Here is a 133,561-nt window from a genome sequence, read left to right as displayed (position 1 = left end):
CTTGAGAGTCCCTTGGACTGCAAGGAGATCCAACCAGTCCAGCCTAAAGGAAATCAGTCCTGAATATTCATTGGAAGGACTGATGCTGAAGCTGAAACTCCAATACTTTGGCCACCTGATGCGAAGCACTGTAAATTCTTGGCTGTAAAACTGTAAAGACCCTGATGCTGGGAATGATTGAAGGTGGGAGGAGAAGGGGAAGACAGGATAAGATAGTTGGATGGCATCGCAGACTCAATGGACATGAGTTTGAGTAAACTCCAGGAGTTGGGGATGGACAGGGGAGCCTGGTGTGCTGCAGTCCATGGGGTTGCAAAGAGACAAGACTGAGCGACTGAACTGAACTGAACTGAACTGACTTCAATTCTGTGCTAGATGAACACTAATCAACAAGAGTCGGAAAACTCCCTGGTGGTCCAGTGGTTAAGACCCTGGTTGGGGAACTAAGATCCCCCATGCCTTGTGCCTAGGCTGAAAACCAACCAAACAAAAAAACCCCACAGAGTCAGACGTCTAAAATTGCTATTGTCCATAATATCATTAATGTACTGAAATTGCTATCCTAGGTATCATCATTAACATACAAATTCAAGCTGTTTCTCTAGGACAAGATGAGGTAACAACTCATCAGCCCCCAGCCATGGGCCACCTGGCCAGATAATCATAAACCAGAAACATTTCTGTATGCAGGTCAGGAAGCAACAGTTAGAACTGGACATGGAACAACAGACTGGTTCCAAATAGGAAAAGGAGTACGCCAAGGCTGTATAATTGTCACCCTGCTTATTTAACTTATATGCAGAGTACATCATGAGCAATGCTGGGCTGGAAGAAGCACAACCTGGAATCAAGATTGCCGGGAGAAATATCAATTATCTCAGATATGCAGATGACACCACCGTTATGGCAGAAAGTGAAGAACTAAAGAGCCTCTTGATGAAAGTGAAAGAGGAGAGTGAAAAGGTTGGCTTAAAACTCAACATTCAGAAAACTAAGATCATGGCATCCGGTCCATCATTTCATGGCAAATAGATGGGGAAACAGTAGAAACAGTGACTGACTTTATTTCTGGGGGCTCCAAAGTCACTGCAGATGGTGACTGCTGGCCAGATAATCATAAACCAGAAACATTTCTGTATGCAGGTCAGGAAGCAACAGTTAGAACTGGACATGGAACAACAGACTGGTTCCAAATAGGAAAAGGAGTACGCCAAGGCTGTATAATTGTCACCCTGCTTATTTAACTTATATGCAGAGTACATCATGAGCAATGCTGGGCTGGAAGAAGCACAACCTGGAATCAAGATTGCCGGGAGAAATATCAATTATCTCAGATATGCAGATGACACCACCGTTATGGCAGAAAGTGAAGAACTAAAGAGCCTCTTGATGAAAGTGAAAGAGGAGAGTGAAAAGGTTGGCTTAAAACTCAACATTCAGAAAACTAAGATCATGGCATCCGGTCCATCATTTCATGGCAAATAGATGGGGAAACAGTAGAAACAGTGACTGACTTTATTTCTGGGGGCTCCAAAGTCACTGCAGATGGTGACTGCAGCCATGAAATTAAAAGACACTTGCTCCTTGGAAGGAAAGTTATGACCAACCTAGATAGCATATTAAAAAGCAGAGACATTACTTTGTCAACAAAGATCTGTCTAGTCAAAGCTATGGTTTTTCCAGTGGTCATGTATGGATGTGAGAGTTGGACTATAAAGAAAGCTGAGCACTGAAGAATTGATACTTTTGAACTTCAGTGTTGGAGAAGACTCTTGAGAGTCCCTTGGATTGCAAGGAGATCCAACCAGTCCATCCTAAAGGAGATCAGTCCTGTGGGTTCATTGGAGGGACTAATGTTGAAGCTGAAACTCCAATACTCTGGCCACATGATGCGGAGAGCTGACTCATTTGAAAAGACTCTGATGCTGAGAAAGATTGAGGGCAGGAGGAGGAAGGGACAGCAAAGGATGAAACCGTTGGATGGCGTCACCAACACAATGGACATGGGTTTGGGTGGACTCCGGGAGTTGGTGATGGACAGGAAGGCCTGGCGTGCTGCGGTTCATGGGGTCGGGGACTGAACTGAACTGAACTGAACTGAAGAGACATTCTGACTCTGAAACTACTATTAAGAAATGTCACAGAAAAAGAAAAAAGAAATGTCACAGAAACATCACAAGGTGATGATTAATCCCAGCCTCTTTGTTCTTCCCCTTTTTTTTTCTTTTCTTTCTTTCTTTTGGCCATACTACGTGGCATGCGGAACTTCCCCAACCAGGGATTGAACCCGTGCCTACTGCGGTGGAAGTCTTAACCACTGGACCACTGGGGAAGTCCAGTTCTTCCCCTTTAAAAACAAAAAGCAAAAACCTAACACTCAAAGACCAAGTTGATGTGGATCTGAGACTTGTCTCTCACTCCCCTGCTTGGCCCCCCTGCAATAAACCCTTACTTTGCTGCAAACACCCTGTCAGAGTTCGGCTTTCTCAACTGTAGGTACATGAGCAAGCTGTGCTTGGTTACATTACCCTTAGGAGAGTTGGTCTAGACCAGCAGCACAAAGGAGCTTCCTGGGTGATGGTAATACTCCTTTGCTTGATCTGTTTACATCACTCTGATTCAGTTGGGGAGAATTCATCAAGCCATGTATTTACGACATGTAAATTTTTCTGGGTGTGTGTTATATTTCAACACAAAGTTTTAAAAAGGGAAATGCTCTGGTTGAAGCCCTGGGAGGGGCAGGGAGAGGAAGGTCGAGGAGCCCATCCACAGCTCTGCCCTTACCCCGAACACAGTCCTTGTGGGATCTCCAAGGGAACCTAAAGTTCCTTAGAATATAGCTTGAAATCACTGATCTGTCCCAACAGAGTCAGTGACTTGTCCAAGGTCCCACAGAGCCTGCACCTGAACCCAAGTCTCCTGACTCCCAAATTGAGGATCTGGACACTATTCCTTTGCTGAAGGGCCACAGTCATGAGTCAGGACTGGGGGCAGCTTGTCAGCCTCCTATCCCCTCCCCAATCCCTTAACTTGGGTCTTGGGAAGAGGGCCAAGACTCTAGTGTGGACGATGCTTTTCTTATCCTGGAGCAACTTCCTTTCTGGGAACTGGGTGTCTCCTTTTGGGCAAAGACAATAAATTTCATCCAAGGGGCCAGAGGCGCAGGGCTCCTCCTGCCCCCACCCGGATGGGCATCACGTGGCTCCTGGGATAGCAGTCCAGGAAAATCCCAGCCCTTGCACACTCAGCCTCCTACACCCATCTGCTTACCCTGACACACTCAAGCCTCCCTGACCCACCTTGAACATTCACCATCGCACACTCCCTGGCACATTTCTTTCACCCTCAGCTTCTCCCACCTCTTCCTGGGTAATACTGCCAGCCTTTCCCTAACCCCAGAGCTGCAGCCTTTCCCTGTCACTGCTCACCCCCTACCATGTCCCTGGGACCATTAAAATTCCAGGCAGTGGGTGAAGATGAGGAGGATGACGAAGCAGAGAGCTTGGACTCTGTGAAGGCACTGACGGCCAAGCTGCAGCTACAGACACGACGGCCATCATACCTGGAGTGGACAGCCCGGGTCCAGAGCCAGGCCTGGCACAGGGCCCAAGCCAGACCCAAGCCCGGGGGACCTGGGGCCATTTGCGGATTCGACTCAATGGACTCTGCCCTTGAGTGGCTCCGACGGGAGCTGGTAAGTCTGGTGGGGTGGGCAGCCTTGCAGAGGGCCTTGAGGGCACTCCTCAGGGCCCAAAACCCTGGGTATGGTGAGGGGATGAGAATGACCCTGCCTCCAGCAACTGCCCTCTTCTGTGGCTTTGTCCCAGGGTTGAGGAGCCAGGAATGGACTTGTCCAGTGTTTTATTCAGGGAGCCTTACTGAAGAAGGAGTCCATCAGTCTACTGACCTTGTGCTCCTGTGGCTCAGAGGACAGAGTCCTGCCCTTGGGGGCCACCAGGGATAGCTGGGGAAGGCATGGCCTCCCAGTCTCCTCTGCAAATTGCTATACCCCAAAGATACAAAGGAGGCACTAACCACGCTGTCCCCAGAGGAGGCCAGTATTAACTAGGTGGCTCTTAATCTAATATGTGCAAATATACAAATGTCAGCCTCCAGACTGGAGATTCCATCTATTTGATCTAAGATCAGGCCCCAGGTACCTGTACTTGTTTAGCTTGGTTTTAGAGCAAGATCTATGAGATGGGCTGTAGAGAGCCGGGATATGAGGGGGTGGGAAGGACATAGCCAGGGCAAAGCCCCCGGGGTGTTGACCGGAAGGGAATGGAGGTTCAGCGGGCTCATGCCCCCTCTCGGCTGCAGCGGGAGATGCAGGCACAGGACCGGCAGCTGGCAGGGCAGCTGCTTAGGCTGCGGGCCCAGCTGCACCGGCTGAAGGTGGACCAAGTCTGTCACCTGCACCAAGAGCTGCTGAACGAGGCCGAGATGGAGCTGGAGATGGAGCCCGGGGCTGGCCTGGCCCTGGCCCCGCCACTGCGGCACCTGGGCCTCACGCGCATGAACATCAGTGCCCGGCGCTTCACCCTCTGCTAAGGGATCCCTGCGTGTCTCCTGCACCACCCGCTACCCATTCCCCAGCCCACCTGGGACGAAGGAAGAGAGGGGCGCCCCAGAAGAGCCAGCACCTGGAGAAGGGTCGGGGTAGAGTTGGGGAGATGCTCAGCGCTCTGGGAGCTTAAAGCTGCAGCATCCTGGGGCCCTGCTGCCCGGATGGGGGAAGAGGGTGGTTTGGAGGAAGGGGAGGAGTTCACAGACCCTCAGTCTCCTCAATAAATCTCTGCTTCCCATCAAGGTCTCTGCAGTCCTTTATTCAGGCCCGGGTTCACTGTCTCGCTGGTTGCTAGGGCCCCGGGTTCTACCTCAGGAGAGGAGGCTGGCCTTGAGGGTAGAGAAACCCTGATGGATACTCATCTCCCCCGCAGCTCCACTTCTATCTCTCTATCGCATCCAGATAAGGACTGGAAAAGAATTTAACCTAAATTCTAAATCACCCCTATGGAATGTGACTCAGATAAATGAGCAGCTGAAGAACGCAGGATCTTGTAGACCTGGGTTCAATGTCAACTGCAACATCGATTCTATCAGACCTGGAGGAGCTCTCTTAACCCCTGCATCTGTCTCTTTATCTTTACAATGGAAAATCCAACTCCACAAGTAGTTAGATACATTTTAAGTGAGATAATGTACAGTAAGTCCTCAATAAAATGTGCATTATTATCACTAGCCCCAGTCGTGTTCTTACTGTTGTCCTGGGGCCCAGAGATGGACTGTGAAGTGCTCAGGTTCATAGCAAGGGGAGCTGGGGCCTGCAGCTGGAACTCTGGGCTCTGTGTCATTCTGTAGGGCTGTTTTTTAGTTGTGTTTTTTCTTTTTTTTTTTTTCAAAAAAAACTTCGTGTTTCTCAGCTTTTGTTTCTGTGTCACCCTCTTTGTCTGACTTTCCAACTCAGGCTTCCTCTCCCCCCCACCCATTTCCTGTCTCCCCCTTCTCTCCGCAGCAGCTGAAGGTGCATACAGCATCAGCTTCCACCTCACAAACCCCAACAATGCTCTGTGGGCTTCCCCTCCCCCAGCCTGCTGCCTCAGTACAGGCTCAGGCAGTGGCAACAGGTTTCTGTCTTCCGATGGGTGCGGTCAAGGCCCAGCTCTTGGGCCCGCGAGAGGCCACGTAGAGTTCCTCATAACACTGGTGACCTGGCCCTCAGCCTGGCTCCTGGGGAAAGGGAGATTGTTGGCCTGACCCTTGTGACAGGGTCCCTGCCTCCTGCCTGTCTGTCGCCTGCACCTGGGGCCTGGGCAGGAGTGTTTGTTCTGTCTCCCACCTGTTGCAGGAGGTGGTGTCAGGCCTTCGCCTCTGACGGGCTGTGGCCTTGTCTCTGCCTGAGTTAGAAGGATTGCCCTACTCTCCAACCATAATTAGGGGGTGTTGTCCTGCCCTCTGCCCACAAAAGAGGCTGTGACTCTGCTCCCTTAAAGATACCGGGTTGTCCTGTCTGCTTCCTTGAACAGCCTGTTGTCCAGCAGACTGTCTGTGAGAGGGGTGTTAGCCTCCCCTCTGCAAATAATAAAGCTCTTGCCCCATGCCCTGAGATGGCATGGCTGTGGTTCCACTGTGTGGCTAGCAGCTGTGTGCGCCTGGTATCTATCTGACTGTATCCCCCCTCCAGTGATTTTCCAGGGATGTTGTTCCCCCCTGAATCTGAGGTGATGTTACTTTTGCCCTCCGACTGTATTCCAAGGGTCACCTGGCCCTCAGACTGACAGCCGTGCAGCTTGCCCTTCACTGAAAGCTGAGTGGGTGTCTACTTGCCTCTTGCTCACTGGGGCTTCAAGGCGGCCCTTGAATCTCTGGTCCAGGTGCTCCCTGGGGGGGCGGAGGAAGTTCCATCCAGTATCCTCCTCCACCTCCGGGTGCCACCTTCGAGGTGAATGGGGCCTGGACTGGGGTGAAAGGACCCTCGAGGGCTGAGAGGCAGGGGGCGATGGCAGCAGGAAGCTTGGGGGTGCTGGAGGCTTGCGGTTGGGCTGCTGGGGCCCGGTTGGCTGCGGAGCCCTCAGGAGGAGGCAGGAAGTCAGGGTGGGACGTGGGCGCGGGGAGACAGCCGGTGGCTACGACGGTGAGGGGAGCCGAAGCTGTGTCTGGGCAGCCGGGCTAGGCCAGGAAGACCATGTGAATGGGGCCAGGGGGCTCCTGGGCTGGGCAGGTAAGGAGTGCCGGGAACAGGGGCCTAAGGGCTGGGTGTGGGACCTGCGAGCAGAAGGCTGCAGCTGGGCCTGGGGTCAGGCTCCCCCGGGATGCAGCAGCCTTTCAGGCTGGGGTCAGAAACACCTGGAGGTCAGGTGGGAGGCAGGCTGAACAGCCAGATTGCCTCTTTCCTGTGTAGTTGCCTCCTGCTTCTACCACACTGCCTGCCATCAGCGCCAACCTCACTGGGAGCTTTTCCCTTGGGGATCTCTTAGGTACTGAAAAGGCCTTCAGAAATCTCTACATCCAGCCCCTCATCCCATGATGGATAAGCCTCCTGAGCCCCAGATTGGCAAAGCGCTCCCTCCCCATAGTCCGTCAGCAACGCAGAGGCAGAGAGGGTGATGGCCCTGGGAGAGGTGATGGCCTAGGATGTGATTCCCCCTTGGAGCAAGGTGATGGACAGGCTTGTGTCAAGGGTCCCAAGAGTCCTTCTGCTTGTCACTGGGTGCAGACCCCAGTGACAAGACTCTCTTGAGAGAGTGAGGGGAGTCACCAAGAGCATCCCGACAGACACGTGAGAAGTGACTTTAGCCTCGACCCACACTGCTTGAGAGAGGCAGGGGGTCTTCCTTTGGGAATGGATGGGCATGCAGGGGGACATTTATCATCTGGGATGGGGCCTGGGGCGGAAGTATCTGACAGGACTCCGGGAAGTTGGGGGGTGAGAGGATGATGGGAGAAGGGAAGAGGAAGGGCTATTTTTATCCTGGACAGGGGTGCTGTTGGCCCTGGGCAAGGACCGTCTGGGTTTCCATCTGGAAAATTGCCACTCCTGCCCCTGCCAAGTGTGCACAGGATGTCCTTTCCTCTTGCCTTTGCTCCCTCCTGCCCACTTCCCCCACCCCTGCCACTGCCTGATTAGGGCCAGTGGGTCCTGCTGGGTCCTGCTTCAGACCCTGGGAAGGCAGAGGCCCAGGGAGGCAGAATCAGCTCCCTGTCCACCCCCTCATTTTAGCTCTCACCCTGCAGTTTATGGGGTAAATCCCCACCTGAGCCACACTTTCCAGGTTTCCCCTGCCTCCCCCACTGCCATTGGAGTTTTTCTTGAAACAGTTTCCACTCTCTCAGCCATGTTGCAGTCTTTCTTTTGTCCCCAGCTCCAAGGCCTGCAGCCTCTTGTGGGGCCTAGAAAACAAGCTGGGTCTTCCCTAGACTCATCCAGACCCTGGATTGGCATTGGCCATCCCCCACCCAGCCTGTGCTGAAGGATGATTCAGGGTCCCTCGCCCTCGAGGCTCTGGGACAGAGGTGCTTCTCAAAGGGAAAAAGGCCAAGTGATGAAGCAAGAGAATGGGCGGAAGCTCCGGAGGAGGTCGAGAGGAGGCTTCCCTTGGGTGATCAGAAGGCTTCCTGGAAGAGTCAGGCGGTTATGAGAACAAAGGCCCATTTTGCAGAGTACCTAGGATATGCAGCCAGGGTCACTGTCTCTGGGTTGTTCGTTGGGTCCTAGGAGGGCAGAGACCTCAGGGCAAGACCAAACACGAGAGCTAGCGGGTCTGGTGTAGCGCAAAGGACATGCATTTCACAGTCAGGCTGACCCAGGCACAATTCTGGTTCTGCCATTTCCTTGAACAAATAACTTCACCTCTCCAATTCCAGTTGCTTTATTGGTAAAGAGGCAATAATAAATCCCTCCTTACAGAGTGCTGGTGGGAAATCAAAGAGAAAATGGCCGTGATGTTCCGTGGGTAGTACCTGGCATGCCGAAGGTGCTTAACAGAGGTTAGGCAACCATTTCTCCTGCAAATGGTGCACCCAAGGGTGTATGTGTGGTGGGGGTGTTGGCGGGGGGAGCTGTCCATACCCGGAATTACTCCTACTCAGCACCTTGGCAAGCCAGTGGGCAGCCCATTCCTTTACACTTGTGGTGTAGCTTTGCAAATGAGCTTGTTTCCTGTGTGTTCTAGTGGGTGTGAGAATTCTAGGCTGGCCCACAGGGTCTGTCTTGGAGGAGGGTCCCACAATACCTTCCTACAGACACATAGATACACACACACACACACACACACACACTCCTTCCCTCCCTAGCCTAAATACCATTCATATCATCACTGGAAAATGTAGGTGTGCATGGATGTTCAGAGGCAGAGGCAGGGACCACATATACATCACACATCAGTTCAGTTCAGTTCAGTTCAGTCACTCAGTCGTATCCGACTCAGCAACCCCACGGACTGTAACACACCAGGCCTCCCTGTCCATCACTAACTCTCGGAGCTTACTCAAACTCATGTCCATTGAGTTGGTGATGCCACCCAACCATCTCATCCTCTGTCATCCCCTTCTCTTCCCACCTTCAATCATTCCCAGCATCAGGGTATTTTCCAATGAGTCAGTTCTTTGCAACAGGTGGCCAAAGTATTGGAGTTTCAGCTTCAACATCAGTTCCTCCAGTGAATATTCAGGACTAATTTCCTTTAGGATGGACTGGTTGGATCTCCTTGCAGTCCAAGGGACTCTCAAGAGTCTTCTCCAACACCACAGTGGGATCCTATAAATCCATGTACACACCCACAAGCTGATGGCTTCAAGGCCAAGCTCAATTCAGTGAAAGCAATGCTGAGGGGAGCTGAGTTTGTGGGTGGGATGGAGGCAAGTGGGCCCTCCATCCAGGTGTTGGTTGGAAGGTATCTGAGCTATATTTCCAATGCTTGGTCTAAAGAATGCTAGTCCCACGAGGCGTCCGGGAAGAAAACAGTTCTGGGTCCAAATCAATACGGCCTCAGCTGTGAAGTGTCCCATGTGAAATTTCTATCAGTGTTAGCTTGTGGAAACTCTGAAAGTCTCCCCAGAGAAGGCAGCTGTTTGCTTTTGTCTAACCCAGTGTTTCTCAGACCTCGGTGGTTGCAGAACCGTTTTTCTTGTATCCCTAGTTCCTTGCCTGCACCTCCAGAGACAAGGGGAGCAGTGGAAGGACAGCTGTAAGGTTGATTCTTCTCAAAGGATTGTGTGTCTTACCAGAGTTTTTGCGTTGGTGGGGACTTGGTTGTTTTCTGGTTTTCAATTATAAAATTAGCACATGGCTGCTTCTAAAAATTTTAACAGTAGGGACTTCCCTGGTGGTCCAGTGGCTAAGACTCTGTGCTCCCAGTGCAGGGGGCCCAGGTTCGATCCCTGGTCAGGGAACTAGATCCCACATGCCAGAACTAAAGATCCTGCATGCTGCTACTAAGACTCCGTGCCATTAAATAAAATAAATAAATATTTAAAAAAATTTAAACAGTACAGAGACATATACAGAAATATAAGAAATGCAGCTCCCTCCAATCTCACTCGTGGGCTATGCTCACTGTGAACAGTTTGGTGTACACCCTTCTAGATTTTCCCCTACGTGGCCACTGAAAAGCATTTTAGTTAAGAACTTAATCCCTGGAAACAGATAGCCTGAGGTTCAGCTACTTATTTCTATCACTTATTTGTTATGAGGCCTCAGACAAATAGCTTTACCCCATTTAGCCCTCAGTTTTTGCATCTGTGAAATGGGGATAATAATAGCACTTACTTGATAGGATTACTATGAGACTAACATGAAGTCATGCAAATGAAGGCTTAGCACAGAATCTGGCTGAAAAGAATCCCCTAGGTATCCATACTCATACTCGGATGCAAATAGGAGGATTCCCTGGTGGTCCAGTGGTTAAGAGTCAGCCTGCCAGTGCAGGGGACATAGGTTCTATCCCTGTGTCCACAGACACGTTTGCTTTCACACACCGCTGGGCAACTGGACAGTAACCCCCACTCTCCATAACTAGGGAAAGTCTTCACACGGCGACAGAGACCCAGTGCAGCCAAAAATAAACAAACAGGTAAATAAATGTAACATTAAAAAATAAATGCAAATAGGCTTATACTCTATATTCTGTTCTGTGACTTTCTTGCCATGTTATCTCTGGAACATCTTTCCATGTCTATGTGGAGATCTACCTCACCTTTTCAGTGAAAGTGAAGTCACTCAGTCGTGTCCGACTCTTAGCGACCCCATGGACTGCAGCCTACCAGGCTCCTCCGTCCATGGGATTTTCCAGGCAAGAGTACTGGAGTGGGGTGCCATTGCCTTCTCCGAAAACCACAGTGGTTTTAGCTAAATATTGTGAACTTGGTTAGTGGGCAATGTGGTGATTTTAAGATGCTGCTTCCTGGACAGTATTGCTGTTTGGTGTTGTTAGTGTTGTCAGGAGTTACTGACCAGTGAGCTAAAGATAGGCCTTACTGCCTCCTGTGAAAGTAGAGTGACCCACCAGTGGGGCACCCACCTCTGTCGCAGAGGGCAGAGTCAAATGGACGGGAACCTCTGACTATTCACCTGTGTGTCCGCAAGTCTAGATCAGAGCCTGGCACATAAGATGTACCCATTAAATTGTAATCGGTAGGCTGACCACGTAAGAAAGTCATGCCTCCCCTCACCTACCAAGTGAGGCCTAAGCTCAGAGCTCTGTTCCACAGTGCGGCATTTCCCCAGATACCTCGTCACTGATGCGGGTGAGTGATCTTAGGGGGTCATGAATGAACATGTGCAAATGTGAATTTAGGTATTATACCCTGTGTTTATTTTAATATATACTGATTTCCATTTATAGATGGTGATACTAATTTTCCATTTTTTTAAAAAAAAGTACACTCGATTTACCGTGTTCTGTACTTGTTTTCCATTTATGGTAGCAAAGTTTTCATTTGAGGTAAATATATTAAACGTGAAAAATGGTCTGTGGAAGTGCCAAAAATCAAAAAGGAAAATGAATATGTTTAAGTCTGGGGTCATGAAATACCCATGCTGGCCTCAAATAACAATTTTCATTTACTTAGTCCTTACTGTGTACCATGTTAAGTACTTTATTATATGAGGTCATCTCTAGATCACATATTATGTTCACAACAGCCGTGGACGCGGGTCCATTTTTAATTTCCATTTTGAAGAAAAACGAACTGAGGGAGGTTTATGTTCTTTTTCTTTTTGACCACACTGCGAGGCATGCAGGATCTTAGTCCCCTGACCAGAGTCCAGGGATTGAACCTGTGCCCCCTGCAATGGAAGCACAGAGTCCAACCAGTGGACCACCCAGGAATTCTCTGAGGGAGGTTTAGACAGGTGTAGTAACCTGCCCAAAGGTCCTCTGTCAGTGAACGACTGGGAGGCCTTGGGAATGAACTTGGATGACCATGACATGGACATGGTGAGCTGAACCTCTCTGATCAGCAGACTCCCGGAAACTTTAATAGAGTGGTGCGGATTGCCAAATTTTAAGTAATACTTCGTCCTGATAAAACCTACATGATGCAAAATACAGACAGAGGTACATAAGGAAGGGGACTCAATAAGAGGAATTACTCAATATATACAAGTTACTAGTTGGAGGACCTCTACCCAAAATACAAGCTTTAGAATAATCACTCTATTGCCCTTGTTTATGGCAATAACTAACTAGGAGAATCAGTTCTGTGTTCAAACCACTCTCAGTTTGTAAGACTAAATCCATCTTATTTGCATATAAGAAAAGACTCATCCTTTTGTTCTCTGTTTTTGTGAACTCTGTGAACTCACAGGGTTTATTCCAAACCAGTATTATATCAAAGAGGAACATGTGAAAAAGGAAGGAATTCAGGATGCATCCCTGTTTTACCCACTAGAAATTACTTGCCATGCCTGTCAACCCTGATTCTCAAGTACCGTGCTAAGGGTTCTGCACGGGCATCCACAGCCCAGGCTCTTCACTGAACATATGTGTCTTCGCCAATAATCAAATCTTGACCAAAGAAAAAGGCCAAGAAAATGCTTTAAATTATTCCTAACAGATTTTGCCACAATGTGGCCCATAGTATGGCAGTAGCCTGGGTCAGTGAAATAGCTTGCCTGCTCTTGACACACACATTGCCTGGGCAAGAAGCTGGCACACATTTTGGACAGAATGTTCAATAAATGAATAGGTTTACAGTTCAGGGGAGGGAAAGTCTTGTATATTTTTTTAAGGGGACAAAACACATTCTAGGCCCAGTCAAGTGAGATGATATCTATGGAGTTGGTAAAAGTGAACGAGCTGGCAAGAATCAGAGCTTGTTATGGTTTTGTTGTTGTTGTTTTAATACCAACGCTTTATTATTAACTAAATAATAGTTATTTAGTTTAGTCACACTGTATTCAGGTTTTCTTAGTTTTTAAAAAGTAATGAATTAATTTGGCTGAGTCGGGTCTTAGTTGCCACACGAGCGATCTTTAGTTGCAGCGAGTGCGATCGACTTCCCTGACCAGGGATCAAACCCAAGCCCTCTGCATTGACTGCTTCACTGGACCACCAGGGAAGTGCAAAACAGAGCTCACTGTGGTATGATTCCTAAACAACTCTGGGATCAGAAAATTTGGTCCAGGAACTTCATGAAATCCGGGATTTTTGACCAATTCTACACGGAGTATGAGCAGGGAGATTACACGGGTGGAGGAGCCTGGCAGCCAATAGTCCATGGGGCCACAAATAGTCAGACACCACAGTGACTAAACAAACTGCGATGAGCAGGGCGCTGTGTGTGTTGGGCTCTGTGAAGCGACAAGACAGATGGGACCTGAAATCTAGCCCTCACTCCACTCTCCAAGTTTGAAACCCCAGGGAGGGGTGGCCCTTTATAACTGGCACAAAGCCCTCTGTGGACCATGGACAGACCTTGAGATTGACCGAGAACATTATAGACACCAGTCAGAGAAGGTCTAGAATCTACAAAGTTCCTCCTATGGCACCCCACTCCAGTACTCTTGCTTGGAAAATTCCATGGATGGGGGAGCTTGGTAGGCTACAGTCCATGGGGTTGAAAAGAGTCGGACACGAATGAATGACTTTACTTTCTTTCTTTCTATAGTTCCTTTTGGAGAAGGAAATGGCAAGCCACTCCAGTGTTCTTGCCTGGAGAATCCCATGGACAGAGGGGCCTGGTGGGCTATAGTCTATGGGGTTGCAAAGAGTCGGACATGACTAAGCAACTAACACACACACACACATTGACCTTGAATTCTTGAGTTGGGAAAAAAGAATGTCCTGTTTCATTCACTCCAGCATCTGCCTTTTGTTACTGATTCTGAGAGTCCTGGCGATTCTCTGGATCTGCTTCCTCTTTCTTTTTCTTTCTTTCTTCATTCCTCTCCTCTCTTACTTTCAATGAGAAATTTATATTAAGCTTTAATTTTTATTTTCTTTTTGCTAACTTCATTTATTAACCTGGTTTGATCAGACTAGAATGGGACCCACATTTTGTACAAAGAAATATATGCATATATAACCTCACAATTACTTAGGGACCCGTACAAACCATACATGCCCCCATTTCATTGTACAGCCATCTGCATACATGGACTCCTACACACCCATGGGTATGTACACATAACATGATGCTCAATGATTAATGTGCCTCCGTAGGCACAAACTTGTATTCACCAGCCAGAGAAATGCATACTCAAAAACATGCGTTTTAGGGGACTTGGCTGGTGGAGCAGTGGATAAGAATTTGCCTGCCAGTGCAAGGGACATGGGTTCAATCCCTGGTCCCAGAGGATCCCACATGTTGAGGTGTGACTGAGCCCGTGTGCCACAACCACCCAGCGCACTCGCCTAGAACCTGTGCTCTGCAACAAGAGAAGCCACTGCAACGAGAAGACCACACATCGAAGGGAAGAATAGCCCCTGCTCACCGCAACTTAGAGAAAACCTGAGCAAAAAGCAACAAAGACCCAGCACAGCCAAAAAACTGAAAATAAATAAACCAAAAACATGCATTCGAGATAGATAGAGAATTGTCTCAGAGAGAAAGGCCTGTTAACAGTGCAATGTCACATTTCTGATGGAGAGTAGACTTCATTCTGTCAGACCTCCTTCCCTGCTCCATTGTCTCCATCACCTCTCAGGATTCCCTACACTCTTTAGGTTTTCCAGGAAGTGAAGAACAGAGCAGAGTACCTGGATAGAGGAGGTAGGGGCCTGATTGGAATTCTGCCTCTGCCAAGAGCCCTCCTGTGCTATTGGGAAAAACCACTTAGCTCCTCTGGTCTGACACCATCTCCGTCTTTAAAATGAGCCTGGTGAATTACACAGGTGCTTCTTCTTTTATTTATTCATTTATTTTGGCTGCACTGGATCTTAGTTGCAACTCTTGGGATTTTAGTTGCAGCATGTGAACTCTTAGCTGTATCATGTAGGATCTAGTTCCCTGACCAGGGATGGAACTCAGGATCCCTGCATTGGTAGCAGGGAGTCTTAACCACTGAACCACCAGGGAAGTCCCTACACTCTTGCTTCTAAACTCTTCCCTCTAAGGACTTACTTGCCCTTCCCCTGTCGTACTTTTCCCCGCTCCCCCATGGCTCTCATGATTTTGAGGGTTTTGCTGACTAAACTACCTCATTTAGGTACTAATTTTGTTGTTTCTAGTTCACATTTTAAGCAGAGACTTAACTAAGTATGCCTTGTATGTGTGTGTGTTCAGTCACTCAGTCAAGTCCGACCTGTGTCCGACTGTGCGACTCCACAGACTGTAGCCTGCCATGCTCCTCTGTCCATAGGAATTTTCCCGACAAGAATACTGGAGTGGGTTGCCATTTCCTCCTCCAGGCAATCTTTCCAACCCAGGGATCAAACCCATGTCTCCTGCATCTCCTGCATTGGCAGGTAGATTCTTAACCACTAAGCCACCTGGGAACCAAGTGGCTAAGCCACCAAGTATGCATTGAAGAAACAATAATGCAATTTGTCAAACTGAGAAACAGATCACTTGCAAGCCTACAGTGTTATTCTGGGGCCTCACAGGCGCATGTGGCTCCCAGGGGCTGGGAGCCACTCACCAGAATTATGTCTGACACTGCCAGGTCTTGGGGTCTTCTGATTGCTGCCAGGTGTTATCCTCCAAAACTCACACTTCTGTATAGGGCAGGGCCTGAAACCTGAAGCCGGAGGGCTCCGTGGGCACTAAACAAGTCACACAAGAAACGCTAAGGGTCAGATACCCAACAGTTACCAAGTACCATTTTCCTTAATTTTACACAGCTTGACTTTTTCTCACTCCTGGCCCCAGTCTTTTATTTAATCGACATATAGTTTACTTACAATATGGTGTTAGTTTTAGGTATACAGCAAAGTGATTCAGCTATGCATATATATATTTTTCTGATTCTTTTCCATTATAGGTTATACAAGATACTAAATATAGTTCCCTCTGCTATACAGTAAATTATTTCTTTTATATGGAGTGGTGTGTATCTGTTAATCTCAAATTCTTCATTTATCCCTCCCCTCCCCCACCCCTTTCCCCTTTCGGTAGCCACAAGATCATTTTTCTAAGTCTGAGTCTGTTTCTGTTTTGTAATAAGTTTATTTGCATGAGTTTTTAGATTCTGTATATAAGTGATATCATGTCATATTTGTCTTTCTGTTCCTGGCTTGCATCACTCAGTGTGATAATAAGTTTATTTGCATGAGTTTTTAGATTCTGTATATAAGTGATATCATGTCATATTTGTCTTTCTCTTCCTGGCTTGCATCACTCAGTGTGATAATAAGTTTATTTGCATGAGTTTTTAGATTCTGTATATAAGTGATATCATGTCATATTTGTCTTTCTGTTCCTGGCTTGCATCACTCAGTGTGATAATAAGTTTATTTGCATGAGTTTTTAGATTCTGTATATAAGTGATATCATGTCATATTTGTCTTTCTCTTCCTGGCTTGCATCACTCAGTGTGATAATAAGTTTATTTGCATGAGTTTTTAGATTCTGTATATAAGTGATATCATGTCATATTTGTCTTTCTCTTCCTGGCTTGCATCACTCAGTGTGATAATAAGTTTATTTGCATGAGTTTTTAGATTCTGTATATAAGTGATATCATGTCATATTTGTCTTTCTGTTCCTGGCTTGCATCACTCAGTGTGATAATAAGTTTATTTGCATGAGTTTTTAGATTCTGTATATAAGTGATATCATGTCATATTTGTCTTTCTCTTCCTGGCTTGCATCACTCAGTGTGATAATAAGTTTATTTGCATGAGTTTTTAGATTCTGTATATAAGTGATATCATGTCATATTTGTCTTTCTCTTCCTGGCTTGCATCACTCAGTGTGATAATAAGTTTATTTGCATTAGCTTTTAGATTCTGTATATAAGTGATATCATGTCATATTTGTCTTTCTCTTCCTGGTTTGCATCACTCAGTGTGATAATCGTAGGTCCATCCGCGTTGCTGTAAATGGCAATATTTCATTCTTTTTCACCTGGTCCCAGTCTTCAGGGACATCATCATGTCCTCTCTGGCAGGTCCAGATTTACCCAGGGTATAGGTCCTGCCTGCATGTTTTCCTGGACCCTCGCCCAAGGCCAGGTGGCTCCTCTTCTCCCCGCATGTGACCCCAGCCTGGACCATGTGCAGTATCCAGCCCTAGATTCAGCATAGATTTCTTCTGCAGGTCTACCAGCCTCTCCTCACTGCTGCACCCCAGTTCATCCCATTTTCTCAACCCCAGGCTTTTCTCCTCTTGCTCTTACCCTTTCCAAAGCCCCTGAGAATGTCAGGCCTAGAAGGGACTTACTGATGTAAGTTGACACCTTATCTGATGTTGGTGTTCTCTGTATAATATAGCCAGCTGGTGGTTTTCCAAGGGCTGTTTGACTATCACAAAAAACAGGTTGCTCAGGACCTCAGACCCTAGACAGTCAGCTCATCTAAGGCTGGTTCCAGAATGTAAACAGTTCTTTTCTGGAGGCTTTTGCCGTTACTCAGTTCTAAGCCATAATAAAAGTAGCAATCGAAAAAATAAAAAAGCCATTTGCAGCCACAGAGCTGAGCAAGATTTCTCAAATGTTTCCCCAGGACTCCTAAAGTAGGAGGGGAAGAGTATATGCGCGAACACCTTTCCTTGAAAGTCTCTTGATTTGGCTTAAAATTTCATGTACATTTTGTATTTTCCTCTATTTGTAATAGATCTGTTTATTTAACTACGTGAATAAGGCTTAACTATGTGTTTAACACTCATGCTTTGAGAGGTACACACCCGTGACTTCCGGTACCCATGAAAGGTTATAAGTATCTCAGTTTAACAGGCATGAGCTTATCAACTATACTCCAATATAAAATAAAAATTATATATATAAAAAAAAGAAATGTGAGCTTAAAGCCAAGAGGATTATTTATCAGTCATATTCTTCCACTTTCCAAAGCAGGGGTTGGTAGGGCAGAATGAGCACTCCTGGAAATCTTTCTAAGCTCTAAACCAAGCCAACATTTATCTAAGCTTCTGAGGAAGGGATGACAATTCCCGGTTGACAGAAAGGCAGAGTGGAACTAGAGGAGAATGATTTCAGCAAAGTGACATAATGAGTATTATTCCCAGAATTTGAACATAACTCCAGGGACTATCCTTGAATCTTTTTTTTTCTTTTTTTTCTTTAATTGAGTTATAATTGAATAGGTCCTTAAGTCTTACAAACTAAAAAACCACCACTGCTCCCCATTTCTAGTTGACCTTAGCATGGATTAGCAGCTCTAGCTTTGTTCTGCCCGTAACAGTTGTGAGTTTGAGCAGAACTTTCTGGTCCTCTGTTTGCTCATCTAAAATCTGAGGTTAGACTTGGTGGTTTCTAAGACCTTTGCAAATGGGAGAATCTGTGCATTAACCCGCCACATATCAGTCAACATTTATTAACAAGAATTGTCCTGGGTGGTGGGACATTCAGGCAAATAAAACACAACCTCTGCTCTTGCTGAATCCCTGATCTCACCAAGCGGGTAGCAAAGGCAGGGGGACTGACACATAAATTAGTGTCATCCTGGCACTCGGTGGAAGTTGATGATTGTGGCTGGTGAGAGTGGAGTGTTGTAGGAACAAAGAGCACTGGGCATTGGGGAGGTTTCACAGAGAAGGTGATATCTGAGATGAACCTTGAAGATTGAGCTCGAGTTCAATAGATGGGCAAGAGTATTTCACGGCAGGTGAACCACACATGCAAGGCATGTTGTAAGAAGAGTGTGAGTTTTTTGGGGAAGAGGAGCTCCGAAGACAGATTCTGTGTGTGTGTGTACACGTGTGTGTGTATTGCAGAATAGACTGAGGAGATGGATTTGATCTTGATATTAAAGGTTCTTGAATGCATAAATTAATTTATCTGAGGACTGGTATTTCCAGGGGTCCAGAGGACCAGCCCTGGGCGAGGAGGTTCTGTAGGGACTCCTGGGGACTTCAGGGTGAGATCCCCATTCTGCTTCAGGCAGAACAGCTCCACTTTTACCTGCTTTATATACGGGGTTCCGCTCGATTTCATCTGACAAAAAGTTTCCACTGCTAAAGCAAGCAAACAAATACAAAAAAAATGTATGGCCCATAGGGCCATTGAGGGGTTTTCTGCTAGGGAGAAGCAGAAAGAAGCCTCTGAAGCAGACTTTGTGGGGGATTTGGGGGAGCAGAGGCCTGATGGCTGACATTCTGCAGAGAGGGTCCCTCATTCAGTGTCATTGGCAGCAGGGGGGACTTGTAATTAGGTGGTGAGGTACACGCACCCCACTGTAGGGGAGGATCAAAACTCAGGTCTCCCCTAGGGCTGGGGGAAGTGTATGTGATCTCTAGCAGGTAGTCCCCCAACTTGGGGGATGGGCTGAGAGAGTGGGAGAGGGGAGAGGCAGGAAGTGGGCAACCAGACTAACAAAGGTGCCTGTGGCGGTTTACCCGGCCCAGGTGGGAGGGCGGGGCCTAGGTCTCAGCGGGGGCCACGTGTGACTTTATTGGGAGCTAGGACCCCATTTCAGCTTTTCTGCGGCTGGAGAATGGCGGCTGGGGGGCTGACAATCTCAGGCACTTCTGGAAGTTCCCAGGGCTAGGCCCTAGCATGTCTGATGTTGGGGGAGCCCTTTCAGCCCCCTCTCCATTCCCCCAGGGACCATGGGCTGTAGCTGCAGCTCAAACCCAGAAGATGACTGGATGGAAAACATCGATGTATGTGAAAACTGCCACTACCCCATAGTCCCACTGGATGGCAAGACCACGGTAAGAGGCAAGACAAGGGGCTTGGTGAGGGAGTTGGGTGGGATGCAGGCGTGGGGAGAAAGGAACAGATCATAGGGATGATGATGCCATCTCACAGGTCCTGGAGATGACAGCGAGCCCCCCTGCCACACAGAAAGGAAAAGAACCCCAGACAGGGAAAGGGACTCTTCTAAGGTCCCACAGCAAGTGGTGGGCAAATTCAATGAGAAGATCCAGCCAAGCTGAAGTGAAGGAGAGCAGGAGAGTGGGGAGGCAAGCCAGGGTCTCACCCAGTCTCCAGCTCTCTGACTTCTCTCATCCCACACCCACAGCTGCCCATGCGGAATGGCTCTGAAGTGCGTGATCCACTGGTCACCTACGAGGGATCCAACCCCCCAGCTTCTCCACTGCAAGGTGACCTCAACCAGCAGGGCCTGAAAGACAAGGCCTGTGGATCCTTGGCTGTCAGCCTCCATCTCCTCCCCCATCCCCAACTTCTAACTCCTGAACTCACCCTCCCAGTCTGCTCCAGAAGTCTTCTCCCTGACTGCCCCTGTCTTTACAGACAACCTGGTTATCGCCCTGCACAGCTATGAGCCTTCTCACGACGGAGACCTGGGCTTCGAGAAGGGTGAACAGCTCCGTATCCTGGAGCAGTGAGTGCCCCCCTTCGGCCTGCCCATCCTAGGGTATCTCCAGTACCGCAAACCCCTGCGGTCCCGGCTTGCAGTGGGAGCTTTGCAGACAAAAATGGGAGGCTTCGGAGTGCTGAGCTGGAGGGTGGGGTGGCATGGCCTAAATGGGGGCTCCGACGGAGGGTTTCCATCCGAGTCCGAGGCTATGCAGACCATGCTAACTGCCGCCGTCGCGCAGGAACGGCGAGTGGTGGAAGGCGCAGTCCCTGACCACGGGCCAGGAAGGTTTCATCCCCTTCAACTTTGTGGCCAAAGCGAACAGCCTGGAGCCCGAACCGTGAGTGGGGACGCGTCGTGGGAATGGTGGGACGCAGATCCAGGGACCTCGGAGCAGAGGAGAGGTGCTAGGGGTGGTGGCGGTGAATGCTTGAGGGTAATGGGGGAAGACCGGACCAGCGGATCCAAGAAGCCTTCGCTTCTGCCTTGAGCAGCTGGTTCTTCAAGACTCTGAGCCGCAAGGACGCGGAGAGGCAGCTCCTGGCGCCGGGGAACACGCACGGCTCCTTCCTGATCCGGGAGAGCGAGAGCACGGCGGGTGAGCAGAGATGCTGCTGCGGGGCGTCGGGAGGGGGCCGTGGGCTGGGGCCGCTAGCGGAGGTCCGGGGTGCGAGGAGACCGCGGGAATGGGGGGCGTGGGAACCGCGTTGGCGGAGGGGCGACTCGCTGAAGGCCACCCCTCCCCGTCTTTTGCGTTCCTTCATCCCTTCTTTCGTTCAGGATCGTTTTCACTGTCGGTCCGGGACTTCGACCAGACCCAGGGAGAAGTGGTGAAACATTACAAGATCCGTAACCTGGACAAAGGCGGCTTCTACATCTCGCCCCGCGTCACTTTTCCCGGCTTGCACGAGCTGGTCCGCCATTACATGAGTGAGCACACACCGCAGGAGTCTTCACCTGGGCCCTACCCTATCAGCCTGTCTCCCCCACTTCCTCTCGGGGGTCCCCCTCCACCCGTCCCCGGCCCATCTCTCAGCATGCTCCTTCATTCCCCCCACCCCCACCCAAGTGGGTGAGGGGCGGTACCTTGTAGCCTCAGAGATCAGGTGACAGCCCCATACCTCCCCTGCCTGACCATTTCCCCAGGTGGGGACTGAGTGAGCACCCGCCCCCCCCAACCCCCAGTTCCGTTCCGCCTTATTGACAGCCCTTCGCCCCTCCCTTGACCTCATAGATACTTCGGACGGGCTGTGCACACGGTTGAGCCGCCCCTGCCAGACCCAGAAGCCCCAGAAGCCGTGGTGGGAGGATGAGTGGGAGGTTCCCAGGGAGACTCTGAAGCTGGTGGAGCGGCTGGGGGCTGGCCAGTTCGGAGAGGTGTGGATGGGTGAGTGAGGCCCTCCAGGACTGCGGGCAGGTGGGGAGGGGAGGCGTCTACCGAGGTCCTAAGAGTTCTACGACAGTACCCTGTTTCAGGGCAGCTGCCTAGCTCTGGGTACATGGGCTGTGAGTGACCCTCCCAACCCTTCCCTGCCCTAGGGTACTACAACGGGCACACGAAGGTGGCAGTCAAGAGCCTGAAGCAGGGCAGCATGTCCCCCGATGCCTTCCTGGCCGAGGCCAACCTCATGAAGCAGCTGCAACACCAGAGGCTGGTCCGGCTCTACGCGGTGGTCACCCAGGAGCCCATCTACATCATCACGGAATATATGGAGAACGGTGGGCGCCGCCGCCGTGCGCGGCCGCTGGGGGGCGCTGCCGTGTCCTCTGCCCCTTCCCGGAGTGGGGAGGAGCTATGCGTGGCTGTGCACTGAGGTTTTCCTAGAGGAATTTTGCTGAGCCCTCAAAGACTCACCTTCAGGGGCGACCAGAGGGTGTGTGGAGAAGAGGGTGTGCTGTTTGAACCGTATCTGGGAGCCCAGCTTGAGGTGGCAGGCTCTGGTTGTTCAGCCTCTCAGTCGTGGCCCACTCTTTGCAACCCCGTGGACTGCAGCATGCGAGGCCTCCCTCTCAGGTTGTGGAAGAGGACTCAACGCCCATTTTCCCTCACCTGCAGTACTGTTTGCCTTCTTCAAAGCCTTATCTTGATCTAAGGATGCTTGATCTCAGGAGATGAGTAGGTCCCTAGCTCCTTTTCTATATCTTCTGCTCCCAGCCTTGGGAGGTCTGATCTGTTCCAAGGCCCTCTTTTTCAGTTCTTGATGAGCCTCTCCCCATCCCTTCGCCCACTGTTGGACAGATTGAGAGCCCAAAGAAGGGGAGTTTAAATAAATAGGAATTTCTAGGCCCAGCTTTGGGCCAAGTCTCTGTCCTGCCTCTGGTGCTCAGTTCCCTCAAGAATACCAGCAGAAATCTAAACAGGCTTATCCAGAAAGTAGTAGTCATTAAGGACTCTGACTGCTTGGATTGGAATCCTGGCTTGAGGACTGTGTGGCCTTGGGGTTATCACCACTTCTCTCTGCCATGGTTTCCTCATCTGTAAAAATGGTGATAATAATGCAATCAGTTCAGTTCAGTCTCTCAGTCATGTCCGACTCTTTGCGACCCCATGAATCACAGCACGCCAGGCCTCCCTGTCCATCACCAACTCCCAGAGTTCACCCAGACTCACGTCCATCGAATAGTAACTTTCTTATAGGATCTTTGTGAGGATGAATGCTAATGCATATAGAGCAGTTAGAACAATGTCTGCTGTATAGTAATGGCTCAGTAAGTTTGTTGTTATCTGGCTCTGATTCTTTGGGAGTATAAAATCTGTCCTTCTTTCAGGAAGGGAAAAAAGCTAATTGGTTAATGGATTCTGAAAATGGCAAGTAGCAGGCCACCTTCAATTGGTAGTTGCTTGGAGCTCTGTGTTGAGGATTCTGAGGTTCATTGGAAGTGAGCACTGGGATTGATTAGCAATATCTGCCATGGACACAATGGAGGAATGACAGTGTTTGTCCACATATTTGCTGCCTTTGGGTGAGGTTTTGTCTGTGACTAATTCAGCACTCAAATGGGGACATTCAGGTTGTTGTCATCTTCACACAGGGTTTTAATCTCTTGAGAAGGGCCAGTGGTTACTAGCTCTGTTCCAGCCACTCTAATCCCTGGTCTTCTTCTAGTTACCCTCTGCTACCAGAAAGATGGTCCCTCACTCCCTCATGATACCTATTTTCATACTCCTATTTTAATATATTCAGCATACATTTATTGCTGTTTTCTGTGGGCTGGGAGGAGCTTCCCACATGCCTCAGTGGTTAAGAATCCGCCTGCCAATGCAGAAGATGCAATTTGGTCTCTGGGTCAGGAAGATCCCCTGGAGGAGAAAATGGCAACCCACTCCAGTATTCTTGCCTGGGAAATCCCACAGACAAGAGGAGCCTGGTGGGCTACAGTCCATGGGGTCCTAAAGAGCCAATACAGCTTAGTGACTGAGCATGCATCCACTGAAGGCTGGGAATATTGATGGACAAAATAAGAATCTTGCTATCAGAGAAACCTTGCTTTAATTATGCACCCTAGGAAAACGAGTTTATGCCATAGAAAAGTCTTAGCAGGTAGATGATGATGATGATACAATTTATTATTCCTGGTACAATCTGGAGAGGGTTTTTAAAGGAGGAGTCTAGCTGAGCCATGACCAAAAAGAAACTGTAGCAGAAGAAATGGGACAAAGAGACTTTGGAGTGGGAACCCATGGTCTATGAGAAAAATCTCACAATTATCTAGGGTAGATGGAGTAAAAGAGGCAGGAGTGGAGGGAAGAGAAGAAACTGCAGATGTGGACTATTCAGGGCTTGGATGCCTGGCTGAGGAGTTCAGGTTCCACCCCACTCGTGGCAAGAAGCTTGCAGACCCCTCCAAGTGGCATCTTAGTCCCCAGGAAAAGGGCATCACACATCTCAGGCACCCTTACTCTGAACAGATACTCCTCCATTTTCAGCTCTTACTCTTCCTTTCCACACATCAGACATGGCTTCTAGACCCCTACTTAGGGGAGAAGGGTCTGGGAGCTTTCCCCTGGGGCAATTTGGGTCAGCAACTCTTGCTTATGTCCACAGGAAGCCTGGTGGATTTTCTCAAGACCTCCGAAGGCATCAAGCTGACTATCAACAAACTCTTGGACATGGCAGCCCAAGTAAGGAGACTAGGGAGGGGCTGAGCGTGGGCACAGGGCAATGGGATCCAGATATCTGGCCCAGGACTGCTGACCTATATCTGGTCTGCAGATTGCAGAGGGCATGGCATTCATTGAAGAGCAGAATTATATCCACCGTGACTTGAGGGCTGCCAACATCCTGGTGTCCCATAGCCTGAGCTGCAAGATCGCGGACTTTGGTCTAGCACGCCTCATTGAGGACAACGAGTACACAGCCAGGGAGGGTAGGTATGGGATATGAGGGAAGTTAGGGGTCTCCGGGGTCTGGCCTGGCAGACCCTGGTGACCTCACTGCCCTCCCTCCAGGTGCCAAGTTTCCCATTAAGTGGACAGCACCAGAAGCCATTAACTATGGGACATTCACCATCAAGTCGGACGTGTGGTCTTTTGGGATCCTGCTGACGGAGATTGTCACTCATGGTCGCATCCCTTACCCAGGTCGGGGTCCAGGCAGGAGCTGAAAGGGTGATGGGGAAGGGCAGCAAATTCATGTCTTTCTACTTCCTCCCAGGCTCAGAATATGAACCTTTCCAGCTGCTTCCCCTCTATTCTCCTAGGGATGGCACTCGTGCATCCCCGATCAGGTGCCACATCTCCTAGGTCTGGCTTCCATTTCTGTTCCTGAATCTCTCTTCCTTCAATAATCCCAGCTCTTTTCTTTAACTCTAACACAGGCAGCCTAGTAGGTAGAAGAGGATCTGGTCTGAGAGGCAAGAAGCCTTCTTTCTTTTTTCATTTTTTTCCAAATTTTATTTATTTTTTGGCCACACCTTGCAGCATGTGGGATCTTAGTTCCCCAACTAGGGATCAAACCTGCAGCTGCTGCATTGGAAGGCAAAGTCTTAACCGCTAGACCGCTGCGGAAGTTCCCAAAGGCCTACTTTTTATTACAAGATCTGCCACTGATGCTTTCTGTTTGACTTTGATCAGATTATTGCTTCTTTCCCCAGTTGTAAAACGTGAGGTTAGAACAGTATTTGACCCATACAAAACACTCAAGGGTGTTAGGTTTTATTATTAATCACTTTGGGCAGGTGACTTTGGGCAGATGACTTTACCTTTCTGAGCCTCAGTTTCATGATATGAGAAACAAGATTATTTTTGAAAGAGCTTGACTCATAGTAGATGCTCACGAAACACTGACTTCCTTTCCCTCTAAAGCCTTCCATGTAGAGTGAGAGAGATGTGTAAGCAACCAATTCCCACTCTCTCCCACTCCTCCCTCTATCTCCTCGACAAAGTTCTTTACCGCTGAATTCAGCCAGGGCAGGAATGGAATTTTTTTGGAAGGAACTTGCTAGGAAACGCTGGGGAAAGGAAACAGAACACAAAGACAGGGTTGGGAGCTCGTGCAGCCCGATGGCCAGACTTGGCAGAAGCTTCCCACATCCTGAGCAGTGTGCACAGAACTTTGCTCCTGGGAAGGTAAAAACACCTTAGAATTAGGTGTGAGTATGCAGGCCTTTCCTGGTCTGGACTTGCCCCATCAAAGAGTTCAAGGGCAGCGCTGGGGCTAGAAACATACTCTTGTCATCCTGCCAAGAGCTCACACTGCTCCCTTAGAGAATTTTTCTACTAGAAGAATAAAGGCAATGAAAGCACGATGATAAATGGCAACTGACGCATAGTTTCAGGGTCAGGGAGACTATGGAGAGTAATGGGGACCTGGGTAAACTCGTCTGCGCCAGCAGATGGTTGCTATTAAGACACAGGGGCCCAAAAAGCAGAGCTGTGTATTTTCAAGAAAAGCCAAAGCTTGGAGTTTTAGGAAAATTTGCCCATTTCCAAATATTGGTGATGATTCAGATTGTTTAAAAACACAATACGGGGCCAAGTCAAAGTGGGTCTGTCTGTGGGCTATATTTAGGCTGGGTGTAGCCAATTGGTTTGCACCCTTGACTCTATCCATCAGTGTTGTTTCCTAGCCTGTATCTTTCCGTGCCCTGATTTTTAAATGTGAGGGCCACATAGCTAGAGGCTCCCAGGGGCAAGGCCTGAGGAAGAGAGGTCTCTATTGACTAGGTTCCAGTTTGAAGCTTTGTAGGAGTAAAACTACTGTTTTGCTAGGATGTCTAGGAGTTAGGCTTCTCTTCTCAGGAGAAGGAAGGAGAAACCAGAGGCCACACAGGTAATTTAGAAACAGGGAGCCTATTTCTGCTGTGACCATTCGGTTCTCCAGAGCACCATCTCTTGGGGTCCACATGTAATGGGCCTCGCTGGTGGGGCCAGGATCAGTACAAAGGGAGGGAACTGGTCCAAAGATGACTTCATCTGGGTCACAGAGGGGCCTAGTGAATCTTCTGTGCCCGATGCAGGGTCTGCCTGGCTGAGGCCCAGGATCCACCTGGCTTCCTGATGCAGCATCTCATGTGCCTGTTCCCAGAGCTGGAGAAACTTCCCCATTGTCCTGGCTGTGGGCCCCCATCCTGCACTAGGCCCTGATGGCTTCATCCTTCCCCACCAAATAATAATCATCACAGGCGCTCTTTATGCTCCATCTCCTCCTCCAGGCACCATCCTCAGGGCCGTGTACACACTTTCTCATTCAATCCTCACAACATCTCTAGGAGGTAGGAGCTCCTATTATCCCATTTTCTAAATAAGGAAACTGAGGCTCAAAGAAGTTCAGTGGATCACTCAAGGACTCACAGCCAAACACGTCTGTGTTTCTGCATGTTTAAGCCATAGCAGACACTCTAAGTGGCATGACTGACCTTTCGCAGGTACTGCCAATATAGCCTTACCATCCTTACCATCGATGAAGACCAAGATCCCTTTGGATTGGTGCTCACACCATACCTGTTGTCAAATATCTTCTTGACCATCACCCCTGTCTCTGGGCTTCCGAAACCTGGAGCCTTGATGTCAGTTCTCCCATCAACCTCTAGGGATGACCAATCCTGAGGTGATTCAGAACCTGGAGCGAGGCTACCGCATGGTACGACCTGACAACTGCCCGGAGGAGTTGTACCAGCTTATGATGCTGTGCTGGAAGGAGCGCCCGGAAGAACGGCCCACCTTTGACTACCTGCGCAGCGTGTTGGAGGACTTCTTCACAGCCACGGAGGGCCAGTACCAGCCCCAGCCCTGAGGGGCCTAGGTGACGGGGGCTTGCAGCCCCCCACCACCTAGCCAACCTGGCTGGGGGGTGCAGTTCCTGGGTCATACCCATGTGGCCTGTGCACATTCGGACTCAGCATGTGAAGCCCGCCCACGTGCGACACGTACACTTCTCGTGTCTTGTACACAGGATCTGTAGTTGGGTGGGCTCTGCACATGTGTCTTGTACATGTGTGGCCTGTGCATATACGTCTTGGACACTTGTCCAAGTTGTCCTTTCTGGGCGCCCCCCTGACTTCCAAGACCACCAAAGAGAGGAGAGAGGCCTATGATTAACACCTGCTTCTCCCTGTCCCCTTTTCCTTTCCCCTGGTCATCAAGATGCTCTTTGAGAGCTGGGACCTTATCTAAAATACCTCTGTGTGCTCCTCTTTGGTGTTGGCACACATAAGGAGCTCAATAAATACCTGTTGGCGAAGATTGTACATCTTTCTGCTCCCCACTCCTGTCTCCTCTTCCTTGCGGGGGGAGGTGGACATTCAGAAGATGGAAACTGAGGCACCCTGAATTGGGGTGAAAGGTGGGAGGGATGAAGGGATGTCTGAACTTTTTCCAGCCCTGCTGATGTTGGGTGCCAAGAGGAGGTCCTTATACTTTGCGGTATGTGTTCTTTGAACCCCTTCAAACCTCCACCCCAAAGAATTATGGGCACCCTAGCCAGAACCTCCTAGAGAGTAGATGAGTCCCAAGACCCTTCCTTTCCCATTGCATAAGAGTGACTGCCTTTTCCTTTTTACAGCTACTAATTCAAGAGGTATATGTTCTGATTCACCTTTAAGGTGTTTTTAAACACTGAGTTAATCCACTCACTTAACAAATATTTATTGAACATTGACTGTGCACTAGGCCTGGAAAATCCCATGGATGGAAGAACCTGGTGGGCTGCAGTCCATGAGGTCACGAAGAGTCGGACACGACTGAGTGGCTTCATTTTCACTTTCATGTATTGGAGAAGGAAATGGCAACCCACTCCAGTATTCTTGCCTGGAGGATCCCAGGGATGGGGGAGCCTGGTGGGCTGCAGTCTATGGGGTCACACAGAGTCAGACACGACTGAAGTGACTTAGCAGCAACAGCAGCAGCAGCATACTTCTCCCTTCATGTCTAACAAATCATTGGTAAAATTTACTAGGTTATAGATTTATAGTTTACTAGATTATAGATCTGGAGAAGGCAATGGCACCCCACTCCAGCACTCTTGCCTGGAAAAATCCCATGGATGGAGGAGCCTGGTGGGCTGCAGTCCATGGGGTCGAAAAGAGTCAGGCACGACTGAGCGACTTCACTTTCACTTTTCACTTTCATGCATTGGAGAAGGAAATGGCAACCCACTCCAGTGTTCTTGCCTGGAGAATCCCAGGGATGGGGGAGCCTGGTGGGCTGCTGTCTATGGGGTCGCACAGAGTTGGACATGACTGAAGCGACTTAGCAGCAGCAGCAGCAGGCAGTGGATAAGGTCTCTGGGGAGCTCACAGGGAAGATAGACAGTAAGCATCCCAAACAAATAAATGGTATGGTGTGCTGCAAGGTGACAGTGCTAAGGGGAAAACAGAGCAACGAAAGGGGAATTAGGAGTGTCATATTTGGGGGAAGTTTGTAGCTTTAAAGAGGATACACTGGGAAGGTCTCATAGAGAAGGTGAATTTTGAGCAAAGATTTGAAGGAGGTGAGGGAGTCAGTGGTATAGGGGAGGAGCAGTCAGGCAGAGGGAACAGCCTGAGGCAGAAACTTGAGACAAAGGGCAAGAAACTTGGGAAGGGCAAGCTCTGAGACACAAAGGCTGCCTGAGGGCGGAGGATAGATCCTGTGGGGCTTTGGGGCCTGTGGCTTCTGCAGGAGCCATTTTGAGACTTACATTTTAAAAGAATGGCTCTTACTGCTGTGTTAAAAATAGATTGAGGGCCTTCCCTGATGGTCCAGTGGAAGACTCCATGCTTCCACTGCAGGGGGCATGGGTTCGATTGCTGTTCTGGGAATTAAGATCTTGCATGCCAAGGCACAGCCAAAAAGTAAATGTGTGCTGTGTGCTAAGTCGCTGCAGTCGAGTCCAACTCTTTGTGACTCATGGATTATAGTCTACCAGGCTCCTGTCTCTATGGGATTCTCCAGGCAAGGATACTGGAGTGGGTTGCCATTTCCTTCTCCAGGGATCAAACTCCAGTCTCTTATGTCTCCTGCATTAGCAGGCGGGTTAATTAAATTAATTAAGTAGGGCTTCTCTGGTGGCTCCATGGTAAAGAATCTGCCTGCCAGTGCAGGAGACACGGGTTCCATCCTTGATCTGGAAAGATTCTACATGGTGCAGAGCATCTAAGCCTGTGCTCCATAACTACTGAACCTGTGCTCTAGAGCCTGGGAGCCGCAACTGAAGGCCCTGTGCCTTAGAGCCCATACTCTGAAACAAGAGAAGCCATCGCAATGAGAAGCCCGAGCACGGCACCTAGACAGTAGTCTCCGCTCGCCAAAATTAGAGAAAAGCCTGCACAGCAGTGAAGACCCAACACAACCAAAAAATTAAATTTATAAAAAAATTAATTAATTAAAAAAAAAAGAAAATAGACTGAGTTAGCAGTCAGTTTATAAAACTGGGGCAGTTTTGCAAAAAACTCCAGATTTCTGTCTTCTCTTGAGAAAAGAGGAAGATTTGGCTCCTTTAGATTTACCTGGCCTCATGGAGCTGAGTAATGGCCACCGCCTTTAGGTTGGGCATGAGCTCTGCCTTTCACACCCTATTGCTCTCAGATTATGAACCTAAGTGTTAGTGGCTATTTATCATCATGCTTGTGCTATGGTTTTTATAATAAAGAGGCAAATGAAAAATTTTTGCACACCATATTTCTATTACAAAGTGTGAAAATTAAAGATGCCTGAAGATGGCAGTGTGTTTGAAGAAAGATGGGAGGACATATTTCTTTCTGAAAGTAAAAAAAAGAATCCAGTTTTAAAAATAAGCAAAGTACCTGACTCAAACCAATATAACTATAATACAAATCCACTCATTTACACCACCTTCCTGACCTCTGTAGGCATCCGGGTTGGTGATTCCTGTTCAACATTTTATAAAATGCTGCCACACCCATGACCTCATCTGATCCCACCCTCCTCCTTTTTTTGGACATGGCTGCAGCCGCAGAGTTGATGAACTTTGTTTTCTTACACTCTCCATTTTACTAAGCGGGAAATAGGGACACAGAAAGGTTCTTGGCTGGGAAGCAGCAACACAGAACTGGCGATAGGGATTATTTCTTGGTCCTTTGCTGTTTCTGTAATAGAAGCGCCCAACAACACCACCTAAAGGTTGAACAAAACAGCTAAGCCAACCCTCCGACTGGACCCCTGGACACACCCCTACCTCACCCCATATAAGGAACAAGCTTCACCCCACCCCCACCCCCAGGCGGTGGAGGGTGGGGGAGCTAGCAAGCAAGCACGAAAACCTGTTTGTTCTCGCTCCCTGTTGCTGTCGGCTGCTGCCCTAGGAGCCCCAATAAAGCCTTGCCTGAAAAAAAAAAGTGCCCAGTCTTAGATCTCCTGTTACTTTTATAATTAAAGGCTCAAATGCAGTTCCCATGTGAGGAATACAAGTGCCCAGGCTGTCTTTAGACTAAGTCATGTCTGACTCTTTTGCAGCCCCTCTCCTCCACCAGCCTGCTCCTCTGTCCAGGAGACTTCCCAGGCAAGAATACTGGAGTGTGTTGCCATTTCCTTCTCCAGGGGATCTTCCCAACCCAGGGATGGAATTTGTGTCTCCTGCACTGGCAGGCTGGAGAAGGCGATGGCACCCCACTCCAGTACTCTTGCCTGGAAAATCCCATGGATGGAGGAGCCTGGTAGGCTGCAGTCCATGTGGTCACTAGGAGTCGGACACGACTGAGCAACTTCACTTTCACTTTTCACTTTCATGCATTGGAGAAGGAAATGGCAACCCACTCCAGTGTTCTTGCCTGGAGAATCCCAGGGATGGGGGAGCCTGGTGGGCTGCCGTCTATGGGGTTGCACAGAGTCAGACACGACTGAAGCGACTTAGCAGCAGCAGCAGCACTGGCAGGCAGATTCTACTGTAAAGCGGCATAAAAATGTATCTTATTGACTGTAGAACCATGAGTAACTTACTTGGCACACAGTAAGCACTCACTAAATATTAATATTGTTGTAGTTGCCTCTTTAATAGCCCACCACAGTGCTTTTCAGCCCTTAGCTTTCAATAATGATTGACTGATTGATCTAGTGCAGTGGTTCTCAAGGATAGGGTTGGGGGCGCTTTTATACTTCCTCCAATCCTCTCCTTCTTGCCCTGGAGACATTTTGCCATGTCTAAGTACAATTTTTGTTGTCACAGCTGCAGAGGGCTGAGGCAGTGCTACTGGCATCTAAGAGAAGTGGCCAAAGTGAAAATGTTAGTCAGTCATGTCCCACTCTTTGGGACCCCATGGACTGTAGCCTGCCAGGCTCCTCTGTCCATGGAATTCTCCAGTATCCTTATACTGGAGTGGGTAGCCATTCCTTTCTCCAGGGAATCTTCTCCACTCATGGACTGAACCTGTGTCTCCAGCATTGTAGGCAGATTTTTTACTGTCTGAGCCACTAGGGAAGCCCACAGTGCACAGGATGGCCCCCCACAACATATTTGGATATTATCCAAAATATTAATAGCTTCAGTATCTTTAGAAACTCTGCTCTGGTGTAAGCGACAGTTTTCTCCCATCTAAAGGCACTCCTTAGCCCTCCTAGGTGACTGCATCAGGAGTAAGAGAGGACTGCATTTGAAAAGAAAGACTGCATTTGGAGTAAGAAAGGCTGGGTTCTGCCATTGTGATATGTGCTTCTGGAGTCGGGTAAGCGTTTAAAAAAATCTGTGGTTGAAAACTGAACGTAATTATTGTGTGACTCTGAGGAAGTCACAAAATTTTCAACTTCATTATCCTTGTCTGTAAAATGCGGATAGAAGGCCCCACTCCAAGGCCGCCAATAGGAACAACAGAGATGACCGAGATAATGTCGGTAAAGCTATGGCACAGTCCTTCGTCTATAGCAGTTTCCTGTTGTTTGTCAATTTATTTCTCCTCCTCCAAACTTAGCTGAGTGACCTTGCACAAGTCACTTTCCATCGTAGGCCTCTGTCAAATGAAAGTTGGCCTCTGATCGCCAAGCAATCTCCCAAAGCGGAATGGGACACCCAAGTTAGCAGGCCCACTTTCTTCCCCCGGGACGAATGGTACGGTCCCGGGGCAGCCCCATTCCCCCCGTCGCGGACCTTGGTACAGGCCCAGGGGGCCCTCCGAGGCCTCGCCGGGCTGCCCTTGCCCCCCGCCGAGTTCCGGGCCGTCCCAGCGCCGCTGATTGGCTGGAGCCGTGCCCGGGCTGCGCGGCTATAGGTGAGCCCGGGCGGGGATGGGCGGGGCGCTCTGGAGGCCCGCCCCCTCCCCGCGGGTCGGACGCTGAGCTGAGCCACCGGCGGGAGGGCGGACGGACCGATTGACGGGAGGGACGGGAGGCGAGCAAGATGGCGCAGACTCAGGGCACCAAGAGGAAAGTCTGTTACTATTACGACGGTGAGCACAGTCCTCGCGCCAGGGGCGGGGCCGGGCCCGAGCCGGGCGGGATCCGGGAGAGAGAGCCGAGGAGATCTGAGCGGGGAGGCTGAGGCGTTTGGGAAAGGCTGAGGGAGGAGGCTGAGAGAAGGAGGCTGAGGCAGAGAGGAGGAGGTCCAGGCTGAGGGTAGAGGCTGGAAAAGGTTGCGGTTGAGGGAGGAGGCTAAGAGGAAAGGAGGTGGAGCTTGAGGGAGAAGGCTGAAGGGAAGGGGGTCGAGGCTTAGAGGGGAGGCGGGGGTGGGGTGGGGTGGGTCCGAGGTCAGGAGGGTCGCCTCGGGAAGCCAGAGGTCACCTTGGTGGGGAATTCTGAAGTCTGATGTGGAGTTTGCGGCGGCCTCCTAGAGGGGAGGCTGAGTCCGAGGCAGGAGGCAGAATCTGGTGAAGAAGATTGCCGGGTGATATGTGATATGTTCTGCTGAGAATCCTAAGATCTCTCACTGCCCCTTTCCTTCCTCATCTTTTCTGTTGAGAGGCCTGCAGGGCTCAGCACCTAGAGGTCACCAAGTCCCCTCCCCCTGTCTCCCAGCGGGCCCTGCGGTTGCTGCTGGGAAATGGGACTCCTGGGGTTGGAAGAAGAAGGATGCAACTTGTTAAAACAAACTTTTTCGTTGAACAGAAATCTGTGGAGCAGCAGCTTCTTCTGTTCTAGGTATCATTTAGGGGCTGAGGCCAGGGGATGGTCTTGCCACCTTCCTCTCACTCAGTCTGGAGGAGCATATAGACCATGACAGAAAAATTGCTCTACACTATCAGGTTGGGAGGAAGGACAGCTCAGAGTTTGCTGGGAGCACAGCGAAGTATCTGCCCAGCCTGAGAAGTCAGGCAAGGAGGTGCCATCTCAATTAGGACCTGAAGAGCAAGAGTTATTAACTAGGCCCAGGAAGGATAAAGATAACAAGTTGAGAGGTAAGAGAGAGGCGAGCACCTTTGAAAAATGGCCGGATGTACAGTATGGTGGAGGCATAAATTTGAAGGCACAGTGTTAGAAGGTGTAGAGCAGTGGTGAGAAAAAGGTTGCAAGTATGAGGCTGGAGAAGTAAATGGGGACCAGATCATGAAAGGCTGGGCACACCACCCTAAGAAAGTTGGATTTATATTCACAAGTTGGGCACTGGTGAATCACTGAAGTCGTATTCAGGTTAGTGACATCATCAGATTTATTGTACCTTAGAACTATCACTCTGGGACAGAAGTTAAATGCATGAATGGAGAAGTAAGGAAAAAGGCAAGGATCCCAGCGTTTAGTTTGGGCAGTTTCATGCTGAATGTAGAAGACCATTTCAGTTGATAATGTTGAGTTTTGTTTTTTAAAGAAACATTTGTTGAGATGTCTGGGGGATATCCCAAGTAGAGGTGTCCAGTAGGCAGTGGCCATTCAGGTCTGCAGTTTAGAAGACAAATGAGAAGATAGAAATTTTTGATGATTGTCAGCATACATACATACAGCTGATAATTTTAGTTACAGAAGAGAATGCAGTTACCCTTGTATCCCATATAAGAAGTTGTATAGGGTGAAAAGAGAAGAGGGTCCAGGGTGGGATTCTAAGGAGGTGGGCTGAGAAAAAGTCTAGTGTTCTTCATGCTCTGTACTCCTGGGTATGTAGAGTACATTTGTACATTAGTCACCGTGTATTGGAATTGCCCATTTACTTATTCATACTTCTTACAGACAGTGAACTCCTTAGGGAAAAGGATCATGTTTTGTCTACCTTTGTATACGCGGCCCCCCTAAACAGTGCCTAGCTCGTAGTAGATTCTCAAAAAATACTGTTCATAAAGTGAATAAAGATACAGAGGGAATGACTTGAGATGTAAGTGAACCAGAAAGTGTTGGGTTACAGTAGCCAAAAGAGGGAGGGAGTGGCCAAGTATTGGCAAGAACTGTTTCCTGTGCAGCATTTAGAACTGAAGTTAAATTACTGTAGACTGAAGGGATGAGTGAAGAGGAGGCATTAGATTGAACTCTTTTTTTTAACGAAACTTTTTTTTTTTTTAATCATACCATGCTGTGTGTAGAGTCTTTGTTCCCAAACCAGGGATTGAACCTGTGCCCCCTGCAGTGGAAGCACGGAGTCTTAACCACTGGACCACCAGCGAAGTCCCAAAAGGAAGCTGTTGAGACAGAGAGAGGGTTGTTGATAAAGAGGAGAATTAGTGGCTGAGAGTTAAGTATGTGCAAATTTTTATGGAAATTAGGGAGAGGTTGAAGATACTGGGGAGAGGGGCTAGTAATGATGGAGGTCCCTGAGGAGAGATCAGGTGAGATGAAAACCAGAGCACACGTAGGGACACCCCTCTTTTAAGAGGAAGTTCCTTTGGGATGAGAGGGTAAGTGGCAAGAAAAAGCATGTTTGAAGGAGAGAAGATGGAAAGTGGAGAGGGCTTTCAGGAGATAGGAAGTAAGAAAATATTTTTCAGGAAGTAAGAAAATATTCCTTTTCGTGAGAGTAGGGGAGGGCAGTTGGGTAGAATAGGAATCTTGAAGAGAGATAGCTGTTATGAAAGAGGGAGCAAGTAAAAACATTTGAAGGATTGCTGGGCAGTGGTGAGGGTCCATTTGAAGCTGGAGTCTGTGACTTCATAGCTTTATCAGTTTGCACAGTTTTTTGTGATCTCCACATTCTCAGTTTAAAAAGAGAAAAAGTGGAAAGACCTCCACCTTTAGAGAAGGGTGATCTCTTCCTTTCTGAGAAACTACTTGTGAGTTTCTCAGTGAGGTCACTAGTTTGGGGTTGAAATTTGGTTCTGCTGCTCAAAAGCTTTGAAGTATTGGGCAAGTCATTTTACCTTTACAGGCCTCAGGCCTCTCCCCTATAAAATGGAGAAACTATGAGAACAGTGCAGAAAGCCCTTTTTAATAAAGTTTTAAAAAGTTTAAAACAGCTGGACTGGTTCCAAGACCCCATCAAAAGGATGCTCAGGTTCCTTACATAAAATAACATAGTACAATAGGCCCTCCTTAGCCCAGGGTTAGTGGATGGGGAGGGCCAACTCTTATCTATAAGGATTATTTTTTTTTAAGTCTCTCAGCAACCTGATTAAAAACTGTTAAAAGACAGGATAATGTGTTTGGGCCCCACCCTCAGATACTCCCTTAGCTTTCTAGATAAGTTATCTCAATTCCCCAAGTCTTAACCTTGGCTGGATTCTGTGTTGATAGGCAGGGGAGTTACTAGGGATCAAGATCTATACCAGAGAAATGGGTAAGCAGGAATCCAATTTATATAACATAGCAATGACCTTGTGACTCTTGACTGCCCACAAGTGGGATCTGCATCTTGAAGACTTGGACTTACCTGGTGGCTCAGATGGTAAAGAATCTGCCTGCCATGCAGGAGACTCAGGTTCAATCCTTGGGTCAGGAAGCTCCCTTGGAGAAGGGAATAGCTACCCACTCCAGTATTCTTGCCTGGAAAATTCCATGGACAGAGGAGCCTGGTGGGCTGTGGTTCATGGGGTCACAAAGAGTGGGACACAACTGAGCCACTGACACTTTCACTTTCTGGAAGTCTTAGCCAGTGCCTTGAGAACGTGTTCTACCCAACCCCGTGGTGGTAAAGTTGTCTGAGGAGCCCTGGGAACAAACGTCTCTGACTGCCTTCCCTCCTACTGTATCTCAAAGTCTGTCTGTATGGGACTGTTGAATGCTGCTACATGCTGTGCTCTGGCTTGTGACTGCCTGAGAACACAGGCCTCACTAAAATGAAGAGGATGAACACTAGGTATTCATTAGGTGAACACTAAGGAAATCTAAAGTATGGACTTTTAGTAAATAATTATCAATGTTGCTTCATTAATTGTAACAGATACTTTCTAGTTCACTAAAATGTTAATAGAGGAAATAGTATAGTATCTAAGAACTCTGTACTTCTTAGCAATTTTTCTGTAAACCTAAAATTGTTCTAAAGAATAAGGTTTATTTAAAAAGAGAGAGGGACTTCCCTGGTGGTTCAGTGGCTGGGACTCTGCACTCCCAAGGCAGGGGGCCTAGATTCAATCCCTGGTGGGGGAACTAGATCCCACATGCCGAAACTGAAGATCCAGTGCTGCAGTAAAGATCTAGGATCCTGGGTGCCGAAACTAAGAAGACCTGGTGCAGCCAAATAAATATTTTAAAAAATAGAGAGAAAAGGATGAGATCCTAAATATTCAACTGTTTAGAAGTTTCCTATTATCACAGGCCATGTCTGTCTGTGCTAAAGAGAAATGGAGTACAGCTTGGATGCTGTTGGTGGCATTCCCCACCATGCATTGCTCCCTGGAATGAAGCCTGTTTCTGGCACTACTAAATCATTGATTAAGAGGTTGGGACCCTTTGTTTCACTGGTAATGAAAGATCTGCCTCATCCTAGTGAACTTCCAAAGAGAGAACTTTGGGTGTGCAATTCACATGATTTTGAAATATTTTCCCAGGAACTTTCTACCAGGTAGACTACAGAGCCCTTTAGGTTAATTGTAAACTGAAGTAGGTACGTGGGAAACCTGATAAAGTTTTTTTTTTTTAATTTTGAAAATTTTGAACACCCTACTTGGGCATGTCTCAGTTCCCCCAACTAGGGATCAAATTCATGCCTCCTGCATTGGAAGCCCAGAGGTTTAACCACTGGATCACCAGGGAAGTCCTGCTAATACAGTTTTTAACATCCTGGATTTGGAGTTAGAAGGGTTGACACTCATTCATTAGCTGTGTGATCTTGAGCAGGCACATAACTCTCTGAGTCTCAGTTCATTTCCTTGAATCCTTATTCAGTCTGTGTGATGTACAGGGCATATTTGTCCTTGCCTTCAAGGAACAGTCTTGTAGATATAAAATAGATATGTAAATAATTGAGATACAAAATTAAGTGCCATATATAAATTGCATGCAGAGGAAGAGACCATTTATTCTGATTAGGACTATGGCTGGAGCTTTAGCTGAGCTTTGTAGTGTGAGGAGGATGCTCAGAGAAGGAATGACGTTCCAAGTCAAAGGAACAGTCTGAACAAAGGATACTTTGGTGTGAAGGTGAACGCGTTCAGGAAGCTGATAATAATCTAGCATGTTCATAACAGAGATTGGCAGTTCAGCTCAGTTCAGTTCAGTTGCATCTGACTCCTTATGACCCCATGGACTGAACTGTAGCACGCCAGGCTTCCCTGTCCATCACCAACTCCCGGAGCTTGCTCAAACTTGTGTCTGTTGAGTCGGTGATGCCATCCAACCATCTCATCCTCTCATCCCGTTCGCCTCCTGCCTTCACCCTTTCCCAGCATCAGGGTCTTTTCCAGTGAGTTCTTCGCATCAGGTGGCCAAAGTATTGGAGTTTCAGCTTCAGCCATCAGTCCTTCCAATGAACATTCAGGACTGATTTCCTGGCTGGACTGGTTGGATCTCTTCGAAGTCCAAGGGACTCTCAAGAGTCTACTCCAGCACTACAGTTCAAAAGCATCAATTCTGCAGCGCTCAGCTTTCTTTATAGTCCAACTCTCATGTCCATACATGACTACTGGAAAAACCATAGCTTTGACTAGATGGACCTTTGTTGGCAGAGTAATGTCTCTGCTTTTTAATACGCTATCTAGGTTGGTCATAGCTTTTCTTCCAAGAGATTGGCAGACTTTCCGTAAAGGGTCAGATAATAAGTATTTTAGGCTTTGTGTGACTGGGAGGGCTTCCTAAGTGCACTAGTTGTAAAAAACCCACCTGCCAATGCAGGAGACATAAGAGATGTGGGTTTGATCCCTGGGACCAGAGGATCCCCTGGAGAAGGAGTTGGCAACCCACTCCAGTGTTCTTGCCTGGAGAATCCCATGGACAGAGGAGCCTGGCAGGTCAGACATGACCAAAGTGACTTAGCATGCATGTGCTACATGGGTGGGTCTCTGTAGTAACTAGCTACTCAACTCTGCCATTATAATGTAAAAGTAGTCATAGATGATAAAACTAATGGGCATTGTTGTATTCCAATAACATCTTATTTAGAAAAATCAAGCAACCAGTTGTATTTAACCCATTTGCTTGCTAACGTCTAGAGCAGAGTGTGTGTGTGTGTGTGTGTATGTGGTGTGTATGTTGGGGTAGGGTGGTTGTGGTAAGAAGTTGGAAAATAGATTAAGAAAGTCCTATTGAAGTTGTTCTTTATTCTTTATCCTATAGAAAATGGGGAACCATTAAGGACTTTTGAGTAGGGGAGTGATGTTACCAAAGCTGTATATTAGGAAAATAACTGGTGTGGCAGATAGTTTGAACTGACAGCAGAGGGACCAGTGGAAGGTTATTGCTATGGATAAATGAAGAGATGGTGAGTTTATGGGGCTTCCCTGGTGGCTCTGCCAGAATCCTTGCCAGAATGCTATGGACAGAGGAGCCTGGCAGACTACAGTCCATGGGGTCACAAGAGTCGGACACGACTTAGCGACTAAACAACCAACCAACCTGGTGGCTCAGTGGTAAAGAATCTGCCTGTCAGTGCAGGAGACATGGGTTCAGTCCCTGATTTGGGAAGATCCCACATGCCTCGGAGCAACTCAGCCCATGTGCCACAATCACTGAGACTGCTCTGTAGAGCCAGGGCACCACAGCTGCTGAGCCCACATGCTGCATGCCGTGGAGCCCGTGGTCCACCACAGGAGAAGGCACTGCAGTGAGAAGCCTGAGCACCACAGCTAGAGAGTAGCCCCATTGTCCTCAGCTAGAGAAAAGCCTAAGCTGCAGTGAAGACCAGCACAGCCAAACACAAAATGAAGGGATAAGATAATTTTTTTAAAAAAGAGATGATGAGTTTAGTCTTTAATCTATAAAATGGGAATAATACTCCCTGTCTTGACTATTTTCCAGGGTATTTGTGAGAATCCAGTAAGAAAGTGATTGCAAAAGTGCTTTGACACCATAAAGTGTTCTGGTGTGCAGGAGGTGAACTGTGACTTACAGTAATTCTGAGTAGTGATGATTATTCTTTCTGTTGTGGGAGTGAATTCCTTGGAGACAGTGAGGTGAGTCACCTCACTGGCCGCTGTTCCCCAAGTAGCTTTGGACTGACCCCCTCACACTTTCTAATGCCTTTGGGTTCCAAGGGAAAAAACTGGGCTAGACAGACATCCTTAAGTGCTCCTCTCACCACGGCCCCCTGCTTTTCGTTGTCTTCTGAAGTTACCCTTCCTTGAGGTGGGAGAGAATCTTGGTGCCTAGAATGAACCAGACAGAATTTGCCTAGAAATTTGTTGTAAAAATCTGTGGGTTCTCCTGGGAGTGTGTGTCTAACTGTGTCACTGAAGCTGTCACTCTTTCTTCTTCAGGGGATGTTGGAAATTACTATTATGGACAAGGCCACCCAATGAAGCCTCACCGAATCCGCATGACTCATAATTTACTCCTTAACTATGGTCTCTACCGGAAGATGGAAATCTATGTGAGTTACTGGGAACTTCACCCCTCCCTAGCCTCTTCAGCTCTGGTTCCCCATACATCATTCATTGTCTCATTTTTTTTCAATTACTCATTTATGAAATGTGTTGAGTGACTGTTACGTGGCAGACATTGGATAGAGATTCTTTGTTTTTTAAGGTGCTCACTCTAGTGCTGGTGAACAACAAATTGTACTACAGTGTGCAACGATATAAAAATGTATAAGATTCAGAGATATTGAGGCAGAACGTGGAAGGGAGCCTTGGAATGTTTCCTAGAAGTGATAGCTAAGCAATGTTTTAAAGATTAAATAGAAATTAGCCTGGAGTTCAGGAGGGGACTAGCATTCTAGGCTGAGGGAAGAACATATACAAAAAGGCAGAAAGGTAGGAACAATATGATGTGTTTAGGGAAATAAAGTAGTTTAGTGTGCAGGTATTGCTGCAGTATAAAGTTGACAAGTGTGAGAGAGGGGAGCTAGAGCTGGAGAGGTCAGCAAGAATTGGATGTGCTATATTAAGCAATTTGGCTGGGCCAGGGTCAAAAAATCCAGTCCCTAAAAACTAAGTGATTGGAACTGTGTTGAAGTAGATACCAAGTCTCTAGTTACTAGAGAGTATGGACTTTCTAGCCATTTGGCCTGGCTCCAGCTGATGTCTTTTGCCACATCTTCCAGCTTTCCCTGATGGCTCAGCAGGTAAAGAAATCTGCTTGCAATGCAGGAGACACAGGAGACATGGATTCCATCCCTGGATTGGAAAGATCCCCTGGAGGAGGAAAATGGCAACCCACTCCAGTATTCTTGACTGAAAATCCCATGGGCAGAGGAGCCTGGTAGTCTGTAGCCCAAAGGGTCACAAAAAGTCGGACACGACTGAGTGACCAAGCACATAGTGGTTTTTAAAGAGAAGCCAGAACTCTGGATTATTACGTAGAATCTCCAAGGTTTAAAATGTTGGCCCAAGTTTGTTTGAAACATGTAGGAACAAAAGTACATGAACATATCTGCGGGCCAAATTTGGTCCAGAGTTTCCCAATTTGAACTTTTCTGGAGGCTGTAAAACACAAAAGAAGTATTTATTCAAAACATCTTGCTTATTTGTTTGGCTGTGCCGGGTCTTAGCTGTGGCACACAGCACCTTCCGTCGTCTTTGCGGTGTGCTGGTTCTTTAGTGGCAGCATTCAGGACCTTTTACTTGCGGCATGCAGGATCTATTTCCTTAACCCAGGGATTGAACCCAGGCCCACTGCATTGGGAACGTGAAGTTTTAGTCACTGGATCACTAGGGAAGTCCCAAGTGAAGTATTTTAAATGAGAAATAGGAATAGGCATGCATTTTAGAAGCAGGGAGGCTAAGTTAGGAGGATGTTGCAAGAGTCCAAATGAGAAAATAAGGAGGGGTTGGGGGCCTGTGTTGCCTTATGGTTAGAGTGTAAGGGTTGTTGAAGTCTGTGCTGACAGCTTAAGTAACCTAGCAGCAGCAGCATCCTTCCCCACCATTCCAGAGACTGCAAGGAGATGAATCTTCTGTCTCAGGCAGCCGTGTCATGTCTCTGGAGCCCCTGGAGGCAGCTGGGAAAGCAAGGAGGGAAGGTAGATGGAGGAGCAGATGGAACTGGGACCAGAGAGCATTTTCAGGTGTGAAGGGCATCTGGGAATGAAAAATAGAAAAGATAGCAGAGGTTTTCAGGGACTCTAGGGAACAGACTAGCATTTAGATACAGAGAGGGTACCTGAATGTGGAATGGTAAGCGCCAAGGCTCCACGGGGCTGCCTGTTGCACATCTCAGCCATGCTCACCTGGCCTGTTTGCCCCCTTCCCTGCCACTCCACCCTCAGAACCCTCCATTTCAGCCAGATCAGATTCTGCCTCTTTCTACCCCATTCTGATGGGGAAGATTATTTACTCCACCTAGTCATATCTTTCTCATTTTCAAGAGTTGCATTAAGCACTGTTTCTTTTTTTCATCCAACAGATTTTTGTTGAGTACTTGTTATAACCCAGGGACATTATTAACCTCCATGAGTGATACTGAGATATTAATAATAAAAAAAGGGTCATATCTTTAAGTGAGAGGAGAAATTAACTAACATTTATTGAAGATGGCTAAGTACCAAGCCAGGGCTACTGTTATTTACTTAATCTTTATAGCAACCTTGATTTGAATCACTCTCCACTGTGCCTACCCTACACTCTATTTTTATTAAAGAAGAAAGCTCTTCCTAGCAACTTCCTAACAGATTTCCCTGTAAGTCTCATTGGGTCATTTGCCATACTTAGACCATTCACCAGCAATTTGATCCTTGGGGCTGGATATACCCAACCAAATTGAGATCTGTTAAAAAGAGGGAAGCGGGAGAATAGCTCTTTGGGAAGTGACTAACTGTGGCTGTCATAGGAGACAATAATACCTTATTGGAGATTACTTCATCTGTGTGGTATTCTTATTGTAAACTAAAGCAAAAGCCCAGTGTAATCTCTTGCTGAAATCTCTAGACCGTGTTCTCTTTTATGTGATCTTTTTCCTTTTCTGGTTCTATCTTTTTTTTTCCCCCTTAAAAATTTTTTTTTTTTTTTAATCTTTTGACCATACTGCAAAGCTTGTGGGATCTTAGTTTCCCAACCAGGGATTGAACCTGTACCCTCTTTACTGAGTGTGACTCTTTAGTCCCCTCTGTTAACAGCGCTTCTCTGCATTGATCTCGTCTTTCTTCGCCTTTCTCTGGGCTGTGATCCTAGCATCCCTTTCCCAAAGGACAAATAGCCATTTATTTTAGTGTATGTCCTGAAATTAATGGCTTTTGAGAGTTACTCCTGAAAGAAATTCCCTGGACTTCTCCTTGCAGAAGTTTCTATACCTGAAGGAGACAGGTTGAAGTCTTTTTCACACAATTTCACCTTCTTGGGTTCCTTCTCCAGTTCTTTCTCTGCACATCTAATTAATCTCTCCCAGAATCAAATCCTCACTTTTCATCCAGGCATCTTCCTATTTACATAATTAAGAATCCTGCTCTCTTCCTTGCCTTAGATGCTGATTTTGTATATTCCCAGGCTTCTTACTCATTGCCTTCTAAAGTTCCTTTTTTTAAATGTTTTTATAAAACATTGAGTAGATATGAAAGAATTTTTATAAAATATATGTAAAGTATAAAGAATCACGTTATTATTAATAGCACCTTGTTTAAGAAAAGAAATGTTTCCATGACTGTTAGAACTCCTGTCTGTCCTTCCCTGATTCTGTCTTCCCCAGAGTTAACCTTTGCCCTGAATTTGGGGTTTATTATTTCCTTGCTTTTCTTTATAATTTTACCAGTATGTATCCTTAAATGATACATATTTTACTTTTACATGTTTGAATGTTACATAAATGGAGCCATACAGTATTTATTATGTGACTTGCCTTTTTTGCCCAGTATGTTCCTAAGTCATTCATGTTGATGATAGATATATTTATTTTCACTGTATTTCGAAAGACTACACCACAAGTTGTCTATTTTATTGGTATTGGTGGGCATTTGGTTTGTTTCTAGTTTTGAGCTATCACAAACAATGCTGCTATGAACATTCTTTTTAAAATATTTATTATTTCTGGCTACACTACATAGGAGTTGCTGTGTGCAGGCTTTCTCTAGTTGTGGCAAGCAGGGTCACTCTTTGTGGTGCATAAGCTTCTCATTGCAGTGGCTTCTCTTGCGATGGAGCATGGCCTTTAGGTGTATGGGCTCAGTAGTTGCGGCCCTCAGGCTCTGTTGGGCTCACCAATTGTGGTACATGGGCTTTGTTGCCCGGTAGCACATGGAATCTCCCTGGACCAGGGATCAAACTTGTTGTCCCCTGCATTGGCAGGCAGATTCCTAGCCACTGGACCAACAGGTAAGTCCTGAACACTCTTGAACACATCTCGTGGTGCATATGCTTGAGTTTCACCAGGTGGTGTGCTCGGAGGATATAGGCACACAGTCGTCCTTATTGCTGTTTGGCATGCACATAATGCCAAGATGGTATTTCTCTTGTTACTAGTGCAGTTGAGGATCTTTTTACAGATTTCCCTACTGAAGTTCCCATTCAGGCCTTCTGCCCATTTTTCTTTTTGATTGTCTGGTTATTTTTGTGTTTCTGTTGTAATGGCCTTTAGATGCATAGAATCAGGTTCATTGTTTTTCTTGGCTTATGAACATCCAAAGAAGATCCACGCTTGGCCATCTTTTTAAAAAATTTACTTTGTTTATTCATTCACTTTACTTAAATATTTTATTTATTTATTCTTTCTTAATACTTAAATATTTTAATGCAATGAACATTCATATTCTTACAACCTGATCACGCTTCTAAGTTTTGTGATTATTACTCTTTTGCTTATCATATTATTATGTTTACCATGTATATATGTGCCTAAGCAATATATAGTGTTTATGTACTTGTTCTTGAATTTCTTAAAAAGGGTAGCCTGCTGTGTGTAGTCTTCTGGGACTTGCTTTTGTCTCACAATATATATAATTACTAAAATCTATCCAACTTGTTGCATATAGCTATAATTCTTTCATTTTTCTCTGCTGAATAAGATTTTATCATTTCAGTATATTGTAATTTATCCATTCTCCCATAATCTTAATTTGTATCTCTGTTTTTTTAAATTTATTCATTGTTTTGGCTGTGCTGGGTCCTCATTGGTGCGTGTGGGCTTTCTCCAGTCGCTGTGAGCAGGGGCTACTCTTCCTTGTGGTGTATGGACTTGTCTTGTTGCAGAGCGTAGGCTCTAGGTGCCCGGGCTTCAGTAGTTGTGGCATAGGGGCTTAGTTGCCCCTCAGCATGTGGGGTCTTCCCAGACCAGGGATTAAACCCATGTCCCCTGCATTGGCAGGCAGACTGTCTACCAATGGACTACCAAGTAAGTCCTGTATCTAGGTTTTTAATGTTAGGACCAGTTTTTCTCTGATACTCTTATACATGTCTCTAAGTGTATATATGCAAAATTTTCTTATGGTTCTTCATCTGGGGGCAGAATTTCTGGACTATAGGATTTGTGAATATTAAGTGCCCAGTTGTTTCTCAGTGTGGTTGAATGAACTGGCAATATATAACAGATACCTTGATTTACATCCTCTCTTATACTTGGAATTAGGCTTTAAATTTTGCCAATCAAATGGGTGAAAAAAAGAACTATAATTATGGTCTTGATTTGGTTTTTTTGGGCTGTACCACATTGCACATGGGATCCCAGTTCCCCAGTTCCCTGACCAGGAATTGAACTTGTGTTCCCTGCATTGGAAGCATAGAATCTTAACCTTTCGACTGCTAGAAGTCCCAGTCTTGATTTGCATTTTGCTAGTGACCAGTAAAACTGTATGTCCTCTACTATGAAATATCTTTTCATTTCTTTTGCCCATCTCCTCTTGGGTCATTTGGCTTTCTTTTTCTTACCAATTTATAGTAGTTTTACCTCTCTCTCTCTTTTTTATTTTTGGACCACGTGGCACGTGGGATCTTCGTTCCCCTGCCAGGGATTGAACTTAAGCCCTCTAAATTGGAAGCGGGGGATCTTAATCTCTGCACCTTTTCCACCAGGCAAGTCCCCTGGAGTAGTTTTTTGTTTTTTCAATGTATTTTGGTATATGTAGTTCATTGTCAGTGTACTGTTATAAATATTTTCTACTCTGGTCTTTTTCAATCTAATGTATCCTTAATAAACAGATTCTTAATTGTAACATAGTCATATTTATTGTTTCTTTTAAAAGTACTTTTATGTCTTAAGAAATGCTTCCCAACCCTTAAGGTGTTCTCTTATGTTAATTTTTTAAAAATCTTTATAGGTTTGCCTTTCACATACAGATATTCACTTATCTAGACTTGACGTTTTAACATGATTTGAAGTAAAGAAACCACTGAAACCTATATTCTCCAGCTGATTGATTGAAAAGTCTGTTGTTTCCCCACTGAGCTAAGTGCTACCACTTTTATATCTGAAATGTCAATATTTATTAATTTGTTCCACAAACACGTATTAAGCACCTACTTTGTGCCAGGTCCTATGTTGGAGTCTGTTTCTGGGCCTGTGTTCTCTTGACTTTGCCTCTTTATTGCCCTGGCCAGGCTCCTCTGTCCATGGGATTTCCCAGGCAAGAATACTGGAAAGGGTAGCAATTGCCTTCTCCAGGATGCTGTCACTACAGTGGCTTAATTATAACAGCTTTTTATGAGTCTTAATAGCCAGTATTAAATCCTCCCACTTTGTTTCTCTTTTTTAAAAAATGACTTGCTTTTTGTACTTGGAATAAATTTTAGAGACCTGGGTTTGATCCCTGGGTTGGAAAGATCCCCCAGAGAAGGGAATGGCAACCCACTCCAGGATTCTTGCCTGGAGAATTCCTTGGACAGAAGATCCTGGCAGGCTGTAGTCCGTGGGATTGCAAAGAGTCGGATACAACCAAGCAACTGACATTTCCTCTTGCACTTGTTAATTTTAGAATTAACTCATCAATGGTACAAACAAATCTCCTAGGATTTTGGTTGAAATTTCAGTGACTCTGTGCATCAGCTTAGGGAGAATTGATATCTTGAGAATAGTAAGTTTTTGAATCCATGAACATTGTATATATCTCCATTTAATTACGTCTTTTTAAATGTCTTATATAAAGATTTCCTTTAACTTCTTTATTACGAAATATTAACACAGAAAACTGCATAAAACAAATGTCCAGTTTAACAAATTGATGTAAACATACACATGAACACTGGCTAGTTCAAAAAATAATAAAACATTGCTGGTACCTCAGACACCTGCATGTGTTCCTTCCTGATTGTAGCTTCTTCTTTTCCCCCAGAGATAACTAGAATTCTGACTTTTCTGTTAATTGCTTCCTTGCTGTTGATCATAATTCAACTACCTAATTATCCATTTTAAAATAATATAGTTTAATTTTGCTGAATTTAATATAAATGGAATTACACAATATGTATTTTTTGTGTGTAGTTGTAGCTTGTTCATATTAATTACTGTATAGTAATTAATTGTAGAATATACCACAGTTTATCCATTCCACTGTTGAGGGGGAGTTGAGAATTTGGCTATCAATATAAAGTTTTATAATTTTCTCCATAAAGGTGATGTACCTCTTTTACTAGATTTTTTTCCCCCATTACTTCTTTTTTTAATGCTATCATAAACTGTATCTTTTAAACTTTTTATTTATTTATTTTTAGAATTTAACACATGACTTTTCCTTTTATTCATAAGTTCTGAGTATACATTTTGGTGTCACAAATTGAACTTTTTATTTTTAATTGTTTACTGGTATATAGTAGCTCAGCTGGTAGAAAATCTACCTGCAATGCAGGAGACCCTGGTTCGATTCCTGGGTTGGGAAGATCCCCTGGAGAAGGGATAGGCTGCCCACTCCCATATTCTTGGGCTTCCCTGGTGGCTCAGACTATAAAGAATTCGCCTGCCATGCAGGAGCCACGTGTTCAGTCCCTGGGTTGGAAAGATCCCCTGGAGAAGGGAATGGCAACCTCCTTCAGTATTCCATGGATTAAGAAGCCTGGCAGGTTACAGTCCATGGGGTTGCAAAGAGTCAGACATGACTGAGTGACTTTCACTTCACTTCACATAAAAATTCAATCCTTTTTTCTTTTTTTAATTATTATTATTAATTATTGTTGTTTTGGCCACACCCCATAGCATGCAGGTTTAGTTCCCTGATAAGGGATCTGACCTATGCCCTCTGCAGTGGGGGTGCTGGAGTCCTAACCACTGGACTGCCAGGGAATTCTCAGTGCTGTTCTTTTCTATTTCAGTGTATGTCCAAGGTCCCTGAGGATCTGATTCTGCTATTAGTTGTTTCTCTGACGTCTTACCTCTGGTGCTTTGTTTCCTTGTGTGTTTTGTGATTTTTTTTGTAATATTTATTTATTTGGCTGTGTTGGGTCTTTGTTGCAGTATTCAGAATCTTCTTTTGTGACGCACAGACTCCCTAGTTGTGGCATGTGGGCTCAGTGGTTGTGGCATGTGAGGTTAGTTGCTCCATGGCTTGTGGAATATTAGGTCCTTGACCAGGGATTGAACCTGCATCCCTACATTTCAAGGGGGATTCTTAACCATTGGACTGCCAGGGAAGTCCTCTTTTGTGATTTTTGATTATGAGGTCATATTCCTTGAAACTTTGTGGCCTGGGATGAAGATGGTTTCTTAGGCTGAGATATGCTTTTACTTTGTAAAAGAGGCAGCTTTTGAGATTGGCTTTGTCCTTCAGAGGTATGGGATAGGGATGAATTTCAAATAGTAGAAAGGCTTAATCAGAGTCACTGTGGTGGGAAACCCTGTAGGTCTTGTTGAAGAAGAGTTATTTTCTGGAGGATTATGTTTATGAAAGAGGGTAGCAGGGAGGATTAGATTGGAAAAGGAACCTTGTAAAGTTCCTTGATTACTATTGTTGTTCAGTCGCTCAGTCATGTCTGATTCTTTGTGACCCCATGGACTGCAGCACGCCACACCCTGTCCTTCAGCATCTCCTGGACCTTCCTCAAACTCATGTCCATTGAGCCAATGATGCCATCCAACCATCTCTTCCTCTGTGATCCCCTTCTCGTCCTATGCTGGACTTTAAAATTGAGTTTAAAGTCCCCTTGATTACTATGCTAGACTTTTAAATCTTTTCATTTGTCATTGAATGTTCTAGAAGAGGGCATTGACTTTTTAAAGATTTTTGTGACACCATTATGGAAGATGGATTGGAAGAGGGTTAGACTGGATATTAATGGAACGGATGAGGAGACCAAAAAAATAATCCAAATGAGAGTTAATTTATTATGACAACAGATTTTTATTGAGCACTTGCTCAAGCTGTACAGGTTCTTAGTTCCCTGACCAGGGATTGAACTTGGGTCATGGCAGTGAAAGCTTGGAATCCTAACCAAGGTCGCCTGTGAACTCCTCCCCTGTCTTGTTTTTGTAGAATACAGTCAGACCTGCTTCTGGCCTCCCAGAGTAAAATAAGCAGCTCAATTTCTATACAGGTTGAATGTGATGACAAGGAAGTACAGGGTTCTCAGGGGAACACTTCAGAGAGTTACTTAACTGAGACTCTGGGGGTCAAAGACAGCTTTCTGGGGAAATTAACTTTTCAGTTGCAACCTAAAGGTTGCATAGAGGATGTGAAGAGAACAGTATTCTAGGCCATAGCATGTGCAAAGGCCTAAAGATGGGAGAGAATTTCCTTAGAGAACAGCTAGTAGAGTTGTGCTCAGCAGATTGGTACAGTTGTTTCATGAGAAAAATTCAGCCTCTCAAACATTCTTGTTTAAATGACGAATTATTTTTAAGAACTTTATGTTAGTATCCAACCTTTGAAATAAATGGAATTTAACCCAGAAGACCCTGGCATTTAGGCCCAGATTTCCTCACTAGTTTTTATTTATTTGTTTGTTTGAAGCACCAAGTTAGCTAAACTACCTCAGGCTCTTCCAAGTGCTTTGAATTTGGTGTTCCCTAGGCTAGAGCATAAAATATTTTAGGAAGATTCTAGAGAGGTGAGCAGGGACCCAATTATTTTGGTTTTTCAAGTCAAACTAAAGAATTTGAGCTTGATCTTGTGAATACTGAAGCCACTGAAGGGTTTTAGAGGGGAGTGACATGATTCAGTTTGAATTTTAGATTACTCTGGCTGTACAATTGAGAATAGATTCACAGTTGTTAAGGTTAAGGGTGTGATACCAGTTAGAAGATTGTTGCCACTATCCAAGCCAACGTGTGTGACCTGGGGATGGAAGTGGACAGGTTTGACAGAGACATTGGCAGTAATTTCCAGAGAAGTTGAATGTAGCAGATGAGGAGTCAAGGGTGATGCTCTGACTTTTGTCTGGAGCAACTGACTGGATGGTGGGGAGAATAGGAAACCTGGGAAAGAGGAGCAGAGGAGAAATAAGGTGGTGGATGCAGTCAATGTTATGGAGGGGGGAAAAAAAGAACCATTGTGGAGGTATAATGAAAGGGATTGGCAATGGATTGAAATAGAAGGCAAGAAGGACAGAGTTAAAGATGACACTTCACTAACAAAAACAGCAGAAGAGTAGTTCTGGAAGTTAAATTTGAATGCTTCTATGTTCTCAACAAGTTGTTATGTCCAGTAGAATTTGAAGTGCCTGTAGGATTTGTGAGTGGAATTGGCTGGGAAGCTATTGGAATTGTGAATCTGAAACTTAGAACATTAAGATGGAGTGAAAGTCTGGGCAGTCACCTATCTAGAAGGGATCACCAAAGCAGAGCTTTGACAACATTGTCAAGAGTGCAAAGGGCTTAGTATAGTGAAAACAACTTAGTATTTGGATCTAGTACTTGCTTCTTTCACTATGGGTTTGTTTTGTTTTTTTAATAAAGCAGTGTCTGTCTTTTTCTAAGATTTGTTTATTTATGTCTGCGCTTGGTCTTCACTGCTGCTTTCGGGCTTTCTCTGGCTGTAGTGAGCAGGGGCTGCTCTTCATTGCAGTGCACAGGCTTCTCACTGTGGCGGCTTCTCATGTTGCTGAGCACAGCCTAGGCTCAAAGGCTTCAGTAGCCGTGGAGCTCGGGCTTAATTGCTTTGTGGCATGTGGGATCTTCGTGGACCAGGGATCGAACCTGAGTCCCCTGCATTGGAAGCAGATTCTTAACTACTGGACCACCAGGGAAGCCCCTGTTTTTCATTCTTAATATTTTCATCAATAAAGGAGGATTAAATGAGAGTCAGATAGTATCTAGAGCCAGACCTTTGGGTTCTTATTCCAGCTTACTAGCTGTGTAACCTTGGGCAAATTATGTTTAACCCCTCTCTGCTGTAGTTTCCTTACTGCAGAGTGAAGATAATAATAGTATAACTTTAAAAGGTTGTCTCATGCTGGATAGCAATAAAGTGCCTGAAACAGTGGCTGGCACAGAGTAAACAATTCCTGTTAGCTGTACTGAAAATGCTTTATAAACTGTAAAATATGGGTTAATAGAAAAGAAGAGGGTTATCTTTGAAGGAGACCCACTTTTAAGGGATGAGAGGAAGAGAACTTTTATTTTTATTAAATTTTTTGGCTGTACCAACACAGCATATGGAACTTCCCCAATCAGGGATTGAACCCACGCCCCCTGCAGTGGAAATTCAGAATCTTAACTACTGGACCACCAGGGAAGTCTTTTTTTTTTTTTTTTTTAAGTAAACATTTCTTTGGGAGAATTTTTAAAAAGAGGACAGGCCGAATCAGAATCTTGGGATAACCAGGAAATTATTATGTCAAAGAAGTTTTGTTTTTTAAAAATATTTATTTATTTGGCCTTACCTGGGCACAGTTACAGCATGCTGGATCTGCATTGTGGCAGGTGGGATCTTCAGTTCAGGCATGCAGACTCTTGCAGCATGTGGGATCTAGTTCCCTGACCAGGGATCGAACCTAGGCCCCATGTCTTGGGAACAGAGTCGTAGCCTCTGGACCCCCAGGAAAGTCCCTCAAGGAAGTTTTTATCAGGAGGATGTGGTCAGAATTACTGGTGTGGTGATGATTTATAAAGGATTTGCCATCTGTTTCAGTCAGTACTAGTCACCCCTTCTTCTTGAACTCTTAGAGCCATTTGGCCCATAGTTGTATATTGTTATAGTTAATATTGAAGTCATAATTTGTAAAACAGTTTACAAAGAGATTTAATAATCTCATCCACTTCTCACAACTTTCCTGTGAAGTAGATGATGTTATCTCTATTTGGTAAATGAGGAGATTGAGGCCCAAGCAATAGACTTGCCACCACAGTTAAAAACTTAAAACAACTTTTTAGATTTAAAAAATGGGAAAAAACAAATAGACTTGCCTAAGCAATAGAGCTTGAGTTGCAGTCTAGGTTGTGAGATACTGAATATATTTTGATAATCTTGTTTGCTTAACTAGATTGTGAGTATCTTGAGGCCTGAATCTAATCAGTAATTTCTTTTTATCCTGTGTAGCTCAGTGCTGAGTGAAGACTGGCCATGGTCAAGAATAACATGCTTTTTCTCCCCTCTGTCTTCTAGCGCCCTCACAAAGCCAATGCTGAGGAGATGACCAAGTACCACAGTGATGACTACATTAAATTCTTACGCTCCATCCGCCCAGATAACATGTCCGAGTACAGCAAGCAGATGCAGAGATGTAAGTGCATTCTGTTCCCTCTCTACTCTGAAGCCCCATTAGGTCCCCCTTCTAGTTGGAGAGACTCACCCCCCTTCGCTTGTGTCCCCCATTCAGGTGACACCTGATCTCCCTGCTTCCTAAGGGTCCCACAGTGCTGCTTTTGTCTCAGGACGGGCTTTGTTTCCTGATTGTAAGGAATAGAGACTGAACATTGTCCAGTTAGGTTCACAACACCATCCCCCCCAAACCATGATTGTTGTAATGGAAAAAGCACTGGTCTGGGGGAGGGAGACAGGTGATACAGGTCCTAGCTCTGACACTTAACTGACTGAACAAGTCACTTCTCAGGTTTTTCTTTTGTAAAGTGGCCTGGATGGCATCCATGCAGCTGTAACTGCTCTGACGATGTGAGTGTTAGTTGAGAATTTAGCAGCTACTTAGGACAGACTCTAGGTGATGTCATCTTTGAGTTGAGGTGATTCTGCCCCTGCGCCCTGGAACTTGAAACCAGCACAGGTATCATTTCAGAAGCCACACTCAGCTTGTAGGAATTATGGTGATTGTTTTAGTTGTGGGGGAAAATATGTTCAAATTTCGGAAGAAACTATCATGCATGATTTCTCCCTTGTGTTATTTTAGAAATTATCATGTAGCACCTAAGATCTCATAATAAAACAGTATAACGGTATTGTCTAGAAGTTTTGAGTAGTTTATGATAGTTTATTTTGGAATACCAGGAAACCTATGACACTTTCTTGTTACTGCTGGCCACAAGGTAGTCTGATTCCTAAGGCAGAAATTTATCTGTTACAATAATTGTGCACTGCTAATGATTACAGAACTATAGAGACCTTTTTGGAAGCATTAAGCTTCTTTGCCACCCACAACTCTAGGACCAGCTGCCCCATCTAAGGTATTTACTGTCTAAATTGGCAGAGTCTTATTTCATTCTGTCTCAAGGTGAGACAGATTCATTCCTTTGCTCTCGATGCCTTTAGGGGGTTCCAAAACTTATTTAGGCCAGTGATCAGGCTCTACTCTCAGCAGAGAGGGCTCTCATTAGTGAAGCAGCTTGGTTTTGCAGCAAAAGAATGAGCTCTGATGTTTTAGTTTGAAACCTGTTAGCTCTACCACTTACCTATGCATGTGTTCTTGAGGAAGTCCCCTAGCCGCTTTGAGCCTTGTTTTCTCCTCTTTAAAAGAAAGATGGTAGTGCCTATTTTATAACGGAGTTTGGGGGGATAAGTAAGATAATGTATTTAAAGCACCAACTGTCAGTGAAAGTGAATAGTAGCTTTTGCTCTTATGACTTACTGCTTTTATTATTTTCAAATCTTCCAAGGCAGACAACATGTTAGGCCCTTGGGTGTACAGTAGTTTGGTTCTGGCTCCCAGTTTGCTCCATTTTTCCCGAAACCAGCATTCTAAAGTTGTACATTAAAAAATTAGGTCTGAGATTTTCCATCATTGGAGGTGGAGGTAAGAAGGATGAGGCTTTCTAAGGACTTCAGGGTACTGACTGACATGAGCCAGAGAGATGCCCCTTAGTGCAGTGCTTTATAACCAGGGGTGTCTACAGAGAGAACAACAGGGATGACGAGCTGAGCTCTTTTTCAGTATTTACCAACACCTAGCCTAGAAAGTTAGGCTTTCCTGGTGGGTCAGTGGTAAAGAATGCACCTGCCAACACAGGGGGTCTGGGGTTCAGTCCTTAGGTTGGGAAGACCCCTTGAGAAGGAAATGGCTACCCACTGCAGTGTTCTTGCCAGGGAAATCCCAAGGACATGGGAGCCTGGAGGACCACAGTCCATGGGGTCACAAGAGTGCGACACGGCTTAGCAAATAAACCACCACTATGAACCTGAGAAGTTATACCTCTAAGAAGACCAAATAAGTCAGATTTCCTTGCTCTTGGCCAAAATGTAATTTAAATGCTTTGTGTTCACTTTGAGACGTTGAGAATCTAAATTAGAAGTTCTGATCTAATATTTAATAATGGGAACATAAATAAATGCATTTTGGTGGAGGGCAGGTAGTCTATCAAAATATGAGGCTCATGGTAGAAACATGATAAAAGGAACTTGTGCTAATAAAATGTGGAGGCATGCTTCTCCATTTTATAAACCTACAGAGGTGAAATGACTTTCCCAGCAAGATAGTGGTAGAACAGAGAATGGAACTCTAGTTTCCTGACTCTGGAGTATTTTCACTTATCTATTTATTTTGGATGTGCTGTGTGGCATGTGGGATTTTAGTTCCCGGACCAGGGATCAAACCCACATCCTCCACATTGGAAACATGGAGTCTTAACCGCTGGATGCCAGGGAAGTCCCTGGAGTATTTTAAAATATGTTGCAAATAAAATATTTCAGGCGCACAAAAAGTATAAAAATAATGTAATGAACACCCATGTTCCTGTAATCAGCCTAAGAAAGAAAATATTACCAATACAGTTGAAGCCCCTGGACACCTCTATTTGATCACATGCCCTTTTTCTCTTACTCCCCTCTCCGCCCCGTTACCACCGCCGCCACCACAGGAGTAGCACTGTCCTGAAGGCAGTGTTTAATCTCATACGTCTCTCTCTGCGGTATGTTTTTTACTGCCTTCTCAACCTGCATCTGCTCCCATATTTCTCACCCAGTATTGCTCCCCATCAGTCTAAAGCCAGGCTAAGAATGAGAAAAGTATTTATAGTGGGAAGAGAGAAAACCCATAGAAAAGTCCTCCCTAGTCTCATAGATTAGTCCAAGTGAGAGTCTGCTCTCCCGTTTTACCCCTTTTCTGTCGGTAATCACACAGCTCCTGGGAATAATGGAATGGCCATTTGAGCCGCATATTGATGTGGGGCCTGAAGGAAAATATTTTTTCTCATTTCTAAAATACCAATTTCTTCCCACGGGGGCTCCACATCAAACAGGAATATAGGCAAAGCTAGAAACCCAGACAGACCAAACCCACCAAAGGAGGAAGCCGCCAGAGAGGGAAATCAATTGCCAATGGATAAATAAATAGCCTGGCCTCAGGGACCAAAGTTCTTATTGACACAGCCTCCCAGTGTTTACCTGGGAAATGAGGGAGAGGGCCACCTTCTGCTTGCCCCCTTATGCACACCATCCTTCCTCGTAGCACTGTTCTTGGCAGGGCTCCAGATCAGAGCCCCCTCCCAAGTTTAGGGTAGGACTAGAATTGGTAACTCTTGCGGCGGCTGCAAACCTTGAGCTTCAGCTGTGGCTCAACAGGTCACCACAGTCTAAGCTGGGCTCTCCTACCCTCCTCACCCTAGGGCTCCCCGTCTTTGCTCCATTTTTATTGATAATAGTGGATGCAGTGTGAAGGCTGAGGCAAGAGAACATGGATCTAGCCTCAGCCTTGCCTCTAACTTCTGGGTATCATTGCTATCTCAGCAGTTTCCTTTTTTGTGAGAGGAGACTTGGAGCTGTAAAGTTCCTCCTCTAGTCTGTAGACTTCAGATGTGCTTCCCTTCCTGTCTTTTTCATTTTATTTGCATTATTGTTTGCATGTGTTTCCACATTATGTGTTAGTTTGTACTTTTACCCTTTTAGGCCTGAAATAACTTTCCTCCAGTTGTCATTTGTTGTAGTAGAAAGAGCACTGAACTGTGGGAGTCAAGACACCTGGACTCTGGTTCTACCACTGCCTGGTTATATAGCCTTGGGCAAGTCAGTTAACTTCACATCTGTTTGTTCCTCTGCACAGTGGGATTGACATTGGTCCTGTCCATCTTTTATGGAGTTGTTGGGCAGATTCAGTGAGATTGTGTATGTGAAATTACTGGGGAAAAGGCCAGAGTGTATTTTCGTGGGCTTTTAGGACAGACAGACCAATCCTTGAATACTGCCTCTGCCATTTACTGGGAGTTACCTCATTGAGCCTGTTTCCCCATTTATAAAACAGGACCAAATCCTACCTAAGAAAGTTGTGTGAGCATAGACGACACCAAGTATTTAAAGCATTTAAAAAAAAAATAGGTAAATAAAAATAAAGCACTTAGCATGGTGTCCGGCATGTTGTTAAGCATCAATGGAGGATAGTATAGTCTCTGCTCTTCGCTTGCTTGTTGACCAGCTGGAGTAAGATCCAGAACAAACCCAGGCTGGAATAAGAGGCTAAATTTGTCTCCCTCGGGAATGAAACAACATTTTCCAAGTACTTATTTACTTGCTGAATGCTTCCCATGTAAGGTTTCTATTAATCTTCTCAAGAATTAGGTGAGGTGGATATCATTATTGCTTGTTAAAGATAATGAGCCAAAGCTCAAGGAAGTTAAATGACTGGACCCAGTTTCACAGCAAGTAAGCAGGAGGGCCTGGACAAGAACCCAGGCCTTCTGAATCCAAATGCTGTGTTTTTTCCATCAGCTCATAAATATGTAAACAAAACCAAAAGGAAATTGTGGAAACTAACCTTTTCGTGTTTTTTCAAGTCAACGTCGGTGAGGACTGTCCCGTATTTGATGGCCTGTTTGAGTTCTGTCAGCTGTCTACTGGTGGCTCTGTGGGTAAGGAATATATACCCTTCATTAAGGGCTATTCTGGGCTGTACCAGGTCTGTCTTTTAGGCCACTGTCCCAGTAAGGCTGACCTGTGACCATGTAAAATGGTCCTGTGGGTTTTTACGTTAGGTCCTTAAAATTTTATTCTGCTTCAGTCCGAGGCCAGGTTCAGTCTGACATGGTATAGATATGTGTCCTTGCCTGTCCTTTCCTACTAAGACATCCTGTATACAGGAACTCCCTGCAGACCTCATGGGGTTGTTGAGATGCTGAACATAAAAGTAATTTGTGAACTGCAAAGTGCTGTAAAAATAGGAAGTGTCATCATCTGTGTCTTACAAAAGAGCATGGTAATTACATTTAGAGGTCAGAAACACTCCCCACATATCTCCCACTTCCATTAGTAATATCTATGTTATCTCTGGGATCACCCTACCATTTCTTAACAAATATTTATTTTTCTGTGATCATCGGTTTTTCTCCTCCCCTCTCCCTACCACCTCCCAATATAATCTCAGAAAACAAAGAAGTATACAGAGGAAAAAAACTGACTACAATCACACTGTCCATGGGTGCCCATCATTACCATTTTGGTATTTGTACATCCATGCTTTTTCCTTTGTGCACGTATCTAGACCAAGCATATATTCATCTATATTTTACAAAAATGTGTATGTGTAGTTTTGTGTCTCCCTGCTACGTTTTTTGCTTAGTAAATCTATATATATATTTTTTTTTTTTTTTTTTTTTCAGTCATGCTATGTGGCTTGCAGGATCTTAGTTCCTGGACTAGGGATTAAACCTGGGCCTGTGGCAGTGAAAGTGCTGAGTCTAACCACTGGACTGCCAGGGCAGTCCCTACTTAGTAAATCTTTGAAATTTATCTGTAATAATGTTTAGCATGGTATCTAATGGCTACATGATTATTCTATGCTATGGACCAACTTCAGTTGATACAATTAGTCCACTCAAGTTGCTCTGTGTTGGTGTTTTTTGGTCTTTGTTTTTTCTACACCATGCAGCTTGAAGGATCTGTCTTAGTTCCCTGGCCAGGGACTGAACTTGAGCCCTTGGCAGTGGAAGCATGGAGTCCTAACCACTGGACTGCCAGGGGATTTCCTCATGTTATTATTGCTGTTAAAGTCACACTGACACAAAGGCATTTGCACACATGGTGTGTATTTTTCTCTCACTTCTTCTTGGACCTATTTGTACTTCAAACCTATGTCTACTACATTGGTGTCTTCAAAATATTTTGACCATGAACCACAGTAAGAAATACATTTACACTTAAAATCCAGGTTATGGATGCACTCGTACACACACATCCTCTCTTGCTCTGCAGCTAGTTTCACAAGTGGTTACCTTTATTGTTACTCTGCTATTTTTATTTTATAGTCGATCTCATTTAAAAATACATATATATATATATACTAACCATAGCCCACTAAACCAATTTTAAGGCCTACTAGTGAGTTTTACCACTTTCAGTTTGGAAAACAGTTTTTTTAGAGTAGCCAATATTGTGTTTATTCCCATTGGAGTAGGCAGAGGGAGAGGGCTAGCTGGTAAGTTGTACAGTTCAGCTGTTAAATAGGCAGGTCCTATCTCTCACTGGGTTCCCATGGTTTTTTGGGGAAGGGGGAGAGAGGGACTTTGTGACAGGCTTGTGTTCTTTCTTCCGGTGCCCAGCAAGTGCTGTGAAACTTAATAAGCAGCAGACGGACATCGCTGTGAATTGGGCTGGGGGCCTACACCATGCAAAGAAGTCCGAGGCATCTGGCTTCTGTTACGTCAATGATATCGTCTTGGCCATCCTGGAACTGCTAAAGTATGCCTGCCTGGCCTTGTCTCTTGGAGGAGCACCTTAGGCCAGGTTCCCACTTCCCTCTCCCCCGGGTTTGCCTCCCTAGTTTGCTTTTCCTAGCGGCGTGCCGGCTAGGATGTGTTTGGTGAGTGTCTCTGGCCATCCTCTCCTTGACGAGGCCTTGATTTGATCTGAGCCCACGGCAAGATCAGGGGCAGGTGCTGCTCAGATCCTGCCTCCAGAATGTCCCTGTGTGGCTGGAGTTGACCCTGGCTGTAGAGTAGGAAGATCGGACTTGGTCGGCTTGGTCAGGCCTCTGGAGACACCCTGCCGCTCTTCCACCTTCCTTCAGCCAGTTTCCACGTCTCTGGTGCTTAGAGATACCTGAGGGAGGCAGCCAGCCCGGTAAGCTGGGACCTGGCGCCCTTGGCGCGTCCCACTTTCAAAGAGCCCCCAGAACCCCCTGACCCCCTTCTGATCCTAGGTATCACCAGAGGGTGCTGTATATTGACATTGATATTCACCACGGCGATGGCGTGGAAGAGGCCTTCTATACCACAGACCGAGTCATGACTGTGTCCTTTCATAAATATGGAGAGTACTTCCCAGGAACTGGGGACCTACGGGTGAGAACTCCCTTCAGGGGCCAACCAGCTCACCCTCAGCTGCCAGCTCTAACTCTCCTATCTCATGTCACCAAAAACCACTTCCTGCCTCTTCTGCCATTCGGAGACCACACACCTGCCATGGTCTCTTTCCCTCTCTTGTTCTGGAAGAAGGGAATGATGGAGCATACAGGGTTGTGAGGGATGGGTGCCTCCTGACTCATTGCACTTCCTTCCTGGCCACGGCTGAGTTGCATTACACTGTTAAGATGTCCTAGACAGCTTGAATTTTAGGCTAGAAATATCAGGTACTCTCTCACAGGCCAGGAATTGGGACCTTTGTGAACCAACTTAAGGGTTCTTAGTATTTTTAGGTTACCTTCCCCTTTGACCATCTGACAGAAAGCTGCTCTCTCCCCAGAAATGTACATGAAATTTTAGATTTGATATTGAATAGTTAATAGACAACTTCCTCCTACTGAAGCCCATCCATGGACCTCAGGATAAGAATCCCTGGAAGCTAATTCATTAAACTTTTCTGCTTGTGTTAGCATGGATACAATGAAACCATCCACTTTGTCATGCCAGTGCCCCTTGGGTGAAAAAGTGGCATTAAGTCAGTTTACTATGGCAAGTGTTAGAATAACTGAGCATTTACAATTTTGAAGAATTCTTCCCTTTCTGCTTTCCTTCTACACCTCCCTAGAGTTGAGGGTGGGGTGGGGGGGTAGAAGAGTGAGCAGTAAAGTGTTCTAGAAAAGGGTTGCTGTGGGATGGGTGTTAATTCTGTGGTCCAGCCACCTTTAACTCAGTCCAGAGGAAGAGATCTCATGCTGTGGGGGTGGGATATTCAGCCTCTGGCCCCATAAATGATTCTCAGCCTGAGTGCAGACTCAGTGGTTTGTCCAGAGACGTGAGCTAGAGTTGTCCCGCCAGTGAGGGGAATGGTGCTAATTTGCTCTGTCCCTGGCCCACCTCATAGACCCAGCTTCTCTCTCTTAGAACCACTGCCTCTTTCCTTAGCCTTCCAGCCCCTACCCTTGAGCTTCCTCCTAGCTTCATTTTTCAGTTTTACTTTAATGTCCTTCTTGATTAGGATATTGGAGCTGGCAAAGGCAAGTATTATGCTGTTAACTACCCTCTCCGAGATGGGATTGACGACGAGTCCTATGAGGCCATTTTCAAGCCGGTAAGTGGCATTTCCACCACTGGGCTGTAAATGGGATTGGTCTAAGGGAGGGGTAGCAAAAGCACCTCAGGGATGTCTCCCCAACGAGAGGCTGGCTGGAAATGAGATGGGTTTGAACCCTGGATTGCATGCTGTATGGCCAGTTGAGAGGACAAAATTTCTCCAAGTATATATCTGAATCTTTTATCCAACACTGTTGTTATACAGGAATGTCTAAGGCATGATCTGTGTCCTTGAAGACTTCACAGTCCATGGTATAGTCCATGGTGTGGAAGGCAGGCACATCCCCAATAGCATGTGGTTAGTGCTGTTTTTGAGGGATGAACAGAGGAACGAGAGAGAAAAACTGCTGCCTGAGCTGGGGAAAGGGTAATCAGAGGTGATTTCACAGAGGTGGTGACATTTGAGCAGGACTCTGAGAAATGAGGAGTTACTCATGTGAAGAAAAAGGTGGGAGCTGGAGGGGAGGGGTGGCAGAGGGAGCAGCACCAGCAGAGGCACGGGGGTGCCAGTATGCAGCAGTAGGCCTGTATGATGCGGGGAGGGGTGTTGAAGGATGTGGTAGAAAGTACTTGTGGGGTTAGTATTTCAAAGGGAGCTTTGAGGGCCATGCTGAGGAGTTAAATTTTCACCTGTGAGCAACAAGGAACCAACCATTACTAGAGTAGTAACCTAGTTAGGTTGCATAGTAGTTCAGCAAACACCGGGTGCCTACTATTAAAACATACCTTGTAGTAAGGGTGACAGAGAAGCCTGAGTTACAGTCTCTGTCCTGAGTAACATTGGAATCTAGTTGTGAGAATGAGATACACAAAAGTGAGGCAGCTCTGTAGTGTGAGGCTCAAAGTCTGTAGGACCAAATGCATAGAGCAGATGCAGCTAAGGGTCAGGAGAGCTTCTTGGAGCCAGTGGTCCTGGACCTGGAGAGCAGGGAAGGATGTGGGGAACTGATAAGGAGGCTGTTTTAGGCTCAGCGTAACTAGCTCTAGAAAGCTCCTGGAAAACTGAACTAAGTAGGGAAACGGGAAGCCCAGATTGGTGCTCCCTTTACTCCGCAGCCTGGGGCAGAGTGAAAAGGTAGGAGTGGTGAATAAGGAACAGAGGAAAGTGCTGCACCCACACTTTTCCGCCTGAACCCCAAAAGCTTTTCTTGAGGCTGGTGGTGACCAGGTTGTGTCCTTGCAGGTCATGTCCAAAGTAATGGAGATGTTCCAGCCCAGTGCAGTTGTCTTGCAGTGTGGCTCTGACTCCTTGTCTGGGGATCGGTTAGGTTGCTTCAATCTGACCATCAAAGGTGAGTCCAGGTAGCATAGGGATGGGCAGGCAGGGTCCTGCTGGGTGCTCCTGTAACTTGGCACCCCTTCTCCCACCAAAGGGCATGCCAAGTGTGTGGAATTTGTGAAGAGCTTCAACCTGCCTATGCTGATGCTGGGAGGAGGTGGCTACACCATTCGTAATGTCGCCCGGTGCTGGACATATGAAACAGCTGTGGCCCTGGACACGGAGATCCCTAATGGTAATGGCTCCAGGGCCAGACTGGGCCGGGCGGTGCTGGAGCTCCTGTGTGCTTGAGCTCACACCCCCTTCCCACTGGCTCTGCAGCGTCTCCTTTTCAGACTCTGATTCTGTTGCTAGCCTCTTGTGATTTTCAGACCATAGCCATCAGCTTTTTTCCGAGTCCTTTAGCTGCCCCTGTCCATTCACCCTTGACTTCTGGTCTGGACAGAATTATCAGTAGTTACAGCTTTGGAATTCATACTCTGTAGGGTAATTGGGGTAGTGAGGGAGAGTACTCTCAATGAATATTGCCTAAATTTTTCTAAACCAGGGGCTTCAGCCTTCTCCTTATACACAGGCACTCACATACACATACCCAGACACCACTGGTGTGGGCCCTGGAGAATGGCTTTGGCTTTTAAACAGTTGAAATCCTACAGGTACCCAAGTCTCACCCCATCTTGAAGGCCTGCTTCTGTTTGACAGTTGGGCTGACAGGCCCAGATAAACCTGCAAATGCTTTTCTCGGGGTTCCATGGTGGCCAGATCTCTTAATTCTCTCACCCGCCCCCACCCCAATTAGAGCTTCCATACAACGACTACTTCGAATACTTTGGACCAGATTTCAAACTTCATATCAGTCCTTCCAATATGACTAACCAGAACACTAATGAGTACCTGGAAAAGATCAAGTGAGTATACCCCTGCCCCACACACCCCTAATTGAACATTTCAGGCTCCGGTTGGTCCCTGACCAGAGCCCAGCCAACCTCTCTACCATTGGCCATAGACAGCGGCTGTTCGAGAACCTGAGAATGCTGCCCCACGCGCCTGGGGTCCAGATGCAGGCCATCCCCGAGGACGCCATTCCAGAGGAGAGTGGTGATGAGGATGAAGAAGACCCTGACAAGCGCATCTCAAGTAAGACCCAAACCTCGGGGGCCTCTGCCTCCCTACTCTGTAGGCTCTTCTGACTTGCCTCCATGTTCTCTCCAAGCTGCCCAGCTGTTGAGAACCCCAAATGCTCGTACCTGTAGGGCCAGGTCCCCTTCCCTCGGTGTCTTTTGCGGGAATGTGCAGAAAAGCATTCTTTGCTGAGAGAAAGAATCTGCTCTCTCACTGGAATGTCCCACTACTTCCCAGTCTGTTCCTCGGACAAACGAATTGCCTGTGAGGAAGAGTTCTCCGACTCTGACGAGGAGGGAGAAGGCGGGCGCAAGAACTCTTCCAACTTCAAGAAAGCCAAGAGAGTCAAAACAGAGGATGAGAAAGAGAAAGATCCAGAAGAGAAGAAAGGTGAGTTTGGTTGGGCCAGGACTTGGGTCTTGAGCCCCAGGCCCTGGAAGATGAATTTATGTAGGGCACTGGGGGGCGGGGAGCCGACTTGGCACTGTCAGCTCCTTGGGGTATTCCCTCAGCTACGTGGGCCTTTCTGTGGTTCCCAGAAGTGGCCCACAGAAGAATGAAACTCAATTCGTCATCCTCACTGACTGATAGAACCCTGCCAGGTTCCAGAGCCAGGGACATGCCTGGGCTCCCCTTGGTCAGGCGCGGCTCACATACCACCCAAGCCCTTTCCCAGTGCTTCACCGCAGTTTCCCAGGGGGCTGCCTCCACCCGCTGGGTTTACTCTCTAGCAGGCTGGGAAACCGGTCCAACCTGTTTGTTCTCTGCAGGTCTAGCTGGGAGGGCTTGGGATGTACTTTTCTCTTTTGTATGTCCACTGAGCTATGATGCTGGGAAGGGGTTTCAGGAGATCCCATGGGTCTTTCCGGGGGGCTGCTCTTGACCATCCCTGTATTCTTATGTTCTAGAAGTCACAGAAGAGGAGAAAACCAAGGAAGAGAAGCAAGAAGCCAAAGGGTGAGGAAAGAACTGTCTGTCTGCTCCCTGGCATTGGAGCACCAGCCCCTTTGTCCCACCACACCAAGCGGGAAAGCACAGGGACAGCTGGTCCAGCTTACAAAGGCCTCTTTCAGGGACCAGTCTGTCAGTTGCTGCAGTTCTAGGCAGAGCTAGGAAGCCCCAGCCTTCAGCAGTCACCTGGGCAGCCAGGGGCCTGAGGAAGTCATTGTACCTTTCCTTTTTCCGAGGCCTCTGGGGTGGCTTATCTAATGCCAGTTTCTGCTCTCTCCACAGGGTCAAGGAAGAGGTCAAGTTGGCCTGAAGAGACCTCTCCAGTTCTGGCTTCTTGCCAAATCCCTACCTTTATCCCACAACCCTTCAGATTTTATATTTTCTATTTCTCTGTGTATTTATATAAAAATATATTAAATATAAATATCCCCAGGGACTAGACAGGAACCAGGGCCCTGAGGTCAGGGCACACATTACTTTTCTAGTAGCTGCCTTGCAACCCGTCCCTCCCAAACTCTTGAACCCTAATGGGTACTGGGTAAAAGGGATCCACTTAAGCAGCCATAGGACAAAATCTTGAAGTGCCTGCTTCATAGCTTTGAAAAGGTGCCCTTGCTGAGCATTTGAGAAGGGGTGGCTGGGTCTTCAGGGACTCCCTGTTGTGTTTAGGCTCTTAAGGTAACATCAGCCATTTTTAGATTGGTTCTGTTCTCATGCCTGCCCTCTCTCTGTCTTTCCCCCAGTTCTGCAGGTGAAGATTGGTAGTCTAGTTTCCATTTTGAGATACTATATTTCATTTTTGTGAGAATCTTTGTAATAAAATGGTACATTTCTATACCCTCTTGAGCTCATCTCTACTCTGTAGTACCCCTGGGTTCATGTCTCTGCCCTTCTGGTGTCCATGAGAACCTGGGTAAGCCTTCAACGAAACCCCAGACTTACCTGTCTTAATCCCCCCATCAAAGCTTGAAGTTGGCCAATCTTCTCACCTTCACCCCCAGAAGACCACTCATGAAAAAGCACCACTAAAGGGACAACATTTATTCCTTTTTCAAATGTTACAGTAAAACCAGGTGGAAGAGAATGGTTTTAGCAGTTAGAAAAAAAAAAAAAAAGTACAAATCTGGGGTTTGGCCATTAAAAGTTATTTACAACAATGGGAGGGGGAAAAAAGACAACAAGAAGTTGTTTCACATTACAGACCTCCCGCCCACCCCAAAGCTTAATACTTGCTTACCAAGTCAAAAAAGGAGACACGGGTTGATTCACAAGCTGGAGGTTTGAACTTGAGTAAGACATTTATAAAAACCTAGACAGGGGCAGTGTTCTCCCCAGCCCAGGTGCCACTAGGCACAGCACAAGAGACTAAAAACTCAACAGGGGAAGGCTGGACACTCAAGGTTTGGGAGTGTAGGCACCCCCACATCTGGCTCAGGGATTGGGGAGTAAACAAAACCTACTTGGAAAAGAATTGGGGAAGAAAACCAGCAATTGCCTTCGGCACAGGTGGGGACAGGGAAGGAGGTAGGGCCAAGGGCAGGAGCATTTCACATCACTAACCTAACTTGGGAAAACTGCAAGGGACCATCTTCAACTGGCCTTAAGAGGAAGACCAGATGGATGATGGGAGAATCCACAGGAGGGAGAGAAGGAGAGGGAACGTGGCTAGGGGGCAACAGCCCCTTCCTTTCTGGGCACAGGAAGGCAGCCGGGGCACCAGGTCCAGGCAGTGACCTCACAAGGACAGCACAGTTTTTGCAGCTTAGAGATCACCCACCTGCCCCCACCCAGCTACTCATTCTGCTCGCTGGCTGGTGCAGGGTCACTCTCTGGCCCCGAGGGAGTGGATGGCTCTGCGGCCTGGGGCCCTGCCTCTTCTGTGTCTCCTCCCTTGGCGGCAGCGCTGGCCTCTGCCCCTTTGGCCTGAGGCTCCTGGCTCTCGGGGGTGGCAGCAGCCTTCCCTTCCTGGGCAGTGCCCTCCTCGCCGCAGGCACTGATCTCCCCCTGCTCCTGCTCTTCCTCTGTGGGTGAGGAGGCAGACGAATCACCCCCACCCTCCTTCCGATTTCTCTTGAAGGACAGGCCACTCAATTTGAAAGGCTTCTTGAAAGAGAATTTCTTCTTCTTCTTGGGGGTCTCCTTGGGGGGGACCTCCCCCTTAGCCTCAGCGCCCTGGCTAGGGGGTGCTGGCTCGATAGCATCACCAGTGGCCCCCGCTGCCTCCTCTGTTCCGTTCACGGGGGGCGACTCCCCTTCACCTTTGGGGGATAAGTCTCCATTGCTTTTCACGTGGCCGTTCTCCTGCAGGGCAGAGAAGACCGCAATGAGGGTCGGGGCTCTAACTCCCCTCCCCCAGCCAACCCAGACATCGGGGTCCCGAGTCATTCCACCGCACCCCCAGAGCCTAGTTGTAGCCTCACCCCAGCGGCATCCAGTCAAACCTCTCCCTCCTGCCCCGCACAAGGATACAGAGGCCGCGGCCGGCAGGAGGCGCTAGGGTATCGGGGCCCCCCACCCACCTCTCCCGGGGCGCGCTCTCTATTCCGCGCAGGACCGCCCGAGGCCGCGGATCCCGGACGGGCGGGGGAGCCGTACAGCCGATATTGGGCGGGAAGCCGCCCCGGGGCGCTGTTCCCTGCACCTGGACGGCCTATTTTCCCAGCCGCCGGCTTTGTGTAAAAGGCCCCCACCCACCGCAGGCTCTCCTCACATCGCGGCTCCTCCCTTAAAAAAGGCCTTGGGATATTGAGGTCGGGTCTGCGGGGGGAGTGCCCTCGCCTCCGGGCACCCGCCCCGCGGCCCCCGGGCGCCCCCTTGGCGCGGCCCAGCAGCGCCTTTGTTCCCCGCGCGGCACTCGGGGCGGCCGGGGGGCAGCGCCGGGGGCCGGGGCCGCGAACAAAGAAGGCGGCGGGGCCCGGCCGGCGCCCCCTCCCCGCCCCTCCCCTCGCTTCGCCCGCGGGGGCTGCGGCGCCGAGAACAAAGGGACCGGGCGGGGGAGGGGGCGCCGCGTGTCCCGGGCCGGACAAAGCGCGCGGCCCCGGACCGGGGCCCTAGAGGGGGCAAGGTACGAGAGGAGGGGGCCAGGTCGGGCCGTGCCGAGCGCACCCACCTGTCCGTTGACCTTGGCGGGGGAAGCGCCTGCTGCCTCCTCGGCGGTCACGTCGCCCCGGGGAGCCTTGGAGCTCTGGCTGCCCATGGTGGGGGGTTCTGCTGGGGGGGCGCCCGGAGCCGCCCCGGGCTCGCGCCGCAGGGGATAGTTCGGCCGGGTGGGCCTGGCCGGCGGAGGGGTGGGGCTCGCGTTTGAGGGGGAGGGGTGTCGGGGGGAAACCAAGCTGCACCCCCGCTCCGCGCCCAACCCGCTAGCTGCGCCCACCGCCGCTCCGCTCCGCTCCGCGCCAGAATGCCGCCTGCCGCCCGCCGAGTCTCCTATATATATGCGCCCGGAGCTCGGGGCGGGGCCGGACATTTAAATGAGCGCCCAATCAAGGGGCGGAGGCGGACCCAGGCCGCGGGCCCCACTTGAACGGTGGGCGACGCTGGCGGTCTGGTCCCCCAACCCACTCGGCTGCCGGGGACAGGTGGGGTCCAGGGCGGGAAGGAGGGAGGCGGGTCCCTACGCGAGCAGAGGGGCTCCTAGAGGAAAGAGAAGGGAACAGTCGTCCCCTCCTCTCACCGTCCACCTCTCAGGGTGGACGCCCTAGCTCCTGGAGTGGCCCCCATCGTCTTGGTCCCGCATTGGCAAGCTCTGTCAGTCTCCCCCTAGAACTGGTCGAAGGACTCACATGCCCAGACTCGTCAGCCGGCGGGCTCCAGAGAATGTGGTCATGGCAGCCGCAGGGCCCTAGCTGGGTTCTGTGCCTCCTCAGGCCTGGAGATGGGTCCGAGGTCCCGTCCACGTGCTGCCTGCCCCACCAGGACGTCTGCCCGGCCGCAGGGTTAGTCTGGTGAGTCTGGTGAGGTCGTCCCTCATCCCTCCTGTCAGTCAGTCGGTGGCCAGTCACACCAAGCCCCCACAGACAAACTCACCTTTGGTCCATCTTATCTCAGACCCATGACAAAGTCCCACCTGGGGTATCTTAGCAGGTATCTCCATCCCCATTAGAAAGCTGAGGAGCCTGAGGCTCAGAGACCTGGACATAACCTGTCTGACTTCAGCACTCCCCAGTCACATCCGCTCCCCTACATCAGGGTTTCCCCCAAGACAGCAGAGGAAGCCCAGGAGGGGGCTCAACAACCCTTAAAACACTCCAGTTCCTCAGGAGGAGGGGCCTTGGATGGTCCCTTGAGGCCAGCCCCCAAGGGCTGCCCAGTCCAGCCTTCACCCCTGCCTGAGTAGGGGAGCCTAGAGACAGGGGCCGGGTGGTGACTGGAAACTGCAGCTGGAGCCTCCTCCAATAGTCCAGGCCAGGGGGAACCCCAGAGTCCTGGCTGGCCCCGGATGTGTGCGTCCGGCTGCTGCCCTCAGCCCCCAGGAGGAAGGAGATGGGGGCTGGCGGAAGCCAAGTGTTGCAAAAGCAAGGCTGTGTGTCCTGGACAGCTCAGCACGGCCCTCCCTTGTTCCCTCCCTCCTACGAGTAAGGTCTCCTGGGAGGCCTGAGGCTGTGAGGTGTGGAGACACCCCAGGGCCTGAGAAATCAGGAACTCCCACAGATCTGACGACAGGGTTGAGATGACTTCTACCTGCAGCGCTCACTCCTGTAGCCTCCACCCCCACCCCTACTCAGAGACTACAGAATGCTCTTGGCTTCATTAACGCCCTGTTTTTCAGAGTGGACAGATTCAGAAAGGGAAAATGACATGTCCAAGGGTGCACAGCAGATACCAGTAACTGAGGGTAAGACAGAGTTTGGAGAGACCTGTAAAAAGGGGCTGTGGGCTATAAGGAAAGTCCTGGAAGCAGTCTCTCTTGAGATCTGGGGCTGCCTGGTCAGAGTGGGAGGCAAGAAAAGCCAGCTCTTGGGTCGGGAAGGCGCACCATGCCCTACGGCAACTCACTGACAGGACAGTGACTTCTCCACCCCTGCCAGTAAGGGATGGACATCGTGACCCGCATTTCTGTCTTGACCACAATAGGGGACCCACAATGCTGCCAGGCGCTGCCAGCTCCGGCTGGCAGAGCTCAGATGAAGGCTGTGTGAGTCCTGGAGGGGTGGGAGTCAGAGGTTAAGATCCCGAGGCCCCTGGTTTCCAGGCTCTGCTCTGGTGGGGATGAGTGGTGCATAGTCAGGATGATCCCGGGAGGAGAGGGGAGCCATCAGGGGCTAAAGGATCCTGAGTCCCCAGAGCTCCAGAAGGAGGCTGGTCCACAAGGGAGCCCTGCATCCCCCACCAGACATGAAAGGAGGCTGAGGAGGGGGACCTGAGAGCTGAATCTTTCAGCAAATCCAGGTCCCAGCTGAATTCAGCTTCTGGAAGGGGGAAGAGGCTTGGGATGCTGCGGGGGTGAGTGGGGGTGGTACGGCAGCCCCCACAGCCCCCTCCATCCACACTGCAGCTCCTTTCTCCCCAGCTGCTGCCAGCCCAGACAATGCGCCCATTGTTCTGTATCTCCAGGGGCCTGTGTGCAACTGTGTGTGTCTGTTTCTCTCTGTGTGTGACTGTGTATTGCTCTGTATCTGTCTGTGTGTGAGAGACTTTGTGACTCTGGGTATATGTGTGCGTGTGACCAGGTGTGTACTTTTGCAGTTGTGTGAGTCCGCATCTTTGTTTGGCAGTGTGTATTAAGGGTGAGAGAGAGAGGCTTGGTGACTCTTGATGACTTTCTGAGACTTTCTGGGTGTGTGTGCCTGTCTGTCCTTGAGGTTGGGTTGGTGACTGGCTGTGACTGCGTGTGTGACTATGAGTGTATGTGCATGAGAGAGTGACTACTTTGTGTTCGTGTGAGTGGCTGTGTGTGCCTCCATGGGTCAGCTCGAGGTGATCAGGGCCTTTGAGATGAGAGCTTTTGCCAGGACAGAGTGGCAGGGGCAGGAGGAGTGGGCACTCTGAGGTGGGCAGGGGAAGGGAAGCTGAGAGACTAGACTTTTCCCACATCTTCCATCTGTCCCAGTTCTCCCATAAAGGCTCAGACCCTGGTCCTGGCCTGAGATGCTCCTAGTCCCCATGGACAGAAGGGAGTGGGACCCCAGGAGAGCCCTGAAGGTTGTGGGGGGGAGGACAAAAGAGAACACCACCTCATAAAGACAGCTCTGGGGGCATGGGAGGGTCCTGTGGTGGAGATCAGATTAGACACTAGGTGAGATGTGAGTGGGCAGGATCTTATCAGGAATGGAGGACAGGCCTTCCAAGGGGAGGGACCAGCATATGCCAAGGCCTGGAGAGGGGAAGAGATACCAGAGGACAGCTAGGTCCCAGTGGAGACCTCAGGAATGGTGACTTGGAGCAGCCCATTTCCCAGCCCCAGGGTCCCCATCTCCTTCCAGGGAGGATCACCTGGACCCAGAGACTTTATAGTTCTAGCCCCAGCTCTGCCTTCCGCTTTAACTGTCAGCCAGTCCTCTCTCCTCTCGGGCCTCAGTTTACTCATCTGTACAGTGACAGCTTGGCCTCTGTGATTCAAGTGCACAGAGACTGGAGTTCCTCCTTCTGCTCCTACGTGGCAGAGTGTCAGCTGTGAGTCACATCGGGCCCCTGCCCGCAGGGGTTTCCCAATGGGGAGGCTGGCAACGCCTTAAGAGGAGAAGAAAGAGCCAGAGCAGGGTCAGATGAGAGACCTGTGGGTTGCATGGAAGAGGGCCCTCTGGGAGGGCCAAGGGATGGAGGAAAAGCTTCCAGTAGCACAAGGGAACAGCAGATGGTCTGTGTGGAGTGGGGATGAAGGCAGAAGCCTGTTCTAGAGCAAAGTTAAAGAGACAGGGTTCTAGGATCTGGGGACTGGCTGGTACAGGGATGGGGTGGAGACATGGGAGTGAAGATTTCTGAGTTTTCTGTTTGGGGTCCATGATCTCATCACTTAGATAGGGAATCAGAGGAAAACTAAAGCTGGAAGGGGGTTGTGGAATTTAACCTTGTTGAGTCTGAGGTGTCCAGAGAAAATTTGGGGGGCCATTCAGGAGGTAGCCTGTATGCTTCAGCACATAGGCATGTGATCATGTTTCCTAAGCCAAAGACCAAGCCTCAAAGGCCAGGGTCTGGCTAGTGACCTTAAAGGGATAACAGACAGAAAGTTTGAAGTCAGAACTGACCCCAGGAAATCTGGATCTCTGGTTGCTGCTAGTAAGAGGGTGACTGGAGCCAAGCAGTGCATGAGGTCACCCAGGAAGTCCTGGGGCAGTGGGAGCTCTGCCATTAGCCAGGCCAGCAGCAGGAGAGGGCCCCAGGGAGGGAGTCAATGGGAGGGGGAGGAGAAACCCTAGAGCACAGAATCATGGGGATCCTTGACCACTCGGGAGAGTTTTGAAAAGGGAGGAATGACCAACAGTAATAATCATAGCTGCTACCAAGACATGCCTGCTATACCACGTTACTGCATGATCCAGTGTTCCCCTCTATAGAGGACTCTGAAGCCCAGCCAGGTGGAGGGTTCATTAAGCAGAAGAGGAGGAGGTCAGGTCTAAGAGAAAGTGGTTTCCAGGAGCTCTGAGGAGCGGCCTCCACAAAGGGTCTCGCTGCTTCTGGTTTGGGAGGAGCCATTAGGGATGTCAGCAGGGACAGCATGGCAGCTGCAGGACCGGGATCCCTGGAACTGGACTCCCCAGCACCCTGGGTATGCTGGATTCTGGCTGGGTTGTTAGCAGGCCAGTCCTGGGCCTGGAACCTGAGTCTGGATACTGGGCACCTCAGGGACTCTTCCCTGGGACCCACCATCCAACCAGTCACCACATCACAGAAACAAGACATCTGGAAAGTTCCCTTTCAGGATTTTAGGCCACTCAGCCCTTTTATTTCTCCCTTTCACTCCCTCTTCCCCTGGGGTGTGTGTGTGTGTGTGTGTGTGTGTGTGTGCGTGTGTGTGTGTTGGCAGTGGTTGTGCAAACTGGACAGGATCCAGCCACTATCTAATAGAGCTGTCTCTCTGGGGCTCAGTTTCTCCAATAGCTAAGAGGTGTGTAATCCCAGCTCACCTGCCTATCTCCCCCAGGCTCAATGAGGTCACCAGAAAATCAACCCAGTTCTGGGCTGCCCATGGCCTCTCCCTTGCCCCCGCCCCTCCCCTTTTCCCAACTTTCAGTTTCTTTTCAGATCCTCAACACCTTTAGGGGGAAGAGGCGGCCAAACCAGTGGAATGTGGATTGCTAACAAGTTTCCAGCCAAAATCCCCCATTTAGGGGAAGTCCTTTTAAAAGGGAAACTGAAACTCTCTCCTAGTCCAGTGCCAAGTCCCACCCCTTCCTCTCCACACTGCTCAGATCTTGCCCCATCACCTCTTCCATTCAGCCTCCTCCCCCAAATGATTTGGATCCAAGTTCCAACCACCTTCCAGCTTTGTGACTCTGGACAAGTCCCTTCCCCTTACTGAGCCTCAAAATGCCCGCTCCATACAGCAAGGACATCCGGCACCACTTGGGGTTGTGGCAAGGGTTCAGTCTCTGACTAGACAAACCTTCAAAGTCAACGATGTGGTGTTGGAGAAGACTCTTGAGAGTCCCTTGGACTGCAAGGAGATCCAACCAGTCCCTCCTAAAGGAAATCAGTCCTGAATATTCATTGGAAGGACTGATGCTGAAGCTGAAACTCCAATACTTTGGCCGCCTGATGCAAAGAACTAACTCACTGGAAAAGACCCTAATGCTGAGAAAGGTTGAAGGTGGGAGGAGAAGGGGATGACAGAGGATGAGATGGTTGGATGGCATCACCGACTTGCTGGACATGAATTTGAGTAAGTTCTGGGAGTTGGTGATGGACAGGGAAGCCTGGCATGCTGCAGTCCATGGGGTCTCAAAGAGTTGGACACAACTGAGCAACTGAACTGAACTGAACTGAAGGGTTCAGTAGGTATTGTTGTGTTGAGGCAATGTTAGTGGTAAAGAACTGGCTCCATCATGTCTCAGCTATGTGTCTTTAGGCCTGCTCTGAGCCTCAGTCTCCATATCTGTAAAATAGGAATGATGATTATACCCATTTCTCAGGGTTATTGTGAGATGAACGACCTAATATCATGACATAAAGCCCTAAGAACTAAGCACCTGAGGTGCCCAGCATGTGGGAAAAGTTGACAATGTTCCTAAGTGTGATTACGTGAAATCCTGGGCCAGGGCCATTCTCTTCCCTTCCTACCCTAGAGAGAGGAGGTGGGTATCTAGGACTGCCCTGGGATAACCTTGTATTCCCTCCATCAACTTTCTTCCTGGGCAGGTGGTGGAGGGACTGTTCAAAGGATGCTGAAGTGTTCAGAGGGAAATTTACTGGGCTCAATCAGTTCCTTAAATGGTAAAGGAATCTGCCTCTCCCCAGAACCCTGAGGATTCTCTTCCTTTTCTCTCACACTCCAGAAGTATCCCCCAGGGACCTTCTTTTAGTGATTTTTCCCAGAAAAGACATACTCTGGACACCCCTTGACGTGCACATCATCTGTCTCCTCGCAGCTCCTCCTCACATTCTCCTTCCCTCCCATCTGTCTGCATAGGGGGGTCTGGCATCTCTGGGGACCAGCCTGCAATGCTCCAGATTGTGCCTCAGAGATGGGACTCCCAGCTTCACTTCCCTTCTCTTTCTTCTTGGCCTATTGATCTTCAACTCTCTTGGCTTTTTAGGTCCTCAGGGCTGATCTTCTCCTACCTCAGGGCCTTTGAACAGTCTGTTCCCTCCACCTAGAATGCCTCTTTCCACTTCTCTACTTGCTGAATTTCTGCTCTTCTCTTTCTCTCTCTCTTTTTCTTGCCATGTGGCATATGGGATCTTAGTTCCCTGACCAGGGATAGAACCCATGCCTCCTGCAGTGGAAGCGTGGGCTCTTATTACCCACTGGATCACCAGGGAAGTCCCTCTGCTTTCTCTTAAACCACTCCCAAGGACTTTCCAGATTCCCCAGGAGGAAGAGATGGCTCTCCCACCACACATTCCACACTCCTGGGCTGAGAGTTCCCACTACTCAGCTGCCCAAACCAGGAACCTGGTGCTGCATAACCAGGCCACCGCCATCAGCTCATCCTCCTCCATCTCCATCTCCACGATTGGCCCTTCTCACCTGGACCTGGGCCATTTCATGAGCCTTCTCACTTGTCTCTCTGCACAAGTCCAGCCCCTCCATTCATTCTCCTCTACCTGAGAATTACTTTCCAGTAGGGGGTGCTCAATGAATAATCTGTTGACAGATGGAGTAAATGAGTGAAGGAATGAATGAAAGAAATGTAGAATCAAACACATCCCGCTTGGCTTCAAACCTTTCTGTGGCTCCCTACTGCCCTCAGAGGAAAGTCTGTGCCTTACATTTGAGATCCTCACTGATTCCCCATAGCACACTCTGGGCTTTCCCCCAGGACCTAGCCTGCTCGCCTTCCTCTATTCACCTGGAATTGTCTTTCTTCTCTGCTATGTAAGAAGGGATGTTGAAATAATCCATGATGGGAAGAGATGGTAGGAACCCGCACTAAAGAGAGAGGGGAGAGTGAGCCAACACCAACACTTCCTGGGTTAGACTAGACTCTGTCCTCAGGGCTGGGGACTACGAGCAGGGCCTTGGAGCTTCAGTTTGAGATGCCTATTAGCGTCCCCGTGGAGACATCAGGCTGGCAGTTAATAGATCTATGAGCCTGGACTCCAAAGGAGAGCTTTGGAGGCCTCCCAGATTTGAAGCCACAGGACTGGACGAGATCCACTGAGAGAAGTGGCTCAAGAAGACACCGCCAGGGCCTCTCCAGCATTGAGACTCTGGATGGGGAGCCAGCAGGTGGATTCAGCTCATGGGCAGAGAAGTGAAGAGAACCAGGAGCAGGGTATCCTGAAGACTGAGGGAGGAAATGGCTTCTAGAAGGAGTGTGTGATCTGCCAGGTCAGATGCTGCTGAAGATGGAGGAAGACAGAGGAGGAGAGACATAGAGGGGTTTGGGGGGCAGAAGTAACAAGTCTTAACAAAAGACAGGATGATGGGAGTCAGGAGGGAGGGCCAAGGATGGTGCCTGAGGGTCTGGCTTGGGAAATGGGGGGAAGGAGGTGCCAAGTTGCACACAGGAGGTCGAGAGGAGGAGCAGTGGGGCACCACAGAAATGGAGAGGTCAGCTTTGGACAGGTTAAGTCGAGGTGCCTTTGGAATGTTGTTAGGATCTAGGCATCTGGAATGAAATCTGTGTTGGAGAGAAGATCCCTGTATGTGTGTGTCTATCTGTCTCTGTCTCTCTTCTCTGTCCTTCTCTATGTGTATCTATAGGAGAATCTGTATGCTGACCATTATGAAATCTCTATCTTCAGCCCAGATCTCTCCAGAACTCTGGCTCCCTTGGAGCCCACCCTGGATGTGCCACAGGGACCTACAAGACACAGAACAACAGGCTCAGGACACAGATCAAAAAAGGACAGAGTTGGAGGCAAGATAAAGCAGGGAACGGTTGGTCAGACTGGTCCAGACAACAGTGAAGGTGGCCTGAACTAGCAAGGGCAGAGGGCAGAGGTGGAGATAAAGTGCAGAGACATTCAGGGAGTGGAGAGCACCAGAGATGGGGGCGAGGTTCCGTTGGAGGGAGGGGGGCTAGAGGAGGAAGGGAGCCGACTCTGGGTATGGGAAGTGGGGGCTGCTGTCCTGCAGTTACCTGTTAATATGACTGAGACATCCCCCTAAAAGGACAGGGGATGGGTCACAAGTGAGTCTTATGAAGGGGGAGTGGGATGCTGTTGACCACAGAGCAGTTGAGTCAGGGTACCTGCCCAAAGATGGCTCAAACCATCAGTCCCCTCTGCCAGATCCCTGCAGGGAGGCTTGAGCTGATCCACTCCCAGCCTCAGTCCCAGGTAGGACCTGCAAGAGAGTGCAAAGGGGACAGGGACAGTTGCCTAGGGCTTTGGACCTATCTGAGGGCCGGAGACCACTCATTGCCCACCAGAGTGGACTCTGAGACCCTGGGAGGGCTGTAGGCCTAGAGATGCCACGAGGGGATCATGTTCCTCCCTTGCTTTAAACCTTTCCATGGCTCTCTACTTCCTCCCAGAGCATGTCCAACCCCTCGTCCTGGCTTTCAAGGTCCTAGAAGCTCCAGGCCCAGCTAGCTCCACCTTAGGCAGAGAGCCCTGGCTGCCAATCTCATGGTTCCCTCAGCGGGATGACAGCTTCAACAACACCACTGCAGCCTGCAAATCGCCAAACCTTTCTCCGTGCTGCCAGTTCTGCTTGGATTGCTACTTCCTGTGTAGCACCCAGGGCCTGCCTATCTGTGGAGACTCAACTCAAGGAACTCCTCCAAGGCTTTCCTGGGGGTCTTCCCTGGAAGCCCAGTGGTTAAGACTCCGAGCTTCCACTGAAGGGGGCATGGGTTTGACCCCTGATCTCTAGTCAGGGAATTAAGATCCCACATGGCATGTAGTACGGTTAAAAAAAGAGGGTGGTGGGGGGTTTCCTGACCTCACAGAGGAATCACTATGCCCCAAACAAACTAATGTCACCCTCCTGTGGCACCTTACTGAGCTAGCGTATGCCTCTGCCTTTTTCTATGACCTGCGAGAGTCTGGGGAGCTAGAACACATTGGGTTCACCCAGCGTACCCCATGGGGGTCATGGGTGCAGTGGGACATTCAAGGGTGGCTGCAAAGGTCCTCCCAGCTCTGTGGGTTCAGTCTAACTCAGTGTGTGTGGCTGGGGAGGACACAGATCATTACCCCCCAAAGTAGGGAGAGCCAGAGAGCTCTTTATTTGGTCAGTGAAGGGCGGGAACACAGAGATACAGGAGAGGGCAAAGGGACAACCTTCACCCACAGAAAGGGGACAGAGGACTCTGCAGTGCTCCCGGGCCATCTTCCTGCTCATCCTGGCTTGGCACAAGTTAGCCTCGGGACCATCATGTGATGAACCTGAAGCTGTCTCCCCAAATTCCTAGAAAACAGACATCAGTGACACTCCTCTGGGACCTGGGGCACAGGGTGTGCAGCTGAGCACACCAGACTGTCCTGGCTCCTGTGCAGCTCTACTGTGAACTTGTGGGTGTCCTTGGACAAGTCACTTAATGGCTCTGAGCCTCAGTCTCCTTATATGTGGATAATGGGAACATCAATGGTACCTACCTCAAGGGTTGTGATGAAGCATGAAAAGTTTTAGCATAATAACTGGCCGAAAGTAAATGTGGAATAAATATTAAGTGTTATGATTATAACTATTTTATCAAGAGACCTGGGTTGTGGTCTCAGTTCTGCCCTGTTTTCCTCTCTGGACCTGCCTGAGTTTCCATCTATAAAATGGAATGTTGAAGGATTAAAAGAAATAATGGATGTGGCAGAGGCTCCTAAGATCCGTGATCGTCTTTGCCCCTCTGAGGTTCCCCTCCCTGTGGTTGCAGAGGGGTTGCCACCTTCACTCTGTCAGGTTTTTACTGGGCTCTCTGTCCAGGCAGGATCTGCTGCCACAGGGCCAGCCCATCTCCTCCCCTCTGTCCGTGGGGCAGAATGAGAGGAAAGGGCTGTGGTTGCCCCAGCAGGGACTGTGGTTAGACAGAACGAAGGACTTCCTTCCGGACTGCAGGATGCTATCCTGGGAAGGAGCCAGAGATCGTGGGACTGAGGCTGCTGAGGGGAGGGGTTGCTTCCAGGGGAATGTCCAGACCAGGCAGGTTAGGCCAGAGTGGGCCAGTGGAGTGAATCAACTCAGCAGTGACCTCACTTCCAGAGACCTTGGAGGGCCCTATTGAAACCCATCTCATCCCCACTCCCCTATCCCAACCCACCACCCCTGGCTCCCAACATCAGAGAGACAACAGAAAAGAACAGAGACATAGCCAAAGGGGTATTACAAGATAGATAGCTAAAGGCAAAGGGCCACCCAAGAGACAAACATGCAGGCTGTTCCCTCCAGCCAGAACATTCTTCCCGGAGTCTGAAGTGGCTGCTCTCTCACCCTTCAAGCCTTGATCTACAGTTACCTCCTCAGATAGGACCTCCTGGCCAACCCATCCATTAATGCACCCTTTAGTGAGCCCCTGTTATGAGTCAGGCATTGTTCTAGATCTGTGAACAAGACACAGGTTGTGCCCTCTCCATACAACACAGCACTTGGCCCACTTTATCCTTCTCAAACACAGCACGGTGTTTATCTCTGACTTCTCTTTATTGTTGTTTCCCCATCAGAATGTAAGCTCCATGAGGGAGCCTCAACTATTCTTTTCACCAATTTGAACTCAGTGATTCAGAATATAAATCTGACACAACCCTCTAAAATAGGCCCTGATAAATACTTGCTGAATAAATGAATGGACACAGAGACCAGGGACAGAGACACAGAGAAACAGAACCATGTGCAGAAGTGATGCAACATTCAGAGATGCCCCCAAATGTGAAGCACACACAGACACACGGGGGAGTGTCCTTCAAGCAGACCAATTCACTTAGGTCATTCAGCTTGGTCACCAAGCCTGGGGCTGGGGTCACTCTTGTCCTGAAACTGACCCAGTTGGTGGCCAAGGGCATGATCTATTCTGGTTTCCACACTCCCTGCGCTGGGCTCAAGTTGGCATTGTGTTTGAAGAGCCCTCTTTGAAACTCTATTCTACCCCTTTAGTTGTCTTTTGATGAACAGAACTTTTAATAGAGACGAATCTGTCAATCTCCTTTAAAAATATCTGTGGTGGTTTGAAAAGGGCAGGGATGAATAACCCCGCAGAAACCCCACGCCCAGCCCGCGGGGCCTTTCTCACTGCGGTTCATTCCCTCTGGGTCCTCGAGTCTGGAAGGCAAGGCGGACTGACCTCGTGTCCGGGCATCACCCTTCCCCACCCCTACCTCCGCCAGGCCCCGCCTATAGGCCCGCCCCTCCGAGGTCGCGCCCTCTTTGGGCCCCGCCCTTCACCGGCTCTCGGGGATGCCGGGGAGCTAGATCTCCCTTCTTCCTGCCCAGGTATTCGTAGTTAATATTCTGCCACCTGTGCTTCCACCTAGGGAGGAAAAACTGGGCCGCCAGGACGGGGCCAAATCCCACTCGCTCTGGGATTACGCCCACTGCCTTCCGTGGACAGTTGCTTCAGGCCCCGCCCTTAACCACTCAGTTCCGCTCCCTCCTCTCTCTCCCAGGCACAGTCAAGCCAGCCTATCCAACCCCTGACGGACCCTCGGGTCTGAGGATCCGCCCCTTCCACAGACCCCGCCCCCGCCGTAGGCTCCGCCCCTCCATCCGAGGCCCTCCGCCCCGCCCTCCCGGGGGCCTCCGCCTCCGCCCCGCCCCGCCCCGCCCCGCCCCGCGCGCTCACAGGAGGCGCGGGCCCGCTCCGTAGCAGCTGGGCCAGTGCACCTGGGCCCCGTCCGCCACCCCAGTGGCCCCCGGCAGCAGTAGCAGGTTGTGCGCGGGCCAGCGCCAGGAGGTGCCCGGGGGGCGGCTGCCCTGCGGGCTCATCCAGTAGTCGCCCAGGCTTCGGCGGGTCGCGGGCGCCAACAAGACCGGGCTCCGGCAGCCCTAGAAACATAACTCCTAGTCCAGGCAGTAAGGGGGCGTGGCCTTGGGGCGCCCGTAGGGGAGACAGGGCAGCGGTCACCCCAGGAGGCGCGGCACGCTGGGAGGAGGCGGCCGCCTCGGATCAGACGCGTCGGGGCGAGGGTCGGGATCACTCCTGGCCCATGCTGGGGAGAAGGGAGATTGGAGGCCCCTCTCAGGATCTTCCCAAGGACCTGCGCTCCTCCTCCCCCCAAGCTGCCAGACCCGGGGCCTTTATCTCGCCGGCACCCTCCTCTGGACCCCTTCACCAGGACAGAAGAAAATTCACCACCAAGTGGGCAGTCTCGGTGAATAGCATAGTGTCCAGGCCGCCTGGTCCTCTTCGGCCTCTTTTAATACCTGCTGGGACGTGGAGGGGGAGGCCTGAAAGCCCATATTCCCCTCGGGCCCCGCTGTTTTTAGCAGGAGGCCTCAGCTGCCAGAGAGGAGTGGGGCGGCACCAGGCCCTCTGGCGGGGTCTAGTCGGTAGTCTTTCTTCACCAGCCGCTTCAAGGGGCGGGGGTTGGTCACCACTGCCGGGGGATTCCCTGAGACGCTAGTCCCACAGGGTCAGGGACAGAAAGACAAGGACAGAGGCAGCAAGAGGGGCCCAGGAAAGGTCAGCTGCTGTTTGGATCAACCCTTCCTTTTATTTCAACCAGGGGCCTCCATCTTCTGCTTACACACCCCTGATGGTGTGCTCAGGCAGACGCCACACCTCAAAAGGCCTCACTGTTTCCAGGCTTCAGAGCTCCCCACCTCTGTCTCCCTGGCCCTTACAGGAGCCTTTCCCTTGCTCCAGGAAACTAAATCAGAGGCAGAAAACTCCTCAGCCAACTCTAGTTCAGAATTCTTATCTGGAAGCCAGGGATGAGTCTGTGGGTCTTCACTAAACTGTCTGCCAAGTTCAAATACACATATATTTCTGGAAGGAATCTAGAAATCTAGAAAGGGTCCCTGACACCTGTCCCACCCTCCTGTCCCCTCAAAAAGTTAAAAACCCTAACCTAAGTTTTTTTGCAGAAAGGGAAACAGATTCAGAAAGGGACAGTGAAAAGCCAGTTTGCTCTGCCTGCCCCTACAAAGGGTGAGACAACTTCCCTGTGCCCTTGTCCTGCTCAGGGCATGGGGTTCAGGGCTCATAGCCCAGGCTGGGCCCTGCTCCCCCACCCCCTGGGGAACATGTTGGCCCTGTGCCCTTTCCTACACTGCCAGTTTGGGCTGTTTCCCCCAGTGACTCACACTGGCTGCTGGGAAGAGTGGGCAGCTATTCGGAGTCCCCGGAATCCTGTACAGGCTTGTCACCACCCTCCCCCCAGTTGTGTGGCCATATTTGGGGATTTCACCTTCTCTTTTCTCTCCTTGGGGAATTTCCCTCCTCTCATCCCTTCCTCCTTTCCCTGTCTCCAACCTCTGACTCCCTGATGGCTCTTTCCCAGCAGCAAACAAACAGGCTCTAGTCTTTCCTATCTTTGAAAAAGAAGAAAGCCTTCCTTCGACCCTGGGTCCTTCTCCAGCTCCCCTTCACAGCCAAGATTCTTGCAAGAGTTGTGTGCACATGTTGTTTCTACTTCCCCACCCTGCCCCTGCAATCTGGCTCCCTCCCTCACCATTCCACGGGAACAGCTCCTCAAGGTCACCACTGACCTCCTTGTTGCTAAATCCCAGGGATGCTCATGAGTCATTATCTGACTTGACCCTTTAGCAGTGACCGACTTTGACACAAACACTCTTTCCTATTTGAAATATTTTTGGGCCTTTGTTTTTCTGAACACTGCAGTCTTGACTTATTTACTATCTTACAGGTTGCCGCCATGTGGCAAATTTCTCATCTGTTGCTCACTGCCTAACCATGGGTGTTCTTGGGCCTTGTAAGTATGTCCCAGGGATCTTGTCAGTTCCTGTGCCTTTAATGCCCACCTTTGTCAGAGACTCACTTCTCTCTCCCATACTCCTCTTCCCTTCCCCAAGACCTGTCTCCTGGCCCCCTTCTTCTGGATGTCGCACTTCACAGAAGACATGCCCCATACCTGTCCCTCCCATGTTCCCCAGCTTGGCTGTTTCCTCCGTTGCCTGAACTGGAAATCTGGGCTTGGTTCTAGATTCTTCCCTGTCTCTACATTTTCATAGTCAAGCAGTTACAAAATCCTGTCCTCTCCAGGATGTCTAAAATGCAGTTGCTTTTCTCCATCTCCTCTGCTCACACCTGGTCCAAGGCCCCATCGCCTTTTATCTGGGAGGTTGCAGCTTCCTGAATGATCTCTCTGCTGCTACTTGCCATCTCTTCCAGGGTCTGTTCTTACAGAGCAGCTACGGCTGTCTTTCCAAGACTTGAATGTTTCCCTCTTCACAGTGTCATCAGCACTATGTTCATCGTGGCACAGACCAGTCTCGGGGTTGGGGATATTTCCCACCGCCCTGTCCTTGTGTGGGTAACCGCATCTCATTTTAGTTTCAGGGTCAGTTCCTTAGGGAGGCCATTCCAGATCCCCCAACTGCCTCTGCTATTCCTTCACCTCACCGCTCTCGGCCTCTCCTCTGTGGACCCATCAAGCCATTGTTCAGTAGCCAGTCTAATGACAGCCATTCTACCAACTCCTGAGCCCTTCCATTCTTGGCCCCAGGATGTCAGGATGAATACGACACAGCCTCTGCCCTTGGTGAGTCTGTAGTGTAATGGGGTAAATAGGCATTCAGCAAGGATCAGGGAAGAAGTGAGTACACAGTGGGAGGATCAGGGAAGAAGCGAGTACACAGTGGGACAAGCAGCTGCTCTGGGAGGGAACGGACAGGTGGTCAGAGGAACCTTCTTTGAGGACTGACAATTGGTGGAGATCTGAGGGGTAAAGTGAGTGAGGAGGCTATTCCAGGCAGAAGGAATAGCATGTTGAAAGGTGGAAAGAAGGTTTTGTGAACTCAGGGGTGTCCTCGTGGTTGGGCAAGTGATGTAAAGGAGCCATTGGTGAGATTTAAATAGGAGAATTACATGGCTGGGTTGTGGTCTTTATAGAATAATTCAGGGCTGGAGGAATCAAGCAGGGAAGGAAGTACAAGACCATATGACCAGTTAGAAGGAGACTTCCTTGCAGAGGCTGTGGGTTTGATCCCTGGTCAAGGAACCAAGATCCCACAGGCTGCAGAGCAACTGAGCCTCTGTGCCACAAGTAGTGAGCCCAAGTGCCACAACTAGAGAGTCTGTGCCACAAATAGTGAGCCCATGTGCCACAATGAAAGATCTCACATGACACAGTGAGGATCCCAGGGGCCACAATGAAGACCCAACTCAGTCAAATAAATCAATAAAAAGTATTAAAAAAAAAAGAAAAAAATAGGTTGGGGGGCCGCTGGAGTAATCCAGATGAGTAGCAATTGGAGTCTGATTCAGGGCAATACAGTAGAATTAGAGAATCAACTGTGGGCACCTGGACTGGGGCCTGGGGAAATGAGAGGGAGTGAGAATGATTCCAGTGTCTTCACCCCAAGGGAGGGTGCGGAGAGGACCGTGGATCCCTGTGGGGTCCAACCCACTGATCTACCTGGTGTCAGATTGCCTGATGTCTCCCAATGGCCCTCATCCATGCTTTTTCCTAGAGGAGCAAGTGGAGTGTCAAGAGGTAGATGGCTGCTAAGAAGGCCTAGGAGAAGGAGGCAGATGGGCGGAGGAAAAGGAAGTTGGGTCAGGGTTCGGATGTGATGAGGTTTCAAGGAAAGTGGCATCTGGGGTTTCCTCAGAGTCGGGAAATTCCACTGTCTCTGGATTCACCTCCCCCATTCCTTCTTTAATTAATCAATTAATTTTTACTTTTGGTTGCTCTGGGTCTTTGTTGCTGCATGTGGGTTTTCTCTAGTTGCGGTACGTGGGCTTCTCATTGTGGTGGCTTGCCTTGTGGAGCACAGGCTTTAGGGTGTGTGGGCTTCAGTAGTTGTGTTCAGGCTTAGTTGCTCCATGGCATGTGGGATCATCCCAGACCAGGGATTGAACCCGTGTCCTCTGCACTGGCAGGTGGATTCTTATCCACTGTCCCGCCAAGGAAATACCTGCCTTCCACTCCCCGCCGCCAGTTCTGAGGTGCTCAAACTCAGGGCCAGTCCTTAGGAATCCTGGAAGCCTTTTAGGGGCTGTGAGTCTATATCTGAAAAGCCACAATGCCCTGACAGGTCCCCAGGATTCTAGAGAGTCACTAACATCAGTGTGCACTTCCCATAAACTGGCCTAATGCCCGTCACCTGCATGATCCCCTGCAGTCCTCACATTAACCCTTGAAGGCATGTAGCTTTCTATCCCCATTGTACATACTAGTCTTCCAGGGTTAAGGGACTTGCTCAAATTTAAACAGCTAAAACCATGCACAAAGAGGATTTGAACCAAGGTTTGACTGACATCAGAGTCCGTGCTTTTAACTCCTGTGCTATATTAAGCCTGTCGACCCCTTGGTTGATTGGCTCAGTAAAGGGAGGAGGCTTTGTGGGGGATTTGCTTGTGGTTGGGGTGGCTGCCCCCCTCTCATATCAAGCAATGAGAAAGGGTAGTGCTGACGTCAATTGTTGCCATGGCGATACAGCAACCCTTTCCCTGCCATCTCCATGGTAACCTGAGGGGGGGGTCCATCTGTACTTCGCCCCCTCCTTCTAAAAGAGGGTCCCTTAGGGAGGGGCTGGCTAATAAGGTGTTTGAGAGAGAAGTCGGGGAAAGCAGGGATTTGAGTATCCTTCTTTGACTGGGCCCCTCCCCATTCCTCAGGCATAAAATGAGGCTGGGATGTGGGGGTCCTGCTTTGGGGTCTGCATGCATGCTAAGTTACTTCAGTCATGTCTAACTCTTTGCAACCCCATGGATTGTAGCCCACCAGGATCCTCTGTCCATTGGGATTCTCCAGGCAAGAATACTGAAGTGTGTTGCCATTCCTTTCTTCAGGCGATCTTCCAGACCCAGGGATTGAACTCACGTCTCTTACGTCTCCTGCATTGGCAGATGGGTTCTTTACTACTAGCGCCACCTGGGTAGCTTTGGGTCTGGGGACAGCTTTATCCTCTAGAGTGAGGAAGGCAGTTCTGCTTTTCCTACCTGGGGACTCCCCTGAAAATGCCCCCTGCTCCCAAGTTCCTTAGCTCCTGAGCAGGACTGATAGGAACCTGACAAAGGGAGGCAAGAGAGATTCCAGATACCCAGCCCTTGGGGACATGGCTAGCTGGCTCTCTGCTGCCCCTTGAAGCCAAAGGCAGTGTCCTTTTTTGCTCAGTGCTAGCTGTGCCTGAGATTCCTGTCTGGTGCATGACTTTACTGAAACCTTCCACCAGATGTTATTAGCCCTGTTTTACAGATTTGGAAAGAGACTCAGAGAGGCTAAGTAATTAGCCCAAGGTTGCACAGCTAGTAAATGACAATCAGGACTCAAATCTAGGACTAGAGTTTAGGCCAGTGGTTTTTCCTGGGGGAAAAAGGAAGAAGCAACAGAGAACATGATGGAAAAGGAAAAGAAAAATAGTCAAGTGACCCCGGTTGGAGCCTGGCACTCTACCTGTCACCTACAGAACAAGTTCAAACACAAGGTCTCCCTCATCCAGCTTCTCTTCTGTTAACTCATCCCTGGGTCCCTTGAATTCTGAGCTCTCCAAGGGGAAGGGACCTGTCACCACCTGGTGTGGCCCAGGTAGGTGTTAGTGAAAGTTGGTTGAACTGAATTCCTTAAACTTCCCTGCCTCCAGGCCTTTGCCCACGGTATTCCTTCCACCTGGAATGCCCTTTCCTCTTGCTCCTGGCCATTTTAGAGCTATCTAGCTCCAGAGTCTGGCCTATTGGCAAGGTGTTTGTCCGTATTTTTTGTTATCCCTCACTAACCAAACAAATGAAAGTGGCAGTGAGTTTTTGATTTCCCCTCTTCTTTTTTGGCCACGTCTCACAGCTTGTGAGATCTCAGTTCCCTGACCAGGGATTGAACCGGGGCCATGAGAATGAAATGCCGTTATCCTAACCACTAAGGAAACTCCCAGGCAGTAAGTCTTTTTTTTTTTTTTTGAAGGAAAGGAGGGTTCCAGAAGCCTAGAGAAAGGAAATGAGGGAGATAAGAGAGAAAGGAAGAATGGGAAGAATTCTGCCTCTGTGGGCTGGGAAGGTCCATAGAGATCAGCTGGTGCTTTTATTTTTTTTAAGCCAGTGAGGAAATGGGTCCAGAAGGAAGGGACCTGCCTCCCATCAGGTCATTGCCAGGCCACGTGAATTTCATGAGAGTTAAGGGTCATGTTTGTCAGTTTTATGGCTGACGTCCTGCACAGGCCTGGCTAGTAGACCTGTATTGACTGAGACAGGCACAAAACCTGAAAGAGAACCCAGTGGCCTAACTCCTGGTCACACTTTCCAAGGCTCCTCATTGCCATGGAGCTGTATTGTTCCCTGGCCCCTATCAAACTCTCTATCCATTGTTTTTCAGGCTTCTTTTCCTCCCAGGGGTACTTGATCATTGCATAAGCAGTCTCTGCTCCTGAAATGCTTTTTTCTCCATCATTACCCGTTATTTTCTAGTCTAGCGATGCTGTCAATCACCTGACTGTGCTTGCACCTCAAGGATAGGTTTACCTGTGGCTCAGCCTGGTCAACTGTAGTCTTCCATCTCTCTCACAGTGGTAACTGGCCCAAAGAATATGCTTGTGATTTGGGCCAAACACGGGCCAATCACTGCCCTTCCCAGGAATAGATACATCATGTTGGGGGAAGCAGCTCTCCCCTCCTGGGATTTATTTTTAGGTGGTGGTGGGCTGTGTTGTGTGGTATTTGGGATCTTCATTCCCCACTCAGGTATTGAACTTGTGCCCCCTGCAGTGGAAGTGCAGAGCCCTAACCACTGGACTGCCAGGGAATGCTGACTTCCCAGGACTTCGAAGCTGAGGCAGCCATGTTCCCTGCCCAGAGGAGATAATCAGGGATGTATGTGCGTGCATGCCTGCTCAGTCGCTTCAGTCGTGTCCAACTCTTCGCAACCCTGTGGACTGTAGCCTGCCAGGCTCCTCTGTCCATGGGATTCTCCAGGCAAGTAGGTTGCCATGTCCTCCTCCAGGGGATCTTCCTGACCCAGGATCCAACCTGCATCTCCTGCATTGGCAGGCGGGTTCTTTACCACAAGCACCACCTGGGAAACCCCACGTTGAGTCAAGTGTCCTTAAATCTCAGGGGACAGGAGACTGAGCCTGACCTTTGGGTTACGTTTTTTTTTTTTCTGATATTAAAATAATACAGGGTTCATTAAAGCAAAATTAGAAGGTGGGAAATACTCATTCAGCCTCCAAGCAGCCCTCCTGTCATGGGCTCCTCCTAGGGATGCATTTTGCTGCCTGAAGTCTGAGGCCGCTGAGGAGTGCACTAGCATCACCAGCCACCTGGGGGGCCCCAGCCAAGGGCCCAAGTGGCTTAAGACTCAGTTCCCTCACCTGTAAAATAGGAATAAGAAATCAGTTTTTCAAACGACTTCTTCCCCAGTCTCTCTCTGACCCCACCAGTCCTTAGGAGAAACCAGGGGTCGAGATGGTGGGGGCAGCCCCTAATCCCTCCAACAAAGCCAGAGAGACTCAGGGTCACAAAACAGAAGGCAGCAAAACCAAACTCCATCTTTGGAGAATTAAATGGGCCCGGGGTAGGTGGCCATTCTCTTTATTCTGAGTTGTCTGTCCATCTCCTCCAGTCTCAAGCTTTTCTGGGCCCCCAGAGTCCAGAACAGTAATGCTGATTTTCCTGGAGAGACAAAGGGGAGTGTCGGGGAGAAGGATGAGGGCAGCGCCCAAGCAGAAGCACGGCCCTGGAGGGCGTCGTGACCAGTGAAAAAAAAAGGGGAGGGTTTGGTGCCCAGCCAGAAGCAAGCCGACCCGGAGGGAAGGGCGGGCCCCTGGGGCTGGGCCCAAGGGAGGAAGCAGCAGAGGGAAAGGTGATATTGGATGGGGCGGAGCAGCCGGCGGGCCCGAGCCGACGGGATAAGAGAGACACGGCCAGCCGGAGTGGAAAGAACAGTTTATGCTGTGATTTATTAAAATGTGCATCATTCTTTTATTTTAAAATGTGCATCATTGTCTCGTGCTCGGCGCGCGCGCGACCTCAGCGTGGTGGCCCGCAGCGGGCCCCGTCCCCGCCCGGCTCCCGCGGAGCCGCCGTGCGCAGGCGCACTCAGGTGGCGCGGGCCCGGGGGCTCCCGCCCATGGCCAGGTAGACGTCGATGGGCATGTGCAGCAGCGTCAGGCAGTGGCAGCCGGGGCAGCGTCGAAGCGGCCTGCGGAAAGCGGGGTGCGACAGGGGGCGCTGAGGCGGCGGCCGGCCCCATCCTGTAGGGGGCGCATCAGTCCTAGAGGTTCGGCCGTGGGTGCGGGTTGGTCTGGGGACCGAAAACCAGCAGGGGAGGGGCCGCGGGCAGGGGCGCTGGCCTCACCTGACCGGGTTGTGCTCCGTAGCTACGGGCTCCGGGCTGTCCTGGGACTCGGGGGCGGCGGCAAGGCCAGGGGAGTCTCCGGCCTCAATGGGGAATCTCCGACCCTGCGGGGGCTCCTGGGCACTCATGTCCAGGCCCCGGGGCGCTCTGCGCGGGGAGTGGCGGTCAGGCCGCTCCCGGGCCGCCGGGCACCCCCTCCCCGCGCCCGCCCCCCGGGCCGTTGCTCACCTGCCGGAGGCCGAGGCCAGTCCCAGGCTGGAAGCAGCTGCCCGAGCCCTGGCCGCGGGAGGACGCTCCGGTCCAGGCGGAGCCGGGCAGGTGTCTGCGGCGCGTCCCGGCCCGGGCGTCGAGGGGGAGGGCTGCATTGTGACCCGGGCCGCGGCGCGCTGACCTCACAGAACCCGTTCCTCCACCCGGGAGAACCCCGCGCCGCCCGGGCACTTAGCGCGGCGGCGAGCCGGGAGCTGGAGGGCTCTGGCCATGGGTGGCGCAGACCCCCTGCTGCCCGATGGGGGCGTCCACGGAACAGAGCCTGGCATCCCGGGCCGAGCGCAGACATCGCAGCAACCCCTACAGGCGGGGCTACGACTCACTGCCTGGCGCGGGGGCGGGGCACGGAGGTGACTTAACCCGTGCTGGGTTTTGCGGTGGTAGTGGTGGTGGTGGTGAGGGCAGATAGGGGCATTGCCCATTTTGGCCCAGGGTCACACAGCATTTACATCACAATTGGGCCAGAGTTTTAAAATGTCTGACCCTCTCCCTTCCCATCACCCGCGGCTCCTGTGTCCAGACGGAGAATGTTGTAGCGCTGGGGGCGGCTGCGGATGAAGTCCTTGGGGGGAAAAGAAGCGGGCCGAGGGCGATGGTGGAGTAGCGCTGCCTCGCAGAGGCAGCATGAGCTGAGAGGGTGATAGGAAGGAAGGAGGTGCTAGACAGCATGGAGGACTTTCTGCTCTCCAATGGGTACCAGCTGGGCAAGACCATTGGGGAAGGGACCTACTCAAAAGTCAAAGAAGCAGTTTCCAAAAAACACCAAAGAAAAGTGGCAATTAAAATTATAGACAAGATGGGAGGGCCAGAAGGTGAGCTGGGGCCCCTCTGGAGGAAGGGAGGGCTGGCTGAGGTGGGTGGGTGCTTCCTCCAGTCAGAAGGAGCAATTCCCTCCTCCCCTTTCGTCTTAAAGAAAGCAAGAGAGGCTCTGGCTCTGGAGTCAGTCAGTGGGGAACAGAGAAAAGTCCAGGAAAATCACACCTTCTCAAACTCCAAAATGAATGTGGCAGGCGGTGAAGGACCCTCAGAAGCAGAGTCAGAGCCTACTAGGCCTTTCTTATTCTAGGAGGTCAACTGATTGGCCAGGCCATGGCCAGGGGTAGCAGAGGGCAGGAGCTGGTGCAAGGGAGAGAGATGGGGAAAAGACAGGGTTCATGGAAAGAACTGTGGGTCAGGGGGCACAGGTGAGAGGGTCTAGCTTACCATGCTGTGGGCAAATCAGGCCTCATAACTGAGTTCAGTAGATTTGTTTAGAAGTTCCCAAAGCACTTTGCTATCCATGGTCTCACAGGCTGCTCACAACAGTCCCTGAGGCTGACGGACTAGTTCCCTTGAATAATATATTAACTACAAAGACAGAAGTGAACACTCTGCAGTGTCCAGGCGGCTGGACACTGAAGGCTGTTAAAGGGAACCAAGGCCCACAACCCAGACATGGTGGGCAGACAGAAGTTGGAAGACAGGAGACAGAGGGAGGAGTTAGGCTCTTCTGGACTTGATTCTCCATCTCTTTTGTTTCCTTAGAGTTTATCCAGAGATTCCTGCCTCGGGAGCTCCAGATCGTCCGTACTCTGGACCACAAGAACATCATCCAAGTGTATGAGATGCTGGAGTCTGCCGACGGGAAAATCTACCTGGTGATGGAGCTGGCTGAAGGAGGGGATGTCTTTGACTGTGTGCTGAATGGGGGGCCACTGCCCGAGAGCCGGGCCAAGGCCCTCTTCCGTCAGATGGTCGAGGCCATCCGCTACTGCCATGGCTGTGGCGTGGCCCACCGGGACCTCAAGTGTGAGAACGCCTTGTTGCAGGGCTTCAACCTGAAGCTGACAGACTTTGGCTTTGCCAAGGTGTTGCCCAAATCGCGCCGGGAGCTGAGCCAGACCTTCTGCGGCAGCACTGCCTATGCCGCCCCCGAAGTGCTGCAGGGTATCCCGCACGACAGCAGGAAGGGTGACATCTGGAGCATGGGCGTGGTCCTGCACGTCATGCTCTGTGCCAGCCTGCCTTTTGACGACACAGACATCCCCAAGATGCTGTGGCAGCAGCAGAAGGGGGTGTCCTTCCCCACTCATCTGGGCATCTCGGCTGAATGCCAGGACTTGCTCAAGCGGCTCCTGGAACCAGACATGATTCTCCGGCCTTCAATTGAAGAAGTTAGTTGGCATCCATGGCTAGCAAGCACTTCATAAAAGCAATGGCAAGTCCTCCCCAATAAAGTAGGGGGAGAAAGCAAACCCAAAAACCCGCTTCTAAAATGGTGATATATATATTTTACACTTTAAGTTTACTTATCCTAAACTTACCTACACCCTCCCCAGCCTTACTTCTCTTTCCCTTTAAAGATCTTCATGGAACCAGAGGGCCTCATTCAGACGTCCCTTTTATTATGGCTGACAAGTGATTTTCATACAGGTGTTTAACTAAAGTTACTTAAAATAGACCCCAGAATCAAACACATATAGGGGGAGGAGAGAAAAATGACCAAGAACAGTTGGAACCACTGTTGTTGCATCTTCCTTTCCAAATAAAAGCAGAAGTGTTGGGAATGCAGAAACGGCCTCTTGACTTCTTGTCTTGGTGAGAGGCCTTCTGGGGTCCCTGTCCCTTCCTCACCCCAAAGGCCAAGGTGAGTCTGGGATGAAGACAAGGGACTTCCTTGGAACGCAGGCTACCACCTCCCATCCTGACCCCTCCCCTGGGCTCCACCCTGCACACTGCTGGCTCTGGGGCAGCTGCTGTAGGGGACAAGAACAGAGCCCCAGACACCTTCCAGCTTCTGTTGAATCTCTTTAATAGCTGTTAACGGCAAGTCTGGAAAAGGTTCAGGACAAAGTTCTTTTTTCTTTCTTTTTTAATTACAAAACTAACAGCTGTTAGAGTCTTTTTTTTTTTTTTTCTTTTTTTCTTATCCCAGCTACAAAATACTCTGGGGAGATACATTATAATTTAAAATATATAATATTGCACAAACAACCAAAAGGTTAATTAAACTAAAGAAATAATTACAAAGAGAAAAACCCCATCCCATGAAAAAGAGAAAAAAAGATTCAGCATTCTCTCCATCCCACCCCCTCATTGAAGGTTTGAAGTGGAAGTGACCACCACTCTCTTGGCGTCCCTGACCACGATCCCTTTAAATCATTGGTGAACACACCAGATTATGTACAAGAATCACCAGAGCAGCATCATGAAGCACCAGGGTCTCCAGGGATTCCTGCAGCCCCTCGTCCCCCAAGAGAGGTGCAGCTTTACCAGCGCGGAGGGTGAGAGCCACCAAGACTGGATCTGCCTTCAGGAGGATGAGCTTTTGCAGAAGCCTGTCGAGAATCTCAAGCAGCTCACCCCCAGCGTATCCCTCCAAGAGGCAGAAGGGTTGAGGCGGAGAAGTCGGGCTTACCAGAGTTGTAAGTACTCGGCTTTGATCACTGCTCTGTACCACTGGTACCTGGCTTGTGTCCTAAGCTACGGGGGAGTCAAAGTTGGTGGCTGGCTGGCCAAGGTATCCCGCCAGGCAACACACAGAAGGGCCTGAAGTGGCCCCCTCCCTTCTTGGGGAAGGGAAGAAGGGCAAGAGCAGACTCTTGCAGGTGGCACAGCTGGGCTAAGGACTCAGGTGCATCCGACATGAAGACGGCTTGGGAAAGGTGCTAGGGACATACCAGCCTGGACTGGGGGAAAGGAGGGAGTTTGGTCTCTAGATTCTGAACCACAAGGAGCCCTTCCAGGAATGGAAAATGACTGGGAGGGACAGATTCCTAAGGGAGGCAAATTTCCCAGAAATGAATGCCTCTTACCCGCTGGGATAGGAACCAAAGTGTGTCTGCCATCCCTGTCAAGCCAAAGGCAGGTGGCACGGCCTTCCTTGCCGGCTCATGGGTGACAGAGTATTGTTTCGGCGTCCTCCATGAGACCGGCGGTTTAGCCTCTGTCTACACAGGCACATGGGCGAGGGCTGTCCCTTGGGACTCCTCAGCAAGAGTCCCCAGGAACATCGGGTATTCAGCAGAGAAATGTAGGCTCTTCCAGTGGGGGGTGGGTGGGTGGGGGAAGTTTCCTCCCCCTCATGTCATCCTACGGTTGGCACAAGTCAGAGTTCCTGGTTTGGATTTAGCGAGCCCCTTCCCAGACATGAGCAGAGGCCCGAAGGGCCAACAAGGAACAACCCAGAATTTGCCGAGAGCTCTGGCTGACAGAGGCCACTGGGGGACATTCTTAGTCAGTGTCTTCCGGGGCCGGGCTGAGACGGGCGAGGGAAGTGGGAAGTGCTGTGGGTGGGGGAGCTGCTTGCTCTGGCTCCCCTCAATCCCAGTCCTCCCACTCTACGTCTTCCAGCTGCAAAGGGGGGACAATGGAGATAATGGAGAGCACGAACACATATTTACTCCTCTGAGTCAAGTCCAGACCCAAGCTCCCCAGCTGCCCCATTTCAGAATAGCTCTCCCTGCAACCCCAAGCCCCACTCTCCCGGGCTGGACCCTGCCTCCTATGAAAATGAAACACTAGCCTCAAGGAATGTCTGGGGAGCCCTCTACCTAAGGGGTGGGTCTGATGGTTCTAGACTCAAAGGAAATGCTTCTACCAGCCAACTCTGGACACAAGGGGACGCCCTGCCTGCAAGAACCCAGTCAGTCAGTCCCTTAAGGAGAACTTGTCTCCTGCTGAGCAGAGAAAAACATGGCTCCAAGAGGCAGCGACCTTGAAAGTGGCACTCTGATCAGAAGCCAGTGCAGCACAGGACTAGAGGGACTCACTGGGCCTTCACTGGGGGCTCCAGCACCCTAATCCCCTGCTGAAGTCTCCCAGGCAACTCTCTTGGCCTGTTGTCAGTGGATCCCCTGGTATAATGAGTTACAGAATGACTGTTCAGGTATGTTTTATGTCAGGTTTTAAAAAGGGCTACAAAGACACCAAAGCCGTGAAAGCCCCATGGCATGAGAGGGCACCATGAGCCTTCTTTCCTCTGGGTATAGTGAGGCCACAGGTGTAAAATACTCACGTAGGTCACTGTGGCCCCCAGCCCTCAGTCTCCCAATATGAAAAACAAGGCCCTTCCCATCTCTCTAATCTGTTCCCTCTTTATCGCAGGTTCCCTGAGCTATGTGATGGAAGGAATCATGGGGTTGTTGTGTGACAGTTCTTGATATAACACTTATGTGAATCAGAGGTGTGGGCTGGAGCCTCAGTCCTGTCCCTTACTAGCTGTGAGAGCTTTTTGCCCAGCCTCTCCTTCATATAATTTCTCATTTGGAGAGGTAGTGAGGAATAAGAGTAATAGGGCTCTGAGCTCCATTTTGCGGTGGTTTTAGGACACCTGTCAGTGCTCCCACATCCCAGGCTCTGTGCTAACAGGTGCACATGCCTCACCACCGCCACTCGTGAGCTGGTAACGACCAGTGCCACGTTTAGATGGCGCAGCAGAGGCTCAGGTCGAGCGATCACACTGTCTGTTGCCTCCAAGGCCAGGGTCTTAAGGTCCCACACCTGGTGACCCTGAGTCACAAGATCTGGAGCAGGGTCCGGCACCTGGATTTTTTTGGTGGTTCCTCAGGTGATGCTGATAGGAACTAATGTCAAGAACTTCCCCTATCCGCCACCCTGGAACTCAGGGGAAGCAGAGCCTGAGCCTGCTGATGACTGCTCAGGGCCTGAGCGGGAGGCCTTGGCTCCCTTCCCACAGCCGGCCACCTCAGATGGGAAGGGATCCACCATGAGGGGCCAGTAGGGCTTGGTGGGGAGAGTCCTCAGACCTGGGATCACTGGGCTTGCTTCCCTGTGGCCCACCATCAGCAGGCCCACTCACCTCACCGGAGGCATCCACTTTGGAAAGTGCCATCTGCACTTCTTCTTCAGTCATGTCCAAGTCAAAGTCCTTCTCCCAGTCCTCACTGATGTCTGTGCTCGAGCCTAGAACCATGATCCACAGTGTGAAAGATGGGAAGGGCACGTGGCGCGGCTGGAGCTGGGCTGATGGAGCCCTTCAGAAGGGCCTGACAAATACACACCAAAGGGCTTACATGCTGCTATCTCTGCCTCAGTGATCCCACTTTTAGGAATCTATTTTAAGGAAGAACCCTGGATTCAGTAAAAAAATTTAACCAAGAGAATGTTCACTATAGTGCTGTAACACTGATAAAAACTTAAAAAACCACCTAAAAGTCCTCTGCTAGGGAATTATAAAAATAAAGGGTATAGTCCTATGATGGAATGTTATGTGGCTTTTAAAGGTTAGGCTACAGAACATTTGTATGCATGGCAAAATAATCTTACACTATTAAGTGAGATCCAACCAGTCCATTCTGAAGGAGATCAGCCCTGGGATTTCTTTGGAAGGAATGATGCTAAAGCTGAAACTCCAGTACTTTGGCCACCTCATGCGAAGAGTTGACTCATTGGAAAAGACTCTGATGCTGGGAGGGATTGGGGGCAGGAGGAGAAGGGGACGACAGAGGATGAGATGGCTGGATGGCATCACTGACTCGATGGACGTGAGTCTCAGTGAACTCCGGGAGTTGGTGATGGACAGGGAGGCCTGGCGTGCTGCGATTCATGGGGTCGCAAAGAGTCGGACACGACTGAGCATCTGATCTGATCTGATCTGATCTGATTAAGTGAGAAAAAGTAAGTTACTGAGTCGTGGAGAAATATTTTGGTCCAGAAACTCCCTGGGAGCCATGGAAATCTCTCAGAAGAAATAAACAATGAACCTCTTCTGCCTCAGTCACTCCATTCTACCTACACTGATCCTGCTGCTACTGAATCATATCAGGCACATTCCCACCTAAGGCCTTTGCAAGGACTGTTCCCTGTACCTGGAACTCTTCTTCAGATACCCACAGGCCAACCTGCTCACTTCCTTCACACCTTTGCTCATATCTGACCATCTAAATGTGACCTGCCCTGATCGTCCTATTTTCACTTGCAACCCTGTCCCCCTCACTCTGCTCTGGATGGTCCTTTCCACTGTATTTATCACTTGCTAGTGTATTACATAATCAGGTTCCCCGTGCTTGTTGTCTAATAATAGAGAAGCTAGAACGTGAGCTCCTGGAGGACAGGGATCTTCTATTTTCTTATGTATTCCAAGTGACAAGAACAAATAGTTTGTACTAAATAAACATCCATGGACTCTTTCTCTAAATCAGGGGTTGGCAAACTATGGCCTGTGGACCAAATCCAGCCTACCATCTGCTTTTGGAAATAAAATTTTGGAACATAGCCATGGCCATTTGTTGACATATTGCCTATGATTGCTTTCATGTTGAAAAGACAGAGTTGTGAAGCTGGGACAGAAACTGTATGTCCCCTGAAGCCTAAATATTTGTGACCTTGCTCTGTACAGAAAACACTTGCTCTGCCCTGTTCTAGGTGATTCTGATGCCTGCTAAGGTTTGACAGCCACTGCTCCAAACATTCGTATTTGGGTATGCCTTCTTACAGACAATATAAAAAAAGTACATGTGAAAGTTATTACTGAGAAGAAAATGACAAAAATAGTTCCTGTGAAAAAATACATGCAGTATGGTTTCATTTAAAAAAATATGCTCACAGATGCATGCACACACACAGAAAGGACGAGCAAATACCCATAAGAATCCAACGATCGTTACTGCTAGGTGATGAGGTCATGGGGTAATGTTTCTTTTTTTCTAAAATCATATATTACTTTGTAATCATTTTTTTTTTAAGCATCTTTAAAAAAAGCAAGCTCTGATCCCCCAAGGGCACCACCTGTAAATACCTTGTTTCTTCTTGTCTAGCTTCCTCCTTAACATGTACCCAGGCTCTGAGACTTCCCCAAGCCTGGGCCCCACAGTCCTTATTAGGGTTCTTGCACTGTTCTCTCTAGTCACCCATCTAGCCATGTGGTAGTGTCTCTGGCCTTCTCTGGTGGCTCAGATGGTAAACAACCTGCCTACAATGCAGGAGACCTAGGTTCGATCCCTGGGTTGAGAAGATCCCCTGGAAAAGGGAATGGCAACCCACTCCAGTATTCTTGCCTTAAAGAATACCCATGGACAGAGGAGCCTGGCGGGCTGCAGTCCATGGGGTTGCAAAGAGTCGGACACGACTGAGTGACTAAGCACATAGCACATAGCACATGGTATCTCTGGAGTCAAGCAAACCTGGGTGGAACCCTCTTTTTTCTACTGTGTAGTCCTGGGCAAATTATTCTGGGCTTCAGTTTATTTATACTGATAAAATAAGAATAAAACCATCCTCTTTGCAGAGAACCACCGGAGGAGCTTATTAGAAAGCAGATTCCTCCCCGTCCATTCCCCTCATTCAGATTTAGCAGGTGTAGGTGGTGGCCCAGAAATCTGGATGATTCTGTATAGATCTTGGCCTGCAGTTTGAGATACAGCAGTGTGACAAATAGCAGCATCACGTAAAGGGCCTGTAACATACATCAGTTCAGTCGCTCAGTCGTGTCTGACTCTTTGAGACCCCATGGACTGCAGCACGCCAGTCCTCCCTGTCCATCACCAACTCCTGTTTACGCAAACTCATGTCCACTGAGTCGGTTGTAACATACATACACAGTGGATATTCAACAAATGGACCTGTTAAAGGCTGGTCCTACAGTTAAGTAATTTTGCACATGGTCCCTCAGCCAGTCAGGATCAGATCTCAAACAAAGACCCAGATCTTCTGACTCCACGTTTAAGGTTCCTTGTGCTTTCAGGACACTCTGGTGGCTCATGCTTGGTTCTCTGTCAGTGCAGGCTTCCTGTGGGTTAGAAGCCAGACTCCCAGCTGATTTCTCCCTTCAGAGCTGTGGCTGTGGTCATGACAGCTCTTCCTAACCTCAGGTTTCCCTCCAGGGATTTGAAACTCTCTTCAGGGCTTAATGCTAGGGCAAACCCGTTGGGTAGAAGAGAGTCTCAGGTAACATTTTTGGAGCACTTTATACTTATCTCAGAGGGTGGATGTAAACAGTCCCAGTTTACAGATGAGGAGACAAAGGCTTCGAGTGGCAGAGAGGTGAATCTGGGCTTTCTCTGCCACCTGCCTTCTCCCACCATCCTGTCCTGTCACACAACAAGAGTACTAGTAAGATCGCCATTACTCTGGGCACATGGCAGAGAACTGATCTATGCAACAATTTAAGACATCTCCATGGACTGTTAATGTTTTCTTTTGTTTGTAAGGAATGGGGAGTTTTCGAGTGATTACTAACATCATAGTGCTGTCACTCACAGCTCATTTTATTCTGTTTAATTGGATCTTTGCTTCTCCAAAGAAGAAATGGAGGCCAAAATCCCTCCCAGGTGGTCAGTCAGTGGTGAAGCGGGGCCATAAGCCCAAGGCTCTTTCCAGTCCTCAGTCCACAGGGCCCGCTCCAATCTCTCCTCCCTGCTCCCTGCTGAGGGCGCCTGAGCAGGCTAAGTCTAGTCTCCTCAATCAAATGGACCTCGGCACAAAATGCAGGTGGGAAGCAGCTCTGCAATGACAGGCATCACCCTGGGACCTCAGGAGTCCCTTTGGCTTGGCCACCCCAGAGACTGCTGTACCCAGAGACCAAGCCTCGCTCATGTCATCTTTGGATGTGGACACAAGAAGGAAAAGGAGTCACTGCCTCCAGGACAAAAAATCTATTAAGATGTTACTCTCTACTCTGTTCCCACTGTCCCCTCTCAGTCCAAGACCCCAGCTTTGCCCCACTAAGTGTGTGAGATGCACTGGACCAAACGGTTACAAGCTTCCGCCACATCTTCTCCATAATCTCATTTCTTCCAGCCTCTACCCATCACATTCTCCAGGAGCCCGCTTCCAAATGGAACCGATAATTCTTAAACCTTCCAACTGCGTCACTGTTGTCCCCACCCTTACCCAGCTCAGACTCTAGGAACCGTCATTCTGATCACTTCTGCATACACTCGACTTTTGTCCTTTTGAGTTCACCTGGATAAACTTCAACCCTGATTCAGTCCAACTCCCCACCTGCTCTGTGCCTGCACCTGAGTGACTGAATGTGGCGGGACAAAAGTACAACAGCGGTGACTGGTCTCTCTCAAAATTCATAACCATCATCTCAGAAGCACCCTTCGTACCATCCACCCAGCAACCCCACAGCACCTGCTGAGCCCACCACCTACTTTGCACTCTCCTAAAGGCTATTTCATATTTCTCTAAATACCTACTGGGTGGGTGATTTATCTTAGTTTCCTACCAGTAAAAAAGAAAAAGAAAAAAGGAAAATCTCACAGCTCTCATAGGATTTTTGGTGAGGACTGAGTGATATGCATATCAAGTGCTCAGCACAGAGCTATATACACAGGAAGTGTCCAGAGACTGGTTGGTACCTTTTACTATCTTGATCATCTCCCCAGAGCAGGGCTCTACCCCAATTTCTTCCCTGACTGAGGCTCTATCATGGAACAATGAGTCTCAACTTATAGAGAAAATGGAGGCTTACAGAAGATCAGTAACATTTCTGAAGTCACATGGCTTATGAGCAAAGTTGGGATTTGAACTCAGAACTGTCTGAACCCCAGAGGCTGAGCCCTTAGCTTAGCCTCTACATGTAAAGCTCCTAGTACAGGTTGGGCATGTAACACAAGCAGCACGACCTGCTGCTTTGTGGCACCATGTCCAACTTTCTGAATTTGGCTTAGGATCTCAAGTTGTATTTCTGAGCCAACCCCACCTCCCTTCTTATTCCTCCCTCACCTGGGAACAATACAGAAAAGTGGGCTTTGGTTACCCCCTTCAACATGCCCCATGCCCTCTGCTTTTTGGACTCTGTAGGACCCTGCAGCCTGGACTACAGCTCCCCCACCCGCACCTGCCCCAAACTCTCCAACCCACCTATACAATGCCTGTCTCCTCGCTGAAACACCTGCTCATGCCCAGCGGTTCCTTCTTTCTCTGAACTCCTCCGGTACCAAGCCTGCCCCGTACTGCTTCTTGCTTCATCATAAAAGACCACAGCCTTTGCCCCTCCCTCCTCAGTGTCTCATAAAGAGTAGGTAGGAGCTCAATGGATGACCTCACTGAATCAGAGTCAGAAGGAAAGCACTGTGTTGGAAACTAGACATCTCGCAGTTTCCATCAGGGAGCAGAGCAGGGCAGGCTGTGAGGGGCCCGTTTCCATCCACAGCAGCAAGCCAGTCTCACCGCCAGCAGGCCAGTGTGCACCTGCTGGGCAAGCTGGGTGACTGGCTGGTGCTGAGTGTGGGCAGACAGGATGCCTGTGGGTGAGGAGCTGAGGGGAGGTCTTGCTGACAATCGGCTGCCTCTGCAGAGGTACTCTGGATGTAACAGAACAAGCTGACACCAGCGATACCACTGTTCTTTAACTGCAGGAGTTAGAGAGGTTCCTCCCCGACACAAAGTCAAAGTGTCTCCTGTCTCAAATTTCACTAAGCAGATAAGAGACTAAAGCTCTGTTACTTAAGCTAGGTCACTGCAAGTTCATGAGTATTCACTTTATTCTTCTTTAAACTGTACACGTAAGCTTTGTTCAGGTATTTTATAATAATAATTAAAGAAGGCCTGGGGAAGCTAAATGACTTTGCTGAGGTCATCCAGGGGAGAAGACCCTTGGTAGCAATCAGTGTCATAGGAGGTCCCACCCCGAAACTGAACTGTCCAAAAGGACAGGAACTGGCACCCTGTGGTAGCTAAGGGCATGGGTTTCAGGTCAGACAGACCTAGGTCTGAATCTGGGCTTGCTACTCTCTGGCTGTGTGAATTTGAGCAAGTTACTTAACATCTGAGGCTCACTTTCTTCAACTATAAAATGAGGACAGTAATATAGGGAAATGAGATGTAAATTAGAAATTAACAAGCTCCCCTGGTAACTGAGAAATTAACTGCAATATTACATCCTTAACCCATGATTTGACATAAATCTTATTTTGTCATCCTAAGATGCATCTTAAGTTCAGAGGATTAATGCATGTTGGAATTGATGGAATACAGTAATAAACACTCAACCTATAGTAGCTGTCATCATTATCAGTATCACAAACAAAGGCCATCTCTCCTAGGATCCTCACAAGGGACAAGGAGACGAGTGTGCCTTGTGAGGTGGCAACTCTCACCTGCCCTGCCCCCGCATGCTCCCTGGGCTTTGGCCTCGACTCACCTTTTTTCCCATTGTTGGAGGGTGTAGACTTCCCACTGTCCGAGTTCAGCTCAAACACCCGTAAGTCTGTGAGGATCTCTTCCCTGAGAGTCTCTACTCTGGCTGGAGGCCGGGGCTCTGGACCGCTGGGGCGGCAAGCAGGGGTGTGGGGCTTAGACTGAGCTCGGGGTGGGGGTCCAGTCTCGCCCGTATCCACAGCCAGGTCCTGTTCCTCCAAAGATGCCTCTAGAAGCTTCTGGGACAGGTCCTTGGGCAGCGCTGGGGCCTCAGAGGCAGGGGGCGGTTTGGCAATCTGTGTCACCAGGGAGACGCTCTCACTGCTCTCCGAGGGGGTCACCTCTGTTGGAGGCTCGACAGGGGTCACCAGATTCTCTTCACAGGGGCTCTGGGGACCAGGTCCTCCTTCAGGGGATGTGGAAGGTCTGGCCACAGGAACCTTTGCCTCTTTTAGGGACGTGGGTGAAACGCCCGCAAGCTCCTCTGTCAAGAGAGAGAGGAAGGAGAGTGATGTACTCTGGTCAGCCCCAAGGCCATCATGGAGACCACCAGACAGAGCTCAGGTCCTCATCAAAGTCTGCTCTAGTCGGTTTCCTCACCCCCTCTCCATGGTAGTTCTGTAGGTACTCCCTGCTGGTCAAAGTATCTCCTACCCATGAGGCCTAGTGCATGTCTGGCAGGCACTCAGCTTCTACAAGTGCAGCCCAAGGTAACATGACAGCTTAGAAAGCCAAGACCTGAAAGTCAGTCGGGATGAGGTTCAGGTTGAGCTCTGCTCCCTCCTGGATGCATGATCTTGGGCAAGCCACCAACTCTCCATTGACCTACCTGCCTCATTTGCAAAAGAGGGATAATAACGTTGTAGTAAGGCCCATACGTGTAGAGCTTTTAGTACGGGTTGGGCATATAATATAAGCACTTAGTAACTGTGTTAACATATCATACAGGTGACTCCAACACACTCCTAATAAGCTGAGCTACCAGGCAGAGGAAGCTCAGCTCTGTCCCTAAGCCAGTGCTTCCCAAGTCTGGCTGGGCATTAACATTACCAGCGGAGCTTGTTAAAAATACAAGTCTGGGGTGCCCCTGGAGGTCCAAAGGTTAACTCTCCACGCTTCCACTGTAGGGGGGTTTGGTCCCTGGTTAGGGCATGAAGATTCCCCCCATGCCGCATGCTGTGGCCAAAAATTAATTTAAAAAATATGTAAGTTTGGCCACATGCCCAGAGTCTTAGAAGAAGGAAATTTGGAATTTCAGTAAGCTCCTCCTACTCTGAAGCAGCTGGTCCATGGGCTGGCAGCTGACACATGCAACCTCTGTGCCTAAACCCGGGCCACCAGACTTGGTAAACACCCCCTTGTAGCTCAGACTATCCTTGGCACCTGCAAACACCGTGTTTAATCCCTCCTTTCCTGAGGCGCCACGTCCCTCAAGGCTTCAGCGAGAATGGCCCAGACAGCCCCCCACAGGCAGGACTTGGTACTTGCTCATCGCCTCTCAATACCTCTTACCTTCTTCCTCCTCCCAGCCAGGCTCTTCAGAGATGCTCTGTTCTGCCCGCTGTTTCAGGGCATCCCTCCGGGCCTGCTCCTGAAAGTGGGGGAGGAGTAGACGGCCAGGAGCAGTCAGGGAACCCCAGACTCTGGTTCTGACTCCAGAACTCTTGGTACCCTCTGTCCCCTTCTTCCCTCAACAAAACCCAGCCCCTTACCCAAGGCTGAGTGGAGTACCTCCCCTGGTTAGGCCACCATACCTGCTCTAGTTGATGGACTTTATAGAAATACCGATGCCAGAATTCTGAATGGGAAACAGCTGCAGGCACCTGGAGGGAGGGGACAGTGGAAATGGGACTTTAGAAGTGGTTATGTGGGGTCCATGTCCCCAGCCTTATCAGCCAGCTCCCAGTCATTCTGGATTTCAGAGGGTCTAAGCAGCTGAGCTGTGATTCTTACAGCACTTTCAACTGCCAGACCCACCTTCCTGGCCCAGGAGGTAGAAGAGAACTCCCATCAGGCTTTGCTGGCCCTTCTATTTCTCACCGTGATTGCCAGAAGCCTGGTGACTTAGATTCCCCCACATGGATTCCTGGCTCAGGAGCTGGCTGGTTAGGCTCCACAGGGCCTCCTGCTGCTCTTTAGGCTAGAGGACTCCACAATGACTCTGGACATGACCCTCCCACGTCCCCACACCTTCAGCCAGGAGCCGGGAAGGCCCTCACCATCTTGGTGTAGAGGGCCCGGATGGAGGGGCTGCCTACAAGGAGCTCTGAGATCTCCCCCTTCTTCTCCTCCAAGCAGAACTGGGAAAGCCAGGCATCAAACAACTCTGGGGGCCCTGGAGAGGGAAAGATACTGATGGTCAGTTCTGTGGGGCTGAAGAAAGAACCCTGGGCTTAGAGAAAACACACCAAAGCCTGGACATGGACAACGAGGAAAGGGTAAGGTTTTTTCCAAAGCCACGTGGCCCAAGGTAGGGGATCAGGCAGGGTGAAGGGATGGGTGGGCCTGCTATCAGGGCATGGCGCCTCAGTGATCTCGGGGGGGGTGCAGTCTCCTCTCTCTCCAGGGCCTGCGTGGTTTGTAGCTCACTACACTTGGCTACTGAAGCCTCTCCTCTCTGCAATGGCTGCTCTCAGGTCACCAGTGACGCCATGCTGCCAGATCCAACAGCAACTTCTCTGTCCTTGGTCATGTGGTCATCCTATAGCTTCCGCCCTGGGAATCACTACCTTCCCCTTGAAGCCGTCTTCTCCCCTGGCTTCTCATTCTTGCCTGTATTTCCTCCTCCTGCTCTAGTAGGTCCATCTGAGTCTTCAGTGGGCTCCTCTTTCTCCTTTCTTTATCTCTTCTCATTCTCCATTTTCTCCCAAGATGACCTCCGCTAAACCACGAGTTTTAACCTCCTTCTCCCACTGACAGTTCCTCAGTGTGGCAGCTGAGGCTACCTTTCTGGGCTCCAGATCCAGAGGTCCAGGTGCCAGGACACATCCACCTGCACAGATGCTGCAAATGCAGCGCATGCTCACCTTCTTCCTCCCGCACCTGTCCCACCCACCTATCCACCAGAGACCTGCGGGCCCTCCCAGGCTCCTCCCTTTTGCAGTCACTCTGGATTCCACTTCCTCAGTGTCTCTTCTATGCACATCTTCCTCTTCAGTCTACCCGGCCCTTCCCTGGTTCTGGCTTTACCTCTGACATGAGGATTCCTACCGAGCTTCCTAACTGGTCTTCCTGTCTTGTCTCTCCCTCTCTATTTCGTCCTTAACAAAACACTGCGTGAAGGCTCTTTTATAAAATGCAAAATCTGATCACATCAGGTCTTAAGACTCTTCAACAGTTCTCTACAGTATGGCTTTTTAGACTATGGTCCAAGGATAGGCTTCAAAGGGTTCAAGAACTCCCATACTGCACATACAATTCTATTGAAAGCGGGCGTATGATTTTCAACTGAGTTTTAAAGGCCTTTGTGACTCAAAAAAAGGTTAAGACCCGCTACCTTGAGTCTTTCAGGACAAAATTCCAACTTCTTAGTCTGGTACCCAAGGCCCTCAGTCCAGTGCCCCTGGCAGCTCTCACTGCCCTCATTTCCTCACACGTACTCTCTGTCTGGTATTCTCGAATGCCTAGGTTTTTCTAGACCTTCAAATGTCCTGTTGTCATGCTTCAACACTGTTCCCCCGACTTCTACAAGTAAAATTAGTTTACTTCTAATTCATTGTTAAAACCTTAATTCAGGTGTCACATTCTAGGATTCCCAGGCTGGGTTATGTGCCATCCTCTGGGTTCCCACTGCTCCCCTCTCTCTGTGGAAGCAGTCACTCCATCTCTAGTTATCTTTGCTTTATTCCATTTCTCTCTCCTAAAGGCAGGCAGGTTCCTGGAGGTCTGGACAGGGTTGATTCAGAGTTCCACTCATGTCTGGTGTCTAGTTCCCACCTAGACACCAGTTCCCCTCTCTAGATGTGGGGCTTGCTGTACATCAGGAGCTTAGCAAACAGGCCAGAGGGAAGGCAGGCAGGGCAGCAGGGCTGGGAGGGAGCCCAACTGAAGATAAGGGATGAGAGGAGCAAAGCCTCTGTAGATGGGGATGAAGACAGTTTGCGTTCAGAGAGGAAAGGCAACCATCAACCCATCCCACTAGATGCAGGGTTCAAAGCAGTCCCGGCTCTGGTCCTTTACACAGAGGCTACCTGACCACTGCTACAGAGACAAACAGGGCGTACAATCCAGACCCCCTTGGCCTCCCTGCCCAGCAAGCCTGCCCCTCACCACAACCCCTCACCATCTGGTTCATTGCAGTAGGTTGCTGGGTCTGACTGCAGGCTATAGAGGCGAGCCTATAAAAAAAAGAAAAAAGAAGAGAAATTCTGGGGTGCTGGGGACAGAAAGCAATGCCTCTCTGCCAATCAACCACGACCCAGCTTCTCCCCTGTTGGCTACCATACCAACAGGGCACTTGGTAATTAACAGTGTGGGTTATGAGTGGAGCACTGAGCTAGGAGTCCTAAACTGGAGCTCCTAGAAAAATGGTCTTTCACCCAGTATTCCATCCCTGGACTAAGAAAATAAAGTAAGCAGGCTACAAAATCATACACATAAAATAGTTTTGAATTATACGATATACAAAAAACAGTAGTGCAAATATATTAATAAAGTCCAAAACTCACTGGCAAATTTTGAAATATTTAACTCAAGTTAAAACAATTCATCAAGAATTTCTTAATTTCATAGCCAGTCTGCCAAATGAACTGCAAGCTGTGCTCCCATTAGGGCCACAGGAGTCGTGAACTTTAGCTGGTACATGGAAAGCCCATCCTTCCTTCCTCGTTATTACAGGAAGCATGGGTGGGCTGCATCAGAACTTCAGCAAGTGATTTTGGTTGATTCACTGTAATAATTTAAACTTCTGTAATTAAAAAAAAATTCCACAATCCACTTCAATGTGTACTAAGTGGTGGTGCTAACACTAGGGCTGAAAAACATGCTTGAAAAATGTTTGGGGTGGAAATTCAACACGGTACAATGCAGGCCAGGCTGCTGTGACACCACACCGCGGGTGTGGGAGATGCTCCAGGGAGTGTGAGAATAATGGTGAGAAAATGCAATGCAGCAGAAACACACTACTGTTGCTGATATGACTGCTCTGAAGACATACTCCTCCTGTACACTTATTCCAATTGAAAATTAGTCTTAAACAACACAAATGTGGAACTCATGCCTGTAAAGATGCTCTCGAGCACTCTTTGTTATGGATGAAACTGAAAGGAATCTCAATGTGCAACACTAGACAAATGACTGAATAAATTATGCTATATACACCTGCAAGAAGTTAAAGACATTAAAATGATAGTGATAAGGAAAGACGCTAATAGTTATAAATTTTTTAAAAGCGGGTTAAAAAATTGCATATATAAAGTGCTTTTCTGTTAAAAAGAAAAACAATCAGAATCAGTGGTTCTCTTTGAGTGATGGGATTATGGGTTTAGAAATCATTATCTTCTTGTTTATTGGTATTCTCCAACTTAATTATATACACATATTATTTCTTATGAACATGTACTGCTTTTGTGAGCTCAGGTTGGAAGCTAGAGCCCAGGGCCGCTAGTGAATACCTTGGTGCCATCATAGGGCTCAGCCGTCCCAGAAGGCGTGCCCATCAGGGTGATGACGTCACAGTCGATGGTTTTGTCTGGTGAGGGGGCAAAGGTATCGGAGATCACCCCCAAGAAGTCAGACAGCCCTTTCTTCATTTTCTCTGTCGCTCCAGAGGAGCCTTCAGTCTGCAGAGAGAAGCCAACAGAGGAAGTGAAGTGGCTCAGGAGCAGGCTGCGATCTGGGGTATGGGGTAGAGAGGGGTGAAGCATCAGGGGTCAAAGTGTACTGTGTCGGAGGACCAGGGAAATGTTCACAACGGTTCACCCCATCTCTGGGGCTGGAGACGGACAGAGGGGCAGCCAGGGTCACCACCCCCAGATGGGGGTGCAGATTAGGGCCGCAGTAGGCCTGTGTAGGTCAGAGCAGAGCTCCTTGACTGGCTGTTTCGCCAAAATTTCAAGGTCAGTCAAGCTGATCAAAGATTGACAGGAGAGGATCCATGGCACAGACATTCAGCAGGGAAAAGGACTTAGAGGGAGAGAGATGGGAAAGGTACCAGCTTTCGGGTCAATCTGGGATTTGAATCCCAGCTCTACTACTTGTTAGTAATGAGACCTAACCTCTCAGAGTCTGTTTCCTTATCTATAAAATGCAGATAAATATACTTCCTGCAGGGGGTTACTTTGGAGATTTTTTAAGAGATAAGGCATGCACAATGTCTGGCACATAGCAAACATTTAATAACTAGCAGTACTGTAATATTACAATCTCATCATCATCATTGCTCAGGAGGTATTTTGTATGAAAGACTGAGGAAATATGGGCAGGATGAGGACAGACAGCCCTGCCTAGAGACAAGCCTGGGACCAGCTGAGGGCCAATGCATGGACCCCCTAGAAGGGGCAAGTGGGGCACCCATCTGGAGCCATGCTGGTCAGAATGCCCTTGAGCAAGAAGGGACGGTGTGCTGAGAGACAAGACCAAGCTCCGCAAACCTTGCAGCAAAGTGTCATATTTATTTCCAATGAGGCTGCCCAGGCATTTTAAACCTTGAACCTATCAAATGTGCCTGGCACATGTTGGCACAGGTATATAATTGTATTTGTTGAATTAAAAAAGGAATAAATAAATGAAGGACACAAGTCGTGTCTCTGCTACTGGCTGGACATGCAGCGGTTCAGCTGGGTGACTACTTGTCATTCATGCTCATCAGTGGCTGTGGTCAGCAGGCAGACAGTATTTTCTAAGATTCAACAAAAGAAGCTTGGTTAAAAACACTCCACAATATGTTTTTCATAACATCGCCTCTAATTACAAGGCAGCTGATTCCACTGGTGATCAGAGAAACTGAAGTCTGTTCTACTACTAAAGGGGAAGTTGCAATACAAAACCAGGACCCTATACTTCCTCGGAAATTTGAGCTCTGCGGGGGTATCTCTGACTGTATACAATTTTCACTTTTCATGCTGACTTGAGAATCTAACTCCTATCTCAGAGGAGAATTCCAGTATACATCTCTGACTGGTAAAACCTGGACCAGTAAAAATACAAGCTGGCAAAAACTTTTTGGAGGTAGTTCTACAGTAGATATTAAAAGGTCTAAAACTACATCTTATATCCTTTTCAATACCTTATTTGGAAGAACATATTAAAGGCAAAGATTAAGCAATCAGAATGTTCACTGTAGCTCTGCTTACAATACTGGAAAAAACTGAATCAGGAAACTAGGAACTGGTCAAATCCACATAATAGAATACCATGCCGTGGGCATGCCTGGTGGCTCAGTGGTGAAGGCTGCCTGCCGATGCAGGAGACACAGGTTCAACCCCTGGTCCAGGAAAACCCCACATGTGGCGGGGCAACCAAGCAGCGCACCGCAAGTCCTGAGCCTGTGCGCCAGAGCCTGGGAGCCACAACCACTGAAGCCCACAGGCCCCAGAGCCTGTGCTCGACAAGAGAAGCCACCATAATGAGAAGCCCACGCACCACAGCTAGACAGCAGTCCCCGCTCGCTGCCACTAGAGAAAAGCCTGGGCAGCAGCAAAGACCCAGCACAGTCAGAAAAATGAATAAATAAAATGTCAGAGAAAAAAAAGAATACCATGCCATTTCTGACGCTGCAGAACTGGGTCTGCAGTGATTAATTAAACAAGTAGGTTATGAAACATGGCGCTCAGGCTCTGGGGGTGGAGGTGGTACTCACAGTCAGCTTCTCCTTGACCACGCTGGCGGTGGCCGCAATGGTGCAGGCCGTGTCGCGCTGCACCACCTGGGTGAACTCCGTCAGGTCCCGCTTCATGAACTCCAGGGCTTCGGAGGACTAAGGGAAGACAGAAAGCGCTGACAGCCAGCGGCTCCACCACCCTTTGTTTCCTGTGCTTCAGTACCAGACAGAAACATGGAAAACAACGGACATGGGAACCTGGGCTCAGAAATAACGCTTCCTTGTCCCAATCCCACGACCTGGGATTACTCAACAGCAGAGAGCACAGAACTTCCTGCTGGTCTGAAAACAGGGGACTGAGCTCAGCCCAGGTACCTAGAAGCTCTGTGGCCAGGAGGAACTCTCATCAAGTCCTCGGTTTTCTCCTAGGTAATGAGGGATGTGGCCTAGAGCAGTGGTTCTCATGAGCAGACTGGGCTAGGGGGCAGGTGTAGTCTGAAAACAAGACAGACTGCATCACATCGCTATGCTGTAAGCCATGACCTTTGTTTCCAATTGCAAACAGGAAGAGAAAGGATTTTTTTAATCAAAGGAAAGTGTTCTCTATTTTTACTTCTTTTTTTTGTTACAAGGAAATTCAGTTGAAATACGAGACAGCAGGTGAAATTACTTGTGTGAAAGGTTTCACAAACAGGCTGGATTTGTAACAGCAATAGTTTAGAAAGCTTTTATGAGCAAATTTTGACAATACCAGTAAAAAGGTGTGCCATTTTTCTGTATTCAACAAAAGGGGTGTTAAAAGAAATACTGGATCAGAGTCTCTCCTAGACTGCCCTGGTTCCACCATCTCAGAGCTCTGTTCATGCACAGAGCTCCTTTGGGCAGAACTGACACTCGCTTCCGTCGGACAGTTTGCCTCTCACTCTGTGCTCAGACCAGTGGTGACAGCAACCCCTCAGCTCTTGTCTAAGTCTTACGTTGTCTTCATCCTCACCCACTCCAAGACATCTTCCTGGACTATCTCTGTGCTTACCTCTGCAAGCCCTTTCATTTTATAAGGGATAGTTACCTGCATTTTTAAAGTGTCTTTTTGAGTGTTCTGGTGATTTTTTTTCTTTGGGGAAGGGTCTGCCTCATTCTCATCAGCCTGGCAAGTCTCATCTATCAGCCAGAGGTTTCTCTGCAAGTGGGAATGCCTCCATTTCAGATCTGGGACTCCTTAACTGGACTGGAAGAGTCATTTATTAATTCTTTCTCCATGCACACTACCGCCACCTTAGTCCAGGCTAACCTCCTCTTTCATCTGGACTCTTCTCCCAGGTTGCATGAAAGTGAAATTCGCTCAGTTGTGTCCAATTCTTTGCGACCCCATGGAATTCTCCAGGCCAGATATACTGGAGTGGGTAGCCTTTCCATTCTCCAGGGGATCTTCCCAACCCAAGGATCAAACCCAGGTCTCCTGCACTGCATGTGGATTCTTTACCACCTGAGCCACAAGTAAAGCCCAAGAATACTGGAGTGGGTAGCCTATCCCTTCTCCAGGGGATCTTCCCGACCTAGGAATTGAACCAGGGTCTCCTGCATTGCAGGCAGATTCTTTACCAACTGAGCTATGAGGGAAACCCCCCAGGTTGCATACTACTACTACTAAGTCGCTTCAGTCGTGTACGACTCTGTGCAACCCCACAGACGGCAGCCCACCAGGCTCCCCCGTCCCTGGGATTCTCCAGGCAAGAACACTGGAGTGGGTTGCCATTTCCTTCTCCAATGCATGAAAGTGAAAAGTGAAGGGGAAGTCGCTCAGTAGTGTCTGACTCGTAGCGACCCCATGGACTGCAGCCCATCAGGCTCCTCCGCCCATGGGATTTTCCAGGCAGGAGTACTGGAGTGGGGTGCCACTGCCTTCTCCCAGGTTGCATAAGATGGCTTTAGTATCTTTTCCTCATGGCAACAGGGGGAACTCTGTAAGTCAGAGCAGACAGAGATGCCCCTGCTTTACAGCCTTCAGTGGTTACAGGGTATCCAACGTCAAGTATGAAAGTATAAAATCTTTCCCTTCACTTACAAGGTCCATATAATCTCATCTCTGGGAGACTCTCCCACTATGCCCCTTACTGAGGTCCAGCTGGCCATGCTCAAAATTTCCCCAATGTTCCAGTATCTTTCCTACTTTAGGGTGTCTGCATACATCATTCCCTCTCCTTGACACATAGTTCTAACTCTTCAAGTGAACAAACACAATGAACGAACCCCCTCAGCTGGATAACTCCTGTTCCTCCTTCAGAGCTGTACCTACATGTCACTCCCCTGGGGGCTTCCCTGATGCCACCTCAGACCAGGCTGGCTCTTCTGCTCATGGCACCTGCACGTTCTCTTCTTTAACATTTCCTCTACTTTAGATTTCTGATTACCTGTTCACTGTCTATCTTCCTGGGTAAACAGTAAGTTCTGTGAACACAAAGCCTTTTTTTCCATTGATACTCTCCCAGTGTCTGACATAGAGCCTGGCATAGTTGGACTGGCATGTACCAGGGAGTTTTAATTATTAACCATTTACATGATTATCTGGCAAATGGCTGTCTCCCTCCCTTGACTGTGAGCTCTGAGGGGACCAACATGAACAGACATGGTGCCAGCCCTCTGGAAGGTCAGTTTCCTGGGGAAAATGCTCACATAACAGTGCTGAGGTGCAAGGGCAGAGCAGTGACCAGTGTACTGTGGGGAGGCTGGAGCGACTTGGTGAAGAAGTCTGGACGGAGCCTTAAAGAATAAGCAGGAGTTACTGAGGAAGCCTGGGCATGGTGGCACCTGGAGTATACTGAGGCCTACAAGCATTTCGGTCCTGGGAGAAATGAAAATAAAGAGCAAAGCAGAAGTGGTGAGGGAGAAACCTTGAGAGGGTGACCAAGGTGGGCCTGGTCAGCCCTGTTGGTGACGGGGAACCACCAGTGTCTGAAGGAGGTAAGACATGATGAGATTCGTGTTTTTAACATGTCACTCCTAAGACTGGGAAGGATGACAGGTCCAAGACTTGAGTAGATTAGAAATGGAGGAAGACCAGTCAGGAGGCTGTTGCAATAGTCCACGAGAGAAAACAGAAGACTATGAATAAGGACAGCCCTGGTAAGGATGACAGGATGGAACTGGTTCAAGAAATATTAGGCAAAAAAGATGGATTTGGTGATTAAATAGATGTGTTGACTGAGGGAAACAAAGAGTCAGGAAGAGCTACTGGCAACTAAACTAAGTGACTGGGTGGTTGCAGTGCTGCTAGCCAAGGGAGGAAACAGTGAAGGGGAGCAAGTGTAGAGAGAAGCTATATAGCTAGATATATATATTCTATAGTCTCTATATAGTACTATATAAAAACCATATAGTATCTGTACTGACTGGGGGATATTTGGGTCAACTGTCCCGCAGGAGCTATTCTCAAATACTAAAGCTCCAAGGACAGGACTAGGAGTCACCCTAAAATGAAAATGGAAGAGCTCACCAAGGAAGAGTCTGTTGAGTGAACAGCGCAAGGCACTGAGGACCAGGTTCCTCAAACGCCAGCTTTAAGAGGCAAGCAGAGGAAGAGGAACTCACGGAACAGGAAAGCCTGGAGAAGCAGGTGGAGAACTGAGACAGAATCATGCCATAAAAGCCAAGGGAGTAGACTTTCAGGAAAGAGAGAGTGACCGCTAGTGTCTAAAGCAGCAAAAGGTCCAGGAAGATAAGGGCTGAAAAACATCCACTGGATTTGGCAAGTGGTAGGTGAAGTTGAGTGTTTACAAAGATAAGTCTACATGTAGTGGCTTCAGGGGTGGGGAGCCAAGAAACATGATGTTGTTGACTTCAAATTTTAAAAAGGAGGCGAGGCTGTCACCTCAAATTAAAAAAGGAAGTGGTTCGACAGGGAATGTGAGGGGACAGTTAGGTTTGGGGAAAGTTACTGAAGGCAAGGGGAGGAGCAAATAAGAGACTGAAAACACTTGTTGGGTAGGGGGTGAAGGCTGAGAGGCCCAAGACCAGGCCCAGATGAGTCTGGGGAATCCGTGGTAGAGGCAAAGAGCAACGTAATTCTTCCCACCAGTGTGCATGGGCAAGTGCGACACACACATGCACACGCATACACACACAATAGGAGGAAGTAAGAGGAAGAGGAATGCAGATTATAGCATAATCTCAAAGCTGTAGTTTCTGGGGCAGCATATGCTGCAAGAAAATTGGGGGGGGGGGGTTGCTGGGAACTGAGTGGTCCAGACGCAGCCAGGATAGTGAGCACTGAAAGACCAAGAACAAAATTAATAGAAAATGGTAGCTGGTATTTACTCTCAGTTCTTAAAAAAAGGTACTTGTTTAATACTTCTTGTGTGCTAAATACTGTTTTGGTGCTTTACATATATCATCATTTAATCATGACAACAATTCTGTCAGGTAGGTATTATTAGTATTCCCACTTTACAGATGAGGAACTGGGGCTTTAAGAGGTTAAATATCTTGCCAAAGTTTATGTAAGTGTAGGAAATTAAGTCTTTTTTTTTCAAATGGGGAACTGTCAAAGGCAGAAACAATACCCACTCCCCCTGCTTCAAATGAGAGAACAAAGATGGAAGGCTCATCAACTACCTATTTTTCGTGTTATGGGAAGACCAACCTTGACAGTAATATATAGGAGGCCCTCACACAACATTTGCTAAATGAATGTCAGACTCTCCTTCCCGAAGACTGCTCAACAAGAAGCAAACTACTCTGGGGTCTCTTCTATTAGAATTCAGTTTGAAATTCCCCTTCAGCTTCAAGCTCAGTTTGAAACTGAGTCTTCATTAACAACATAAACAGCTCAGGCCATTCTCAGATTTTCTGGGCTGTAGCTGAAAGGCTAGTATGCAGGCCAGGCGAGGATAAAAATGCTCAGAGAGTAGAGCATTGATTTAACTGAAGCCAGAAGCCTCCTGGAGTTGCCCTGAAGCAGGACTCACCCCAGATGCTTGAGATAAATGGTAATTAACTTTTTCCAGAATTCAGATGAGTTGGTTTTGACAAACCAGCACGGAATGAAACAGGATCACACAGTGGCATTGTCCACGGGCAGAGCCAAGCCTCACTCAGCCCACAGGGACTGCTGTCTCCTCACTAGACCATGAGTGTGGGGAGGCCCACGACTGCATCTGTTGGGCTAATGTCGGTATCCTGAGGACCAGAGAGTCAGAGTGCTGGCTATGGCATACACTCCTATTTGCATATAAGACTATAGGAGTAAGTTTCTATCGCAGAATCCTTTTTCTTCAAGGCCTAGATCAAATGTTCTCTCTTTTACAAAACTGAATTTCCCAAGTGGGAATACACCACTCTTTCCCACGGATTCCGACGACACGGTCGCTCCAGTCTTTAAGGCCATCTTTGTTTCACTGTAGGTAGAGTCACACTGGTCTGAGTTGGGGGTCTGTCCTCCCAGAGGGCCCAAGTCAGCCTGGTCCCCGAGGCCCGGAACCCACAAGGTTCAGCGGTTCAGGCTCGGAACAGGGTGCAGGGAGGTGGCTTGAGGCCCTACCGGAGGAAGGGCGCTGGCCCAGCTTACCTTCTCCTTGACTGCCTGGTAGCTCTGCTGCAGCCAGCTCCGCCACCATCCCACGTCCTCCCTGTGGAAGACAGATACATCTGGCGGCCCCGCGGTGAGACTCGGGGCCGCGCAATGATCGGGTCTCAGTTCCCCTCTCAGATGTGGCCCGTGGGCTGGGGCATCGAAGGCCGCTTCCCCACTCCCTCACGCTGCGATTCCACCCCGCCCTTTCAGTTCCGTCAGGCCCGCGCTGGCCTCCCGTTCCCCCGGGGGACCCTGGCCCAGCACCCCAGCCCTGGGGAGAATTCGGGGCCCAACGCCCGGAGAACTGGATGACGGGCTCACCCTTCCGCCATCTTGCCCGCATGACATCACCACTATTTACTGACCTTTGACTTCCGACACGGCACCGCCCCCTCAAGCACCACCCCGGAGCGGGAGGCCCAATCCCCGCGCCGACATCGTCCTCAGCCCCGTCTCCGCCTGGCTCCATCATTAGACTCCGCCTCCTTAAACTCGGTTCAGGTTCGGTCCAGGGTTCGGACTTAAAACTCCGCTCCTGAAAGCTCGGTCCAATCCGCTCTCAGGATTGTCTCCAGGCCCCACCCCAAATGTTAGCCCCGCCCCCCCACATCGAACCCAGGTCGGTATCCGCTGACATCGGATACGGTGGCCGTTTTGGGTCAAGATCGGCCGGTGGCTGAGGGCTCGAATTGTAAACCGGGTAGAGAGGAGGCAGGGAGCGAGCCAGCCTGGAGCTCGAACGTCTGTATCCCTGAGCGCAGGGCTAGGACCGCCCCCCTTTATGAAACCTGCCGCGTAGCAGCAGCCTGGGGTCTCTTCGGGCTAATTGAGCAAGCGCAGTCCGTGGAGCTCTGGGCGGGGTTTGGAGGAAATTTCAGAGATGTCTTCGATGCAACCTTTGGGGGAGGCGCTCTCAGGAGATTGGGGAGACAGACACATTTAGTTAGCTCAATTTTTGGCGACCCAGATCAAAACTACGTAAAGTGGATGTGGTCGGGAGAAATCCGGAGACGCTCTGGAGGAGAAAGACTGTGTGTGTGTGTGTGTAGTCTAGGGTTGAAAAATTGTGTGTGTGTGTTTGTGTATGTGTGTGTCTGGAGGAGGAAGATTTTGTGTGTGTGGTTAACTTTCCAAATGAGGCCTCCGTTGTTCTTACCGCCTCATCTGCTACCTGGCTGCATCTGCGCCCTCATACTTTGGCCTAGATCCCGTCCTCTCTTTAATTTTTAAAAAATTTTACTGGAGTATAGTGGATTTATAATCTTGTGTTAGTTTCTGCTGTACAGCAAAGTGAATAAGTTATACATTTGTGTTCAGTTGCTCAGTCGTGTGACCCCATGGAATGTAGCCTGCCAGGGTGTTCTGTCCATGGAATTTTCCAGGCAAGAATGGGCTGGGATCCAACCCACATCTCTTGGGTCTCCTGCACTGGCAGGTAGATTCTTTACCATTATGCCACCTGGAAGACTCCATGTATATACATATATATCCACTCTTTTTTGGATTATTTTCCTGTATGGGTCATTTCAGGAAAATTCCATGGATGGAGGAGCCTGGTGGGCTGCAGTCTATGAGGTCGCTAACAGTCGGAGACGACTGAGTGACTTCACTTTCACTTTTCACTTTAATGCATTGGAGAAGGAAATGGCAACCCACTCCAGTGTTCTTGCCTGGAGAATCCCAGGGAAGGGGGAGCCTGGTGGGCTACCATCTATGGGGTCGCACAGAGTCCGACACGACTGAAGCAACTTAGCAGCAGCAGCAGCAGCAGAGTACTGAGTAGAGTTCCCTGTGCTCTTCAGTAGGTGCCTATATAGTTATCTATCCATTGTCTCTTGTCTATGGAGTGTAGCTATAATAATTCTTTACCCCCACTCCATTTTGTTTCCCTTTTTACAAGATTATTTCTGTCATCATGCATGCTGTTACTTCTCCCATCTTCAGTTCAGTTCAGTTCAGTCGCTCAGTCGTGTCCGACTCTTTGCGACCCCATGAATCGCAGCACGCCAGGCCTCCCTATCCATCACCAACTCCCGGGGTTCACTGAGACTCACGTCCATCGAGTCAGTGATGCCATCCAGCCATCTCATCCTCTGTCGTCCCCTTCTCTTCTTGCCCCCAATCCCTCCCAGCATCAGAGTCTTCTCCAATGAGTCAGCTCTTCGCATGAGGTGGCCAAAGTACTGGAGTTTCAGCTTTAGCATCATTCCTTCCAAAGAAATCCCAGGGCTAATCTCCTTTAGAATGGACTGGCTGGATCTCCTTGCAGTCCAAGGGACTCTCAAGAGTCTTCTCCAACACCACAGTTCAAAAGTATCAATTCTTCGATGCTCAGCCTTCTTCACAGTCCAACTCTCACATCCATACATGACCACAGGAAAAACCGTAGCCTTGACTAGATGGACCTTTGTTGACAAAGTAATGTCTCTGCTTTTGAATATGCTCTCCCATCTTAATAGCAAGCAAACAAAAAGCTAACCCTCTCTTGACCCATCACCCTTTCCCTACTCCCCTTTACAGCAAAACTCCTGGAAGCACTCCCTATACTCACATGTCTCCATTTTCTCTTGATCTCACTTCAGTGAGGTTTTTGCCTCTCCAAAGTCATTTGAATTACTTTTGTTAGGGTACCAAGAGCAGTGGCCAATTTGCAATTCTTATCTTATTTGAACCATCAGTATCTTATTTAACACAATCTATCACTTTCATTCTTCAGACATTTTCTTCACATGGCTCCCAGGACATCTTGCCCTTCTGAATTTCCTCCTGCTTTGGTGTCTCCTTCTAGGTGTTTTTTGCTGTTTTGTTTTCACACCTACTTCTTATCCCTAGAATGTCCTAAGGCTCAGCCCTTGACCTTCTCCTTTTCGATCTCTGTCATCATTTCCCCAGATGATGTCATCAGGCCACATGATTTTAAATGCCATCTACACACTGACAATTCTCCGAATTTTCTCTCCAACCCACATGTATTCTCTGAACACCAGGATCGTTATCTGTATTTGGTTGTATAATAGGCATATTAACTTAACGTGTTCCCAAACTCCCGATGTATCTGCCTCAACTTCCTGCAAACTTCTCCAAAACTGTCAATAGCAACCATATCCCTCCACTTGCTCAAACCAAAGACCTGGGAGACAATTTAATTCCTCACTTTTTTCATACTCAAAAGATAATCCCTTGGCAAATCTAGTTGGTGCTACCTTTAAATCCAAATAAAAACCCAGTAGCTTCTCACCACCTCCATTGCCACTATGTGGGTCCAAACCACCATCATCTCACACCTGGGTCACTGGTATCTCTGCGTCCACTCTTGCCTCCTATTAGTCTAGTCTTAGTTCACCCTGAAGGCAATCTTTTGAAAAGCATACGACAGTGGTAGCGTAAAGTGGTGCAGCTGCTGTGGAAAACAGTATGGTGATTCTGCAAAAAGTTAAACGTGGAACTACCATGTGATCCAGCAATTCCGTTTCTAGGTATATACCCCAGAGAAGTGAAAGCAGAAATTCAAGCAGATGCTTGTGCACCCACGTTCACAGCTGCATTGTTCACAATAGCCGAGAAGTGAGAGCAACCCGAGTGTTCCTTGACATAGAAATGGATAAACAAAATGTGCTACACGCATGTACGTGTTGGAGTGTTATTTAGCTTTAAAATGGAAGGAAATTCTGACACATGCTATAACATGTAAGAACCATGAAGACGTTATACCAAATGAAATAAGCCAGTCACAAAAGGACAGATATTGTAATATTCTACTTATATGAGATGCTTTGAATAGTCAAATTCATAGAGAGGTTATAGAATGGTGGTTATCAGGGGCCAGGGGGAGATGGGAATGGGGTGTTATTGTTTAATGGATTCAGAGTTTGAATCTGAAAAGGCCACAGTCGTCTTCTACTCAGAAATCTCCAATGTCTTCTTATTTCAGAGGAAAAGCCGCTATAGCCTCACAGTGTCCTTGAAGTTGACCTGACTTTGATCTACTAAGGCCTCTCATTCCTTGAAAATTCCCAGCACTCTCCTGACTCAGGGCCTTTGAACTTGCTGTTCCCTCTGCTCAGAATGCTCTTCCCCCAGATATTCGAGTTCCTAGAATGGTGCCTTGGAGAAGGCAATGGCACCCCACTCCAGTACTCTTGCCTGGAAAATTCCATGGACGGAGGAGCCTCGTGGGCTGCAGTCCATGGGGTCGCTATGAGTCAGACACGACTGAGCGACTTCACTTTCCCTTTTCACTTTCATGCATTGGAGAAGGAAATGGCAACCCACTCCAGTGTTCTTGCCTGGAGAATCCCAGGGATGGGGGAGTCTGGTGGGCTGCCATCTATGGGGTCGCACAGAGTCGGACACAACTGAAGCGACTTAGCAGCAGCAGCAGAATGGTGCCTGGAGTGGAATATCGGTAGGGCAAGTGAAATAGAACATGTAAGGAGAGTAAGGACAAAGACAAGTCTAATTGGGAGCAAGCTGGAATGGCTAAAAAGAAAATTGAAAAGAGAAGATGGAGATGAGATTGTAAAGATCATTAACTCCTTTACTCCTGAGAACCTTGGATGAAGAGCTAAAAATTCAAACCTAATCCATGGATAGAGGAGAGTTACCAGAGCTTTTAAAATTTAGTTTTATTAAGTGTTTTTTTTTTTTTAAGTTTTGACCACAGCATGCAGCATGTGGGACCTTAATTCCCCAGGGATCAAAGGGGCATTCCCTGCAGTGGAAGCATGGAGTATTAACTACTAGACCACCAGGGATGTCCCCACCAGAGGTTTTAAAATAAGGAAATGACTTGTGCTGTGAAGGCAATGTGATCTAGTGACCGCACACTAAAGGTGCTCTTTATTAATCATCTTACACAGTGTTCCTTGTGTTATCTTCCCAATTGTCCTATGAGGTAGGGAGTGTTTTTGTTCTCCATTTTGTAGTGGAAGAAGATGAGATTCAGAGAGATGGAAAGAGATTAACTTTTTCCCAGGTCATACAACTGGGAAATGGCAGAACTCTGATTTGAACCCAAGGCTTTATGATAAAATCAAGTTTCTGACCATAGCATATTCCTTCACTTTGTCCAGGTTCGTGTCCTGCCTCCCCACCCAGCCATGAGCTGCAGACAAAGACTGTCCTCCACTCTCACCCTCCCATCCCCAGGCCTAGCACAGCTCTCGCGCGTGAGGTCCTCAGTGTGTGTGGACTGAGCGGGACCTTCTTGGATCTCTTTGGTCTTCCCCATCTGTCCTTCCCTGCACCCTGAGCCTTGGCTCCCTTGAATGACATCAAGTAGATCTGGATTCAAATCCCAGCCCAGCCACTTCCCGGCAACGTGGACTTGGGCAGGTTAACGTTCCCTCGCTTGAGAGCCTTCATCATTAAAATGGGGATACAACTTCTGGGTGTTGTGAGAATTAAGTAAAATAAGTAAAATACAGGGAATCCCCTGGCAGTCCAGTGTTTAGGACTCTGTGCTCTCACTACTGTAGGGCTCTGTTCAACCCCCGGTTGGGGAACTAAGTTCCCACAAGCCTTGAGGCTTGGCTTAAAAAAAAAAAAAAAAAAACAACGAAACAAAAAAAGCCCCTAACATATCATATGAAAGCCCTTAATACGGTAATTATTATTGCCTTAGTCCTTCACCCTTGTCCTAAGCACTGTTAGAGACTCATAAGCATCTGTTGAACTAAATGGTATGTTAAAGATCACTAGATTGAGAGCCAGGGGAAGTAGATTTTAATCCTGGGTTATGGGCATTTGTCACTTTTTTCTTTTTGGCATTGTTTTTTCACCAGTCTAGGGACATCTGAGTTTTCTTCTAATTCTAAGGTGAAGTATGAATGCATCATTTCACCCTGTCCCTGACCCTCAGAACCTCCTTTGACCACGTCTCCTCTCCTGCATTGCTGGATCCTTCATAGTGGACGATTCTTGTCCCAGGAGCCTCCCAGCTTTGGCTCCCAGGGAGCCCTAACACCCAGCTGCCACCAGATGGTGCTGTGGACTCATTCAAGTAAAGTAGGCTTCTCGTGTCCAGCGGGGCTGACGGGAGTGGTGCTAGGATGCCCTTCTGGTTGATTCCTCTAGACAGTCTGGGTTTCCCCAGTGGAAGACAGCCAGGCCCAGGATGATCCTTGGAAGTGAAGTTTCCAAAGCCTGCCCTGGTTCTGCTGTAGAAATCCAGCATAGAGTTGGCTGCAGGTCTAGCTGCATAAATTGTAGGACCCAGTACAAAATGAAAATGCCTAAGCTGCTGGCGGAGTTCCTTGGTGGCTCAGACGGTAAAGCATCTGCCGACAATGCAGGAGACCCGGGTTCAATCCCTGGATTGGGAAGATCTCCTGGAGAAGATGGCAACCCACTCCAGTATTCTTGCTTGGAGAACCCCATGGACGGAGGAACCTGGTAGGCTACAGCCCATGGGGTCGCAAAGAGTCGGACACGACTGAGTGACTTCACTTTCACTTTACTTTCAAGCTGCTGGTGGAAGCAGCACAGGGCACGTCTAAAAGCCAGCAGAAAGTTTCTGGTTCAGCCTTCTAGCGCTGAGTATGCTGGTTGTTGAGCACAGCCATGGTTGTTGTTTAGTCACCAGGTCATGTCTGGCTGTTTGCAACCCCATGGACTGTAGCCTGCCAGGCTCCTCTGTCCATGAGAGTTCCCAGGCAAGAATCCTGGAGTGGGTTCCCATTTCATTCTCCAGGGGATCTTCCCAACCCAGGGGTTGAACCTGCATCCCTCGCATTGGTAGGAGGATTCTTTACCACTGAGCCCGAACAAAACCATTACAAAAATGTAAATTACAGAAACTTAAGATTAAATAAATGATATAGAAAATAAAATTATATAAAAACAAAGGCAATAAATATCCCAAACTCATATTTTTATACATTTTGCTATCATCTATGCCTTTGAAATAACTTACATTTTTGTATAGAAAATGCCAAGTAATGGTGTGTGACTTACTGTAATCTCTTCCCAACTCTGATTACGTGATGTCACATTGGTAGTTTAAAATCTCCGAAGGTGGGATTGTTTACATCATCAAATCTGCAGACATTACAAGCTATGTGCCTTGCCCCTAAGCCAGTCGTTAAACTTTTCCTGGTACCCCTCTGGTCCTAGTTGTACTCCTAATGTGTCGTGTTGTGTGATCTTGGGCAGAACCCTGTTCCTTCCAGCCTCTGATAAGTCTATGCACCACTTTATAATTTACAAAAGGAGACTTCCCTGGTGGTCCAGTGGTTAAGAATCTGCCTGCCAATGCAGGAGACAAGGGTTTGATCCCTGGTCTGGGAAGATTCCACATCCCTTGGGGCAACTAAGCCCATATGCCACAACTATTGAGCCTGTGCTCTCGAGCCCTGGAACTACAGCTACTGACCCTTGCACCACAGCTACTGAAACCCGGTTCTCTAGAGCCCACACGCTGCAATAAGAGAAGCAACCGCAATGAGAAGCCTGCGTACTGCAACTAGAGATTAGCCCCCACTTGTTCACAGCTAGAGAAAGCCCCTGCTCAGCAACCAAGACTCAAGCTACCAAAAATAAATACATAAAATTAATTTTTAGAAAGTAAATTAAAAGAAAAAATAAAACAGGGCAAATGTTTCTGCAAAAGGGTTGATTGATGACTTTGTCTACCAGGGTGGCTGTCACCAAGGCTTCCAGAAGGTGGCGCTGTGGACTGACTCAGGGAAGCAAGCCCTATTACCTTCCCGTGCCTCTTGTGTTGAAAAAACAGGAACGGTAATAATATACTCCAGCTGCTTTAAGCACTGTTCTTGGGACTTGGTACATCATAAACTTGCTCCATGGCTGTATCTGAGAGTGGGCAGACAAAAGAGCTAGCCCACTTTACTTCTGCAGAAGGACACAGCAGTGGAGGTGAGAACTAGTGTTATCTTCGTACTGTGACTGTAACAGACACTGAGGGTTTTCCCCAAATGGAGACTGGGGTTGCACGCTGAAGGAGTTCAGGAAATGTCAGCCTAAAATGTGTTGCCTTGGAATATTGATTATTTTGCATTGAAGGCACTTGAAATATGACAGATTCAGGAAAAAGCTTTCTCTGAACTTCATCTGCTTAAGGACAGATCCTCCTAAAGGAACTCAGTTATCATAAATCCCAGGGAAGAGACTAGAAGTCGACCCCACTCCCAGACAAACTGTCACAAAATGTCATATCTATTGTATCATATATTCTTCTGAGGGCCCATTCATCTTTTCCCCCAAATCATTTACCCTCTCCCCTAAGTGTCGTGTCTCCTTATTAAGTGAGTGTATAATATTTTAAAGTTTATTTTTATTTTTGGCTGTGCTGGGTCATCGTTGCTGCACAGGCTTTTCTCTAGCTGCGGCGAGTGGGGGCTACTCTCCAGCTGCGGTGCACGGGCTTCTCATTTCGGGGGCTTCTCTTGTGGAGCGCTGGCTCTAGGGTGTGTGGGCTTCCGAAGTTGAGGCACATGGGCTCAGCAGTTGCAGCTCCCAGGCTCAAGAGCACAGGTTCAGTAGTTGTGGCACACAGGTTTACTTGCTCCATGGCATGTGGGATCTTCCCCCATCAGCAATTGAACCGGTGTCTCTCCTGCATTGACAGGGGGATTCTTTACCACTGAGCCACTGGGAAAACCCTAAGTCAGTGTATAATCTTTTAACTCCCACCCCCACTTTTTTTTTTGTATTTACTGTTTTTTTTTCCTGCTATGTCCCATGCACCCAATATTAAAAATTAATAAACTTGTAAACCTTTTCTCCTGTTAATCCATCTGTTATCAGTTTATTTCATAGACACAGCTATGGAACCTGGGAGGGAGAGGGAGTCTTTTCCTCTCTACAGTGTGGATGGCCCAAACATTAACTGTCGATGTACCCCATTTGTTGCCAAACATATATCCCTGTGTCCCAAACTGGGACTTGCTCCCCAAGGAGTAGAAAGCAGTTGTTATTAAAAAGCAGTTGTTATTAAAAAGCAGTTGTTATTAAAAAGCAGTATAATTAAAAACACTCTTAACCCTCCAGGAAAGGCACCCCAATGCCTTGATGTCCCCCCTCTAGCTTTTTCTCAATCCCTTCTTGAAAATCTGTGATCTATGACTGGATGGTGAAGGTAGTCTCCATATACAATCACAAAGAGACAGAAGTGGGGAAAAGAGAGAAGAAAGAAGAAAATGTATGTAAAAATGTTAACTATGTACACTGGGGAAAGAAGATCAAGTAGAGGCTATAATCTTCACCTCCTCGATTAATTTATTAGTATTATTATTTTGGGCTACGCCGTGCTGTACGTGGAATCTTAGCTCTCCGGCCAGGAATGGAACATGCGCCCCCTGCCTTGGAAGAGCAGTTTTAACCACTGGGAAACCAGGGAAGTCCCTCTTTGACTTATTCAAAAGTTGATCTTGTATTTATGATTTTCCTTCTTAACTATTCCAGGTTCCTTCTGCCTTCGGTCAGCAAAATAGTCAAGTTCTGTGCCCACAGAACAGACAGATTCTCTTGTTTAGAATTGCAGCGGTCTTGCAGTAACTTTGATCACAGGGTTTGTAGTAGGAATAGGATTCTTAGGAAATACAGGTGAGTCTGTCCCGAAGTCTCTGGCCCCTGTTGTGTGGTAACAACTTATTTCCCCTTGATAGCCAGAGTTCTGAACCCTACGAGATACCTTGATTTCTTTTTCTGCTTGTCTGTTCAGCAGCATGAGGTACTCAAAATGGTTGAGTCAGGACTTCCCTGGTGGTCTAGCGGTTAAGAAATCCACCTTCCAATGCAGGGAGTGTGGGTTCGATCCCTGGTGGAGGTCACGCCCCACGTGGTGCAGGGCAACAAGCCCACATGCCACGACTACTGAGCATGTGTGCCTCAGCTAGAGAGAAGCCCACAGCTGCAACTAAGACCTGACACAGCCAAAAATATTTTTTTAAAATTATTAAAAAATGGCTGAGTGGCAGTTTCAACTTCTGGTTTGGTGGAAAAAATTGTCTCACTTGGTGGAGGATTCCCCTCCTTGGACTCTAGAAGCTTTTAACATACCTTGCTTCCCTGCAATCATGGGGTCAAGAAACAGATCATTTTTTTAAAAATAATTGTATTTATTTATCCTTGGCTGCGCTGGGTCTTCGTTGCTGCTTGGGCTTGTCTCTAGTTGTGGTGAGAGGGGACTCCTCGCTGGTTGCGGTGGGAAGACGTCTCACTATGGTGCCTTCTTTGTTGCAGAGCACGGGCTCGGGGGCAGGGGGCGGGGGGGGGGGATGTGAGCTTCAGTAGCTGCAGCACGTGGGCTCAGTACTTGCATCTCCCTGGCTCCAGAGCACAGGCTCAGTATTTGTGGCACATAAGCTCAGTTGCTCCTCAGTGTATGGGATCTTCCTGGATCAGGTATTGAACTCGTGTCCCCTGCATTGGCAGGTGGATTCTTCACCAGTGAGCCACCAGGGAAGCCCAAGAAACAGATAATTTTTGAGTGAGTAAAAGATTTCATTGTTAGAAGAAGCCACTCCTGCATCCAGCCCCTTGATTCTCGAACTCTGTGACTGGCTACAGGAGAGACAGTGCCCTGGTTCAGAGGATTACTCTATCTTGCAGATGGTACACTACCTCCCAAAGTGTTGTCTAACAGTTGGTACTTTATCTGGGCCTTTAGTAGGCCTTTCTACCATTCTAGACTGGCTAATGGTGCACATAACAAGGCCAGTGAGTCCTGTCTCATTTATTTTCTTGAGTGAGTTCCATGGTCAGAAACAATACTGTATGGGATATCAAGACTGTGCATTTAGTCCACAGGTGGAGGTTCTGGCAGAGGTGTTCGAGGCAAGGAAAGCAGATCCATATCCGGAATAAGTGCCTCTTCTAGTGAGACAAATTCGTGCCTCCATCACGGAGTCCTCTGTAATCAAGCTGCCCAAGTAGCCAGCTGCTCCCCTTAAGGTCTGATACCAGTTCAAGGGTCCAGGTGGCGCTAGTGGTAAAGAACCCGCCTGCCAATGCTGGAGATAGAAGAGACGCGGTTTTGATCCCTGGGTCGGGAAGATGCCCTGGAGAAGGAAATGGCAACCCACTCCAGTATTCTTGCCTGGAGAATCCCATGGACAGAGGAGCCTGGCAGGCTACAGTCCATGGGGTCGCAAAGAGTTGGACATGACTAAAGTGACTTACCATGCATGCATGCAAGGGTCCAGTGCTGTTAGCTGCTTTGCGCAAACTGGGTATCAATCCCGTTGGTTGTCTGACCACCCTTGGTGAGGGATATTCCTATTCTTGAGCCCATGGCTAATCTCCACCCCTGTCGTCATGGTCTTTTGTGCGTGAACCCATTGAACAACAGCTGGACTGGCTGGGGGAAAGGTCATCGGTTAACATCCAGTTAACACCCACAGGGCATCCTATTTTCTGGTTATTAAAAACTTCCCTTCAGTGGGGGGCCATGGTGAGCATTTATATGGCATACTCCTGTCTTATGATCTTGGATATTCATAGAAATCTATATTTTGCAAACTTCTTTCTCGTGAACTTCTAATTTTTAAAACTTAGAGCTCATCACATCATTAATCCACGACCCGGTACAGATCCTGAGCTCAGGTCTTGTCTCCCTACAGGCAAAGTAGACCATGAGACCTACTTCTTATAGTTCTACCTGGGGAGAGATTTTCTTCTCCACTAGACTTTGGGGCCACATAACCATTTCTATGAAACCATTTCTTGCTGTTTCACAGTCTGCCATCTGAAAGCCAATCTCTAATAGTTTTTCCCGTATAGGGAGCCTTGTTGCAATCACACCCACAGCGGTGAACATATGGTCTGCGCCCATTTCAGCAGGTCTATCCTTGTTCCTCCAGAGAAGGCAATGGCACCCCACTCCAGTACTCTTGCCTGGAAAACCCCATGGACGGAGGAGCCTGGTGGGCTGCAGTCCATGGGGTCGCGAAGAGTCGGACACGACTGAACGACTTCCCTTTCACTTTTCACTTTCGTGCGTTGGAGAAGGAAATGGCAACCCACTCCAGTGTTCTTGCCTGGAGAATCCCAGGGACGGGGAGCCTGGTGGGCTGCCGTCTATGGGGTCGCACGGAGTCGGACACGACTGAAGCGACTTAGCAGCAGCAGCAGCAGCAGCAGCAGCATCCTTGTTCCTCTGTCCCCAGCTTTTGTTCCCAAGACTCTCATCTTGTTTTCCTCAGTAGCCATCGCCTGGGATTCAGTATCGATCCTGATTTCAGGCCATCTCTCCTTCAAGTTGTGGTTGCTGTTCAGTTCTAAGTTGTGTCTGACTCTTTGAGACCCCGTGGGCTGCAGCATGCCAGGCTTCCCTGTCCTTCACTATCTCCCAGAGTTTGCTCAAACTCATGTGCCTTGTAGGTAATGCTATTTAACCATCTCATCCTGTGCAGCCATCCTCTCCTCCTGCCTTCAATCTTTCCCAGCATCAGGGTCTTTTCCAGTGAGTCAGCTCTTTGCATCAGGTGGCCAAAGTATTGGAGCTTCAGCTGCAGCATCAGTCCTTCTAATGAACATTCAGGGTTGATTTCCTTTAAGATTGATTGGTTTGATCTCCTTGCTGTCTAAGGGGCTTTCAAGGGTCTTGACCAGCACCACAATTCAAAAGCATCAGTTCTTTGGCCCTCAGACTTCTTTATGGTCCAATGTCTCCTTCGAGACGAAGTAGAAACAACCACACGCTCTACTCCGTCTTCTGCCACCAGGACACTTTCCTTCCTCTGCTCTCCTTCAGGGTCATCTTGAATGGGGTGCTCCAGCCATAGCAGTCTACATTTCTGGCTGATACCTGCACATTTTACAGAGCCACACATAAAGCAGTTCTCCATTTTTCCTTCTCAAGCTCCTGGGTTGAAGTTATCGTAACAATGTGGCAGGAATGGGTACACTAGGAGGGGGATGACCTACGCATTGCCCCTTCAGGTCTGTTTGGGCAAGGTTTTACATGGACCATTTCCCCTGAAGAATTGCAGGTGTAAGAATTAATTAGAGAACATCCAGTTCACAATGGGCAGCTCAGGTCACAGGGTCATTTGGAGCCCTGTGGTCAGGTGTGCAGTCTATCAGAGCCCATTAAAACTCCAGGAGCTAGCTCACAAAAGAGAAATTCTCTCTTATGAATAAAGCATGTTGTTTAGTCGCTCAGTTGATGGCAGTTTCCAGGCAAGAATACTAGCGTGGGTTGCCATTTCCTTCTCCAGGGGATCTTCCTGACCCAGGGATTGAACCCAAATCTCCTGAATTGCAGATGGGTTTTTCTTTATTTTACTGCTGAACCACTAGGGTAGCCCGAACGAAACATGGCTTTACCCCTAAACCCTAAGGATCTGGCTACACAGTTTCCTCTATCGTTGTTTGCAATAGGCTCCATGCTGCTGCTGCTGCTGCTATGTCGCTTCAGTAGTGTCCAACTCTGCGACCCCATAGACGGCAGCCCAGCAGGCTCCCCCGTCCCTGGGATTCTCCAGGCAAGAACACTGGAGTGGGTTGCCATTTCCTTCTCCAGTGCATGAAAGTGAAAAGTGAAAGGGAAGTTGCTCAGTTGTGCCTGATTCTTTGCGACCCCATGGACTGCAGCCTACCAGGCTCCTCCGCCCATGGGGCTTTCCAGGCTCCATAGAGCATCCTAATTTACCTGGCAGTTTGAGCTGTGGATCTGTTTGGTCATCAGGATGAAAAGGCTGAACTACTTACACTGCACCCTGGATCAGCTGGAGAGGCCTCTCTCACTTTGCTTTCTCTATACCTTCCTCAAAGCTGGAAACTGCTAGATGGGTAGGAATAGTTTACCAGTCATGCTGTGAGTTGTTGTTGTTCAGCTGCCCGGTCGTGTCTGACTCTTTGCTACCCCATGGACTGCAGCACGCCAGGCTTTCCTGTCTCTCACCATCTCCCGGAGTTTGCCCAAGTTCGTATCCACTGCATCAGTAATGCCATCCAGCCATTTCATCCTCTGATGCCCTCTTCTCCTTCTACCTTCAATTTTTCCCAGCATCAGGGACTTTCCAATGAGTCAGCTGTTTGCATCAGGTGATCAGAATACTGGAGTTTCAGTTTCAACATCAGTCCTTCCAGTGAATATTCAGGGCTGATTTCCTTTAAGATTGACTGGTTTGATCTCACTGTCCAAGGGACTCTCAAGTCTTCTCCAACAGCACAGTTGGAAGGCATCAATTCATTGGTGCTCTGTCCTCTTTACGGTCCAGCTCTCACAGCCATACATGACCACTGGGAAGACCATAACCCTGACTATTCGGACCTTTGTGGGCATGAATCATGGTGCATGTTTCCTTCCAAATCCAAAGAGATCCATCAAGTACTGGGCTCCTTCTATGAGGAAGAAAGTCTAAAGTGCAGCAACCTGCCCTTTGCTTTGGAGTAAATGTCCCGATGTGTTCAGGCCATATGCTCTAGGATTTTAACGTGGTGTCAGGCTATTATATTTTCACTGGATTCATCTCACACCCTTTGGCACCTGCTGTTTTCCATGTTTTGTGTTCTGCCCATATGGGGCCTCCAGCATGACTGCCTGTGGGATGAAGTGACAGATACATGGATTGACTCTTGACCTCTATGCCACCATCTTTCTATCTGAGGAGCTGTAAAGCTAAAAACATTTCCCAGACTCCCTTGCAGCTAAGGTTCTAGATCAGATTTAGGAAAACAGAAGTGAGACAGAGTCAAAATCATTGCCAAAATGATGCTGAGAGAATAGGAACAGACAGCAAGAAGGATACATCTTCATCCTCTTCCAGAAATGTAATCTCTCTCTGGGGTCCCCTACTGCCAGCTGGCAAAAAAAGAACTGTGATTTCCCAGAGTCTCAGCTCTGGCATCACAAAGCGGAGCCTTGAGGGTGGGTTTGAAGCTGAGAGACAATAACCAGAACAGCTGGGCAGCTGCCTAGAAGGACATTTTCTCCAGTGCCACCGCGGATGTGGATACAGAAAACGATGGACTAAGAAGATCCTTCCAGAGAAGGATCCAGAGAACAGATCCAGGGGCTGCCTGGCTCCCAAGAATTTACAATATTGACTGGGCAGGAAATCCTCACTATTCCTGCCCCAGAGGGTTTAATAATAGTGTTGGACAATTGCCATGACTTCTGGGGGTTCATGGTCTCTACCGTAGCTTTTTTTTGAGTTGCAGGTTTCTTTTTTCTTCTTCATCTTTGTATATTGGGAGTGTTGAATGACAGGCGGGTAGTGTTTTCCACGTTTGGACTTGATAGAGAAGACTGCACATCACAGAAAGACTTTCAGTGAGATGTAGTAACTGGCTGGGACTTTACATGGCCTGTCAGGAGATAAGCATGTTGGATGTTTCAGAATAAATGCATGTGGATGTGAGTGTCCAGAGAAGTGGACTGTGCAGAGAGGGAGTAAATACCATCCTACACGCGTTCTTCCAGGGAAGAGAAAAAGTGGGAACATTCTCCAAGGCATTTTATGAATTTGACATTACCATGAAACCAAACCTGAGGATAGGACAAGCATAAAAATTAAAGACCCATCTCAATCATAAACATTAATACAAAAACCCTAAGTAAGATATTAGCAAGTCAAGTTCAGCAATTTATGAAAAAGGTGACAATTTATGACTGCCGGGGTCCAGCCCCGGCTGATCCAGGGAATTCGAAGGGGAGACGGCTTCGGTGAACTGGATACAATAGCTTTAATTAAATATTAATCAAAGATATAAAGAGTAATAGAATGAGGATAGCTCAGTAGGAAAATTCAGCGGAGAAAAGAGGCTGAATAACTTGGTTTACGAGGAAAATCAATATAACCTGTGACATCAGGTTAGCTCTGACCACGGAGGCCGCACGCGCCCTCTCGAATAGCAGAAGGTGCCCCACCTTACGCACCTTCTCGAGTGGGTCTTAGAAGCCCAGGCCAATAAGTGGTAGCAGAGGACCTCCACGCTCCAGATGGGTATTCAGCCAGAATGTGAAAGAAAGAATGACATGGGGAGACCAAGATTTGGTGAGCAAGGCCCGTAGCTTTATTTTCAACAGGGGCTTTTATACCGTAAGTTGCACATAGAGGATAATAGGGGATGTGAAATCATGCAAAGTCAGCAGTCTTTGATCCTTATCGAAACCAGGGTTTCTTTTCTGCAAACTTATCGTACACAAATGGTTTAGGTGATTTACATCATCTTCTGGCCAGAAGGCCTATTAACATTTTATGACTCTGACAAAGGTTTGTCAACCGTAAGACTTATTTTCTCTAAGAGTAATTATTTTAAAGTTTGGCGCCATCCTCCGAAGGTGTTAGATAAAGTTGCATTCCTATAGGGCAGAGGTGCAGTGGATTTACAACAAAGGAAAGAATTTATTACCTTAAGGGTCTAAAGTTGCTAACACCAAGGCCACTACTTATTTTTTCTACATACCAACTATATTAATTAATACACTTCCAAGGATACAATACAGGGGATGTGGAAACTTGGCAGCAAGCATTGGCTCATCAAGGAAATCTACTAGTTTTATTCTGACTGTTTCTAACTCTCTGAGAGGCTCTAAGCTATTTGAATATCTTAAGCTTCCTGTGCCTCTCGTGGTTGGGAGACTGTAAACAATCATATGCATAGATGTAGGAGTCCAGGTAAACTGTCAGGCAAGTTAGAGAGCCATCTGAGGGGTTTGGATTTAAACACTCCTATTATGCCCAGGAACTTTATTAACTGGAGCTGTAAGTAAACTCCTCATCAGAGAGAGCGAGATGGGGGTGGGGGACAGCCCCCCCCCCCCCCCCCCGCCCCGTAAAGTCAGGGGTGAGAGCACAAAGCAGTAAAGTAGGCAGACTCTGATTTTGGGGGTAGATGCTCAAGAATATCCAGGGGGACTCCTGAGGCTCTATCCCGCCTTTACGTATGCCGAGCCTCCCTCCTCATGACCTTTGCCACGGGTGGAGTTCCTCACACTGGCTCCCAGCATATGACCAAGTTAATTTTATCCTAGGAATGCAACATTCATTTGACAATTTAAAAATCCGTTAACATAATCCACTGTCTTTGTAAATTAAATGAGAAAAATCATGCATTCACCTCAATAAAGGCAGAAAAATTGTTTGTAAAATTCAACATCTATTCATGATTTAAAAAAAAAAAACAAAAGGAATGGTAATAAGAGGAACTGAATTTTTGAATCAGACTCATGTAAGTCATAGTCTTACCCTATACTAGACTAGTGATTTAAAGGAAAAAGGCAATCACAAAACATAGGTAAAGTATTTTTCCCTTGGAGAAGTCCAATACTGTCAGATGGAGCTCCCCACTTAGAGAGCCTGTCCTTCCATTCTAACAATAAGATGTGTTCTAGGGACCTCCCTGGTCATCCAGTGGCTAAGACTGTGAGCTACCAATGCAGGGTGTGTGTGTGCTAAGTTGATTTAGTTGTGTTAGAGTCTTTGCAACCCTATGGACTGTAGCCCACCAGGCTCCTCTGTCCATGGGATTCTCCAGGCAAGAATCCTGGAGTGGGTAGCCATACCTCCTCCAGGGATCTTCCTGACTCAGGGATTGAACCTATGTCTCTTATACCTCCTGCATTGGCAGGCAGGTTCTTTACCACGAGTGCCACCTGGGATGGATACCAACTCAGGATGCTTGGGTTCAATCCCTGGTCCAGGAACTAGGGCCCCACTCGCCAAAGGCAACTAAGCCCACCCATGGCAACTAGAGAAGCCTGCACACTGCAGAGAGAAGACACTGCACAGAGAAACTAGAGAAAGCTAGTGTGCCACAACGAAGACCAAGTGCAGCCAAAATAAAAATAGATGAATTGAATTAAATAAAAATAAAAGATCCAGCATGCTGCACAGAAGATGGAACATCCTGTATGCTGCAACTAAGACCCAGCACAGCTAAATAAATAAATACATATTACGAAAAAGAAAAGAAGGATGTGTCTTAGTTTCAGATTTAACAGGTGAGGTGTGTTCTGAGCAATATGTAGGGAGCCATTGCTTCCTTTTGATTGTGGAACATCTCCATCTTATATTGGATTAATTACACTGCTTATATTCCCCATTTTCTGCTTAGCCATGCTCTCCATAAATCCATAAAATCCAGGATTATTGACAGTAAGCAGTTTAAACAGGGCAGGTGTATCCTATTAAAAACATTTCATAGATAAGGATTTTCTGTTACTTTCCTGCTAGTAAGTATATACTCTTATTGTGTTTACTAAGAGCATGGGTTATTAGCATGTATACAAGATTTGATCAGGGATATTTTTTTCCCCTTTCATCTCAGGAGAAAGAGGGAGTGGGTTGCAGGCCTGCTATTAACTCTTTTCTTCCCATTAGGGAACTTCCTTAATCCCCTATGGCATATTTACAATAAATGTACTTTGTATTTTAAAATTCTCCAGAGAATTCCCTGGAGGTTCAGTGGTTAGGACCCCACATGTTCACTGTCAAGGGTACAGGTTCAATACCTGGTTAAGGAACTAAGATTCCACAAGCCTTGCAGTGTGGAAAACACATTCTCCGAAATAAAAAGTAAAATCAAAACAAAACAGCAACAAAATTGAGCTGCTCATAGCAGAGAATCATTCGTGTGCCTCCCAGGGTGCCAAAAATCCACCTAACCATTCTCAATGAGGTCAGGGTTTCAACTGGGAGTAAAATACAGACTGAGGGGCCATTTGGGATGTGACCCAGGAGTTAGCACTCAACCCTGGGAAAAATCCACAGTGTTTCACCCAAGGGAAAATGTGTTCACTTAAGAATAAGGCTGGGTGCTCACATTGGCAGGTCAACCCAGAGTTGCTCTTGGGTTAAAATGATACGTATTAAAAAATATCTTGACTTCCATTGAGGAGTAGCATATTTGGTGGTGACCACTTCCCAATTCCCCCGAGATGAAGAGAAATGATGATCTAGCACCTGGAGATGCAGAGGAGGTGGCATGCCAGGGGGTGACTTTGCCCTGGGTATCAACTGTTGGGGAGAGAGCAGGTGGGACATACCTTAGTGCAGTGCACAATATTCATATCCTATTTTTCAGGACAAATCAGATGTCTCCTGATAGGTGTGCAACTTCTGTCCTTGCATACTGTTAGAAATTGACCAGCTGCTCCTGACTCTGCTGTTCAATTACTTTACACATGCACTCTCAGTGAAAACCTTGGGAAACCCTCAAGAAGAGATGAATTATCTGTTGTTCCTCAAGTGGTTCTCTTTGGAGAGAAACAATCTCATTATTCCAGGTGCTCCTCATTAGAATAGATGTTGATTGTGGCGGGTCACAGTATGTGCAGAGATTATACTGGAAAGAATATGGTTGTCAGCATTTTTAGGTTCAGCATGGTAGCAGCTGCCATGACCTCTGTCTCATAAATTGCCCTGTCATAGTCTACATGGGGCTTCCCAGTTGGCTCAGCGGTCAAGAATCTGCCTGCTAATGCAGGAGATGCAGGAGACGTGGATTTGGTCCCTGGGTCAGGAAGACCCCCTGGAGCAGGAAAATGACAACCCACTCCAGTGTTCTTGCCTGGAGAATCCCCTGGGCAGAGGAGCCTGGTGGCCTACAGTCCATAGGATCACAAAGAGTTGAACACGGCTGAGGGACTGAGCATGCGTGTCCCCAGTTGGTCACACACATATCAAATCCTGGGGCGCCAGTACTGTGGTTGCCCAATGAGAGACTGAGCATCATAAGTTCTTGCCCTTTGCCAAGGCTGCCTAAATGATGACTTCCAGAGGCTTTAAAAAATATTGATATCTAT

The 133,561-nt window shown here is 48.5% G+C and overlaps 7 protein-coding genes across 11 annotated transcripts; 4 read left to right on the top strand and 3 right to left on the bottom strand.

Moving 5' to 3' along the window:
- The first annotated feature begins 3,210 nt into the window (after positions 1-3,210).
- Positions 3,211-4,809, top strand: FAM167B (family with sequence similarity 167 member B). The gene is made up of 2 exons (XM_027517300.1): positions 3,211-3,694; positions 4,321-4,809. Exons 1-2 carry the CDS (start codon positions 3,437-3,439, stop codon positions 4,549-4,551), a joined length of 489 nt encoding a protein of 162 aa, XP_027373101.1. The 5' UTR covers positions 3,211-3,436; the 3' UTR covers positions 4,552-4,809.
- A 1,807-nt stretch (positions 4,810-6,616) lies between these two features.
- Positions 6,617-28,070, top strand: LCK (LCK proto-oncogene, Src family tyrosine kinase). Its single transcript, XM_027517285.1, has 13 exons — positions 6,617-6,721; positions 19,661-19,770; positions 20,082-20,163; positions 20,315-20,405; positions 20,623-20,721; positions 20,876-20,979; positions 21,162-21,311; positions 21,616-21,768; positions 21,921-22,100; positions 24,428-24,504; positions 24,596-24,749; positions 24,832-24,963; positions 27,414-28,070. Exons 2-13 carry the CDS (start codon positions 19,666-19,668, stop codon positions 27,614-27,616), a joined length of 1,530 nt encoding a protein of 509 aa, XP_027373086.1. The 5' UTR covers positions 6,617-6,721; positions 19,661-19,665; the 3' UTR covers positions 27,617-28,070.
- Positions 28,071-33,066: 4,996 nt separating this feature from the next.
- Positions 33,067-65,050, top strand: HDAC1 (histone deacetylase 1). Of its 2 annotated transcripts, XM_027517260.1 has the most exons (15): positions 33,115-33,197; positions 40,054-40,208; positions 40,512-40,624; positions 52,643-52,760; positions 57,190-57,264; positions 58,951-59,089; positions 59,550-59,691; positions 60,767-60,859; positions 62,045-62,153; positions 62,235-62,375; positions 62,940-63,048; positions 63,147-63,277; positions 63,500-63,652; positions 64,171-64,219; positions 64,496-65,050. In XM_027517260.1, exons 3-15 carry the CDS (start codon positions 40,550-40,552, stop codon positions 64,521-64,523), a joined length of 1,362 nt encoding a protein of 453 aa, XP_027373061.1. In that variant the 5' UTR covers positions 33,115-33,197; positions 40,054-40,208; positions 40,512-40,549; the 3' UTR covers positions 64,524-65,050. The 2 variants fall into 2 exon arrangements, with proteins under 2 accessions (XP_027373053.1, XP_027373061.1); XM_027517252.1 differs by lacking the exon at positions 40,054-40,208 and having other exon boundaries at positions 33,067-33,197.
- Positions 65,051-65,239: 189 nt separating this feature from the next.
- MARCKSL1 (MARCKS like 1) lies at positions 65,240-67,613 on the bottom strand. The gene is made up of 2 exons (XM_027517273.1): positions 67,323-67,613; positions 65,240-66,514 (listed from the first exon to the last, which is right to left on the bottom strand). The coding sequence occupies exons 1-2, from the start codon at positions 67,407-67,409 to the stop codon at positions 66,005-66,007; spliced, it is 597 nt and encodes a 198-aa protein (XP_027373074.1). The 5' UTR covers positions 67,410-67,613; the 3' UTR covers positions 65,240-66,004.
- An 11,980-nt stretch (positions 67,614-79,593) lies between these two features.
- TSSK3 (testis specific serine kinase 3) lies at positions 79,594-91,477 on the top strand. Of its 2 annotated transcripts, XR_003506722.1 has the most exons (3): positions 79,594-81,622; positions 82,204-82,411; positions 89,954-90,036. XR_003506722.1 is itself a non-coding variant. In XM_027517234.1 (2 exons), exons 1-2 carry the CDS (start codon positions 89,097-89,099, stop codon positions 90,616-90,618), a joined length of 810 nt encoding a protein of 269 aa, XP_027373035.1. In that variant the 3' UTR covers positions 90,619-91,477. The 2 variants fall into 2 exon arrangements, 1 of the variants encoding a protein (XP_027373035.1); XM_027517234.1 differs by lacking the exons at positions 79,594-81,622; positions 82,204-82,411 and adding an exon at positions 89,097-89,241 and having other exon boundaries at positions 89,954-91,477.
- FAM229A (family with sequence similarity 229 member A) lies at positions 86,840-88,725 on the bottom strand. Of its 2 annotated transcripts, none has more exons than XM_027517215.1 (3): positions 88,388-88,684; positions 88,160-88,306; positions 86,840-87,474 (listed from the first exon to the last, which is right to left on the bottom strand). In XM_027517215.1, the coding sequence occupies exons 1-3, from the start codon at positions 88,522-88,524 to the stop codon at positions 87,318-87,320; spliced, it is 441 nt and encodes a 146-aa protein (XP_027373016.1). In that variant the 5' UTR covers positions 88,525-88,684; the 3' UTR covers positions 86,840-87,317. The 2 variants fall into 2 exon arrangements, with proteins under 2 accessions (XP_027373016.1, XP_027373022.1); XM_027517221.1 differs by lacking the exon at positions 86,840-87,474 and adding an exon at positions 87,736-88,003 and having other exon boundaries at positions 88,388-88,725.
- Positions 90,793-114,397, bottom strand: BSDC1 (BSD domain containing 1). Of its 2 annotated transcripts, none has more exons than XM_027517190.1 (11): positions 114,210-114,397; positions 113,839-113,899; positions 108,315-108,431; positions 106,129-106,296; positions 104,799-104,853; positions 102,736-102,851; positions 102,271-102,339; positions 102,029-102,107; positions 100,521-101,000; positions 94,230-94,333; positions 90,793-92,761 (listed from the first exon to the last, which is right to left on the bottom strand). In XM_027517190.1, exons 1-11 carry the CDS (start codon positions 114,314-114,316, stop codon positions 92,729-92,731), a joined length of 1,389 nt encoding a protein of 462 aa, XP_027372991.1. In that variant the 5' UTR covers positions 114,317-114,397; the 3' UTR covers positions 90,793-92,728. The 2 variants fall into 2 exon arrangements, with proteins under 2 accessions (XP_027372991.1, XP_027373001.1); XM_027517200.1 differs by lacking the exon at positions 114,210-114,397 and adding an exon at positions 114,166-114,206.
- Between the last annotated feature and the right edge of the window lie 19,164 nt (positions 114,398-133,561).

Source organism: Bos indicus x Bos taurus, chromosome 2 (genome assembly GCF_003369695.1).
Source record: "Bos indicus x Bos taurus breed Angus x Brahman F1 hybrid chromosome 2, Bos_hybrid_MaternalHap_v2.0, whole genome shotgun sequence".
NCBI classification, from domain to species: domain Eukaryota; kingdom Metazoa; phylum Chordata; class Mammalia; order Artiodactyla; family Bovidae; genus Bos; species Bos indicus x Bos taurus.
The sequence above is the reverse complement of the archived record's forward strand: the minus strand, read 5'-3'. Positions and strand labels throughout refer to the sequence as shown.

What these genes read in the sequence shown, in the direction of transcription:
- BSDC1 (XM_027517190.1), bottom strand. Translation starts at nt 114,316, where the DNA reads ATGATGGAGCCAGGCGGAGACGGGGCTGAGGACGATGTCGGCGCGGGG. An exon ending in AAGTCCATCAACTAGAGCAG is followed by an intron (nt 102,108 to 102,270) that starts GTATGGTGGCCT and finishes CCCCACTTTCAG; the next exon opens with GAGCAGGCCCGGAGGGATGC. An exon ending in AAGTGGATGCCTCCGGTGAG is followed by an intron (nt 92,762 to 94,229) that starts GTGAGTGGGCCT and finishes CCCCCTTTGCAG; the next exon opens with CTGGAAGACGTAGAGTGGGA.
- LCK (XM_027517285.1), top strand. Translation starts at nt 19,666, where the DNA reads ATGGGCTGTAGCTGCAGCTCAAACCCAGAAGATGACTGGATGGAAAAC. An exon ending in CAGCTCCGTATCCTGGAGCA is followed by an intron (nt 20,406 to 20,622) that starts GTGAGTGCCCCC and finishes GCCGTCGCGCAG; the next exon opens with GAACGGCGAGTGGTGGAAGG. An exon ending in TGGTCGCATCCCTTACCCAG is followed by an intron (nt 24,964 to 27,413) that starts GTCGGGGTCCAG and finishes ATCAACCTCTAG; the next exon opens with GGATGACCAATCCTGAGGTG.
- TSSK3 (XM_027517234.1), top strand. Translation starts at nt 89,097, where the DNA reads ATGGAGGACTTTCTGCTCTCCAATGGGTACCAGCTGGGCAAGACCATT. An exon ending in CAAGATGGGAGGGCCAGAAG is followed by an intron (nt 89,242 to 89,953) that starts GTGAGCTGGGGC and finishes TTGTTTCCTTAG; the next exon opens with AGTTTATCCAGAGATTCCTG.
- FAM167B (XM_027517300.1), top strand. Translation starts at nt 3,437, where the DNA reads ATGTCCCTGGGACCATTAAAATTCCAGGCAGTGGGTGAAGATGAGGAG. An exon ending in AGTGGCTCCGACGGGAGCTG is followed by an intron (nt 3,695 to 4,320) that starts GTAAGTCTGGTG and finishes TCTCGGCTGCAG; the next exon opens with CGGGAGATGCAGGCACAGGA.
- MARCKSL1 (XM_027517273.1), bottom strand. Translation starts at nt 67,409, where the DNA reads ATGGGCAGCCAGAGCTCCAAGGCTCCCCGGGGCGACGTGACCGCCGAG. An exon ending in CCGCCAAGGTCAACGGACAG is followed by an intron (nt 66,515 to 67,322) that starts GTGGGTGCGCTC and finishes TCTGCCCTGCAG; the next exon opens with GAGAACGGCCACGTGAAAAG.
- HDAC1 (XM_027517252.1), top strand. Translation starts at nt 33,149, where the DNA reads ATGGCGCAGACTCAGGGCACCAAGAGGAAAGTCTGTTACTATTACGAC. An exon ending in GTCTACTGGTGGCTCTGTGG is followed by an intron (nt 57,265 to 58,950) that starts GTAAGGAATATA and finishes TCCGGTGCCCAG; the next exon opens with CAAGTGCTGTGAAACTTAAT. An exon ending in CCCTGACAAGCGCATCTCAA is followed by an intron (nt 63,278 to 63,499) that starts GTAAGACCCAAA and finishes ACTACTTCCCAG; the next exon opens with TCTGTTCCTCGGACAAACGA.
- FAM229A (XM_027517215.1), bottom strand. Translation starts at nt 88,524, where the DNA reads ATGCAGCCCTCCCCCTCGACGCCCGGGCCGGGACGCGCCGCAGACACC. An exon ending in CTGGCCTCGGCCTCCGGCAG is followed by an intron (nt 88,307 to 88,387) that starts GTGAGCAACGGC and finishes CTCCCCGCGCAG; the next exon opens with AGCGCCCCGGGGCCTGGACA. An exon ending in ACGGAGCACAACCCGGTCAG is followed by an intron (nt 87,475 to 88,159) that starts GTGAGGCCAGCG and finishes TTGTCTCTCCAG; the next exon opens with GAAAATCAGCATTACTGTTC.